The sequence below is a fragment of the Haliotis rubra genome, unplaced genomic scaffold (genome assembly GCF_003918875.1).
Source record: "Haliotis rubra isolate DU_JTF1 unplaced genomic scaffold, ASM391887v1 Scf77, whole genome shotgun sequence".
NCBI classification, from domain to species: domain Eukaryota; kingdom Metazoa; phylum Mollusca; class Gastropoda; order Lepetellida; family Haliotidae; genus Haliotis; species Haliotis rubra.
The window spans coordinates 1,016,304-1,160,482 of NW_025767490.1; the positions used below are offsets into that span (position 1 = coordinate 1,016,304).

At 40.4% G+C, this 144,179-nt stretch overlaps 2 protein-coding genes and 1 long non-coding RNA gene across 3 annotated transcripts; all 3 read left to right on the forward strand.

Moving 5' to 3' along the window:
* Nucleotides 1-24,586: 24,586 nt before the first annotated feature.
* On the forward strand, nucleotides 24,587-35,507 carry LOC124260624 (ganglioside GM2 activator-like). Its single transcript, XM_046694944.1, has 4 exons — nucleotides 24,587-24,788; nucleotides 27,522-27,714; nucleotides 33,519-33,726; nucleotides 34,216-35,507. Exons 1-4 carry the CDS (start codon nucleotides 24,701-24,703, stop codon nucleotides 34,357-34,359), a joined length of 633 nt encoding a protein of 210 aa, XP_046550900.1. The 5' UTR covers nucleotides 24,587-24,700; the 3' UTR covers nucleotides 34,360-35,507.
* Nucleotides 35,508-43,584: 8,077 nt separating this feature from the next.
* On the forward strand, nucleotides 43,585-86,241 carry LOC124260576. Its single transcript, XM_046694901.1, has 14 exons — nucleotides 43,585-43,981; nucleotides 68,377-68,524; nucleotides 70,465-70,595; nucleotides 71,068-71,203; nucleotides 71,417-71,512; nucleotides 73,090-73,220; nucleotides 74,324-74,421; nucleotides 76,506-76,590; nucleotides 79,233-79,304; nucleotides 80,532-80,627; nucleotides 81,163-81,321; nucleotides 83,409-83,504; nucleotides 83,752-83,876; nucleotides 85,929-86,241. Exons 1-13 carry the CDS (start codon nucleotides 43,742-43,744, stop codon nucleotides 83,866-83,868), a joined length of 1,605 nt encoding a protein of 534 aa, XP_046550857.1. The 5' UTR covers nucleotides 43,585-43,741; the 3' UTR covers nucleotides 83,869-83,876; nucleotides 85,929-86,241.
* LOC124260577 lies at nucleotides 45,195-66,534 on the forward strand. The gene is made up of 3 exons (XR_006894127.1): nucleotides 45,195-45,225; nucleotides 55,670-55,672; nucleotides 66,422-66,534. It is a non-coding gene; the product is annotated as an uncharacterized LOC124260577 (long non-coding RNA).
* Nucleotides 86,242-144,179: the final 57,938 nt, after the last annotated feature.

The window sequence follows — 144,179 nt, forward strand, 5'->3', positions numbered from 1 at the left end:
GTTGATACATTGTGACCATCTTTGAGATGATGAAGACAGGTAGGCAGAGGCTAAAATGAAATAAACATTTTTTTATAAATGCTGGCTGATACAGCTATTTAAGCTTCACAAGATTCACAACTGGACCAAAGTTTGCTTTATTTGTTTTACAACACGGTTCACTGAAAAACATTATTTCTGTAATATATATCTTTGTTGTGTATCCAGCTGTATACAGGGTTGGGCACTGGAACACAGTGAAGTATAAGTATTAGCAACGATAACGAAGTTTGACCGTTCGATCCGTTTAGTCGTCTCTTGTTTGGTGGGTACCTATCGTTTTATGAACCAGAATCTCCCACTGCCCTATTTCAGGGGCAAGAAACGGTGGGTGCCGTTGTTTAAACGTCGCGTTGGACGTTGAATATACACAACCCATTGACATGTTGCACATCGACGTGAAGCTGGTTTCCAGGGCTAACTGGTAGTATCATCAGAAATGACCCGTCTTTAACAGGTCCGACGCCGGGGCGCTTTTAAGCCCGATTTGACCCGATTTACGGCAGTATTTCACGCTGCAGGTGCTTATTATGTTTCGTACATCGACCACAGGTTTTTGTTGTTACTATGGATCGAAAGCCCTGTGTCTTGGCTTTCACGTCATGTGCAACACGTGCGGATGTCGTCACGTTTTCCTACCATTAAAGCCCCCCCGAAGCTAAGCCGCATGCATGTGACGGGAGCCAAAACAGCTCAGATTTGATATCACAAGGGGTTTGATCTCTGCATTCCGCTTGCACTAATTGTCTCACACCCGGAGAAAGAAACATATGCACGCATATCATATATGAAAATGTTGCCACGGGCATGAAGCACCTGAGATTGTCACGGGGTCGACGTGGGGCACCTGGTTGGACGTCCACGTCCATTTGGCCATCTGTTATAGACATGTCTTTTTACCAAGAAAAGAGCCTTGTTCGGCGAGCATCTTTTAAACGTCGCGTGGACGTTGAATATACACAACCCATTGACATGTTGCACATCGACGTGAAGCTGGTTCCCAGGGCTAACTGGTGGTATCATCAGAAATGTCGTTTACCTTTAGCCAGTTAATCAGCATCGAGATGAGAACTCATACATACTGTCACTGAATGCATGTACCTACAGTTAATATGTCCGTCACGCATGAACTGCACCAATCGCTGAGTAGACATATTTATTGAACTGCACTGGATACGCTTTAATGACAGGTGGCTCAAAGGTATAATGTCAAATGTGATTACGATATTTGCATTTTCATAAATATAGATATACCTAATTAATGCACATGTTATTTCGCGAATACGTTCCATTGTGGTATTGTCACACTTACTATAAACCTTAGTGATTTCCATCTGACTGTAACAGGAAATCCTTTGAATTTATTTCAACATGTTCAATAACGTCTATATGAGACCGTCTATATACCCGATATGGGGTAGGAACATTTTTGCCCTTGTCCATAATGATGTATACAGATGAACTTCGACAGTCGGTTTGAAACCGTTCGCAGTAATGTATTGGTGTATCAACGAGGATTCCGGATTCTCTAGATACGACTATTTATAACAGTACAGATTACATGCACGGTGGCTTTTTTAATCAGAGTCATAAAGTGACACGACCTGTGTCTGTCTCAGGTAAATGTTACACTCAATGCTAGTAAGGTAGTCACTCATTTCCAAGTATTCCAAATCATTTGAATACTGCCCATCAGTGCAGCGCTCTACATTACCGAGAAGGCTGCAAGAGAGACAGCCGTGGTGTTCCGGATTCTGGTCGATCACATCACAGTCAAAAGGGGAGAAAAATTCAATGACCTGAATTATTTCATCAAAACGTCATCAAAAAGAACTAGATCAGGGCCAGGATTTTCGAAGCTCTCTTAGAGCTGAGATAGTCGTAAGTTACTGTTAATGTATGGCACTTAAGATCATCTTAACACTAGGGGAGCTTCGAAAATCTAGGTCCAGGTTTGTTGGATATATGTCTAAGACTGTATACGGGTCTACTTAAGATCATTTTGCATTTGTCATTTTCCAGGACACCCTCTACATATTTTTGGACACAAACATGACGAAAACAGTAATAAAAGGAACGAGAAACGCCATCATATCATTTAAGATACTATGTCTGTGCAAACGCTGGGCATCCACTGACATGGTGTTAGACCGTCTCATTGAATTAATTACATAATCGACCTTTTCGCGAACATTTGTGTTCATCATTATTTAATGGTGATTCATACACACCTTGTAATTATGACATAGTGGGAATCGTACAATGGATTATTACTTGCTATATAAGACAGTAAAATCCCTTCCGTTCTAAACTGTTTCAGGTGATGTGCTATTCTCTGTATCACACAGTCGTGATGTCACTTCCGGTCCCATCTGGGGCATCGTCGTGGAAAAAGTATGCCCATACATTGTTGAAGCGCTGATTGAGCAAGGCAACACAAATAACACAAGACGGGCTGAACAACACAAGACAAAAATGTGTTTTTCTCACAAATTGGTTTAAGTATTTGGAATTTCGTACGGTTCTTGTTCGTCATCGTTTGGAGAAAACATTCCATACATTCATCTTATCATCTTTACTCAACCAAATTAAGAACTGGCATTTGATGAATTGAACCCACACTGAAGTGAGTGAGGGAGTTAGTTTAGTTTTACGCCACACTCAGCAATATTCCAGCTATATGGCGGTGGTCCGTAAATAATCGAATCTGGACCAGTCAATCCAGTGATCAACAGCACGAGCATCGATCTGCGCAATTGGGAACCAATGACATGTGTCAACCAAGTCAGCGAGCCTGACCACCCGATCCTGTTAGTCGCCTCTTACGACAAGCATGGGTTTGTAATGGTTACGTTTCTTAGTAGTAATTAGGTTTGTTTTCTTTAGGGTTGGGACAGGGTTAGGCATAGGCTAGGCTAAAAGAATACACCAGGCTTAAGCTTCTGTGGGCTGGTCCATTTAGCCCTTGAGGGGTAAGGACCCACTAGGCATGTGCCTATTATGCTCTCCCTATTGATATGCAAGATGGGCCAGTGCATGAGCATCTCATGAGCAGATGGATCAGTCCACTTAACTTTTCATTTGTAGGCATTTATTGGGTAATTTTCAGAGCATGGTTTTTATTGGGTAAGAGTTGTAAGTTAGGGGTATAAAAGGGCAGATTATTTTTTACTCTGGGCTCTGCGGTCTTACAGAGGCAAGAAAGGTGACAAATTCACTATTGTTTCTGCAGACTAGGCAAACAGAGTTTTAAGTTTTTCAGTTTTAGTTCAAAGAAGAAATAAAGTTTAGTTAGTTGAGTTTAGGTAGTCAAATAAACTTGGCTTTTTGCAGGGAAAACTCTTTTGGGGAATTCAGTTTGGATTAAGACTAGGGGCAACAGTATATAGGTATTTTTAATATGGTTTTCACTTTTCTTAGGATCCTTGGAGGCATTATTATTTTGTTGTTTATTTAACTTAGTGTATTGTTGATTCTAAGATATATATTTGTTGAGTTTGAAATAAATTAATTTTGTTAAATTTTGTGTGTGTTTTGTTGTCATTGTCATCTGTTTGATGAATATACGTCAGTTGTGTGCTGTAATACTTCACTCTTGTTTGAGAACAGTATACACAAACGTCGCACCATAATAAAGTAGTTGCCATCAAGTTGTCCATGGAGTACCCTAGCTTTCCTTTTGCCCAGGGCCCCATTCCACAAAGCGATCATAGCGTTCCAACGATCGTAAGCCAATGTTTAAGTATGGGACTAACGATTACCTCAGCACTAAGATCGCTTTGTGAACCTGGGACTAGATTTTCGAAACTATCTTAGCGCTAAGACAGTCGTAAGTTAATGTTAATGTATGGCACTTACGACTATCTTAGCGCTAAAAGAGCTTCGAAAATCTAGGCCCTGGGTTCAGGGCACGTGCGACTACCCCACTCTTGCTTCACAACGGATACGAACCTATACACAAACGTTGTATCATAACATAACAAAGTTGTCACCTATAAAGTAGCATATCTTTCTCATAGCCCAGGGATCGTTCGACTGCTGCAACGGATAATCCAGCAACACCCTCACTCATGGCACACCCTCGTTTCTGATTTTTATTAAACTTTCCATTTTGATGGACTTTCCTGTTGTGAGGCGTGTGTGCTTGCATTCAAAGGCACGTACGATCTCGCAGATGATCACGTGAATCGCTGTACGTGATTATAGTGTTTCACGTTTTTAGACCATTTTCACGTCCCTGCCACTCGCAACGTTCAGACAGCCTACGTGTGTATGGCACAATAAGAAACCCACAATTTTAGTCCAGATGTGTAGGCATTGTGGTATTCGTAGTCGAGGAAGTGAATGCCCTTGGAAATGAATCATACTGCATTTGTCTATAGATCTTGACGCATGCATCTTGCGCCATACAAAAGTACAATGCACAGTTGGGCCGGGGATTTGTATCTGTATCAAGAAACACACACAACGGTTCAAAATTATACATGCGGAACAGCAAAAAGATATGGTTACCGCAGCTTCAGTTCGATGTTCAACATGAGTGCTCTATTTGGTTAACTCCCCAGATGTTCATTTTTTCCATTTTCCACAATTGAGCAACTGTTTGCTAAAATATATATTGAATCATTTATTTTCTGATTTAAGTCTTGGTTTAACAATGCAGAAATCGTAGTCTTGGTAATTATTACTCAACGCTAACTATAAGCCATGCCCTCCCCTCTGTGGATGTTGATGACGCCTCCATGTATGGCCTATGTGAGAACAATGATGTGAGTAATAACGACAGTCAGGGTCAAGTCCCGAACGTGTGAGTGAGGTTAAAGACCGCTTTGAACATTAAAATGAAATTGAAAAGACTGATGGAATGCAGGTCCTACATCATTACCCCTGATCTCCATGACAATGACTTTGGTGCTGTGATTATAGAAACGGGTGTGTGTGTGTGTGTGTGTGTGTGTGTGTGTGTGTGTGTGTGTGTGTGAGAGAGAGAGAGAGAGAGAGAGAGAGAGAGAGAGAGAGAGAGAGAGAGAGAGAGAGAGAGAGAGAGAGTGTGTGTGTGTGTGTGTGTTTCTGGGGTCGCTCAGTTATTTGAGGCTTTTTCCAGTTATATAATTTTTTACAGATGGGTTAAATAAATGTTTATCTCCTGTTAGTTGAACAGTGATCCAGATAACGAATGGTTGATACACATAATATAATTTTAAATGTGTTTGCAACATGTGCATGTCCATGTATATATAGTATGACCAGAAATTATATTACTTATATTAGCCTTTCTATATTCCATAAAGTCAAGCACGTATCCATATCATAAATATAGTATGACCAGAAATTATTGAGAATTTTAGGAATATGTTTAATTGGATTTCTAGTATAAACAACCTTGACCAGCTATCAAGTGCTTGGTTTATTCAAGAGAGACAACTCCGTTAATCCTTTTCATTAGTTTGTAAAGAGTTATCCCCCTTTGTTTACTTGCTAGCAGACGACATTTTCAGTGATCCTCAGTATGAATGATTTAGAGAAGAGGAAGTTGATTTCAGAGTATCATAATAAGGACATCAGATCAGCTAAAGTGATTTCAAGTAGAACAGGCATCCCTTTGTACACTGTTAATCGTGTTTTGAAAAATATTGCAAATGGATATGGCATTGAGCACCAGGGAGGCGCAGATAGGCCCAGAAAATTGACTGTCGGTGACAGGAGGCGGCTTGGTATTCTTGTTTCAAAAAACAAACGAAAGAGTTAAGAAAACTTAAGGCTGGATATGATTGATAGAGGAACTGTGGCTGTCTGTAAGGAGACAATTAGAACTGAGCTGCATGCAATGGGTTGGCAGAAAAGTCGAGGAATTCCATCACCGATCATGAAGCCTGAACAAAAGGAGCGAAGGTTGAACTGGTGCTTATAGCATAGACATTTTAACTGGGACAATGTGATTTTCTCAGATGAAAGTTATGTGTGGCTGTTTCCTAATACACTGAAATTCTGGACCAAACAAACTGAAAAATCTTTGTATCAGCGCCCAAAGTACAGTCCGAAATTTAAGGTGTGGGGTGGCATATCTGTGTAAGGGGCAACACCCCTCTGTGTATTTGAAGGGAATATGAACAGTGAGCGGTACACAGATATTCTCGAGGGACATTTACTTCCATCTGCTCACGTGTTCTTTGGACATATTTGGATTTTCCAGCAGGACAACGACCCAAAACATCGTTCAAAGCATTCACAGGCCTGGTTTCGAACCCAAAATATGACATTATTAGATTGGCCAAGCTATATCCCTGACCTAAATCCAATAGAAAATGTTTGGGGACTTCTGAAGGAAAGTGTCAATAAGAAAAATCTGACAAATATTGCTGAAATAAAAGAAGAGGTGGTCCGATATTGGGACAGCATGGACCACGACTTTCTAACTTCTTTGATCAGTAGTATGCCCCGCCGCATTGAAGCCTGCATTGCTGCCCATTGTGACTTAACAAAATACAAACTGTTCACCTGTCTTTGAATCTGGAGTTATGTTCTGCTAATATTCACATTTAAGACATGAGTAATGAGTGAAAATAATATAAAAAAATACAATCTTTAAATTCTCAATAATTTCTGGTTGTACTACATGTTGATCGGTTTACAGTGCAAACATTATAAAAATGTAACCATGATTAAATACAGTGTTTAGGATGTAGCTGAGTGGCATTTCACCAATAAGGAGAACAAGATATCAAGAAGACACTAATCTTCTTTTGAAGCACATTTTCCCTACCTTTAGTACCCGTTACAAGCACACACAAAATCAAGTCACCACAAGTAAACTGGGAGCTTAGGGTACAAACAAAAATTAGGTCACTTCATTCGCTACTTCAAGTAACAAGACAAGTGACAAGTTTATTCTGTGTAAAGGCCTTCATTCGCTACTTCAGTGTTAGTGAGAAAACAATCAATTTATCCTGCTCAGGTGGATTTCATCTTGAATAGCCCCAGCTCACACAAATGCAACAACAAACAAACACGCGCTCAAAACCCAAACCAATTACTTAAGCAGGCTACACAGCGTGAAAGCTGAATATTACAACAGTTTTCTAATGAGGGGTAAATTCAGAAATATAGGCATGGTCTTGAAAAACCAATAAGTATATATATCTGGGGCATGTTTCCATTCCATTCCATCATTACAGGATCCTGGCACGTTATAGTAAGTCTCTGAAAATAGCTATTTTGTGATAGATAACTCCGTTCATACTGCATTAGCCCCAGTGACCTCGGAGATTCAGAACCAGTGGGAGTCTAGACTGGCTTCATTTTGGACTATTGCTTTGCAGAAAGTAGGGCTGGGACGGGTAGGAAAAAATGGAATCGAGTACCCGCTTGTACTTACCCGAGTACCCGGAAATGTAAGGAATACAGCGCTTCCGTCAACTTTCTGAATATTCAATCACGATTTGACAGAGATTATTATAGAAAACTTGAAAGGGTGGCAATAAGACATTAAATATGATCTCAAGCTATATAACATACGTCTGGTTAACCAATATGAGTAACACCATTGCTTACATTGCTCGTTAAAAAAACTTTTCGTTCCTACTGTTACTGTAACTTGACTACTCACTGCTCATGCGCAGATAAATTACAGTCGTTAATAATAACCTCCATTAATCGGACAATACCAATGATGTAAATGTGTGTTACGTCAATAATGAAAAAGACAAGTTACTATCTGCCCTTGTCATTACAGAATTCTCTCCCTTTCTGGGTACTCGATTCCCAGAAATAGGACTCGATTCCAGCTGTACCCGACCCGGATTCGAGTACCCGAGTACCCGTCCCAGCCCTAGCAGAAAGGGTTGGGCGGAAAGTTTGAGAGAGACTACTAGCATGTCTAAGGTCCCAGCGATTCAGAGCGAATGTCGTCCTTACAAGAGGGAAACGCATTTTAAAAAACCTAATCTTGTAACATTATGCCAAATACAAAAAATGTTGTGGTTCCGATTACACCTCTTTAAAATGTAGGATAGGTAGGTAGGTTGTTTTTTTAATACATTTTTAGAAGTAAAGTACAAACTAATAACCCATATACATGTTTCAATGTGTAATTGTTTATTCAATCAAGCTTGAGGCCATCATGTCGACTTTCTCCATCAGTATGACCGATGTCCGTTGGTGCCGGGAAAAAACAATGGTGTCTGAAAGCTTATTTTTTTCATACCTCGTAAAAAAAAGTAGGGTCGGCACCAGAATTCAAGTGTCGGTCGGGTAATTGGAACCACAACAATTTTTTAGGCCTAAGTATTCGTATTTCGGAAAATAAATATATAGATCTGGGCAAGCAGAAAACTGTCAATATGTATATACGATTTCAAGGTTTACCACGCAAAATCTATTTCTAAAGCATCTAACTCGTCTGCCAACGTATACTGAGTCAAAAAAAGAAACTTCACAAAATGTAATTTGAAAAATAATGAATAATTTTTCTCTGATGATACATCTATGTATCCGAAATGGGATCCCTATCTTTCGACTCTAGAAAAACGTTAGCAAAACCCACTCAAACCCATCCATTCCTCGTGCAAATGACGTTAGTGCCAAATCAGGTTTTGCACGTGCAGTCGATCACGTGATCTTCGCATCGAAGTTTTCTTCATATGCACGGGTTTGCATTGGCCTCAAGAATGGACAAAACACTTTTAAACCACAGTTCTAACGGTACTTGAAATGCCACGATTGTCAAATGTGCAACGTGAACGTGCCGTTGGCATGTTGCAAGCGGGAAGATCAGTTATTGACGTCGCAAAAGCAATGGGATGCAGCCGTCGTACTGTGTATGACTTGCGAGGTCGTCTACAACAAACTGGCACCACTTCTGATCGTCCAATTTCGGGTCGTCCACGTGTGACGTCACGAGCAGAAGACCGTCAAATCGTCCTACGTCACCTACGTGACAGATTTTTGCCGGCTACACGAACCAGGGCTGAGATGTTTAGAGGTCGACTGTCCTCACAGACCATTCGAAATCGGTTGCGGGCTGCCAATCTCCATTCTCGACGTCCATAACGTGGGCCAATATTGACGCCGTTTCATCAACGTCAACGTCTGCTGTGGGCCCAACGTCACCTCCGATGGACCCAGAGAGACTGGAATCGAGTCGTCTTTAGCAATGAATCCAGGTTTACCCTCAGATTCGCGGACGGCAGGCATAGAGTCTGGAGACGACGTTGTGAACGGTATGCCCAATGTTGTGTACAGGAAGTCGACAGATTCGGGGGCGGAAGTTGCATGGTGTGGGATGCGTTCTGTGGGAACAACCGTTCCCGACTTCTGGTCATCCGTGGAAACCTCACAGCTGCTGCTTACCGCGACCAGGTGCTCACCCCTGAACTCGTTCCTTTCATGGCGGCTCATGACCCAGGCCTACAGTTCCAGCATGATAATGCTCGGGCCGCATACCGCGATGTTGACACGAAATTTCCTTCAAAACGCTGGAATCAACGTCATGGACTGGCCATCGAGGTCCCATGACCTTAATCCAATAGAGCACGTTTGGGATGCACTTGGGAGAAGGCTTCGTGGTCTTAGGAACCAACCTCAGAATTTGCAGGAACTTGACCCTGCCTTGCAAGAGCAATCGCGCAGAATCCCCAACCACGTGTTCACAAGCATCAGGCAGTCGATGAGGAAACGGTGTTTGGCAGTGGTGAATGAGCGGGGCGGCCATACACGATATTGAACTGAGAAATTTCGCATTTTTATTCTTGTGACTTGACATTCTGTATACCCATGTTTTGGAACGGCGGTGTAGCCTAATGGAACTGATTATGGCACTGTCAGTGTATCGAGTACATCACACTGATCTCAGCAATGAAATAATAACAATTTAACCATCTTACCATCTCTTGTTCTTTTATAGTGCCCTGAAGAAAGAATGTGAAGTTTCTTTTTTGACTCAGTATATATACCAACTTCTGTGCGTGTGTTGAATAGCTGATAGTGACTCCAGCTACCTACACACAGATGTACCAAATAATACCCAAATCCACTCTGATGTAAGCACTTTTGGATTGTAAAACGCACATATGTACCAACATATCAACACATCCCATGACTTCAATAACCTTAACAGGAAACTGATATGTGCCTCTGAACTAATGTCATTGCTTTCAGTTTGAACAATCATGGCTTATGTCAACCTTTAAACCGGAAATGTCAGGTAAAAGCAACCTTAATGTGCCCTGCCTATCTAAAATATGACCTCGACCTTCAACCAGCAGAACACAGTCCCACAGACTCGATCAAGGGACAGGATCTAGATATCTCATTTCAAAGCAAACAACTTATTATGCAATTCAGCATGCTCTGCATTGTCCAATGTTCATATTTTTCAAGCAGATATTAAACCGAGCCTTTGCCAATTTGAATATGACAAAACTGATGATATAACTAAAAATATGTTGAGTCGCCATGGTCACCTTGTCTCCATGTAAGTGGAGGCTTAGGAAACAAGAGCAGAGATATCTGTTTCTCAATTTCATGTCAGACTTTTCCTAGATTGACCACAGCTATATACAAACAAATGTAAACAAGAAGACAGAGTCATCAATATCCCCTAAAATACTCTTCACGAAAATGTCAACTAGTTATGACAAAGTCAAATGTACAGTTTGATGTACCTCAGTAATGTTGATACTGGAAATAGAGTGGTACTGTTGAATTATGTCATTAGGTTCTTGAATACCCACAAAGTGGAAAGAGAGTATTGAAAGGTTTTAAAGTTCTAAGGAAAGGAGCACTACCACCAATTTCAGTCAAAATTTGTTGCCATGGAAACACAAAACATATTTTATTTAGAAATCCCAAACTACCAAAAGGCACAGACCTGATCTATGTGCCAAATTTGATGAAGAAACATTGAACGATTTGAGTGAGAGAGTGACTATAGTTTTACGGGGAGAGAAACATTTGTAATTTTTTAAAAAGTGTCCATGGCTTAAAACTTGTGCATCATTCTGGATATCACATGTGCTGAAGCCTTTGAGATCAAGGCTCGTATCGATGAGGGCCTGGCTAAGCAAAATGTTGTCATGCAAGTGGGCAGGTTTCCATTACGTCACCAGTTTGATCACTTCGCTTCAACCCTTTTGTCAGCTCTTTAGACAAATGTGAGTGGGAGAAAAAGGCTACAGATGTTACAGGCTTAAATGTTGTCATTCACATTGGGGTTTGATAGTTGTTTAGGTTATGCAATATGTGATTCCTCTCTTCTGGTTTATTGGGTGTTAACTGACGACAAACATCACTATTAACTTGCGACATGTTTCGCAGCGGTGCATTATACAATGTAGTTCTTGATTCATGATTCCTGCATTCTATCAATAACAAAATATCTGTAAAAATACTTGGAATCGAACCCTGCTTAAAGCTGCATTACCCACAGGTACTTACGCACAGTGTTGTCATACTTTCCAAGTTCTTTGAGGTATGTTTGTTTTCAAATATTTAGTATTTTTAGCGACGCTGCAGGTTACCTGGAGGTCTGGAGACGTATTGCGCCATAACGCCTTGAAAAGATACCTACCATCTTTTCTCTATTTCCACTACCCCATGGATAATTGAAGAATATAATAATCATGCTATTTGAAAGATCGCACAAGCACATCATACAAACACTGTACTTATATTAGCCTTTCTATATTCCATACAATCATGCACGTATCCATATCATAAATATAGTATGACCAGAAATTATTGAGAATTTTAGGAATATGTTTAATTGGATTTGTAGTATAAACAACCTTGACCAGCTATCAAGTGCTTGGTGTCATTCAAGAAAGATAACTCCGTTAATCCTTTTCATTAGTTTGTGAAGAGTTATCCACCTTTGTTTACTTGCTAGCAGACGACATTTTCAGTGATCCTCAGTATGGGTGATTTAGAGAAGAGGAAGTTGATTTTAGAGTATTATAACAAGGACATCAGATCAGCTAAAGTGATTTCAAGTAGAACAGGCATCCCTTTGTCCACTGTTTATCTTGTTTTGAAAAATATTGCAAATGGATATGGCATTGAGCACCAGGGAGGCGCAGGTAGGCCCAGAAAATTGACTGTCGGTGACAGGAGGCGGCTTGGTATTCTTGTTTCTAAATACAAACGAAAGAGTTTAGAAAACTTAAGGCTGGATATGATTGATAGAGGAACTGTGGCTGTCTGTTAGGAGTTAATTAGAACTGAGCTGCATGCAATGGGCTGGCAGAAAAGTGGAGGAATTCCATCACCGATCATGAAACCTGAACAAAAGGAGCGAAGGTTGAACTGGTGCTTACAGCATAGAAATTTTAACTGGGACAATGTGATTTCTCAGATGAAAGTTCTGTGTGGCTGTTTCCTAATACACTGAAATTCTGGACCAAACAAACTGAAAAACCTTTGTATCAGCGCCCAAGGTACAGTCCGAAATTTAAGGTGTGGGGTGGCATATCTGTGTTAGGGGCAACGCCCCTCTGTGTATTTGAAGGGAATATGAACAGTGAGCGGTACACAGATATTCTCGAGGGACATTTACTTCCATCTGCTCACGTGTTCTATGGAAGTCTTTTGATTTTCCAGCAGGACAACGACCAAAACATCGTTCAAAGCATTCACAGGCCTGGTTTCGGACACAAAATATGACATTATTAGATTGGCCAAGCTATAGCCCTGACCTAAATCCAATAGGAAATGTTTGGGGACTTCTGAAGGAAAGTGTCAATAAGAAAAATCTGACGAATATTGCTGAAATGAAAGAAGAGGTGGTCCGATATTGGGACAGCATGGACCACGACTTTCTAACTTCTTTGATCAGTAGTATGCCCCGCCGCATTGAAGCCTGCATTGCTGCCCATTGTGACTTGACAAAATACTAACTGTTCACCTGTCTTTAACCCTGAAAGTTATGTTCTGCTAATATTCACATTTAATACGTGAGTAATGAGTGAAAATAAAAAATAAAAATTACAATCTTAAATTCTCAATAATATCTGGTTGTACTGTAGTTATTTAATATTTAATTAATAGTATCCTTCTTCTGCGAACTGACCGTAACATGAAATACGCTGAATTCACGTGAACATGACCAATAGCGTCTATGGGGTAGAAACAGATTCGCTATAATCTGGGACAGGCAATCAAGTGATCGACACCATGAGCATCGATCTCCACAAATGTGATTCAATGACAAGCACCAAACAGGTCGTGAGCCTGACCATTGGTTAATCCGTACAAACATGGGATGCTGATGATCAATTCTAACTCAGAGATTTTTACGAGTTCAACATATCTTTGAACCAACGAGAAAGGTTATTAATAATGATAATATGTCATATTCTGCCACATGAGCTAACACAGTGTATGCCGTTAATATCATCTGGTCTCTGCATAGGTTGTACCTAACGGTGCGAATTGCCCATTATCAAGTTACATATATTCACTATCAGCTATATAAGACACCAATAGAAATTGGTATACAATTGGCATTGAATGGGAAACCTTGTTTATACATATATATTATGTGGACTGTTCTTGGTGACCTTGCCGAGATGAACACTACTAAGCCAGCTGCCGACATTTCCCGATAGATATATCAATAGGGCTCAAACACACACAACAATTCTCAGCACGTTCTAATTAATCCATTTTCAGCATCAGTTGGGTCTGGATGTCAGTTTAGTTTCATAGTTACTTGGTGCAACTGAACCTCCAAAACAATGAAGCAGCCATTTTGTAACAGCATTTGAACCCGAATGGAATGTTTGGGGCGGATGACGTCACATCAAAAGCATTTCTCCGCATTAATACAATTCGCTTTAAATAATTACGTTTGTTGTTTAAACGGATTGTTTTGCCAGAATTCGTGTAACTGTCAATACATCACAATTCGTGGAATTAGCTCGCATGAGGCATTGTCTTCATCAGCTGGTGTACTGACACAGCTCTTTGAGCTGTCAAATACACGCCGCCTCTTGTGTTAGTTGAAGCCATTAGTCTGCTTCAGTGCATAAGTATTAGCTCAGCTCGTATAAACTCGGTTTTCATTTTATCATATACCTTACAAACACTCAGTCACTCTCCACAGACCTAAAGAATTTGGTTGTATTACATTTTGTTTGTCAGATGCATTAATCATTAGTTACTTGTATGGTACCTCTACACTAAAACTGGTGTCACTATTGATAGAGGATGCAATTCTCAAACATACGTCTGCGATGCTTTTTCAAATATTTGTGAACTATATCATCAGAAACTATTTACTTGTCCTTTTTCATTGGATCAGTGTCAGTCTAGTCCAGCACTCCTGACCCATGGCACTCCTAAGATGAATCTTCAGCCTTGTAAGGCGGGGAAATGTCCTTTCTGCTTCAGTGCTTGTAACTAGAAGTGTATCGACAATTGTGAACAGCTCGCGGATGTTAGGGAAAACATCCTCATCAGCAGACTTCACTCTTTCAATTGCACTTTCAGGGTGGTATTCCTGTGACAATCATTGAAGGCACCAACTTCGGAGTTCTGAAAGAAGAGAAGACACGGTTGGTCATTTTCCCCAGAACATTAATTTTGCTGAACAACCGCACATGGCAGAAGACCAAACAGTTCAATGCCAGGACGGTTCTCTTGACTGAACCTTGTGTTCATCTCTTCTGGCAGATGATCAAGGAAAGGAATGATCAAATTGAGCTTAGAGTGTTCTTCAGGAGATTGGGAGGCACATTCGCTTTCTGTGTCATCCTCTTCACAATCCGAGGAAGACGTATTTCAGCATCAATCTGTTCTACAATGGCACAGGCTTCCATATACCAATCATGACTCCTTTTTGAAGGTTGCCCAGTGATTTAACAACTTCAAGTGCATTATGGGCCACCACAAATGCCATGATGCGTTGCAAATCTCTCAAAAGCTCTTGTGCTTATGGTTGTCTCTTTGTCCCATGCCCAGTTCTCATCACGATAAATGTCTGCATGGTTTAGAGGATACAGGATGGCCTCAAGCATGTGCAATTGTGGTTATTCACCATTTGAAAGATGTCAAAGCACAAATGCCTCTCAAACCATCTAATCTTGCAAAAATCCGAAACCTGCTGCTGGACTGTAGACTAGCCAACTGTACTTATCTAACCACCTGTGCTGGAATACAAGATACACCACCACCACCACGACTTGGTATAAACCCATTCTGTCCCAGGCAGCTGCCCTGCATGAAAAAAACTGTAGTTATTCCCACTGAATAACCATCAAATAACATATACCTATTAGTGGTGGTCCGATTAATTGAAATAATCGAAGATTGGTCGCAGTGACTAAACGACCAAGCAATCGATCATGTTTTCTCATAATCGAACACAAACAATTCTGGAACACTTTTTGCATTAACAATATTTTTCAGTTACATTTCATGAGCACTACAAGCTCGTTCCAAGTCATGATTGAATTTATCCCAAAGACCCCAAGACATTTATGTTCCTAACATACTAGTCATCCTTTCACGATGTGAAATTTGCCCCAAAAAAAAAAAACCACCCCAAAGAACTACATGTTTTTTCTTTATGTTTTTGTGCATTAACAAAAATAGCCAAGAAAAATTCATAAATGACGCTAACCAAATATTTTCGATGAAGCAATCATCAATTATGAGATTTTAACCAATTCCCAACACTAAACAAAAACTATGCCACACCAGCATCTTCTCAGAGCTTCAACAACCCCACCGAAACCGGAAGCAAAACAAATGGTGGTAACTCCCCAGCTTACGCTTGTTAACAGGTGAAATGACATAGCCTAAGTTCAAGATGCGAGTTCAAATCCACATTCAGCTCTTTAAACGTTTTGTGACCCATAACAACTAAAATTTAATTAATGTGGCAATTAACAAACACATAATTAACAAACAAATATCCTCATATCACTAGACTTTGGTTATATGGTTATGACGGGTACCACCGGGTCGGGCAGGACATGCTCGTTGTTTCGCGAACACCTGGTATCATCACTATTTCATAGTGCTTCATAAACACATGCTCTGTCACCATATCGCATGGTAGCAATCACTGGATTATCTGGTCCAGATTCGATTTGTTTACAACCAAATCGTACAGCTACAATACTGCTGTAACAAATGTATACTCATGACATAGTCATAATTGTACAGTCGACTTTACATATCACATAACGTAGAATTAAATCTCTGAAATACATCGTACCCATGGGTTGACAGGTTGTGGTTCAAGACTTCTGAAGATACCAAAAAGGCAGGTGTTTTTATAGATGGCAGTTTAATGGGAAAATGGAAGAAAGGGGAAAGACCTGTAGAGCAATATACGTACTGTTAGACTATGTAATATACTTATATAGAACAGTGAAGCTTAGCAATACATTAGGTAATGAATACTACCAGCATTAATTAGCTAGTTTTAATGCATGAGTGAAGATGCACTGAAATGATCCACGGGAAAATAAGTCATGCTGACAAGAGTTTATATTTACAAAGTTTGAGTGCATAACCTAAGTATTTACAATAACATTTGAAATACCCCACTGTGTATGGCACCGTGATCCCTGACGTCATAGACGTTATGCAACAGATTTCCCACACCTGAACATAAATGTACGTGTATACAAAGTCAATATTGTGTAGGAACATCTCAAATTATCTTTGTTAACATTTTTGCTTGCATAGTAACATTTTTTCTGTTTACACATAGCAATATCAATCGCCAAAACGCAGCAGTATTCAAGCAGTATTTACATCCATTTCACATGTAGAATGATTTCTATTCCTGTGCAAATGAAATATATTTTTAATCATTAGATTGAGTTGTTGACTTGGGAATTAAAACATCCATCAATTACACCTACTAATAAACTCTCCGAAAAAGAAACGCATCATGAAAATAGAAATTTCATGTAGCAATTAATTAAAACGTGATTCATTTTAGAAAAGGTTTTGCTCTGTTTATGAGTCCTATGGTGTTTAGGTTTTTAAACATCACAACAAAACGCACCATCCGTAAAATACCCGTATTTAACAGCATGATTTTCAATTTCGGCGTGTAGTGTCACAGAATACACAATTCACATGCAATGCACGTGAAAGTTGGGGATCAGATAGTATCAATGATGGGTATAAAAGGTTGATCGCTGTCTGTCGATTATTCACTGTATTTGGAATATTGTTGACGAACGCAAATTGCCACGTCTAAGTGAAGCCAACCGTCATATCGCCATTGGTTTGCTTGAAGCTGGCCAGTCTCAACGTGCAGTTGCCCGACGCATGAATGTTCACCAAAGCACCATTTCACGGCTCTGGGAGAGACAATCAACACAGACAAACAATTTGCACTGTGTACCTATCTGCATTATGCAGTAATCCCCACAGAGTCACAATCGACATAGCTAAACAGTTTACTGAAATGGTTTGGTTTGGTTGATGTTTAAAGGGGCACTGATCCACAGCGATTAATGTTTCGCGCCAGCAATCTAATTACGTCAGGATGGTCAGTCTTATATATGATCAGTCCCTGCTCCCTCGACCGTGACGAACAAGGGGACTGGTCAGCTGTCCACCTTGGCAGAATTTCTTGCACCTAAACAGCTGGACAATAAGAAGGGTGGATGCCACCGCCAATGATGCCGTTATTTGAAAATGTCCCCGGTAGTTTTTGTTTGATTGTAATTATGTATCCCAGCAGTGTAGGCTTTTTCGGATTTTCTGATGCATGGATGGTATGATGAGTGATCCAATTTGATTCTATTTCTGTGGGTGCTTTTCACCTCGATATCATACCATGTAACAATGTAATGTATGTGACCTTTGATATTAAAAGCACACATTTAATTTATTTGAATCTGTTAACTAAGTCAACCCCACTTAGCCACTGCTAGGGAAAAAATAAATTTCCTGAAATAAAAAGTTATATACAGTTTATAACTTTTGTAAACAACAAATGCTTACACGTATTTCTTATGAGTGAGTGAGTGAGTTGAGTTTTACGCCGCACTCCGTATTTCTTATGCAACAATAAAGTTCCATGTAACATATGTTATATTTGGGATTACACTTTCTCTGTAAAGTACAGATTCTAGTACTTTTTGGGGGGCTGAGTCCCAACCGAGATTCGAACCCACACCCTCAGAGTCAGGCACCTAATCGCCAGCACACTAATTAAAGTCAGCCGCCTAACCCGCTCAGCAATCGCGACTTCCACATGTGTAATCAAGAAGTTCAGTTCGCACCCTCAAAACAGTGTCCACAAATAGTTTTTAGGCAATGAAACTTGCATGCAATACAGCGATTATTACTCCCTTGCCGTAACCAATGTTTGGTGGCATAAACCTAAACCTGATCAGTTGTCATCAAATGACAAATTGATGCTCAGTTAATGAATTTAAAGGGGCGGTGGGGTAGTCTAGTGGTTAGAGCGTCCGCTCCTCACACTGAAGACCCGGGTTCGATTCCCCACATGGGTACAATGTGTGAAGCCCATTTCAGGTGTCCCCCGCCGTGATATTGCTGGAATATTGCTAAAAGCGGCGTAAAACCATACTCACTCATTAATGAATATATAACAGGTATAATTAGTGGTAACACCACCAAGATTAGCCTGATTAATTACTTTTATCTTGCACAGCAGAATTGTCAAAATATAGTGTTTTGTATGTAGATTTACTAACGTAGACTGAATAATGATCACATTCTGTCTTAAACTGCCTGTGTAAACGCAACGTCCTACCCTCAAAGGATAAACCGCCAATATGCTATACGTTGATTGCTTGTACATTGTTGTCTAACTAAATTATTTTTTTAAAGAATGGTGGACATCATATGTGGACACAAAAACACTATTTTCTTCTTCTTCCTTCATCATGCAATTAATTGTCAGATATGCTATCTTGGGTGACCAATGAAGTGGTACACCAATGTGAAAAACCTGAAACAGTCACGTGAACAGTTGATAAACTACCACTAGTTATAACGTTACAAACATTTTTTCGATATTAGACTGTTAATCGACACATGGCATGGGGCAGGGTTCTTTTTCAGCTGCAGATGAATGGCATATCGTTTATTTATGTGGATATTGATGGATACATTCCTCGAACAAAGTTATGGCCTGATATTATTGCTGTTCCTTTAGTCGGTTGTAATTTTAATATTACATCTGTTGTAGCATTCAGCACTTTCATTTGTTTCGCCGTGAAGTTCAATGAGACAGACAACATACACTAGGTTGCACTTAGGGCGTGTGTGTGAAATATGGCTCACGCTGGCAAAATGTCTAGATATTACAGTCGTGTTATAAATCCTCTAAAACAGACCGTGTATGTATTATGATATTTTATATTCCAAAATAAATAAAACTATAACAATAAATTGATTAGGATTATAAAACAAAATATAAAGACGTACATTGACATTGTGTTTTTTTAAAGTCGTAACATCAGTGGCAGATGACGTCAAATTGTATTCTTTTGTTATCATAACAATAAAGATTGAAGTGTTAAAAAAGTAAAAGTAAAAAAGATTTCATCTTAGTTGGTCAATGTAAGGATATACTCGTACATATTATACTTATACTACCAATTGCGGTGCAGAGATCGCAACCCAGTCAAGAATTGCGGGATATTATCCATGAATGCGGGGGGAAAACAATAACAAAAGCAACAACTAGTCCCGGGGAATTGCTCTGGGTCAGTGTCTCTTTAACGCCGCACTCAGCAATATTCCTGCTATATGGCGGTGGTCTGTAAATAATCGAGTCTGGACCAGACAATTCAGTGAATCACAGCCATGTGGGGGGAAGTCGGTTCCACGAGCCATGATGTGGTCCAACAGATATGTGTGTCCACTCCAACTGCTGGTGAGGGTGCGATACATATTTAACGTCCAGCCATGATAGTTGAAGTGTGTTCTGTGCGCTGTGTGGTAATGTGCACAGATGTGTTCCTACTATATACGATCATCACATGCATAGTTGTTTTTGTTTGTTGTTTCAATGCCGCACTTAATGACAAAACAGCTTCTGTTCACGTGGTTGGCTTTGCTGGCTTGTTATTTAACACCGCACTCAGCAATATTCCAGCTATACGGCGGCAGTCTGTAAACAAGTGAGACTGGACCAGACAATCCAGTGATCAACAGCATGAGCATCGATCTACGCAACTGGGATACGATGGCATGTGCCAACCAAGTCAGTGAGTCTGACCACCCGATCCCGTTAGTCGCCTATAACGACAAGCATGGGTGACTGAAGATCAATATTCTAACCCGGATCTTCACGGGTACTACTGAAATGAACCTCATTTACACTCCGACCGCGTTCTGCGGCATTAGGGGCACATTTGCGTCATTATTATGTACAACATATATATGTGACATATATATATGATAAATACAATGGTAATATATACATAACGGTTGGTTGCAAGAATATATTATGTCTGTACATGCATTCAACCAGTTAAATGAACATGTTACAGTCATACGTTATTTTGTTTTCTTTTGGGGGGCATTATTTTAAACGAGACATTAGTATTTTTCAAAATATTGCTAATTTCCTAATTGTTCCCAGTTTATTGAAATGAAAAAGCTTGTTCAGTTTGGTGCTACTCGGGTTTGATAATTTGCACCCTCTTAAAATCTGAGGGTCAGACAATCTGCAATATCTAACCAATCCCAATGGTCTAACAATCACTGTGGTATAGCAATGAACACGGTTTAACAAACTACACTGACTGGCTTTCTCCATGATCTAACTATGGTGAAAACATATGGTGAGACCACGAAGAAAGGTAAATGATCAACACTCAAAATAAGTTCTTCATTAAAACACAAAATCTTTCACGCAAAGAAACATTGGTAAACCTACAACAACGACAGGCATTATTCCGCTATGAAAGAAGATGACATCGTTCAAACTAGCATGCACAAATTTTAGAAAAACAGTAACGCGAGAAGACATGAAATTGCACTCATCGACAGATGGACGTTAGCAGGTAAAACAACCCCCAGCCTAACAACGTGATGCGATCGTTACAGACTACAAGACCGCAGCTGTATGTTATATGATACCGTGTAATAGTATGATCAATGCGATATACTTGACGTCACAATCGAAAAACATATTGTGCAAACGACAGACGTTAGACAACAGGAACTACTTTTTCGATTCATACGCGGAAGCAATGCCAATAAAAGTTACCTGTGCGTTCATGCAGTTATACGTTAACAGACAGATGGGTGACTTCACGAACCCGGAAGTGTAAACTGTCACATTTTTTTGGCTCGCTAAAGACAAAATATGTAACTGACATACCTAATATTGGGTAATATAACCCTAGTATACTCATGCCAATAATGGTCGTCACCCCCTTCAATTTTTTAATTGGAGAGGGGGTGTGGGGTGGTTGGGCTGACAACCATTATTGGCATGAGTATATATTTTTATGTCAACAGTCAAAGATTCCCATATGTCATGTATATCTCCTTGTAGATCTGATGTTATGAACATTTGTTTTCAACTCTTGTGATACGAAGCCAAATGTTTTTAAATTCTTTAATGCTCAGAGCCTCTGTAGGTCATGTGAGTGACTGGATTTGGGTGTCGAGTTAACAATCTATCGTGGATAACGCGCTGAACGGGAGCTTTGCCGTCTTGAAAGATAAGAGAATCTTGAAGACAAGGGGAAATTTCCAGTAACCACTGGCCTCAGATTTTCCTTCACAACTGCTTGATATATCTGGGCATTTACCCTCCCTTCCAAGAATGTTAATGTCCCCACATCGTCAAACGTTATGTATCCTCAAAGCATAATTCGTTTTCCAGTGGGTAGACAGTGACATCATGGGTACCAATCTTCTCGCACACATAAATACGGTTGTCATTTCCACCTTAGATTCATCGCTAAAACTCGTCGTCTTCATATCTCTTCTTAAATTTACTGTAGTTTTTTGTATCATAGTGTTTGTGCAGTCGTGTGTATCTCAGCATGTTTAGCATTTATTGCATGAACAAGTGTGTGTATCGTATGTATGTATATATGTATGTATGTGCTTTTGTGTGTGACTGCTCGTGTGTGTGCGTGTTTATGCAAGTGTACACGTGTGTATGTGATGTATGGTGTGTGGGAGATTTTATGTTGTACGATCACTTGGGTGTATAGATGTGCTGATATACAAGGGTATGTTGGGGTTGGGGTTGGGGTTGCATGGGTGGATTGGGATGGGAGGCTATTTGTGTTTGTGTCAGGCTCAGGCTTGATGGGTGTCAGGGGGAATGCGTGCGGCCGTGTGAAGGTCTCTCTCTCTCTCTCTCTCTCTCTCTCTCTCTCTCTCTCTCTCTCTCTCTCTCTCTCTCTATCTCCCTCTCCCCTCTCTCCTCTCTCTCTCTCTCTCTCTCTCTCTCTCTCTCTCTCTCTCTCTCTCTCTCTCTCTCTCTCTCTCTCTCTCTCTCTCTCTCTCTCTCTCTCTCTCTCGTGACCCATACTTGTCGTAAGAGGCAACCAGCGGGATTAATCACAGGAGTGTCTGGTCCAGACTTGGCGATTGTACGGACACATGTGTCGGCGGGTTTAGGTTTTGGTGCTCATCCAAGTGATGGGGCGGTGGGGTAGTCTAGTGGTTAAAGCGTTGGCTCGTCACGCCAAAGACCCGGGTTCGAATCCCCACATGGGTACAATGTGTGAAGCCCATTTCTGGTGTCCCCCGCCGTGATGTTGCTGGAATATTGCTAAAAGTGGCGTATAACCATACTGAGTCAGTCAGTCAGTCAGTCATCCACGTGAGAGCTACAAACACTGTTCTGCGGTGGTACACGCCCTTTATATCTGAAGTAGGTTCCTGTCTGAATATCAATCTGTGTGACAGAAGTTACATATGTTCGATAGTCCTTGTATGTATCTGCCGGTGGATGGAATTGGGGAGTGTCCGCGGATGCGTGGGGTAAAGGGTGACAGATGCTGTCGATGTGGTGTGGCAACAGGTGTCCGTTTACATATGTCACGATACTTTTTATGACAAATAGATAATATAAGACAATGGCAAATTGGTAACATTCGTTTGTTGGCGATTTGCTTATAGATTTCTACGTTAACTTTTTGTACTGAAGGTGCCAATGACATTTCAGTTCTGTTTGGTGCCGTTAACTGTTTTCTTTAAAAGTACATATATACTTATATACTTATATGATGAACACAAACACAATTTAACACTCGCTCCACGTATTGCGTTATGATAAGGAAGGGTGATTCATGCAATATTTAGAGAGTATGTTTTTATTCCAGTAACATCACCGCGGTGAACACAGGAAATGCGTGGCACTCATTGTACCCATGTATCGAATCGAACCGGATGCTGGGCGTGACGAGCAATTGGCTCTCATCGAACTCAAGTACTACTGACCTGTATGGTTGTGTTGAACTACTTACACCATTCAGTGACACATGTGCAGATAGCGGCCGTATATTACCACCTTTAGACCTGCTGCACCCGTCCTCCATAAGGATTGGTGGGTCCAGTACCCCGTGGTGAATTGTCTTGTTTATTCACGTAATGATAACGAGCGTGCGATTAAACGATATTATCAGTGACTGAGATATGTTGCTGATACGCTTTGACAATGTAGTGAGTGAGTGAGTGGATTGACAGGTATGAAACGATGGCACAAGTCATATTTAAAATTTCTAATCATTATGCTCTTGATAATAATCAGTTTTGATCAACAGCCATATACTTTAGGTTGAAGAAGAAAAACGTACATTACAAACTCGTTAGTGCTACGCCGCACTCAGCAATATTCAAGCTATATGGCGGCGGTCTGTAAATAATCGAATCTGTACCAGACAATCCAGTGATCAACAGCATGAGCATCGATCTACACAATTGGGATACGATGACATGTGTCATAACGATTCTGTTAGTCGCCTCTTACGACAAGCATGGGTGACTGAAAACCAATTCTAACCCGGATCTTCAAGAGTAACGAATTCGTGATTCAAATGGTGGAATGGTCTCGTATACCAAATATACTTTAACTTTAAAACGTGTATAAAATTTGCATGTGCGTGCGTGTGTACACAAGAGAAGTAAATCAACAATGTTCCATTATCAAAATTACTCTGTTCAACTCTAACGGGCAAAGAGAGAAAGAGTCAAAAAAGAAAAAAAAGCAGCATAATTTCGAAAAGAGAATTGTTGTTAGTGCGTACATTAACCTCCTGTTGTCAACCGCAGTTATCAGTGAAATGTAGTTCTATTACCTTAACCTTTCTCCCTAACCAGTCGGCATTTAAGCCACCCTTCATTCTTCCCTTCTCCATCTCATGTTTTCTTAATTTTAGTTTTCTAAAACATTAATATTCATATTAGTCATTATTTTGTTTAATAAAAGCGACAAGCCGATTACCATTGGACATCTCCGTAAGAGTGGAGCCCGTTGTACGAGTGCAAGATGAAGCTTATCCGATCGCATACGAAAATATACGAAGTCTTCCGAATGATTACGACCACGTGAGATTACAATATCGCGCGATGTAGCATCGTACGAGCACCTGCAACGTCATAAATACAACCTGCAACCTCATGAGTCCTTCAAACACTCATTACACTTCTCTGAACCCCGGTCGTAGAGGCGGCGCTCCTAACTGACAACATGAATTCTCTGTGGACAGGGATTTGCATTGTGATTTTCACTGTTGTTGTGCGATCCGAATATACATCTTTACAATGGAGCGATTGTGGTAAGAGCATTTCATTCTTTGGTTAACGGCTGGATCGTTGCAATTCTTCACATTATGTCAATTTTTAAAGACACAACAGCTGCACAGGACGGACGCGTTGTACGATTGTGCTGGATGCCGGTCTTAGGGTCTTGGGTGGTCGTAACTCCGGGCTATAACTTAGGTTTAGGTTGTCTTGTACAACGGCACTCTCTTCTCTGTGGTGATTGAGTTTCAAACTGTTCATTTGTTGAACACCAGCTTTTTGTCTTGTAATTCTTACAGACTGCGATTTGTTGAGAAATCTTTTTGTTTGAAAATCTTGCTCCTTCCAAGAAATGACAGACATGTTTCTCACTCATGGTTTTCTGGCTATCCATCCGTATAGGTTTCAAGGACGTTGTCGTTTTCGGCTAGACTAACGCGTAGTCTCTGAATGCATAGTTTTGTGAGCAACAAACAAACCCCTATATATTGAAAAAGAGCCCCACTGTGATGAGAAAACCTGAACCTGAGGAAATCTAGATTTGCTTCTTATAGGGCTTTAGCATTGCAGGGAGGGCTAGGCAGTAGGACAGATTAGGTTTTGGCCAGTCAAATCTGTTTCGGCAGGTAATCAAGAATCATTCTTCTCTAAAGTTCGCGGTTATATCTTTAACATGATATGGTTTGTATTGTCCTCCTTCAACACAAAGCATTTTTGTCATTCCCAGATGATCTGCGGGTGATTTAAAGATGTCTTTTTAAAACAGTGCATGATATATTTTATGGTGTATTCATACATTGAACGATACGTTACAGTTTGAGCAGTCACACACGATAAATTTCGTTTTTTCGGGTACAATTTACATCATTGGAAAGTATATAAATAATAGTGGATATGTGTTTGCAATAATTTCTTACCCCTGTCTACATTGAACTGACTTTTTACTTAAAGTATTGCAGGAAAAAGGAAGTCATTTTTAAATTACATGAAAATTCAAACTAGGTTCACTTTTTTGCCCCTTTGTTGTTTAATTATATTGGTTTATTTAAAATTGTATTTCCGAGTATCTGACGTTATTTATTATGCTGTTGGTTTGTACATCTTTAATAATTGCTGATATATTTAATATTTATTACAGGCATCAGTGTTGGTATGCGTGTTTGGATTTCGCTTTCCCAAAGTTTACAAAGTTTCGGGTTAAAGATTAATGTTCATTGTGTTCATGTAGTATGTTGCGGTAAGAGGGTTTCAAAGTAGATTGTATGGCGAGTTCACATGACGATAGGTTATCTCAAATGATGATAACATCCCCCGTGCCAGTGACACGAAGATATAACACGCACTTGTTATCAAGTAGAGTGAGCGTTTGTCACCGCGTATCGTTTCTGATGACAGTTTCTCACTCCCTTTGTACATACATATCTGTGCTTGACATCGATTTGGATAATAGATAGTCATTCGACGTTGATATGATTTACCTGTGACCTTTCATACATACGTATTTCGAAAACGAGAACGATTTGAATTGTCTTCAGTTGAGTATCATTTAAAACGATAAATAAACATACTTGAAAAGGTAAATATACATACTTGAGGCGGTAAATATATATACTTATTACAGTAATATACTTACTTGAAACGGTATACATACTTAATTGAAAGGTAAATACACGTATTTGAAGAGGTAAGTATAGACATACATACTTGAAATGGTAAATATTATATATTACATATTATTATTATTTGAAACGGTAAATATACCTATTTGAAAAGGTAAATATAATATTTGAAAAGCTAATTTACGTACTTAAAAGGTAAATATACGTACTTAAAACGGTAAGTGCACTTATTTGGCACGGTAAATATTCGTACTTAAAAAAGGTAAATATACTTATTTGAAACGGTAAATATAATTATTTGAAACTGTAAATATACCTATTTGAACCTGTGGATATTCTTATCTGAAACGGCAAATATACGTACTTAAAAAGGTGAATATACTAATTTGAAACGGTAAATATGATTATTTGAAACGGTATATATACTATACGTACTAGTAACGGCAATTGTAAATAACATCGACTATATGTTTGGTATTCAACATAATCAGAGTCTCAGCTATCTTGCGAGGCAGATTTCACTGGGCGTAAATTTAAAATAGTGATGAGTATTGTATCAACGGATCGCTGAAATGCACATATGACACCAGGTGTCCATAAAAAAGCGCGAGCATGTCCTGCTTTACCGGATTTTTAAAATAATGCTTCCTTCGTCTATGGACTTGATCTAATGTGATCATTCATATTCATGTGGAAAATCAATGAAACAACTCGCATCTTCATCACGATATACTTTATGTTATTCGAGGATGTAAAGCACGGAGCCTATACGAGCTACGTTCACTGCCTCAGCTTGCTCATGACGCTTCTTTCAGTGTGACGAATGTGATCCCTGTCGGTTCTAAAGCACAAATACGTAACCCAATAAGTATTACTCTATAGTTACTAACGACGAAAGGTTACACGATTTGGGGTGTGAAAAAGGAAGGTTCGTCAAGATCCTATGAATCTCACATTTATCCTAAATGCCATGTTCGATCCCCGACCGCGTCATACCAAAAGACGTTAAAATATGGTACTTGTTGGTCCCTGCCTGGCGCTCGGCATTAATGGGTACAACAAGGACTGGTCGGCTCGGAGTCAGTATAATGTGTCTGAGTGGGGTATTCATGTGTCTGTGGTGCTCATGATTCTGACGTTCTTTCCCAGGCACTGACCCATCGATAACAGTCCACAACCTTGCCGTCACGCCTATGCCAGTGACGGTTCCTGGGAACATGAGCTTCACGCTACAAGCCTCGTCTACTCGGTCACACCTTAACAGGATGATACTAAAACTGTCGTCCAAGAGGAAGAGTTGGATCGACCTGCCAGTGCCATGCCTGTTCAACGTTGGGTCGTGGTAAGTGGACTTTGTAAACTATCGCCTTCACCTACACGGTTTAAGACGGTATAGGGCACGTAAGTAGGTCACGCCACTTCGCGACACCTTAATACTTCCGGCGACAAACAACGTTTCATACCTTTTCGAATGGTTTTATGGTTGTCAGTTGACAGTAAGAAACCGATACTCCTTGCAGGTATAACAATCCCCAAATTAGCCAACTATTACGACTGTCAAACGCTGTGACAGCCAGGCATGGTTATACACTTGGTCCGGTCTAGTAAAGTCATATTTGGCGGTTGCGCAATTTGGACCAGGACTGGTTTTTGACTATACGCGTGCCACCGCGAATCTGGTACCGGAAGTTTACTGGGCCACGTCTCGCATATCGCAAGATGGCTCGCACAAAGGGAGCCGGGAACCAACTAAGTACTGGAAGTAGCACATCGCGATACATACGGGCCCTATGGCTTCAGGTTTCTGTTAGGTTAAAATAGAAATAACGCCAAAGGTTTGGATTTGCTCTACTTTATTGAAGTACTGTGTCACATGGCTTTGGCAATATATTGCGTCATGAAATAATATTGAAAACAGTATATATACGAACTTAAAAAGGTCATTATTTGGCTTTCTTCATTTCAATCACGAGATATACTCATGCATACATATTGAAAGGTGAGGATCCTCCGTTGTGTATCCCTTGTGATGAGAGAACCATGGTCAAGCATGTCCTGCTTGACTGTGTTGAATTCTCCATCATAAGGGGTAAATTCTTCAATGTAAAAATAATGAAAGATCTATTTACCACTGTTATATTTCATTTAATTATTGGTTTTTAAAAGAAATTGATTTATTTGATGAATTCTGATTAATGTGTTTTGTAAATAGATATATTTTGAAGATTGGTAATTTAGATTAGTAACCTAGATTGTTCGTGGCTGTACCCTCAAAGAGGGTTAAAGTACTGTAAAATTATTGTCCTTCTGAGAGGGTACGTAAGTCCCAAAACTTTCAAAGTAAAATGTAAATTTACCATATTTTAAACGTAGTATTTTTGTTCTTTTAACTGCCGGCTAAAATTCCTACAATCGTCAGCGGCTGAAGGGATGGTGTAAATCCAGCTAGGGTCCATGCAAGTAGCAAAGTAATGTACGTCCCCATGGTTCCTAGTATGGTGATCTACCTTCAGTTGTTGGCGATCTGTAGCCCATGTTTTATACTGTATTGTCTTCTTTCATTGGAACGTTTTAGCTTTGCTCGCTAGTTTTATATTCATAGCTGTGATTCTCTATTATTTTTACTGTCCATCGTTGACAGATTCTAATCTTCAAAATATTTTCACTTTTTATTGTATACATTGTTTTCGTCACGATATGGCTGAGATATTGCCGATGTGACGTTAAATATTAACTCACTCACTCACTCACTTTATTTCAATACGAGAATGTCAAATTGCAAAGAAATACAAAAACGTTGCGGTGCGTATTTAAACATGACTGTTTTGTGTGGATTATATTGTGAGTGGAGGCTTCAGGTTTCTGTGGGGTTATAAGAAAAAAGACGCATGAGAATTGGATTTGTTCTATCTTACTTAAAGGTCACATGCAACGTAAAACACAACTTTGCAGATTCTGATACCTTTCGGTATGGACTTAACGAAACAAATCATCAAAAATGCAAATTCAACTTATAAAGTTGAAATATAACGCGATGAAAAAAAACGCCCGAAATCGGAGTTCAAACGATTCACTAAATTTCCCCCGACTTTTCTGGGGAAAACTGGTTTCAACAGCTGGGCTGCGCTCATAGCACGTGCGCAGTGAAATAGGTTCGCGCAACTTGGAAGCGGACTGTCCGGTGAATACTCGGTGAAGGCTTTGGTGTGAGCTATTTTCCTAATGTTTTGTTGATATCTCACAGGCGCGAGCTTTTTACATATTATGACAGTAAATAAACTGTTTATATAATTTCATTTGTCTATTTCACCACACGTTCTTCTTACCGAGTCACTTTCTCAGTTCGATACTTAAAAGCAATGTCATTATTTAGCGTTGACAGAATTTCTAACTGTGATATTATGTCGTTGTCACAGACTAAACTCAATGTCTTGAGTCTGCCTGCCTGTCTGCTAATGACAATATTCAATACACAACTGCGATCACTGACCACATGCAATAGACCGATCCAGTCTGTCAATCAAAACTGGCGCATGCGTCAAATTTGGCCAATCAGCAGGCCGGGCGCGCTGTGTGGATTTGTCGGACTTATTTTCCGGGGTCAAACGATGCCTCCGAAGCGATGTGCTTCGAATTATGCCATTTACACTCGCTATATTTATTACATATTGCTGCGATTTGATGTGTACCTTTAACAAACCATTACGGTCAAGACAACAAAAATGGAGGCGGATCAAGAAACGCGATAGGCCTAACGATCAGTTAAATGTCTGCACCATCGTTCAGGAAACCTACGTCTGCCTGCTGATGAGAATTTGCACGAATTTCCACACTTTTGCACATGTGCAAAATCATTACCAATTGATGACAACAAAAAGCAGTTTAAGACTTTGCAAGTGTTATAAACACGGACAATTCTCGTAACTACAAAATTGTTTTTGCTTAACGTGTTTAGTCAATTTACTAGGCATTGAGTTGGTACGCCATAAAGCTCAAATGAGACATGCAAGAAAGCCGTGACACAATGTAAACAAATCTCCATTTCGGTTACGGTCAACCGAAATAGCAAAACTTGTTACATGAAAGAAAATGTGGCGGATATTGTCCCCTTCGCTCTTAGATATTCTTCAATTTGTCACACATTTTAGGATGTTTTAAGTTTCATAAGCACAATGAAAGGCCTACAGTATCTTGTTAACAGAGCAAAATATTCGAGGAGTAATATTTTTTATTCAAACGGAAATATTGTCAGTGTCAGCAGTTGCCTATCATGCAATATCCAAGTATCAAACTTAATTCATATGAGTGCCTATAAAACCTTGCTTTAAATATTTCAGCTTTTTTATAAAGAGTTGCATGGGACTTTGAATTTAATTACCTTCCTCCATGTTGATCGAATACGAAAACTATGTGAGAAGAATAGTGATCGACTTTCTGGAGTATTGGACGGAGTGAAATAAAGTGTATATCTTAATTAGGAGAACATTATTTGAAGTTTTGTTACCACATAAATTATTCACATATATTGGTACATTCTAGGAGTAATATTAGAACTGTAATTTTGATTAATTCACTGGAAATGATAGCAAGGTATGTTTTAAGAATCTTGCTTTTTTAGTAAACGTGGAAGGGTAATAAAATTAATAATAATCTAATCAATAATAAATAATTATTTGATTGATTGACATATCAGATTCTTATGATTTTAAGGCAGAACTAGGCAAACAAACACCATACATATCATGGCAGGACAATCACTTGGTATTAACTTAGTTTCTTGGCTCCTGCTTTTAGATGTTTTTTTAAATACTACATTTACTAATAAGATAATTCTGAAAGTGATTGCTAGTATCATAACTCATTTAAGTTATTTCAACATCCAGAGAATTTGAAAAAGCAAAGGCTACGTTTTGGTCAACCCTGGTCAGGCATTATCCAGTCCTGGAACAGAATAACTTACAAAAATCTCAGTTGACTTTTCATGTAACGGAATAAATATTGAAACATATATTTAACCCATATTTGATGTAATTCTTCTGATAAATCATCAGTTTTTTTAGGAGGTTACTAATATTTGAAGACTGAGCCAAAGCTAGTGTTTATTAAGATGATGGATTTGGACAAATTGTTCAAGGTTTGTTGATGGTTATTTGGAAAATGAGTTTCATATTTAATTGCACACTGGTTTGTAGGAGGTGAACGCTTCAGGACATTTTCATGTCTGTTTTCCTAAACCTTTGTTATGACTTTGACCAAATTTTGAATCAACTTTACTATAATTCTTATGACACCAGTAAGTATCTCAGAAAAGGAAATAGATCAAAATCAGTGTTATGTCCTCTAGGGATATGGTCTCAGATCTAATAAAACAAAGATTATCATTGTTTAATTAAGAAGCAATAATGTCAATATGTAATTGTATTGACAAAAACTTTGAACTTAGGATATATTCTTTGCACCTTATTTACACTAGTAGTTAGCAGTTAAACATCTCTGATAAAAAAACAATAGATCTACATTTGTATTTTGTGTAACATTCTACTTCAATGCAAGTTAATTGTTCGGATAACTGTGGATCCTCTGTTCCAAGATTTTGCATCACATGTTTCCTATTTCTGGAAGATGGGTCAGCTAGTGTACAGGTCCAGACTGTATCTTGGATCTTCTTTGTGTTCTGGTGCTGTGACATACCTGTACATAAACGCTGGCAGTTCATGAAGTCCAGTATTGTGGAAGTTTGTATGTAAATTAGGATTCAATAACAAAGTACATATAGAAAAATAAAATGGAAATGATGATTAAAAAAGTTATTTTCTTATATTCAGTGTCATTTTATCATGGTGTACAGATTTTGAAGAGAGAAACTTTACTGAGAATTGCTGCAGATCAGCTGTTGAATATTTGCTTCTGGGTATATCCAGATACGCCCATGGAAACATACTGTTTACAAGCCCAATTACCTTTTCCAGAGTTCCAAATAAGATCAAATAGGTTATGCTGTGATTGATTTGTTTACATTAATTATATACAGACAAATAAGGTGCATGAAGTAGTAGACAGGAAATATTTTCTGCTTTTTATTTACCATTCTCTTAATTCATTAAAAGATAGAAACCCATGTTTTCAGATTATTGAACTAAATTTGAACAACGCCAAAAGATAAGTAAAGGCGCCACGCGCAGTATACGTGTTGATAATCTATTTATAGATACCGAAACGATCTGCAACATGAACATGTGGTTGTGTTCACGAGTTTTATAAAATTATAAATACAAACAACAAAATTCAGTTACCCTTCCCCTGCTAATAGCTGTGACGGAGGTGAATTGCCAGATAGATTAATTGATTCGAAAGAAATTACGCTTCCAACAGTCTCAGCAGCTAGTCGAGACGATTTTTCATCGGGCATGTAACTCATTTTCACTCGCCAGTTGCAATCTGCCAGCTAGAATATATTTAAAATCACATACGTATAACTTGCCTCTTTAAATAACATTCCCAAACGACGGATACCAAAGTATCACAAGCAGAATTCATCAACAACGTTCGCAATCACGTAACGTTTCGCCGGCGCTGACGCCATCGTGATTTGCCAGTGGTTGTCCCCCCTAACGTCAAAAACGAAGTGGGCGGGGCTTATCGGCCGGGACTGGATCGGTCTATTTGAACTTAACACCAATCAGGCTATACACCATAAACAAAATGCATTGATTTATGGCCCGAGTTCGTATTTACAAAACCCAACATCTCTATATATACACACACAATGAGCCGTGAGGGCATCTGCAAATGAACCAGCCGTTACACTTGAGTGCACACCTACCCGCTCTGACTGGGTTCGGTATCCCGGCTGCTTCGCTTCTTGGGAAGTAAACCCAAGTACACAATATTGCACTTTTGATTTGCGATTGTACGCTTATAATTTTGTTTATATGTTTTTTCATAACCAGCAATGTATAATATATGTCATGAATAAGTGATAATTGTGTTTTAATTATGTTTGAGTTTTTGGTTGCATGTGACCTTTAACTACTGTTTCACACCGCATTCGGCAATATGTCGCGTCAAGATTGCGAAAATATATATATTCAATAATCTCATGTTACACAACGCTTGGAAGATGTTCATTCTGTTGGCACATTTCAGCACCTACGACGACACGTGTACACTACTTGCGACGATGCAGCGCGACAACTGGGCTGGCGTCATGAGGAACGTAGGCGGGCAGATCCAGAACATGCTGTCATCCGTCGGCATCAACGACTACTGCCCCTTGCCGATACAGAGACTGAACATCCAGAACTACGTCCTCACCATGCCACCCATACCGTCTATCCTTGCGTTCTTTGCCGAGGTACGTCCAGTTATATCAAAACATGCTTTACACGAGACTGTTATTACCTTGCAGACAGAGAAGGCATTTAGATTTGAACTTTCTTATTCTTTCTTTTACACCTAACGGCACCAAAACATTTCACCAAACAGAAAGCGTCTGTGTCACCTGCACAGAAACTTTACCGTGAAAGGTCTCAAAAACGACTTGATAAGGACTTTATAAAAAATATTTAAAAAATGATGTAAACGTTTCTTACAATCTTTTTGCGATTTGTGTTCGAGAAACCTCCATGAAGTCTGTAATTATTTATAATTTCTACTGCATCAGAACATTTTGGTGTTTATAATCTGAATATGGACTTTATAGAAAGATATACAACAAAATTAATATAAAAGTTTCTATTGAACATTTTGTTATTTGCTTTCGGGAAACCTCCCTAAAGTCTTTAACATTTTCAAATTTCCATTGCAACTTAATATTTTGGTGTTTTGAATCTGCTGTTTCCAGGGTGACTACGAGACGCGAATTCTTGCCTTGGACTACGCCACCAACGACGTCCTCCTCTGCGTCGACCTGAAGATGACGATGAAAGAGCACACCGAGAGATGTACAGATTGGTTTTGCAGGATGCGGAATGCCTTCAGGCCATGAACCAAAGCCTTTGACCCGCAGTCATGAATGTGCTAACTCTACGTAGGGTTAACTGCAGGAATCAAATTTACCAAACACTTATCAACACAACCTTGACGCCCAGGTCAAAACCATAGCCTCGAGTTGACAAAGATGACTTACTGTGCTTCAGGACTTATGGTTACACGTTCAAATAGTTTACATTCACAGCTGCCATGTCACCGTCGTGATGTCTGATAACAGTCGTTGTCTTGTTTGACACGACATCATGCGAGCGATCTGAAATCTTATTACTGTAGCTCCCAATGGGAGAATGGGACCTTTAAGCTTCAAATGCCCAGGATGAATTATGTCATTACTTAAACCTCAACACAACATTTGTTCATAATACATATTTAACACTCATTAAGTCATCCGTATGTTTTCATGTGTTCCTCATCTCGAACACCAACCAGCGAGAGGGGGGTCGGGCGAAGTAAAGAGATGTTTTTCACATATTGTGTCATTTATCAAGGAAATGTTAAAATTTAGCTCACTTGGTAATAGTCTTGTAATTAATTTATAGTGTAGGTCGAATATCTTTTGGAAATATTTTATAATAAATATTGACGAAGAAAGTGAGTGAGTTTAGTTTTACGCCGCACTCAGCAATATTCCAGCTATATTGCGGCGGTCTGTAAATAATCGAGACTGAACCAAACAATCCAGTGATCAACAGCATGAGCATCGATCTGCGCAATTGGGAACCGATGACATGTGTCAACCTCGTCAAGCTGACCTATTCTTCCAGTGTGCGAGGATAAAACTATTTATATTTATCACATAAGGGCATATGTTTCAACACCGTTGGGAAAAACAGAGTCAGTTGCTAATTATATTTTATTATTTCATGTCGGTATGTATAATTATGACGGGTGGGAGATTGAATAAAGCCTTACGCAAAGGTTAGATCACAGAATAGCTGTTGTAATATGTACATGCTCTGTGTACTGAACTATTTCAACGTCTGTTTTGAAGAATCTCTTTTTATTTATTGTTACACTTAATGTAGTGAAGATCAGGATGTATGTACTCATACTCTTCATTAAGTCCATTTACAATTAAATCACTGTAAATATCTTTTGCTCACTGTGCTGTTTCAAAAGAAATAAAATTATTCCAAATGTGAACTGTGTCTTGTCCACTATAACGTACATGAACATATCTGGAACCTGGAGCTCCCCACAGATCATTACTAGGATCCCGGTGTCCCCTGTCGTGATATTGCTGGAATATTGTAAGAAGTAGCGTAAAACAATACTCACTCATTATTAGGATCCCGGTGTCCCCCGCAGAGATATTGCTGGAATATTGTAAGAAGTAGCGTAAAACAATACTCACTCATTATAAGGATTCTGGTGTCCCCTGTCGTGATATTGCTGGAATATTGTAAGAAGTAGCGTAAAACAATACTCACTCATTATCAGGATTCTGGGGTCCCCGCCGAGATTTGTTGGAATATTGTAAGAAGTAGCGTAAAACAATACTCACTCATTACCAGGACTATTGCTGGGATATTGTAAGAAGTAGCGTAAAACAATACTCACTCATTACCAGGATTCTGGGGTCCCCCGCAGAGATATTGCTGGGATATTGTAAGAAGTAGCGTAAAACAATACTCACTCATTACCAGGATTCTAGGGTCCCCCGCCGTGATATTTGTTGGAATATTGTAAGAAGTAGCGTAAAACAATATTCACTCATTATAAGGATTCTGGTGTCCCCCGCAGAGATATTGCTGGGATATTGTAAGAAGTAGCGTAAAACAATACTCACTCATTACCAGGATTCTGGTGTCCCCTGTCGTGATATTTGTTGGAATATTGTAACAAGTAGCGTAAAACAATACTCACTCATTATTAGGATTCTGGGGTCCCCCGCAGAGATATTGCTGGGATATTGTAAGAAGTAGCGTAAAACAATACTCACTCATTATTAGGATTCTAGGGCCCCCGCAGAGATATTGCTGGGATATTGTAAGAAGTAGCGTAAAACAATACTCACTCATTATTAGGATTCTGGTGTCCCCCGCAGAGATATTGCTGGGATATTGTAAGAAGTAGGGTAAAACAATACTCACTCATTATTAGGATTCTGGGTTCCCCCGCAGAGATATTGCTGGGATATTGTAAGAAGTAGCGTAAAACAATACTCACTCATTATTAGGATTCTGGGGTCCCCCGCAGAGATATTGCTGGGATATTGTAAGAAGTAGCGTAAAACAATACTCACTCATTACCAGGATTCTGGGGTCCCCCGCAGAGATATTGCTGGGATATTGTAAGAAGTAGCATAAAACAATACTCACTCATTATTAGGATTCTGGTGTCCCCCGCAGATATATTGCTGGGATATTGTAAGAAGTAGCGTAAAACAATACTCACTCATTATCAGGATTCTGGTTTCCCCCGCAGAGATATTGCTGGGATATTGTAAGAAGTAGCGTAAAACAATACTCACTCATTATTAGGATTCTGGGGTCCCCCGCAGAGATATTGCTGGGATATTGTAAGAAGTAGCGTAAAACAATACTCACTCATTATTAGGATTCTGGGGTCCCCCGCAGAGATGTGCTGGGATATTGTAAGAAGTAGCGTAAAGACAATACTCACTCATTATTAGGGGGTCCCCCGCAGAGATATTGCTGGGATATTGCAAGAAGTAGCGTAAAACAATACTCACTCATTATTAGGATTCTGGGGTCCCCCGCAGAGATATTGCTGGGATATTGTACGCAGATATATTGCTGGGATATTGTAAGAAGTAGCGTAAAACAATACTCACTCATTATCAGGATTCTGGTTTCCCCCGCAGAGATATTGCTGGGATATTGTAAGAAGTAGCGTAAAACAATACTCACTCATTACCAGGATTCTAGGGTCCCCCGCCGTGATATTTGTTGGAATATTGTAAGAAGTAGCGTAAAACAATACTCACTCATTATTAGGATTCTGGGGTCCCCCGCAGACATATTGCTGGGATATTGTAAGAAGTAATGTAAAACAATACCTCACTCGTTACCAGGAAATCCTGTTCCAGTCTGATAGAGATGTAACACAATCCGTACAAGAAGATACTGCCCCACCGCTGGTTCAGATATTTATCCACTATTGAATCTCGGGACATTCATCCACCTTTCGTACATATATTTCAACACACTCCTATTGATCACGTTAACTGCCACAAGCTAATTTGCATATCACGAGCCCGGATTTTCTCTTGTATGTAAACAAACGCGCTTATCCTGAAATCAGAATAGACTTGGCAGATTCAGGCTATTCGGTACGCTATAGGTTTATTTTGTATAGTTAGATTGGCATTCTGCTAACTACGACAATGAGTGAGTGAGTGAGTTTAGTTTTACGCCGCCTTTAGGAACATTGCAACAATATCACTGTGGGGACAACAGAAATGGGCTTCACACAATGAACCCATTTAGTGACTGTCAAATTGATTTATCTGATAACATTGATTACATCACCCGAACACAACCACCCTTAGAAACAACATGCAAAATGTGTGGCATGAACGTGCTTCACACATGCACTCTGATCGGTGTAAACCTACCAGTAATCATCCCTCTGGTACATCAAGCGGGTCCTAACTTCAGTTTTATAGATGATAATGCCCGTCCATGGATGATAATGCTCGTCCATGGATTATAATGGCTAAGAAAGAGTTGTTAACGATGTTGTTTAGATCAACAACATCACACATATGGACTGGCCAGCAAGGTCATTTGATCATAATCCCATTGAACATGCTTGGGACATGATTGGAAGTCGTGTTTACGGTCTCCATGTTCACCCCCACACTGTGGATGACCTTGAGCAGGTGTTACAGAGAGAATGGCAGAACATTCCACAACAGCAACTTTATCGGCTCATTTGGTCAATGCCAAGACGTGTAGAAGCTTGCATTTGTGCTCATGGTGGTCATACGCGTTCCTGAACACTGCTTCACTGTCCAAAAATGACTTGAACCTTAATGTTAACATTTTGCTCCATCAATGCAGCACATTTTGCACGACTGTTTCACGGGTACATGCTTTTGATGATTTGTAAGTCTATTATTGCTCAATACCCTTTCATTTCATTTGTTAATGGTGTATACATATGTTTCACCCTTCTATTGCATTTATTTAGATGTGAAGACATATGTTTATAGAAATGACATATGCAATATCTTGATTAGACTGTGGGGACCAGACGACTCGTCACGCGGCGGCTAACAGTGGCTGAGGTACAAGAATGGCGCATGGATCTCCGTGTAGAAGTGCCAAGTAAAGGACAATTGTATATTGTTCCCTGTCGCGTCGAACAAACATGCGCAAATATAGATGCATGTGTAACTTCCGTACTATTTTTAGACAGGCCTTTCTTTGACTCATAACCATACACCCAGGCATCCCTGCTAAGACTTCCAACTAACCGACCATCCAGGCACCAAGACACACCTTCTAGATTGCCATCTAGCCATCATCAAAACTCTCACCTTACAACCCACATAGCCATCACCCAGAGTACTCCAAGTCATTTCCGTGACTCCCACATAGGCACCACCAAGACTCCCATCTTACAATCCACATAGCCATCACCCAGACTACTCCAAGTCATTACCGTGACTCCCACATAGGCACCATCAAAACTCCCATCCTACAACCCACATAGATATCACCCAGACTACTCCAAGCCATTACCGTGACTCCCACATAGGCACCACCAAGACTCCCATCCTACAAACCACATAGATATCACCCACACTACTCCAAGTCATTACCGTGACTCCCACATAGGCACCACCAAGACTCCCATCCCACAACCCACATAGATATCACCCAGACTACATCTAGCCATCACCCGGACTCCCATCCCACAACCCACCTATCTATCACCCAGACTACATCTAGCCATCACCCAGACTCCCATCCTACAACCCACATAGATATCACCCAGACTACATCTAGCCATCACCCAGAATCCCATCCTACAACCCACATAGATATCACCCAGACTACATCTAGCCATCACCCAGAATCCAATCCCACAACCCACATAGATATCACCCAGACTACATCTAGCCATCACCCAGAATCCCATTCTACAACCCACATAGATATCACCCAGACTACATCTAGCTATCACCCAGACTCCCATCCTACAACCCACACAGATATCACCCAGATTACATCTAGCCATCACCCAGACTCCCATCCTACAACCCATCTATATATCACCCACACTACATTTAGCCATCACCGAATTCGATTTTTCACGTGGGTACCTTGTCAAGACAATTTTTACTGTCACCTGCCGTAAATACTACTGAAACATTACGAAAGAAATGCTTGAAACTTGACCCCAAAGGATATTTGATGACGATGACAACACAGGGAGTGCAACTGGTCAACATTTGAGATAAGTAGTCAGTAGGTTTATTCGTCATATAACTGGGCAAATGAAATAATGATCACGAGGACGCTGCGAATACTTCAGTTTATGGATCTCAACAGATGTCGCGAAATATAATTGTTTTAATGGGCTTTGATAGTTGTATTCTTTTATTTCAATTTGATTTCGAAATTAATAACAGATTTTGCACTTCAGCAGATGTTGCCAAATGTTTTTCTTATGATTTAAGATGTTCTAAATTACACTCTGCGTATGTATTTTGAGATTTTCAATTAATGTTTGTGTTCAGTTTGTGAATATAGTCGACAAAACGCTTTCCATAGTTACATGAAATCCATCACTCGATTCCGAGTGTATGATATGTATATGTGTATGAACCAATCATATCGTGAATGTGTATATGAATAATATCCAGTCCCAGTTGTGGCGCCGGTCACAACCTCATGTAAACACAAGTCTAGTATTCCCCTGAAATACAAAGTGTGATCTGAATGTGTGTTTCCTGCATTTGGTTATTTGAATAGCAGGAATGGAATCCAGGAATGGATAACCGACTATCACTAGTCATTTTGACGCGACAGGGAGTTCCGTCTGTACACCCTTGCCCTGCCACCTCAGATGTCCATATGAAGACCAAAACACCATCCCAATCTAGTCTCCTGCACCGTAGATGCTGTCTACACCAGACACGACGTGCCTGTTGGTGACGTTGGATCAAGCGTGGAGCTATCGCAGGCTGTCGGGGCCGAATGTTGCGCTCCCTCGGAAGGTTCCGTACAATCATGGAACTGATTGTACGTAAGCCAGCAATGTTCCGAGCAGTCTAACTGGCAGTCTGGAATTGATTCCTTAGATGGGTCAGCCGAATATGGTTGTCTTGCTGACGTGACGTCACGCGTGAACGGCCAGTCCGAGGCAAATCGCTCGTGTTCATTTTATCTTGAAAACGTGACATCGTGTTTGGATGGACACCAAAAATGTCTGGCCACTTCTATGTGGTACATTCAAATCTCCATCATACCCATAGCTGGGAGACGCTGATTTTCTGTAAGCAGTGACGTACGCGCAGTTTAGGTTGAAATTAACGTGTATACCACAACATTAAAAGGCTAGAGAATAATCAACTGTTCTTCAATTTTCAATATCAGGTGTGTGAATTTCAGGTGTCAAAAAGCATGCATGCGAATTCATTGTGCACGTGCCAAACGAGATACATGACAACCAGTTAACATATAGTTTCATCTTGAGAACGAGCTCATGACAGTATGGTGTGTAGCGATGCAGTACATGTACTTTACCAGTCAATAAGTTGAGACAATCTGGTGTCCGAAAGAAATAACCTGTATGCGAAGTATTCAAATTTACAGTGACAAAATCAGTATCTGAAAATAGTGAGCAATATGACAGCTATATGGCGGCGGTCTGTAAATAATCGAGTCTGGACCAGACAATCCAATGATGAACGGCGTAAGCATCGATCTACGCAATTGGGATACGATGACATGTGTCAGCGAGCCTGACCACCCGATCCCGTTAGTCGCCGAAGACCAATTCTAACCCGGATCTTCACGGGTCATGAAAATAGTAGATTGTTCAGATAACGGAGTTAGAGTTGTGACACTACTTTATGACGACCCGCAGAGTAGGTAACATCAGGCACATAAAATCAATTCATAAGCATAGTCAGCAAAAAAATAGGGTTACCCTAGATATTCGCTGTAACCACACACCATTCCTATCCTGCCTGTTATACTGATGCATTGATTCTGTATTAATTCTCGGATAATAATTGAGAAACGGAAGATTATTCGTTAATGATAGTGACATATTTATCCCATGCATGTCCGATATCTGGAGTGAACGTCCTTGACAGCATCATTCAACTGAGAATAACAGGAACCTGGGTCTGATACTGTGATAGCAGAGCTTTTAAGCATTCATCCAGATAGTTTAATACCATATTTGGAACATATTTCTAATAGTTTTTTAGACAGATCATATTTTCCACAGTTTGCACTCTTGTTCCCCATGGGGCGGCGGGATGGCACACTGGTTAAAGAGTTCGCTCGTCACGCTGAAAACCCGGGTTCGATTCCCTACATGGGTACAATGTGTGAAGCCCATTTCTGGTGTCCCCACATGGATATTGTTGGAATGTTGCTAAAGGCGGCGGAAAAATAAACTCACTCACTCACTTGTTCCCCTTCACATATGGACGCGAGATGTTAAGATTATAGAGGCACATAACTTCTATTTCTGTATCCATTCCAAAACCATCATGACACATGATTACATGGCAGATCGTATAATAGCTCAATAGAAGGGGACACCTTTGTCTATCAGTAGGGGTGGGTGGGGAATTATATGCATTATTTGTAGATTTTGCAAAGTCTATTTACACAGCAAAAGGGCCCCTTTGTAAAGACATGGGCTTAGTTTCAGCATTAGAATGTTGTTGTGTTCTTTAATTTGAAATGTGAAGGTGTGTTCAGAAATATATGGCTGTAGTGGATAGTTGTCCGCCAAGGGTGTACACTTAGTCCCCTTTTTTTTTTTCATAAACGAATTAGCCGAGTTCATTCAAAATAATTGCACTGGTCGTGTACAACCAGACCCTATAAATATTCTATCCTGTTTTCTTTTTCTTTTCGCATATGATGAGCACAACATCCTTTTTTTACAAACAAATAAATGAGTGAGTGAGTTTAGTTTAACGCCACACTCAGCAATGTTCAAGCTATATGGCGGCAGTCTGTAAATAATCGAGTCTGAAGCAGACATTCAACAGCATGAGCATCGATCTGCGCAATTGGGAACCGATGACATGTGTCAACCAAGTCAGCGAGCCTGACCACCCGATCCCGTTAATCGCCACTTACGACAAGCATGGGTTACTGAAGATCAATTCTAACCCGGATCTTCACGGGTTGAAACAAATAAATGTATTGAAACTTGTTGTGGTCGAAACGTAATGGACATACGAATACAACTGTTGTTTCTGATATTAGTTATAACATTTTGAGAAAAGAAATAGAAATAGTTCAGGACAGACTTTTGTCAATATTGTTGTAGCTAATAAGATCTATTTATGGAAACAGGTTGATACAAAGGCATTAAAAGTACACAATGTTGACTTTGTAGAATATGGAAAACATTCGGGTGTTAAACATATATGTAGAACATACTATATATCCTGTGTATAATGGTTTAAGATTAACCATTTATAGAACTATTTCAAACAGAATCGAAATGTTAACCCATTTTGTAACATAACAACTTCTGTACGGAAATAATCTATGTTAATTTTTCACCCGTAAGAATGTGGTTGAATTTGCCTGGATGGACTTCCATAGTAACATATTCGTTGATTCACAGATTCGTAGATACACTGCTTCCAATTAATTACAATCCAGTACATTTATTAACATTGAATCCACCACATGTGCTGTTTCTGTTGCAAGTAAATGTGAAGAGTTATGTACGGAAGCATAGTAGGGCCACGGTGAACTTTTAGTCTCATTATCTCCTACGCAGGAGACTCTATGTCCTACGTAGGAGATATTAAGTCCTAATTAGGAGATAGTGAGACCAACATTATTTTTCCCCGTGGCCCTGCTACGCTTCCGTACTAATGCGACAGGTGTCATTTGTGTGCATTTCGAATTCAGGTGTTCTCACTATGAGCAATCTTCTCACGTTGCAAGTACTTACAAGCATTTGGCACGATGACAACGGCACAGACATGACTACGCATACATACGTGCAGTTAGACACCTGTCACCGTCATACCTCACCCTCACCCGTGTCTAGATGATCTTACTTACCTGGATCATAGCATTGCGTTGACGGTTTTGAGTTCTTTCCCTTCCTTGGTTTCAACTTTGGCCCAGCCCTTCGTTCGCAGCTTTACCGTTATTATATACTTACAAGTTGGCAGTCAGAGCACGATTAATATGGGGAACCAGATCTCTCAAAAGGAAACGGAAAAATGTAAACTCCAGAAGTTACGCCACAAGTATATTGAACATCTAATACAACTGGAACCTGCGTTGAAGGAAGATGATTTACTAGATGGCGTGGAGTCAGATAGTACCCTTGACAAGATCGACCCTGGAAGATACGATTTACCTTTCGAAAACCTGGCGTTTGAAGGAGGTGGAGCTAAAGGACTGGGACATGCAGGAGCGGTGAAGGTAGTACAAACTCCCGTGAAATGGGATTATGTTTGGGTCGCCATAAATGTACACATTTTCATTACTATTTTTTAAACACAGTAAACATTAGTGTGGGTTAGTCATTTTTAGCAATTACATTGGGAGAGCCTCCATGGCTATGTTATGCTAAAATACGTACTATTGCGTATCTTTCTATCCTGTGGTTAGTCTGTATAACAATTTCCATAATATTCTTTAATACGGCATTAATTCAAAAGACCGAATTGTTTAATAAATGTACAAAGTGCACCGAAATTCAATCTCCTTTGTCTGTTTAACGCATACAGCAAATATTCGGTGTACCCTCTCTTATCATAAACTTGCCCCACCCCCACGCCACCCCCACTCATCATCATCTCACCTTCCACCCCAACCACTTGTCCTGGTGTGCATTCTGTCACGTGTTAACCATCATCCTGTATCATTTCGACCATTGTTTACCAACTATAATCAAAATGGCTGCCGTCGTCTTCAACTTAACCACATACTTTCGCCTTCTGTCCGTTGTCCACACAGTCCTGAAACCATCAGCCGGGGGTGCAGGCTACCGCTCTTGGACCTTATTGTTCCCCGATTAAATACATAAATGTAATCCTGGCACAGCTGGCTGGCTGGGATGATCATCATTTCAGTGCCATTGACCCTTCTACCCGGACCCGGTTAGAACTGTTCTTCAACAATCCATACTTGTTGTAGGAGGCGACTAACGAGGTCGGGTGGTCAGGCTCGCTGACTTGGTTGACACATGTCATTGCATCTCAAATGCGTAGATATATCCTCAAGATGTTGATTCCTGGATTGTCTAGTCCAGACTGGATTATTTACAGACTGTCGCCATATAGCTGGAATATTGCTGAGTGCAGCGGTAAACAATCACACACACAAGAAAGAGCTGCCTTGTCGAACCCACCAAGAGCTTTTTCTGAGACCAAACACTGCAGCTTTCTCGATTGCCCAGAATGTCTGAAAGTATGTGTTACTGGCAGCAAACTCAGGTACCCTAGTCAGTCCAGAGATTGGAATTTACAAGTCCTAAAGCACCAAGATCAATGACATTGTCATTGTTGTCATTGGTAGAAATCGAAACTGAAAAGAGGACGCAGAATTCAAATAAATCTATTCTGCCCCAGCCAGCTGTCCTCCATTAGAGGAACAGCCAGGTGTACGAGAAAGATGGAGACGGCACAGCACAGGTGAATGAATCAATAACTTTGTCGGCACTTGTGCACGCGCTTCTCGTACACCTGGCTGTTCCTCTCTTTGCATTCTTCCATCGTAACAAATAGTGAGCTGTGTCAATATTTTAATGATAGATTGTTAAACAACTTTTTTTATTTTCAGGAAATAAATTCTGCAAAAAAATCACAGAGTTTTGGTCTGATGTTTTTGTCATGATCAGAGTTTCACAGAGTATCAGATGTATAGTAGTTTTCAGTTAGATTGCAATTCATCGGCCCGATTTTGAGCCAAACTGTCTGTGGGCATCGCTACATTATAGATCACAGAACGTGGTATAAGTAGAATGCCAATATGAAGTCAGTGTGTATACTCAGGATGAAATCTGCAACAAAAAACAAGCATCAGCATCGACTCTAAAACCTGAAGACAAGACTGTCGTAAGTCTATGTTAAAGTATGGGAGTTACGATCACCTTAGCGCTACGATCGCCATGAGGAACGGGACTCTGGAGTTTCCCGTCGATGTAACACATTTGGGGGCAAGGTTGAAGCAAGAAGTAGGCATCCCATTGGCACCAGCCCTTCTCCTTTTCTCGCGTGAGTGAGTTTAGCTTTACGCCGCACTCAGCAATATTCCAGCTTTATGGCGGCGGTCTGTAAATAATCCAGTCTGGACCAGACAATCCAGTGATCAACAGCATGAGCATCGATCTACGCAATTGGGATACGATGACGTGTTAACCAAGTCAGCGAACCTGACCACCCGATCCAGTTAGTCGCCTCTTACAACAAGCATGGGTTTCTGAAGATCAATTCCAACCCGGATTTTCACGGGTCTCCTTTTCTTGATAAACTAGGTAGGTAGGTAGGTTTATTTAATTCCTCCAGATTTGGAGATACAAAGTTAATTGAATATTAAAAGCTTAAGTTGTTAGCCGCATGTGTTGAAATTTTATGATAGATTAATTCTTAGGATTCTTATAAGATTAAGTCTTTAGAAAGTGAAACTGGACCAGTCGATCCCAGATGCAAACTGTCCGACCAGTAGCAGCAGTTGTATGGTGTCAGTGTGATACGTGTGACGCCCGATCAGCACTTCGGTCAGCGTTCTCTGTTCTATATTGTATAACAGAACATATGTGTCTACACCGAATATATCTAAAATATCCAGCCAAATAATTTCTCGTCTTGCGCTTACATCATTGTCAGTACAAAGGTGAAGAATGTGGTGTACAAGACCATGAACAATGCAGGAACACATTGGGCACTGTTCAGTTCTCACTGGGTGCTTGATAAGAGAGAGAGTAGCTTTTCGCCTCTCTAGCCTGTGTGGGTGATGTCTACTCATGGTCTATAGATGTGGAATATACACACTATGATTGGTGAGGAACAGCGACATGCTTGCATCAGTCTCCACCCGGGACACGAGTTCATTAGTTTCAGTTTTGAAAACATGCTTCTTCACTTGGGTTTTCCAGGTGTTTGGGTTTGGGAAGGAACATATGCTTCTGCTTATGGTTGCAGTGATCGGCAGGATACCTATAAGTGAAAGCACCATATCAGTTCTAGTTCTTGTCGGTAACCCTTCGATTATCTTCAGGCAAAATCTGTGCGCCCTTTCCAGCTGCAGACAGGAACCTGTAGACATGTTATACAGTGTTTCACAGCCGTACGGTGCACGTGGGAGAACAATTGACTGATAGATCTTTGCTGCTGTGAGTGGGTGAAGTCCATTTTCATGAATACCAATGTTTCTGGTGGCAACGAAGGTTGACTTTATTTTTCTGCAGATGGTGTCAACCTGCTCCGTTGACTTCATGTTCTTGGATATTGCAGTGCCCAGGTGAGTATGCAGGTCAGTCTCCTGCATTGGCTTGTTTCAAGGGACCAAGTTCTTATGGAACGTTTGTAGGCTGCAGTTGATTCGTTAAAGACACTCTTCTTTGCACTGTACCAGAACCGTCATTTACTGCTGTACGCAGCACAGATTGCCAACAGAGAGTCTAAACCCTGTTTCGTAAAGGACAGCAGTGTTATGTCATCAGCTTGAGCAGGTGCAGCACATGTGTTAATACAGGCTCCAGACAGTGAAGCAGAAAGACTCTTTAGCAGTTCGTCAAGATATAACTGATACAGCCAAGGTGATAGTACACCTCCTTGCCATGTCCCTTGTCAAACCACTTGCTTGAGTGACCCCTGTGAATAACACAGCTCTGCATAGTGTCATACATTGATAGCATAACATCAAGGAGTACTTTTTGAGTCCCAATGTGTCTCAGCTTTAAGAAGAGGCCATCATGCCAAACACAGTCAAATACTTTTTCAGCGTCAAGGAAGCAGCTTTAGAGTTTAGTGTTATTTTCCACAGAATATGCTATGCACTCTCGGAGAAGAAATGAAGTCATTGTTGAGTCTATTCCACTTCTAAAGCCATGCTGAAGCGGTGATGGATTGTGAAACTTCTACAGACGTGACAGTAGTACTCGTTCAAATAATTTATAGATAGCAGGAAGAAGTGTTATTGCCCTGTAACTATTTGGTAACATTTTGGGTTTGCTGCCACCTTTGTATAGTGTAATGATAACTCCACGTTTCATTGATGGCGGCACATAGCCTATAGTACGGAAGGCATTGAACAGTTTGGTAAGACAGGCGACTAAACCAGGACCCCCATGAAGTGGTCACATGATCAATACCAGGTGCTTTGCCTGTGTTCAATTTAGAAAAGGCTGAGTACAGTTCGTTGGACACGACAGGAGGCACTGCTGTATCTGCACACACTGGAGAACGGATCTGTTCTTCAACAGAGTCCTCATGATTTGAGTCAAAGGAAGGATCTTCTAATGGCGTATACAGTGGTTTAAAATATTCTCTCCATCCATCTGCAATGCCTTTAGGATCGCGAGTGATAATTCCTTCTTGAAAACACATGTCACAACCCGTGTCGGCTCGGTGACCTTTTCTTCTAGAACTTATAGCCTTCTAGAATGCAGACTGATCCATTTCCGCATATGCGTCAATCTCGTTCAAGACCTTGCATCTTTGGTCTTCAATGTTCTTTTTTGAGACCTTCTAAATTCTCTTTTTAGATCTTTATAAGTCCTATATATGATATGACTGCCACCTCTTGGTTTCTCATCTCCAATCCAAGACGTTCTAGCACAACGCATTGCTTTGTGGAGATGTTTCAGCTCTGTAGACCAGTATGGCTTTAGATGGGGACTATATTTCTTCTTAGGAACATGCTTGTCTGATGCATCAATGATACATTTAGTCAGTGTGTCGCAATACTTGTTGACGTCATCTACTGAGTACAGTGCAGTATGGCAATGACCACTTTCAGTCAGTAATTGCGTCAGGTCAGTTGCGTAGCCAGAACAGAGTTCTTCTCTACTTAACTTCTTCCAGTTGTAGGATATCCTGTTGAAGTCTGGGTGTTGATACGAAAGTTCCTGGCTTACTACCAGACAAGCAGCAAAAGGCCTATGGTTGCTGACATTGAGCTGGTGATCCTCTAGGATTTGACATGAAGAAATGCAGTCGAGTGTACTCTCCGGGATAACAATGTGATCAATAAGCGAGGAGTTAGTACCATCAAAGGACACATATGAGCAATGCGATCCCTTACACAGGGCCGAGGTAGTAACAGCAGTAAGATTATTTCTGGATAAAAACTTGGCTTCAGCTGCCTCTCTTCCGCTAGAAGCATCTTTAACTATTTTGCAGTTTTAATCACCCATGAAGATGATAGTTCCTTCATCCGTATAACGGTCACAGAAATTCCAAAGTGCATCTATGTAATCTATATACATTTGAACATTTGAGTTTGTAGATGGTAAGTATACTTGAAATATGAAGACGCTCACTTCAAGTCCAGAATGTATGTGAGTACCAACTATTCTATCATCGGGTATATCCAGGACAGTAACAAGTCGTTTGTGCCACATTACAGCAACACGAGCCTTGCCAACCTTTCTGTTACTAGGCAGCTTTAAGTCAGTGTCGCTTTACACCAAATGTTTTATAATCATTACTGATTGTGTCCAGGAAAGGCAAATCCTTTTCAAACAACCTATGCTCACTGATACCACAGATATCCACATCATATCTTGTTAGGATATCCCGTAGATATGCAACACTAATTGTTATTCCAGTAGCATTCCATGTGAGAAGATTGAGGTTATTCAGTAGCATCATTCAAACTGGGCGAGGTAGGCTTTGGAGCTCATCCAGGGCCGGCATGTTCTTTGGCCAAAACGCTCGCGATTCCAGTTTGGGGACATCAGAGGTATGAATGTTGATTCGAGCTGAAACAGTTCTTTTCCACCTACTGGACATAAGGCGAATTATTGTTGTTTTTACACCACGAGTGGAGAGGTATTTAGCAATATCGTCTGGCTTGACATCTGGAGCTATTCCACTAAGGAAAAACCGTTTGACACGCAGTCTGTCTACACCTCTGAATGTCATATTGATTTCAATTGTATCTAGATTCTGTAGCAATAAGTTGGATTCCTGAGCTGAACGTGTTTGATGCTGTGAAGACCGTGCACTGTTGATTGTCGTGTGGACTGTGGTTTGTGCTTCACGTGGACATGTAGAAGTGTTATCAAATTCTTTAAAATTTTCTTCTTTAGATCCGGGATTGACAATGTCATCTTGTGGCTTTGATGAGACAGCTTGTACCTCCTCGTGTGCGTTTGCAGTGGACTCTGGGCATATGTTTTGCTTGAGGTTACCATTACTCTTGTGTTTCTCATATTGATGTAAAACTATGTCTCGATGGCGTTGGCTCTTGAACGTATATTCATTTGCTGTTGCCACAAATTATTTTGACAGTGCACTTTCAGCAGGGCAGTGTTGTTACATATATCTGTAATTGATCGCTTCATTTCAGCAAGATCACATAATACCTGGCCCATGCGAGGCGTGCTCTGTACAGGTGTTGTACATGTCTCTATTGTCTTCAAACAGTAAGACTGGCTTACGCCATTGTCTAGATACACTGAGCTACTTGTTTGGGTTGTATGTGAATCTTTGTTTACACTTGTAGATCGTTGTTTATTAGATACTAAATCTTTAATTTCTTCGAAGGATTCACCATTCATGAAGTGAATCAAGCTTGAGCAATCTCTTGCTAGTTTCACAAGAACACTATCACCATTGCGAAATGTTTTACATTTTTTCACAATTTCACAGTTCAAAATTCAAAGATTTTGCTGATTGAAATAATTTTCTTCTTAATTCATCCATGTTAATCTCATTATAACCAAGTTCACGTATACGTTTTTTTTAACCAAAACCTCCTCAGGGTAACTGGAAAGATTTTCTAGTATGAAATCTGTTGAAATCAACTCACTCATTGTTTCTTGCGTCGTGCCTTCAATAAGTCCATTTTCTATTTGATTCAAAGTTGAATTCACATTTTCACATTTATCAGACTCCACAAGACCATTATCCGAGGTCATATCTTCATGTTCCTGGACACTTCTTCCTACAAGTAATGGAGTAATTGACGTGTACTCGAGAGAGATAATCTCATGCGAGTTCATTGTGCACGTGCCACACGCGATACATGATAACTGTTGATGCAAGAACTACAAATCTCACAAACTCACACCATTTAACAAAGTTTATTCATTAGAGCATATTCGTCATGTTCATTTATGAACGTTGTGGCATTTGGTTGTACTGGTGACAATTTGGCAATATAACCTTGACGACATTGAAGTCCACATGTCAAGGGACGGTTAGAAACTGTCGGCACAATACTACACAAATCCATGAATTGGTAACATGAAAGCTGGTCTCTTCCATTAGCCTTTAGATAGACCATTGTTCATTAAATGGCAAGGTTCATAAAAAGGCGAGGTTCAGAAACCAAAAAAGAAACAAAAAGTAACTCAAACAAATTACTTACAGCAGTATAACTTTAAGGCATAATTACTGCTGTGTTAGTAATTACATTGGTTGAATAATAATTCAAATGAAACATGAATTGAGAATAAAATTATTTCTGCAATGAACTTTAGAATTCAAATTCCTATTCAATAACCATAAGCATGATAAAATACTATACTCAAAATAAGTCATTTCTTAAACCTTCAGAATTGACAGATAACCTCAAATATACATGAAATAAACTTACATTTGTGTTCCAACACTCTTGTCATTCACACATCTGTATACCATGAGGCCTTCCACTGTTATGCCATGTGGCTGGATTGCATGAACTGCACATGCTTTGGGTCACATGACCGCACAATGCCCCAGCACCTCTCTAGACTTACTGCTAGGCTCTTATGAAAACTGATTACATGAAAGGACCACTGAAATTACTTCTTGCTTTTTGGTAACTTGTTAGAATATACTTGAAATATAATTTAAATGACAAATTATAAAAACAATTTGCAGTTACCATTGAAACAATATCTGCATTCACATACTCGGCCTCTTAAACAGTTACCTGCTGTTTAACAAAAAACCTACAAATCATGCAGATTTATCCTTTCACAATATATTTTACCATCTCCAGCACACCAAATTGGTGAACAACATCCATTTACTCATCTTTTGCGAGCAACAAGACAAGTTTATGTACTGGTCTGCGCAACTGACCCTTCTGAATTTTCACTTCCACACTTCGTACCAAGCCAGACTTGTCAGACCTATGCAAGTTCTCGTCTTTGATGAGTACAACATCATCTATTTGAAGATTACGTTTGGGTACAGGCCATGTCTGCCGTTCATGCAGAGTCGGGAGATATTCTTTGCGCCATCGTGACCAGAATACCGCAGCCAAATACTGTACCCGTCTCCATCTACGTCCATCATGTCATCTCTCTGAAACTGCCCTGGAGGAGGAAAATACACTTCAGATTTTAGCATTAGCAGATGACTAGGGGTGAGGGGGGTTGAGATCACTAGGGTAATCTGATACTGTGGTCAACGGTCTGAAGTTGATGATTGATTCAACCTCACAGAGGAGCGTCCAGTAGGACTCATCATCTAGCCTCTCGCCAAACTCTTTCAACAAAGGAACAAGTACCTTGCGAACTGAGCCAATCATTCTTTCCCAGCTCCCTCCCATATGACTGGCGGCAGGGGAGTTAAACCTCCACTCAATATGCTGCTTCAAGAGATACTCTTTCACTCTATCCTGATCCATCTCCATCACAGCTTCACGCAGTTCCTTCTCTGCTCCAACAAAATTTGTACCATTGTCATAGAGTATCTGTTTGACTGGTCCCCTTCTGGCAGTGAAGCGTCGTAGGGCTTGAATAAAGGAATCAGTGTCAAGTAAACATGCAGTTTCAATGTGGATAGCTCTACTGGCCACACAGGTAAACAGTGCTCCATACCTTTTGACATATTTCCTCCCTTTTTTTAATCATGTGTGGCCCAAAGAAATCTATACCTGTGTGGGTGAACGGAGGTGACGGATTTACTCTGCTGGCTGGTAGGTCTGCCATTTTCTGATTGCAAACTGGAGTCCTCATTCGTCGACAGGTGACACAGTGTGAAAATATATTGTGGACCATAGAGTTGGCTTTAATCACCAAGTATTTTTCTCGGAGAATGGACAAGACATGATTCATACCTCCATGTCCTAGTCTGACATGTATGTCCTGAATGATGAGGTTTGTCACATGGTTTTTACGGGGAAGCAAGATTTGGTGCATCATGTCAGCCTGAATATCTGCTCTGCTAAGGCGGCCGCCCAATCTCAGTACTCCACCTTCCATGAAGGGATCTAGCTTGTAGATGGAACTACTTTTCAGCACTCGGCCTCGTTTGCGTGAGACATCAGACAGACTTTCACATTCGGAAGGAAATAGTACATGTTGTACATACTTAATAATGACCAGTTCTGCTTCCTCTAGTCGTCCCACCGTGAAAGGTTGGTCAGTTGAGCCGTGAGTGAAGTACATCCCTGAGAAAGATGTAGACAGCCAGAGCGCGTTTCAAACGATACCAGTTGGAATAATGAGAGATCAACTTCTCCATACAATGATTCATCTCTGGTTGTAGGTCTGTGGTTTGGACTGTTTCTGCTGGTGTACTTGGAATGGAGCAGTCTGGCCATTTTGATTCATGAGCGTGGAGGAATTTGGGTCCATGAAACCAAGTGTCAGCATGAAGGAATTGCCCTATACACATGCCTCTTGACGCAATGTCAGCTGGGTTGGTGCGAGAGTCTATGAACTTCCACTGTGACGGTTGCGAGTAGTCTCTGATTAAACGAATCCGATTGGCCACAAACAATCGGAAGCGTTTTGTTTCATTATTGATGTAGTGAAGGACTGTGGTAGAATCAGTATAGTATGATACTTCATCAATCTCAGTAGTGGTTCAGTAGTTGTTCCCGAGCCGAAGAGATACTGATGCTGCTGTTAGTTCAAGCTTAGGGATTGTAACTGTTCTTACTGGCGCCAACCTTGACTTCAGGAAGGACACATTGATGTTTTTACCTTCATCCAGTAGACGCAAGTATGCAACGCAGCCATAACCAATGGAACTGGCATCTGAAAAGAGATGTAATTGTCTACATGCAATCCTACCAAACTCAACTGGCCTTAGACATCTAGGTATTCTCAGATCTTTGAGCTGCAGTAAACCACTCAACCATTCTTTCCATCTGTGGTTCAGTTCAGGTAGTATCTCATCATCCCAACCAAGTGTTTCGTCTACACAGAGATCTTGTAAAATATTCTTTGCTGGCAAAATCACAAGAGAAACCATACCAAGTGGGTCATATAGCGAGGAGACAGTTGAAAGTATTCCTCTTCTGGTCACTGGCTTGCTAGGTAGATCTGTTGAGAAGCCAAACATACAGTGCTGACATGCCATTGAAGACCAAGTGCCCGTTCCATGGGCATTTCATCATAATCCAAGTTACAAGTTTGAATCTGTTTGGCACGATCTTCTAAAGGGATTGATTTAAGAACATCTCGGCTGTTGGATACAAACTTAGTTAAGCGAAATCCACCTTCTGCACATGCTGATTGTACATCCTTGATGAGATGGATAACTTTCCTTTCATTTGCTGCAGACTTGAGCCAATAGTCCACGTAGAAATTCTTTCTAATTGTGTCAGCAACCTCAGTTCCATACTTCTCTTCTGCTTTGTCAGCTGTAGCTTTGAGAGCAAAGTTATCTATACTGGGAGAAGATACTGCACGGAGCTGGTCATGTTGTTCTAAGGGCACCTTTACCTGGTAGAACATTGCCTCTATATCGGCCATAAATGCCACTGGTTCTGCACGGAATTTTGTAAGGACGCCTATCAGAGAGTTTGTGAGATTAGGACCCTGCAGTAGTCTGTCATTCAGAGATGAGCCATTAAAGGTAGCTCTTCAGTCAAAGACTGCCCGGATCTTTTGTGGCTTCCTGGGGTGGTATATGCCATGGTGGGGAAGATACCAGATTCTTTCAGGTGAGGTGAAGGTTTCACTGGGTGGTATTTTGTAGGCGTAGTTGCAAGCGAAGAGATTATCCACAAATGCGACATAATCCCTGTGATACTGATCATTTTCCAACATTTTCTTCTTCTGCCATTTTGCTCACTTCGTTGCTTGCTCTCGATTATTTGCTGTTTGTGCCTCCTTGTCTTAAAATGGCAGGGGGGAGCTGAAAATGTCCGTCTACAAACTTCATGTTCTGTTTGGCAATACTAAGAAACTGGTCATCTTCTCTGGAGTTGCCTTTATCGCCAGGTCCTTTACCTTGGTCCTATTCACTGAAGTCAAGATGAAACATTTTGAGGATTCTATCTGGAGTGGGACATTAAGTCACCCTGGTTACCTCATGAAGGCTGGCTGTGTTACAGGTAAGGTTGTTGTCTCCTTGGTTGTACTTTACATGAACAGGGCCATTGACTGTCCACCCAAGTTGATACAGTACAGCAAACGGGCTTTCTCCTTCAGTTGGCACTATACGTTGGGGCTGCAGTGCTACAGGGCAGTTGCTTCCAATTAAGAGACCGACATCAGTGGATGGACTAAAGTCTGGCAACACATCTGCTACCTGCTTCAGGTGAGGAAATTGTTTCAGAACATTTGCATTTGGAATCTGATTATGGCTCACAGGTAAATCTTCCCTGGTAAAACATTTTGGTAGGCATACCTCGTTCTGGCCATCTAAGTTTGACACAATGAGGTTTGCTACTGAGGATGTATTGACTGTATTTACACGATGCATGGTTTTCAGTTTCAACAATGAAGCGGTTGACAATGCATTTAACTCTTCAGCCAAATTATCAGTGACAAAACATCCTGTGCTACCATTGTCGAGAAGAGCATACGTCTTTATGTAGGTGTCTTTACCTTTCTGATGGACAAAAACTGGAAGGATGGCTTGAAGAACTATTTTTCCCAAGTCCAGGTTTGTTTTGCAAGATGCTGAGACTGTATTGGTAGAGGCCACGTCTATTGAAAGATTGCCTATAATTGACTGGTTCGGTGACGCTACATAGTTGCCATCATGCAAGGCAGTAGGGTGACGCTTAACACACTGTTTACATCGTCTTCTCTTTCCACAGCCTTTGGATGGTTGGATCCATAACACCCAAAGCACATCCGTTTCTCTTTCGGGTAATTTCTCCTATCATCCAGTGATTTCTGTAAAAAGTCAAGACAATCATCCAAATCATGATTCTTGCGACACTAATAGCATGATAACGTTCTAGGTGAAGATACATATGTAGCAAAGCTTGTTGACTTCTGTCTACTTGAACGAGATTGCAACCCACTTCTTGAAGTACTTTCACTTTTCTGGGATTCCTCTTTGCTGAATACTGGTTCGTTGGCCGATTCTGCTGCAAAATGGACAAAGTCCACTACATCTTGGAAAGCAACTTCTCTGCCTTTCAGTCGTACTGTGATCACCTGGTCTCGCCATCTATTCTGTAGGAACATAGGCAACTTGCTAATGACAGCCTTCAGATTTGGGGCATGATTTAAGACAGCCATGTGAGACATGGTTTTCATTGCATGACTACATTTGATTAGGAAGAAGGAAAATCGTCGAAGATGTTTGGAATCATCATTCTTTATGGATGGCCAAGACAGGACTTGATTAACATAGGCATTTGATACTTTGTAAGGATCGCCATATTGTTTCTTCAAAAGTAACCGTGCTGAACGGTAACCTTCACTTGGTTCCATATACAAGCATCCAGATATCAAATCCTTAGATTCCCCAATTAGCAACTGATCAATGCAAGGTAATAGTCTATCAACATCCCTTGCAGTATTGGGCACGATTCGTGCATCAAAAGCCATCATAAATGTGATAAAGTCAATAGGGTCACCTTTGAATTTGGGCATTTCTGATTGTGGCAGCAATGTGGGTGATGGTGTAACTGACGACACGAATGGCGTCATGTTAGGATCAGTAGATGGGTAAGATGACATCACGTTGGGAATAGCAGATGGGTATGACGTCACATTGGGAACCGCAGATGAGTATGACGTCACGTTGGGAGCGGCAGATGGGTATGACGTCACGTTGGGAGCGGCAGATGGGTATGACGTCACGTTGGGAGCGGCAGATGGGTATGACGTCACGTTGGGAGCGGCAGATGGGTATGACGTCACGTTGGGAGCGGCAGATAGTATGACGTCACATTGGGAGCGGCAGATGGGTATGACGTGTTGACAGCTGGAGAACTAAATCTCAATAGAGGTTTTCAACTTTAACATTAGACAAGGGTGTCAGTTCAAACTCTGCTAACACTTTCTCTCTGGCTTTGGCCTTAGCAATTTCCATATCCAATCTTAGCTCTTCAGTTTTTTGTTGTTGCTGCATAATTGCCCCTTGCATAGATTTTGGGGCGTTAAGTTCTGCTAGACGAGCACGTTCTTTTGCTAATGCTGACCTAGTTGATCTAGTAGAGGAAGACTTTGACACTTTTGACCCAGACACCCTGGATACACTCTCAAGCTGATCACTTAACAATCACTCACTCATCTCAATCCAACTATCAACCCTAACTCTAAATTCATCCCAAGCAACCCTTCTGTCCTCATGACGTTCACTCTCACGAACTCTATCAGACTATGATGTCAACATGCTGTAATTGGTGCTAAACTGAGCATCATACTGAGAACATAGGTCATTATACTCAACGTAACTATACTTGACTAAATGCAAACTCTCACATGAACCATTTTGCATAAGTTTCAAAAGTTCATTTCTCTTTTTTTGTAATAGCCCTCAACAAAGAAGTCTGTATATTTTTCATCAAACGTAGCTTTTCTGCTTTACCCTTTTTAGTCAGTGTCTTTTTACGGGCACCACGTCCTGGCATTGCACCTGCACCATTATTACCACTCTCAGTATTCTGTACAGCCACAGCAGTGTCTTGACCTGGATCTTCATTGGCTTGACCTGGACCCTCCTCAGTGGTTTGACCTGGATCCTGTTCAGTGGCTTGACTTGGATCCTCCTCAGTGGTTTGACCTGGATCCTGTTCAGTGGCTTGACCCGGATCCTGTTCAGTGGCTTGACCCGGATCCTGTTCAGTGGCTTGACCGGGATCCTGTCCAGTGGTTTGACCTGGATCCTCGAGTTTAACATCAGGATTGTCACCAGATACCACATTATTGTCAAAATTGCCACCTGCTGCCATGATGTTGATCAAATATTACTTGCACAAAGCTGTCAATATATCTACAGAACATTCAGTTAAATATGCAGTACATGTACAACCACTTGACAGCTATCACTATGCAATGTATTTCATCAATGTCCATATGATGCACAAGTTCATACTTTAATTTCATAAATTTTCTGAACTAATTGTTGATGAAAGAACTACAAATCTCACAAACTCACACCATTTAACAAAGTTTATTCACTAGAGCATATTCGTCATGTTCATTTATGAACGTTGTGGCATTTGGTTGTACTGGTGACAATTTGGCAATATAACCTTGACGACATTGAAGTCCACATGTCAAGGGACGGTTAGAAACTGTCGGCACAATACTACACAAATCCATGAATTGGTAACATTAAAGCTGGTCTCTTCCATTAGCCTTTAGATAGACCATTGTTCATTAAATGGCAAGGTTCATTAAATGACGAGGTTCAGAAACTAAAAAAGAAACAAAAAATACCTTACTAAATATGCTTTGACAAACGGTACCATAAAACAGTTTCTCAAACAAATTACTTACAGCAGCATAACTTTAAGGCATAATTACTGCTATGTTGAGGTTACATTGGCTGAATAATAATTCAAATGAAACATGAATTGAGAACAGAATTATTTCTGCAATGAAATGCAAACATTACTTTAGAATTCAAATTCCTATTCAATAACCATAAGCATGATAAAATACTATACTCAAAATAAGTCATTACTCAAACCTTCAGAATTGACAGATAACCTCAAATATACATGAAATAAACTTACATTTGTGTTCCAACACTCTTGTCATTCACACATCTGTACACCATGAGGCCTTCCACTGTTATGCCATGTGGCTGGATTGCATGAACTGCACATGCTTTGGGTCACATGACCGCACAATGCCCCAGCACCTCTCTAGACTTACTGCTAGGCTCTTATGAAAACTGATTACATGAAAGGACCACTGAAATTACTTCTTGCTTTTTGGTAACTTGTTAGAATACACTTGAAATATAATTTAAATGACAGAAAACTACTTTTGGAAAAGAAAATTATAAAAACAATTTGCAATTAGCATTGAAACAAAATCTGCATTCACAATAACCAGTTAGCATATAGCTTCATCTTCGAACGAGCTCATAATAGTATGGTGTGTAGCGATGCAGTACATGTAATTTACCAGTCAATAAGTTGAGACAATCTAGTGTCCGAAAGAAATAACCTCTATGCGAAGCATTCTAATTTACAGTGACAAAATCAGTATCTGAAAATAGTTGGCAATATTACAGCTATATGGCGGCGGTCTGTAAATCGAGTCTGGACCAGACAATCCAATGGTGAACAGCGTGAGCATCAATCTACGCAATAGGGATACGATGACATGTGTCAGCGAGCCTGACCACCCGATCCCGTTAGTCGCCTCTTACGTCAAGCATGGGTTTGCTGAAGACCAATTCTAACCCGGATCTTCACGGGTCATGAAAATAGTAGATTGTTCAGATATCGGAGTTAGAATTATGACACTACTTTGTGACGACCGCAGAGTAGGTAACATCAGGGACATAAAATCAATTCATAAGCATAGTCAGCAAAAAAATAGGGTTACCCTAGCTATTCGCTGTAACCACACACCATTCCTATCCTGCCTGTTATACTGATGCATTGATTTCTGTATTGATTCTAGGACAATAATGGAGAAACGGAAGATTATTCATAAATGATAGTGACATACTTATCCCATGCATGTCCGATATCAGGAGAGAACGTCCTTGACAGCATCACTCAGCTGAGAGAAACAGGAACCTGGGTCTGATACTGGGATAGCAGAGCTTTTAAGCATTCATCCAGATAGTTTGCTATTTGGAACATATTTCTAATATTTTTTAGACAGATCATATTTTCCATGGTTTGTGCTCTTGTTCCCATGGGGCGGTGGGGTGGCACAGTGGTTAAAGAGTTCGCTCGTCACGCCGAAGACCCGGGTTCGATTCCCCACATGGGTACAATGTGTGAAGCCCATTTCTAACCCGGACCTTCACGGGTTGAAACAAATAAATGTATTGAAACGTGTTGTGGTCGAAACATACTGGACATACGACCACAACTGTTGTTGTTTCTCATATTAGTGGTAACATTTTGAGAAAAGAAATAGAAATAGTTCAGGACAGACTTTTGTCAATATTGTTGTAGCTTATATGATCTATTTATGGAAACAGGCTGATACAAAGGTATTGAAGGTACACAATATTGACTTTGTAGAATGTGTAAAACATTCAGGTGTTGAACATATACGTAGAACATACTATATACGTCCTGTGTATAATGGTTTAAGATTAAACATCCGGAGAACTATTTCAAACACAATCGACATATTTGGTATAATACCCATTTTGAAACATAACAACCTCTGTACGGAAATAATCTATGTTCATTTTTCACCCATAGATTCGTAGATACACTGCTTCCAATTATTACAATCCAGTACATTTATTAACATTGAATCCACCATATGTGCTGTTTCTGTTGCAAGTATATGTGAAGACTTATGTACGGAAGCACAGTAGGGCCACGGTGAACTTTTAGTATCATTATCTCCTACGTAGGAGATACTATGTCCTACGTAAGAGATAGTGAGACCAAAATTATTTTCCCCGTGGCCCTGCTACGCTTCCGTACTAATGCGACAGGTGTCATTTGTGTGAAGGTCGAATTGAGGTGTTCTCACTATGAGCAATCTCCTTATGTTGCAAGTACTTACAAGCATTTGGCACGATGACAACGGCACAGACATGACTACGCATACATACGTGCAGTTAGACACATGTCACCGTCATACCTCACCCTCATCCGTGTCTAGATGATCTTACATACCTGGATCACAGCATTGCGTTGACGGTTTGGTGTTCTTTCCCTTCCTTGGTTTCAACTTAGGCCCAGCCCTTCGTTCGCAGCTTTACCGTTTTTATATACTTACAAGTTGGCAGTCAGAGCACGATTAATATGGGGAACCAGATCTCTCAAAAGGAAACGGAAAAATGTAAACTCCAGAAACTACGCCACAAGTATATTGAACATCTAATACAACTGGAACCTGCGTTGAAGGAAGATGACTTACTAGATGGCGTGGAGTCAGATAGTACCCTTGACAAGATCGACCCTGGAAGATACGATTTACCTTTCGAAAACCTGGCGTTTGAAGGAGGTGGAGCTAAAGGACTGGCGCATGCAGGAGGGGTGAAGGTAGTACAAACTCCCGTGAAATGGGATTATGTTTGGGTCGCCATAAATGTACGACATTTTCATAACGATTTTGCTACACGGTAAACATTACTGCAGGTTAGTCTTTTAACGATTACATTGGGAGAGCCTCCATGGCTATGTTATGCTTAAATACGTACATCACTATTTCACATCTATTCCATGTTTAGTCCGTATTTCCATAATATTCTTTAATGTGGCATTAATTCAAAAGACCGAATTGTTTAAATAAATGTCCAAAGTGCACCGAAATTCAATCTCCTTTGTCTGTTTAAAGCATACAGCAAATATTCGGTGTACCCTCTCTTATCATAAACTTGCCCCACCCCACCCCCACTCATCATCATCTCACCTTCCACCCCCGACCTTCCGGCCAGGACCCTCATTTCTCTACGCTATCTGTAAATGTCCTAACGTCAGTGGTTCTTACTTATGTGCATGTGCACAGGCCAGTTGCTTCGATTCATTTCTCGTTGCTTCGAATATTTTCTCGTTGCTTCAAGTTTCTCTCATAAACTTGAAATTCCGAATATTTACTCGTTGCTTCGATTATTTTTTTCGTTATTTCAATTATTTTTTCGTTGCTTCGAATATTTTCTCGTTGCTTCAAGTTTTTCTCAAAACTTGAAATTCCGAATATTTACTCGTTGCTTCGAATATTTTCTCGTTATTTCAATTATGTTTTCGTTGCTTCGATTAATATCTCGTTACTTCAAGTTTCTATCAAAAACTTGTAATATCAATATTTTCTCGTTACTTCAAGTTTCTGTCCAGAAGAGGATGTCCTAAAACTCAGGCCGGGCCGAGCCGGGTCAAGGAGGGCCAAGTATATAATTGGCTACTGCATTGATTATCGAAAACCATGTCTACAATTAATTAATCCAGCTTACACCCATGAAAATATGGGCAGCAGGAAGCCACACACGTGTGTCATAATAACCTTTTAACGAGTAAATCGCTTAAAACTCAGGAAGACGAGTGGCCTGTGAAAGTGACTAAGCAAGGTTACGTCTAAAAGAGAAGTCGTTAAACGACACAGGATTCAAAACGTATAAATACTTCAGTCAATCCCGATATACATTTCTGTCGGCCCGGAAAGGTTTTTACAAATACTACCTCAGAAGTTCACTGTTCATCGTATTTAAAGCATGCCCACAGTACATGATACGATGTTTTCCCCACACTGTGACAATTGTTCGGTTCTGTGTGGCCCGGCTCGTCAAAAGCAACTTAGATCTCACACATGTATCTTGAATTTTGTTTAAATCCATAGATTAGTATTATATCTACCTAAATATCATTTTCAATGTTACAAAATGCCACATGTAAAGATAACTGGTCTGTTAAAGTGAAGCCCGTTTCCCTCTCCATACCCTACATATCCAGCCTGTATCAAAAGTGTTAAGTCTATGACTTGTCCCGGGCCATCAAAAACAACTTAAACATCACACATGTATCCTGAATTGTACATATATCTAGTTATAGCTACCTACAACCTCTTTATGGAGTCTCAGATTGAAGTATTTTGAACGATCACGTTGCTCACAGCGGGGCCCTTAGCCTCATTCTCAACATGTCACAAGTCATCGGACCACAGTCATATGAATCCCTGTTCTCATATTTGTTTAGTCTGTAGCGTTCCATGGCAAATATCAAACTGATACCCATCGAATGTTACCATTTAAAAAGTTTGCCAGAAACACAGGCGAACAACCTGCCTAATATAAGGTAGTATTGTTATGTTGTTTTTAACCCCTTTCACGTACGAAACATAGTACTATGTATCATTCACACTCCGATATGTTTGTCAACATATACATGTAGTATGGATGCACCCAGTTTGTCCGTTGCGTCAGTTTTTAAAAGTAAAGAAAGAAAAGAAATTGCCCACGCAAACGAACCACATGAAATAATAGCGACAAAGCCCGTTCCATATCCATACAAAATCTCGATAGAGTCGATAGCAAACGTTCCGACTATATTATGAGCATTTGTGTGTGTGTGTGTGTGTGTGTGTGTGTGTGTGTGTGTGTGTGTGTGTGTGTGTGTGTGTGTGTGTGTGTGAAGTTTGTGTGAAGTGTGTGGTTTTGTTTGTTGTTTAACGCCACTTTCAGCAATATACCTGCCATATGACTGTAACTATCGAGTCTAGACCAGACAATCGATTGGTGGACATAATGACAGAGCATAGGTTTATGAATCACTAGATACCAGGTGTTCTCAAAAAGGTATGCGTATCCTGTTCCATCATATGGACATCCTGAACATACATTTTCAATCAAACTATACATTTGTGATGGCAGGAAGTGTTTCTCCCCAAAATTGTAGGTTTCGTTTCAATATTCTGCAATCCATTTTTAGTAGTACCCGGTGGCCCGGCCCTGCCCAACTTTTCTTGGACCGAGCTTTAGGTACTCCCAACGAGAAGTTAATCGAAGCAACGAAAACATAACTGAAGTAGCGAATAAATACCCGAAATTTCAAGGTTTTTTAAAGAAACTTGGAGTAACGAGAAAATATTCGAAATTTCAAGTTTTTGAAAGAAACCTTAAGCAACGAGAAATTAATCGAAGCAACGAAAAATAATTGAAGTTACTAGAAAATACTCGAAGCAACGAGAAAAACCTCGAAGTAACGAGTAAATAATCGAAGCAACAAGAATTGTAGCAGAAAAAAATATTTGTGCTACGAAAGTGGCAGCATTAGGCTTTCGTACTTGTCCCGGTGTGCATGCTGTCACGTGTTAACCACCATCCTGTATCATTTCGACCATTATTCAAAAACTTGAAATTTCAAATATTTTCTCGTTACTTCAAGTTTCTGTCAAAAACTTGAAATTCCGAGTATTTACTCGTTATTTCAATTAATTTTTCGTTGCTCCAATTAATTTCTCGTTGCTTCGAATATTTTCTCTTTGCTTCAAGATTCTGACAAAAATTAGAAATTTCGAATATTGTCTCGTTGCTTCGAATACTTTCTCGTTATTTCAAATATTTTTCGTTGCTTTGATTAATTTCTCGTTGCTTCAAGTTTCTGAAAGAAAGTTGAAGGAGGGCCAAGTATATAATTGGCTACTATCGAAAACCATGTCTACAATTAATTAATCCAGCTTACACCCACGACAATATGGGCAGCAAGAAGCCACACACGTGTGTCACTATAACCTTATTAAATCGCTTAAAACTCAGAAAGACGAGTGGCCTGTGAAGTGACTAAGCAAGGTTACGACTAAAAGAGAAGTCATTAAACGAAACAGGATTCAAAACGTATAAATACTTAAGTCAATCCCCATATACATTTCAGTCGGCCCGGAAAGGTTTTTTACAAATACTACATCAGAATTAGAACCTCTATCAAAAGTGCTAAGTCTCTGACTTGTCCCGGGCCATCAACAACAACTTTAACATCGCACATGTATCCTGAAATGTACATATATCTAGTTATATCCACCTAAAACTTCTTCATGAAGTCTCAGATTGAAGAAATTTAAACGATCACGTTGCTCAAAGAGGGGCCCTTAGCCTCATTCTAAGCATGTCACAAGTCATCGGACCACAGTCATATGAATCCCTGTTTTCATATTTGTTTTGACTGTAGCGTTCCATGACAAATATCAAATCGAATCCCATCGAATGTTACCATTTAAAAAGTATGCCAGAAACACAGGCGAACAACCTGCCTAATATAAGATAGTATTTTTGTGTTGATGTCTTTTAAACCCCTCTCACGTACGAATCATAGTACTATGTATCACTCACACTCCGATATGTTTGTCAACATATACATGTAGTATGGATACACTCAGTTCGTCCGTTGCGTCAGTTTTTAAAAGTAAAGAAAGAAAAGAAATCGCCCATGCAAACGAACCACATGAAATAATAGCGACAAAGCCCGTTCCATATCCATAAGAAATCTCTTAGAAAAGCAGAGTCGATAGTACACATTCCGATTATATTATGAGTGTGTGTTTGTTTTGGGTGGTTTGTGTGAAGTGTGAGGTGTGGTTTGTTTGTTGTTTTAACGCCACTTTCAGCAATATACCTGCCATATGTGTAACTATCGAGTTTGACCAGACAATCCATTGTGGTTTTGTTTGAGCATTGTTTAACGCAGCACTTTACCAGGTGTTCTCAAAAGGTATGCGTATCCTGTTCCATCATATGACATCCTGAAAATCGACATTTTCAATCAAACTATACATTTGTGATGGCAGGAAGTGTTTCTCCCCAAAATTGTAGGTTTCGTTTCAATATTCTGCAATCCATTTTTAATAGTACCCGGTGGCCTGGCCCTGCAACTTTCTTGGATGAGCTTTAGGTATGAGAAGTCACTAAAACATAACTGAAGTAGCGAATAAATACTCGAAATTTCAAGGTTTTTAAAGAAACTTGGAGTGAGAAAATATTCGAAATTTCAAGTTTTGAAAGAAACCTTAAGCAACGAGAAATTAATCGAAGCAACGAAAAATAATTGAAGTTACTAGAAAATACTCGAAGCAACGAGAAAAACCTCGAAGTAACGAGTAAATAATCGAAGCAACAAGAATTGTAGCAGAAAAAAATATTTGTGCTACGAAAGTGGCAGCATTAGGCTTTCGTACTTGTCCCGGTGTGCATTCTGTCACGTGTTAACCATCATCCTGTATCATTTCGACCATTATTCACCAACTATAATCAAAATGGCTGCCGTCGTCTTCAATTAACCACATACTTTTGTCTTCCGTCCGTTGTCCACACAGTCCTGAAACCATCAGCCAGGGGCGCAGGCTACCGCTGTTGGACATTATTGTTCACCGATTAAATACGTAAATGTACCAAACATGTTCCAAGTAATCCTGGCACGGCTGGTTGGCTGTGATGATCATCATTTCAGGGCCCTTGACCTTTCTACCCGGACCCATGAAGATTCCGGTTAGAACTGGTCTTCAACAATCCATGCTTGTTGTAGGAGGCGACTAACGAGGTCGGGTGGTCAGGCTCGCTGACTTGGTTGACACATGTCATTGCATCTCAAATGCGTAGATAGATCCTCAAGATGTTGATTACTGGATTGTCTAGTCCAGACTGGATTATTTACAGACTGTCGCCATATAGCTGGAATATTGCTGAGTGCGGCGTTAAACAATCACACACACAAGAAAGAGCTGCCTTGTCGAACCCACCAAGAGCTTTTTTCTGAGAATGTGAGACTAAAAACCGTAGTGCAGCTTTCTCGATTGCCCAGAATGTCTGAAAGTATGTGTTACTGGCAGCAAACTCTGGTACCCTAGTCAGTCCAGAGATTGGAATTTACAAGTCCTAAAGCACCAAGATCAATGACATTGTCATTGTTGTCATTGGTAGAAAGCGTGCTTCTCGTACACCTCGCTGTTCCTCTCTTTGTATTCATCCCTCGTAACAAATAGTGAGCTGTGTCAATAGTATAATGATAGATTGTTAAACAACGTTTTTATTTTTACGAAATAAATTCTGGAAAAAAAGCACACGAGAAAGATGGAGACGGCACAGCACAGGTGAATGAATCAATAAATGAATCGTACACCTGGCTGTTCCTCTCTTTGCATTCTTACCTCGTAACAAATAGTGAGCTGATAGATTTTTTAACAACTTTTTCTATTTTCAGGAAATAAATTCTGCAAAAAAATAACAGAGTTGGTCTGATTTTTTTATCATGATCAGAGTTTCACAGAGTATCAGATGTACGGTAGTTTTCAGTTAGATTGCAATTCATCGGTCCGATTTTGAGCCAAACTGTCTGTGGGCGTCGCTACATTATAGATGACAGAACGTGGTATAAGTAGTATAAGCGATAAGTCAGTTAGTCCTGCAAACACTTGTCTCACGTGATCACGATTCTTAGTACAACATCACAAGTATTTGAGACAAGTTGAATGAATGCAACGTGGATAGTATCACACAATAATTCAGGATTTGACTTATCAATGTCTAAGCGCCCTACCTAGATCCTTCTCTTATCAAATGGCAACCACAGATTCAAGTACATATCTATATTCACAGGCACGTTGTTTAAAAACAAAAAAATAGGGCAAATTCCGTCTAATGGTTACAGAGAAACCAACTGGTGAAATACTGGGGTTTCCTGTCGATGTAACATGCGCGACTAAGATGCTGTTTGTAGTCAAACAATCATGTGTAAGATGGCTCCATCGCTGTGTGTCGGGGGCAAGGTTAAAGCAAGAAGTGGGCATCCCATTGGCACCAGCCCTTCTCCTTTTCTTGCGAAAATCCGGGTTGGAATTGATCTTCAGAAACCCATGCTTGTTGTAAGAGGCGACTAACTGGATCGGGTGGTCAGGCTCGCTGACTTGGTTGACACGTCATCGTTTCCCAATTGCGTAGATCGATGCTCATGCTGTTGATCACTGAATTGTCTGGTCCAGACTGGATTATTTACAGACCGCCGCCATATAGCTGGAATATTGCTGAGTTACTACAATACATCAGTTCATGTCTAAACAGTACCTTTATACAGTATGGAATATTTTGACAAATTCAGGTTAGAACAGTTGACTGAAGTAAGTGGCTACATTTACACTAGTGAGTCTCAACTTTTGAAGAGAAGTATATTTTTCGATGCAAATTTCGGTCGATAATTGAGTCAGTTTATTCTTCTGGGTTAACGGTTTGCCGACGACCACGTGTCCTGGTTTACAAGAAGAAAACAGACATCACGTCAGGGGTTAGATTACATGTTGCAAACAATATTGGAACTCCCTGGCAATGCCCTGAATCTATGTACTTGCTGTTCTTTATATTCTTTTACGAACACCTTCACTGTAAATGATTATAGGGGCTGTGGGGTAGCCTAGTGGTTAAAGCGTTGGCTCGTCACGCCGAAGACCCGGGTTCGATTCCCCACATGGGCACAATGTGTTAAGCCCATTTCTGGTGTCCCCCGCCGTGATATTGCTGGAATATTGCTAAAAGCGACGTAAAACCAAACTCAGTCAGTCAGTCAGTAAATGATTATAAACTTTTAACCTCATCTTGTTTCGTCCGCGCCGCACTCACTCACTCATTCACTCTTGTTTTACGACACCTGAGCGCCATATTCGTAGGTTCCCCTATCTTTGAGATTCGTTTCGACGCTTGATACCTTCCAGAGGCGGAGGGCCGGGTTCTATTCCCACATGGGTACAATGTGTGAAGCCCAATTCTGGTGTCCCCCGCCGTGATATTACTGGAATATTGCTACAAGCGGCGTAAAACTAAACTCACTCACTCATGGTACCTTCCACAAGCGTACACATAAGTATATAGAGAGTATGGTTTTTATTACAGTATCTGGAAGAAATTGGAGTTTTGCCAAAGATCGTACGTCTATCTGGAGCCAGTGCTGGAGCCATACAGGCTGTACTCATTGCTGTTGGTTGCGACTCAAGTGAGATGGAATCCTACATGGGAGAGGATTGGAACGAACTATTACGCGGTAAGGTCTGTTTGGTCGTTTATAAAGCTTTAAACGTGAACTTGGTCCTCAGGTGACTATGATGCATACACCTTGTGACAGTCCATTACTACCGGGACGCTGGGGTAGTCTAGTAGATAAAGCGTTCGTTCGTCACGCCGATGGCCCGGGTTCGATTCCCCACATGGGTACAATGTGTGAAGCCCATTTCTGGTGTCCCCCGCCGTGATATTGCTGGAATATTGCTAAAAGTAGTGTAAAACTAAACTCACTCACACTATTTCTACAGCTGGTCACATATGCCCACATTTCACAGTTGCTTTACTTTGAGCATTAGGCAAGAATGAAACATTTACATCAAACCATTGTGCGTTACGAGTGCTACTAGCAATTAAAAGAAGAACAAGCTCATACTGTCGCAAACACCAATATCGTGGAAACATGATCCTTTCGTATACATGCCATCAATATTTTGCCTTCATGTCTTTTCTGTAGATATACTAGACTGGGTAATCTCAAGCCTTGACGCTTTGTACTTACTGATCAGGGGCTCCTTTCACGAAGCAACCTTTACTAAGGTTAACCTTTACTCCCATTCTTTAACATTGCACTTAGGTTACCTTAGTGACTCACGCCTTAGTGCAATGTTAAAGAATGGGAGTTAAGGTTAACCTTAGTAAAGGTTGCTTCGTGAAAGGAGCCCCTGGTCGTCTTTGTACTGCATGTGTAGTGAGTGAGTGGGTATCGTTTTACGCGCTTTTAGCAATATTCCAGCAATATCACGACTGGGGACACCAGAAATGGGCTTCACACATTGTCCCCATGTAAGGAATCGAACCCTGGTCTACAGCGTGATGAGCGAACGCTTTAACCACTAGGCTACCCCACCGCCCCTACTAGATGTGTAAGCGGTATGGAGGTTACAGTGACATGAGATAGGGATACTGTGCCATTGACGTATCATTGAACAAGAGTGAGTGAGTTAATATTTAACGTCACATCGGCAATATCTCAGCCTTATCGTAACACTTTATACAATAAAGAGTGAAAACATTTTGAAGATTAAAACCTGTCGACGCATTGAACAAGAAAACATAGTCCCCACATTTCATAGTGAGATTTCAATGTAACAGATGTTTTTTAAGCCACAGTCATCAATATCCCAGATTTATGGCAGTCAGTATATATTCGAGTCTTTACTAGGCATTTCACTGATTGACATCTCCCAAAGATTGGCACATAACGCCATGCATTACATCAACCATCAACCTAACCTGACAACCCGATCCAACTTACGACAACAATAGTGTTTGAACATATACTTACTTGAAATCCCCATGGTGACAAAATGGATTGCGACAAGGTGTGGTAAAATCCATTTTTGACAACAGTCCCTACTTGTTTTAAGAAACGTAAAACAATTTTTTGAAATATTTTAAAAATTATCTGATGTGTTCATATGCGGAGATAGACTTAGTTCCAATTCAAACATGCAGTGAACATGTCCCGTACAGTACCAGCAGTCCAGGTGAATACAGAACACTACTCATACACATTACAAGACGATTAAGATCTTCTACTACTTTCATCGGTGACGGGGGCGGTGGGGTAGCCTAGTGGTTAAAGCGTTCGCCCGACACGCCCAAGAACCGAGTTCGATTTTCCGCATGGGTACAATGTGTGAAGCTAATTTAACGGCGTCCCCGCCGTAAAATTGCTGAAATTTTGCTAAAAGCGGCGTAAAACCATACTCACTCACTAACTCACTTCATCGGTGACATATTTGGTTTAGCTGCAATTTCACTAAAACAATTCTTAGGATCGCTTGATATCTCGGGTATAAGGGCATTGCATGATAATTTATTTGTTTTCTGCATGTATTAGTGCATCGTTTTTGTGATGTGTCAGAAACCATTTCTTTAAAATTCATCTATAACAAAAATCGTTTTGTGTTTTTGCAGACGGGGGATTTTTTGGTGGTGTACGGAACCTGTTCAAGAGATTTGGCTGGCACCCAGGAAATAGAATCTACGAATGGTTTGGCGACATATTACGACTAAAGACAGGGTCTGAAGACATCACGTTTGAACAGGTAGAACATTGTTATTTACCATAAGTAAGACATATTTATCAAAAACTTTCATGAAACTATGACGCCAGAAAGAGATTAGTGATTTTCATCAGTGACGAAATAGAACACATTTTTTAAACATCAATAATATCTCAAGTATATTAGAATTCTGCTTATATGCTGGGCATCGTTGTACATAAAAAGTCTATGTTGAGGAATGGGAGCTTTGATCACCCTTGTGCTCAGATTGCATCGTACTACACCACACTTTGTACCCACAAGAATAAGTCACGCTTCCTTTTGGGCGTGTTAGCTGTTCCTGAACACTGGTACCCATGAAGATCCGGGTTAGAATTGGTCTTCAGCAACCCATGCTTGTCGAAGGAGGCATTCTGGGTGTTCTAATGACCAGTTCTAACCCTGATCCTCACGGGTGGAATAAATTGTTATCATTAATGTTATCATGTTTTACTGAACCCATCCAATACGTCAGATTCGGAAGAAATATGGCCGCGAGCTGTGCGTCGTCGTCACCAACTTGAACCTCATGACAGCAGAATACTGCCACCCCAAAACTACACCGGATATGCCAGTCAGGGTCGCAGTGCGCATGTCAATGTCTCTCCCAGGTAAGCCTTTGATCGCTGTGTTTCATATTGTCAAAGACCCGGGTTCGGTTCCCACATGGGTACAATCTGTGAACCCATTTGTGGTGTCCCCGCCACGATGCTGTTGGCATGTTGCTTGAATATTGGTGGAATGTTGGTAAAACGGACGTAAAATCATACTCACTAACTCCGAGGAGAAGAATATGTGTACATCTGTGTATCTGTTGTTCACAGGTCTGTTTACACCTATACTATATAACCAGCACGGCTCTGAGGACACCTTCATTGATGGCGGTACTCTCTGTAACTACCCAGTACACTGTTTTGACGGTGAGGACTGCTCATTACGACAAGGGTTGCTATTTATATTATTTACTGACCTTCCAAACTGTCAACATCCTAGAGTATTGTACTGTACAAACATTACCTTGAACTGTACAAATTAAACATCTCCTCACACTTGTATGTATACTTTTCCTCCCTTATTCTGGAACCTACCCCGAAACATCACTCTCACTGTAACAAAGAAGTTGGTCATCCATATATCGTTATTCCTCCTTACTGATCCAACTTCTAAATGCCTCTCACAGAAGTTATCCTAAAGTATATTTCTAATCTATTTAATGTCTGCAAAATTCATTCATTTGTTTCTAATAGAGTCCAAACTCGGGTACAAATCACAGTTCTTTATGTCATTGCTTTCTTTTAGCACTATCAAAGCTACACCAATATTCAGTGAGAAGTTTTTTGAAATAGTGTCCATTTTGTTATTTCTTTCTCTTTTTCACTAAAGAGTGTAGATTATCATGGTAATGGGGTAATGAGGGGCATTGTGTGGCAGTAAGTATTGTTAAACGTGCATGTGCACCGTGTGTCTATGTGTGTGTGTATGTGTGTGTGTGTGTCTATATGTGTGTGTGTGTCTTTGTGTGCGTGTCTATGTGTGCGTGTCTATGTGTGTGTGTCTATGTGTGTGTCTATGTGTGCGTGCGTGTCTATGTGTGTGCGTGCGTGTCTATGTGCGTGTCTGTGTGTGTGTGTGTCAGTATCGGTGTGTTTTTGCTTACGTCTGTGTGAGACACGTGTCTACGTTTAATTCAGTGCATGTGTGTCTGTGTCTACACCTGTTTCCTCTCACAGCTTGTACTAATATGGAAATAGAGTTTAAGGCATTAGCCCACTGAGGTACTAAATAATCGAGGTACTAATTTAATCTGTAAATAATCGAGTCTGGACAAGACAATCCAGTGATCACCAGCATGAGCACCGATCTGAGCAATTGGGAACCGATGACATGTGTCACCTCGCCTCTTACGACAAGGATGGGTTACTGAAGATCAATATTCTTTCTAACCCGGGAGGTACTAATAAAGATGCGGGTTAGAATTGGTCTTCAGCTTGTCATAAGAGGCGACTAACGGGACCGGGTGGTCAGGCTCGCTGACTTGGTTGACACGTTTGTGACGTTATCGTATCCCAATTGATGCTCCTGATGCTGATCACTGGATTGTCTGGTCCAGACTCGATTATTTACAGACCGCCGCCATATAGATGGAATATTGTTAAGTGCGGCGTAAAACAACAAACCAACAACAGCTCTCTGGGCTGGCGGACTGTCCACTACATTAAGGAGGGTCATGTAGAACGTTACTAACGAACTAATATACATAGCGTTCACTAACATGAAGTGAACGCTATGTATCTTAGCTAGTTTCTAGTTTGAATAATTACGATATCATTTGGTTGAGACCTTTCTTAGAGAACAGGGACCCGTTTCTCAAAGCGATCGTAGCGCTAAGGTGATCGTATTTCCCATACTTTAACATAGAATTACGACAGTCGTAGCGCTACGATCGCTTAGTGAAACGGGCCCCAGATATGATGTAATATGTAGAAATATCCCACAGGTTGGTTCCTGTCAATGGATAAATCTGACAACTTCATCGCACGTCTACAGCCGTTGGACGACCTCCCAACATTGTTTGAAAACAGGTTCAACCAGGCCAGCCGCTCCAACAAAACGCTCGGCTTTCTGTTAGTAAGTACTGTAGTGAGTGAGTGAGTTTAGTTTTACGCCGCACTCAGCAATATTCCAGCTATATGGCGGCGGTCTGTAAATAATCGAGTCTGGACCAGACAATCCAGTGATCAACAGCATGAGCATCCATCTGCGCAGTTAGGAACCGATGACATGTGTCAACCAAGTCAGCGAGCCTGGCCACCCGATCCCGTTAGTTGCCTCTTACAACAAGCATGGGTAAGTACTGGAGGACATTACACGTAAACCACATACATATGACGTTTAGGACACCTACATGCATGTATTTATCAAGCTGGAAAGCAGTTGCGAGATGAACAGTTTCTACCTGTGATGGGTGTTTGTTAAGCGTATGTTACACACCTTATCTTTCCCTCGATATTTTGATTATGTAGTTTTCTCGCCAAGGCTTGACAATTACGTAATTCAGATAACTCGGGGAAAATAATCTGTCTTTCTCCGTCACTCGGTAGTTATTGTCTAAATAGTATATGAATAACTGATGTATGTCCTTCAAATACTAATAAATAGACTAGATATTAAGTTGCTTCTTTCAAACCATGAAAGGGAGTCGAGTATGCGAAGCGAGAATCATATGTGTACCGTCCTTTACACCAACAAGACGTACTACAAGTTAAGACGTCTACAAAATATGTTATTTCATTAAAACGAAATAGGAGCATCCAAATATTCCGCATCCAAAAAACATTTATGGCATCTGAAATACTTACCATATTTGTAAAATGTTCAGGTTGTCTGAAAAATGTGATACAACATCTGGTGTAAGAGCTTTTGTTGTTCCTTCTGAATATTTTGAAAGCAAGAGTTATCAACTTTTCTCTGTAGAACCGCTTTTGTCACTTTTCTCGATCCGTTATGAACTGTGTCATTTAACCAAAGATGTTATAAAAATTCAACGTTTTAACTTTTTAAGTTGGTTCTAAAATGCCCAAAATAATAATTGCGAGAAATAGCAATGATTTCACTTGCCCCTGTTGTTCTGTCTGGGAAGAGAGGCTACAAATATATATAATAACACAAAGAATGCCATTACGAAGTGTATTACAGCCTTTGTTGAACTTGTTTCATTTCTGTGTCCACAGTACGCGGACAATGAAAGAGATTATCTGAGGCAAAGTCTCGAGAGGAAGGTCAAGTCTGTCCAACCGGTCAAACCAAGTGTAGAAACGAAACTATACAAGTTAGTTCCGTGATTGGCATTTTAGAAGACGCTATTTGATGAACATAAATATTTTCCTGGATTTCATCTTATTTTTATTCTTTGATACAACGTTTTGGGGCCTGTTCCAGCCATGGACACAGTAACAGTTACTGTTCATTAGTTTTACCTGATGATGGGGCCGGGACACTGTTCATTAGTTTTACCTGATGATGGGGCCGGAACACTGTTCATTAGTTTTATCTGATGATGGGACCGGAACACTGTTCATTAGTTTTACCTGATGATAGGACCGGAACACTGTTCATTAGTTTTACCTGATGATGGGACCGGAACACTGTTCATTAGTTTTACCTGATGATGGGACCGGAACACTGTTCATTAGTTTTACCTGATGATGGGACCGGAACACTGTTCATTAGTTTTACCTGATGATGGGACCGGAACACTGTTCATTAGTTTTACCTGATGATGGGGCCGGAACACTGTTACTTATTTTTACCTGATGATGGGGCCGGAACAGTGTTCATTAGTTTTACTTGATGATGGGACCGGAACACTGTTCATTAGTTTTACCTGATGATGGGGCCGGAACACTGTTCATTAGTTTTACCTGATGATGGGACCGGAACACTGTTCATTAGTTTTACCTGATGATAGGACCGGAACACTGTTCATTAGTTTTACCTGATGATGGGACCGGAACACTGTTCATTAGTTTTACCTGATGATGGGACCGGAACACTGTTCATTAGTTTTACCTGATGATGGGACCGGAACACTGTTCATTAGTTTTACCTGATGATGGGACCGGAACACTGTTCATTAGTTTTACCTGATGATGGGGCCGGAACACTGTTACTTATTTTTACCTGATGATGGGGCCGGAACAGTGTTCATTAGTTTTACTTGATGATGGGACCGGAACACTGTTCATTAGTTTTACCTGATGATGGGGCCGGAACACTGTTCATTAGTTTTACCTGATGATGGGACCGGAACACTGTTCATTAGTATTACCTGATGATGGGGCCGGAACACTGTTCATTAGTTTTACCTGATGATGGGGCCGGAACACTGTTCATTAGTTTTACCTGATGATGGGACCGGAACACTGTTCATTAGTTTTACCTGATGATGGGACCGGAACACTGTTCATTAGTTTTACCTGATGATGGGGCCGGAACAGGCCCCGAAACGTTGTATTAAAGAATAAAAAGAAGATGAAATCCAGGAAATTATTTATGTTTATACAAGTTAGTATCTAGCAAGACTGTCGCTGAAACAAATATATCCATTACTGCCCATGCAAGTCTAAAATACAGTAATGTCAGGAGGCTTCTGGGGCGTGTAGTCCCTAGTATGGTGATCTACCTTCAGTTGTTGGCGATCTATAGCCCGTTTTTATATTGTGATGTTTTTAAATGATTTAACATTTTACACTGAACACAAACTAGTTTTAATCGAATTGTGATATTCTAGTCGTTATACTGTCCTTCGCTGGCAGGTTTTTGAATAAGTATACATATGTTTATTCTTAATACATAACTTTTTGTCGTCACAATATGGCTGAAATATTGCCGATGTGACGTTAAATATGAACTCACTCACTCACTCACTTCTGAGGCGTGTCACCAGCCTTGATATTGCTGGAATATTGCTGGAGGCGACGTTAAACTATTCTTATTCAGTCAAATCGACTGGCTTTGTTATAACTTAAAAACCGTTGTGAGAGGCATTGAATCTTCCTCAGTACCTTTGTTAAAATGGTTAAAGTCTCTGATTATTTAACACAGTGTCTTTGTCAAGTGGGAGTGGTGAGGTGGCCTGGTGGTCAAAGCGTTCGCTCGTCACGCCGAAGACTCGGGTTCGAGTCACCACATGGGTACAATGTGTGAAGCCCATTTCTGGTGTCCCCCGCCGTGATGTTGCTGGAATACTGCTAAAAGCGGTGTAAAACTACTCACTCACTTTCTCACGTGAATAACTCTGTTACATGATGATAGTCTCAAATGACCCACCACCACATTGCATATAACATGTATGACTTTGTCTGTCACTGCCTGTAATTCCTTCATCCCTCAATGTATGGATTGTTGTTGAAGGAATTGGATAGAGAAAAAAGAGGACATGAATAAAGCTAAAAGAATCCACCAGAAGATAACAGACGCCATGAATTCGTTCTTGAAGGTAAATCATGGTAAAACAATGACAGGCACACAAGTTTCATACCACATCCATTAAAAATCTTAATATGAATGCACATATTTCCAGATATTTAAAATCGGAAACATTTCTGATTTCTCATTTACAAATTCGTTGGAGACTTAATTCTTACTAAACTATTAACCCCCCCACCCCCACCCCACCCTCAAGGTGGATGACTGAATGTTCTTCAACGCTGCAGTCAGCAATATTATATTTGTTTAACAACGGACTGCAAGACAATTGATTGTGAGCATAAACTAGTGGTTGATGAGCAACGACATATGACGTCCGGTACGACGATGTACATCCTCGATAATCTCCAGGGTATACATTCCGATAAATCTTCACTGGTATCCTGGATGCATCTACGGCTCGGCCCGATAAATGTATTACCTCCCTATTTGTCTGGAGACAAATGAGTGTTGATAATTATAGAGGGATTTCACTAATAGATACCTTCTGTAAACTGTTGCTGCCGTTTTAGAAAAGAGGTTGATAACTTGAAGAGAAATGTTATTTCAGAGTTACAAGTTGGTTTCAGGCCAAACTGTTGATCAAATATTCTTCTTGCAAGCAATGATTGAAAAAGATCCCTCAAAGAAAAATGACAGGTTCTATTGTATATTCATTGATATTAGTAAGGCTTTTTATTGTATTTATCATAGAGTTCTGTTTCAGAGGTTATATGATATCGGTGTTAAAGGTAGATTTTTGGGAATTTCTTTTTCAATGTATACAGATCTTTTATCCTGCATTAGAACACCCAATGGAATAACAGAGTTTTTCCAGTGTAATACCGGAACTAGACAAGGTTGCATTTTGAGTCCTATAATATTTATCATTTTCATAAATCGGTTGTCATTAATGCTTGAGGAGAAAGATGGAAATGGTATCTTCATGTCACAAGACGGTTCACATGTGGTTGCATTATTTTTGCGGATGATATTTCTGGTGATAGTGATGCTGTAGCTCTGCTCCAAAGGAAGATAAATATTCTGGAAACAAAAATATAATCATGGTGTTTCGTAGAGGTGGTACTCTTAGATCCTATGACAAATGGTACTATAAGGACAGCAGAATAGATAATGTTAACAATTGTAGATACCTTGGTGTTGTGTTTACTCCTACTCCATCATGGACTAGGGCACAGAGTTGTCTAGCGTCTCAGGCAAATAAAACTTTAATGTCATTCTATGGTTATCAACATAAATATGGACTAGTTTTTTATTTAATGTATTTGAAGTATTTTACACAATGGCTGTACCTATAATTACTTATGTAGCAAAGATATGGGGTGTTTATTAGTCACAATTTGTTGCAAAAGTACAAACACAGTTATATAAGAGGGTATTGAGGCTGTATAAATATACATGTAATGTTATGACATTGGATGAATGTGGCAGGGTTCCCCTTCAGTATAATTACATGTTAAAACCAGTAAAATACTGGTGTAAATTGTTTAGGTTGAATAACAATAGAATATCTTATCAAAACTGATTATGATGAATAACAATAGAATACCTTATCAAAACCGATTATGATGAATAACAATAGAATACCTTATCAAATCTGATTATGATGAATAACAATAGATTATCAATAAATCAAAACTGATTATGATGAATAACAATAGAATACCTTATCAAAACTGATTATGATGAATAACAATAGAATACCTTATCAAAACTGATTATGATGAATAACAATAGAATACCTTATCAAAACTGATTATGATGAATAACAATAGAATACCTTATCAAGAATAACAATAGGATTATGATGAATAACAATAGAATACCTTATCAAGCTTATTGTATGCTTAAGACACTTAATGATGTAGGGAGAATTACATGGGCATCGCATATCAGAAATAATTTATTTCAAATTGGCTTTGGTATTTTATGGATAAGTCGGGACATAGGAAATGTAAAAATGTTTATCTCACTTTTTAAGCAGAGATTGTTTGATTGTTTGAGCTAGGATTGGCATCATACTCTTCAACATTTAAGTGTCAGTTTAAGACAATGTTACAAGTTGAAAGATATGTTTCCTTAACTATTCCATGGTAGTACAAACATGTTTTAAGCCACTTCATATGTAAAATAACTTTAAACTTGCAACTGAAGCAGGGAGGCATAATGATACACTATACTGTAATAGACTCTGGTTATATTGCCACAGCAAAGGCATATCATTAGTTGGTAACGATGCAATGTTTTGACCATACATATATTAGTAACCCGTGTAGGGAAGGTTTTGGAAGACTTGTGTCATGTGAGGATGTAAATGTGTCTGTTTTGTATTGCCTAATTTCTGATAAAGGTTCGTAAAATCAGAAATGCATAATTATTGTTAATATTTTGCATACTAAGATTCATATGTTTAGAAGAATATATTATGCCTATACATTGTGCAAAATTGTTTGCTATTGTAGTAATGTTCTGGCAATATTGTATTTTTGTTACTGGTTTATCAGCATCAAAATAAATAATTTGGAAATGTACTGTATTGTGGGCCATGGCCTGTAAACAGAAATAGAACTGTCTGAATCTTACACTTGATCTATACTGATTCCTACATGTAAGCAACAACTGATTCAGACCCTAAGTATTTTTATGTTTCAGGTCATTGACCAGTGCAATATGAATCAGGACAAGGTCATTGGCCGGAAGGAGTTGGAAAACGCCATGAAAGGTGTACGTCTCGTAGTTTTAAATACCGTCTGTTTGTGTAGCTTTCAGCATTATTCCCGCGAGAGACACACGCAGTTGCCTCCACACATTGTCTGGGAACAGATAATAGAACATATGTCTTTGACCTGACGAGGGTTTGTTTTTGGTTTGTCTGTTGTTTTACGCCGCACTCTGCAATATTCCAGTTATATGGTGGCGGTATGTAAATAATCGAATCTGGACAAGACAATCCAATGATCGACAGCATGTGCATTGATCTTCGCAAATGGGCTACGATGACATGTGTCAACCAAGTCAGCGAACCTGAACACCCGATCCCTTCAGTCACCTCTTGCAACAAAATCAATTCTAACCCGTATCTTCAAGGGTATCCTGACGAGGGAATTTCCCCCCAGTGTATTTCCACCTGAAGAGGGAATACAATACAAGTCTGACAAAACACCGTCATTATTGTTGCCTTTCGAATATGTGATGTAAACCGTGTGTTTGTTTGTTTGTTTGTTTAACGCCGTGATAAGCAATATTACAACTATATGGCGACGGACTGTTAAATAATCGAATCTGGACCAAACAATCCAGTGATTGATATCACGAACATTCATCTACGAACTGGGATACGATGATGTGTAAACCGTGTATTAAATACTAAAACAATTTTGACTTCTTTGGTTGACCTCTCACGTCGGACCAAGAAGTGGACATTGTCAGGCAGCTGAATATTATGTCTTGTTACCGAAGCCAGGTATTTTCGATTACCTCGCTCACGAAGCATGTCTCTGGGCAACCTGTTTCCTCTTTTATGCGGGCGATGGGGGTAGCCTAGTGGTAATAGCGTTCGCTCGTTACGCTCGTTTGAATCGGTTCGATTCCCCACATGGGTACAATGTGTGGAGGCCATTTCTGGTGTACCCCGCAGTGATATTGCTGGAATATTGCTAAAACCTCACTCACTCACTCACTCACTCTCTCTTGTATGCAGCACATTCTACCTCCCTTCATTGATGAGACGACGGTATACTTCGTGGTTTAGCGTTCCTACATCACGTCGAAGACATGAGTGTGATTCTCAGCGCTTGGAGCCCATTGTTTGTGTCCACCATCTCTTATTGCTTGAATATTTTCGTAACACCATACTCGCCTATGTTTTTCTTAAGAAGACAATTATCATAATGGTAAGGTGAAATCATACATTGGAATATGAAGATTGATTGATGTTATTTTTTATTCTAGGGGTCATTCACGAACGACCAGGCCCAAATTCTGTTCGGGGAAGGTGTGAGTCCAGAACAAGCGTTTCATATTTTGGACCAAGATGGCACAGGGGAGGTAAATATTGACGGTAATGGAGACAGTAAAGTGTACAAGTTGGCAAGTTGTAGGGCAGAGAGGCATGATACCCAATAGAGATGAAAAAGCATTTCTTTTTTTCATTTCACAAACGCGTATTTTGCTGGCATTGCTGAACAACCAGTTTAGTACTTTGTCCTCAGTAGACCCCAGAACCTATACCATTGAAATACATATCTACCATATACTTGTTAGTGCTGTGAAACAACGTATCCTGCAAAATCCCTGCTACAGCACGGCTTGTGGAAATGCTTCTCTAATAAGGTGATTGATATTAAGAGCAACGAACCGCACAGCCGGGATATGTACAATTACTTGGTTGATGCATGTCATCGTATCCCAATTGCGCAGATGGATGGGCATGATTCCAATCGGTTGATTGTCTGGTCCAGACTCGATTATTTCATAAAATGCCCTTATGTAGCTGGGATATTGTTGAGCGTGGCGTTAAAACAAACAAACAAACAAACAAACAAAAATAAGTATGACTGTATTCGGATTGTTTATTTTACAGATTCATTACAGTGAACTTTTGAGTTTTATGGAAGACCATGGCATCAATATTCGGCAGCGATCACTTGGCGTCAGAAGAAGCGTTGTAAACAGTTTACCGAGCTATGTTAATAGCATCCAAAATACACTTCTCCTGAACATCAGGAAGATGACTACTAAGGTATGGTTCGGCGTGTGTGTGCGTGCGTGCGTGCGTGCGTGCGTGTGTGTGTGTTGTTGTTATATCAACCCTTCAGAAAAAGTTGGTTTGTTTTGTTTTTTGGGTTTTTTTAGTGGGTGTGTTGGTTTTTTGGTTTTTTTGTTTGTTGGTTTGTTTTGTCTTTTCTTGTTTCTTTTGTATTTAACTGTCAGAGGTTTATCATTAAAATAATGATCGATGTGTATTTTTCAATGATGCAGATAAACATCAGCGGCCCAGAAACAATATTAGTTTTTCGTGCTTTTCACAATACTGTGGTACCGTCTGAGACGAGGATTACTCCGGGATTTTCTCCCACATTATGCTGACATGCAGTGATGTCGCAGAAAAATTTAGAACGTCAGTGCAAAAGAATATAACCCAGTCTGGACTATCCTTAGAAACAAATTCCGTTTGGTATACAGGAGGAAATAGATGTAAACACTATATGCATGGAATACTGGATCACAGATAATGCCAGGTTTTCAGGAAAAGGTTTATGCCCTGCCCTAACAGTCAAAGTGACGTTTGATCCCAAATTTCTAACTTAAATCCATATTTTGTCTACGTATATCTACCAACAGGGAAAGAACAAAACCAAATATGCATGTAGCAAATATTATTGATATGAAATTATACTTAAAGAACACATTCAATGATGCCTAACAAAAACTATTCCCATTGAATGTATGTGTGGAAAATGCTTAAAATGATTCTTTATTGCTGTATAAGTGCGCCGTAGTTACGCCCAGACACAACACTACACCCTGACACCACCAGACTATACTACCATACCCTTGCCACCGCGTTACACGTCAGGGGGCGTTGGGGTAACCTAGTGGTTAAAGCGTTCGCTCGTCACGCCAAAGACCCGGGTTCTATTCCCCACATGGGTACAATGTGTGAAGCCCATCTCTGGTTTCCCCCGCCATGATATTGCTGGAATATTGTTACAAGCGGTGAGTGTTACTCACTCACTCACTCACGTTACACGTCGCTGATTTCCCACTCAGATCCTCTTGCTCTATCAATTATCAAATTAACCAAAACAATACTTGAAAACCAAATGCCATGGTTGGATTTTATAGTTTTGTCGACCTGAACAATGTAAACCTTACCTAAATATTGTGTAAATAGGAATAAAGTATATTAGTTTTAACCCAATATCAGGCCAATCGGTTCCGGAATACACTTGAAGAACTGGGTTGGAATATCTTTGCATGAACCAATGCTCTCCATAGAAGATGACTAATAGGATCGGGTGGTCAGACTCACTGTCTTGATGGATGCTTGCCATCGTATCCCAGCTGAATACACTGATGCTCAGCATGTCGACCATTGGGTTGCCTTACCCATTATTTACAGACCATGTTGCTGAACACGGCCTTAAATAACAGAGACGTTTTGTTAATTCTTTAAACACAATTTGATCTTAGGGAACAGACTTGAGTTGAGACTAGGTTGTCAAAACCGTGGCCACCTACAGAATATATATGCATGATTACGTTTATATATATGATTAATTGCACAATTCCGACATTAGCGTCAGCATGTGTTATGAATGATTATCAAATAGTGAATAAAACCAGGTCTTCTCTAACAGGCTAGCGTGTGCTACCCTTGGTAGCATGGCAACCATATCAAATACATGCATAGGCACGTAAACTTGAACCTGGAAGACAATACTGCAACAAACGGTGCAAAGGAAAAAAGGTACGGTCAGTGAGTGAGTGAGTGAGTATGGTTTTACTCCGTTTTTAGCAATATTCCAGCAATATCACGGCGGGAGACACCAGCTATGGGCTTCGCACATTTTTAGCCCTGTGGGGAATCGAACCTGGGTCTTCGGCGTGACGAGCGGACGCTTTAACCACTAAGCTAACCCCCCCCCCCCCCTTTTTTTGTCAGTGGTGTGAAGAATACAATACACGGCAGCTAGTCATAGATATTTGTTTTGCATTAAGGCAATGGAGGTGAACATCTGAAAGTATTACAAGTAACTGTTCTTTTTTTGAATTTTTCATACCATGAAATCAAATGCTTTATTGAAATATTCATTTATCCAACAGCCGTGTGACATTGACAGGACTGTTGGCATCAACACTGGACATGTGGACACCACAGACTTCGAGCTGGAGGATGCGGACAAGAGGTTCGTTGTCATGGTAAGTGTTTGCCTACATACAGAAAAGCTACGGACAGAGTGAGGATCCTTGTCGAAGCTTACTACTCCAAAGAAGTTAGAGAACATAAGATTGATTGATAACCATAATTAATCTGTCTTTGCAGTGGGTGGGTAGGTTTAACAGAACAATGGACGACACATTATTATATTATTTAAGTGTTTCTCAACCAAATTAAAACTTTCACAAACTATGCACGCAACAAATTATGATAATGATGCCTTTGCAGCGTGGATACAACGCCTGCCGAGCCTTCTTGCAACGTTACATTGCTGATAACAATCTGCAACCCAGAGAAGACAACGACAAAACTGCGGACAGAGAAGGGGAAAGCATGTCTAATTAGACCACAGTGTACGTTACACTAACATTGTTGATGCTACTTAAAACAATGACTCATTCCACTATGTTGCTCTAGCACCACGACACTACACCAAGGCCTCCACACAACACAACGACACACTACCTCCACCGCACTACTCAACCACACCACTACACACCACACCACTATACGTCATCATCACCATACCATTACATCACACACCCTGACATGAACATACAAACAGTCACACAAATGTTCCTTTCGATGTCATAAGATTACATCAACAACCACACACAGTCACACAAATGTTCCTAACATTATCGTCAGATTTCCTCCCCACACCTTGACATCAGAACACACATGCACAGTCACACAACTGTTCCTTACATCATCATCAGATTACATCAACACACACTCACCGTCACACAGATGTTCCTTACATCATCATCAGATTACATCGACACACACTCACAGTCACACAAATGTTCCTTACGTCATCATCCAATTACATCGACACACCCTGACATCAACACACACACACACAAAGTCACACAAATGGGTCTTACATCATCATCAGATTACATCCGACACCCTGAAATCAACACACACTCACAGTCACACAAATGTTCCTTACATCATCATCCCATTACATCAACACACCCTGACATCAACACACACACAAAGTCACACAAATGTTCCTTACATCATCATGCAATTACATCAACACACTGACATCAACACACACTCAGTCACTCAAATGGGTCTTACGTCATCATCATCAGATTACATCAATACACTCTGACATTAACACACACACTGTCACACAAATGGATCTTAAGTCATCATCATCAGATTACATCAACACACTCTGACATCATCACATACACACAGTCACACAAATGGGTCTTACGTCATCATCATCAGATTACATCAACACACACACAGTAACACAAATGGGTCTTACGTCATCATCATCAGATTACATCAACACACACACAGTAACACAAATGGGTCTTACGTCATCATCATCAGATTACATCAACACACACAGTAACACAAATGGGTCTTACGTCATCATCATCAGATTACATCAACACACATCACAGTACACACAAATGGGTCTTACGTCATCATCATCAGATTACATCAACACACACACAGTAACACAGATGGATCTTAAGTCATCATCATCAGATTACATCAACACACTCTGACATCATCATCATACACACAGTCACACAAATGGGTCTTACGTCATCATCATCAGATTACATCAACACACACACAGTAACACAAATGGATCTTAAGTCATCATCATCAGATTACATCAACACATTCTGACATCATCACACATACACACAGTCACACAAATGGGTCTTACGTCATCATCATCAGATTACATCAGCACACACACAGTAACACAAATGGATCTTAAGTCATCATCATCAGATTACATCAACACACTCTGACATCATCACATACACACAGTCACACAAATGGGTCTTACGTCATCATCATCAGATTACATCAACACACACACAGTAACACCAAATGGATCTTAAGTCATCATCATCAGATTACATCAACACACTCTGACATCATCACATACACACAGTCACACAAATGGGTCTTACGTCATCATCATCAGATTACATCAACACACACACAGTAACACAAATGGGTCTTACGTCATCATCATCAGATTACATCAACACACTCTGACATCAACACACACTCAGTCAATCAAATGGGTCTTACGTCATCATCATCAGATTACATCAATACACTCTGACATCAACACACACTCAGTCAATCAAATGGATCTTAAGTCATCATCATCAGATTACATCAACACACTCTGACATCAACACACACACAGTCACACAAATGGGTCTTACGTCATCATCATCAGATTACATCAACACACACACAGTCACACAAATGGGTCTTACGTCATCACCATCAGATGACTTCCCCACACCTTGTCATCACCCTATTCCTCTGCTTCCAACTCATATGTGACATGTCAAAACAAATTGGGTGAAAATGCAACATGAACAAATAACGGTGTAATCTATCTTCAGGGACCACTCAGATGGAAGACTGTGTCCAGTGGAAAGTGAGCAGATGATCATGTAAAAATACATATCATTTATGTTGTTTTCACTGTCCTCTCTGACGACTTTACAAACTAGTGAAGATTTGAATATGGCCTATCGTTGATTGGTAAAATGTACCGGTCAGTAATGATTACTTTCCGAAGAACAAAGTGTACTCACGTGTCAAGTGATAGTTACTTATCTTCTGCACACAATGCACATAATGAACTGCATTAGTACATTTACTAAGCTTCTTTTAAGTTTTACAACACTTTAATAAAGGCTCGTTTCTTGGTCATTCTGCGTTTCCTTTTGACAGCTGCTGATTTTTATGCGACAAGAGACAATTAGATAACAAACAACATACACAATTAAAATGAAAAATGGCATGATTGTCCACTCAATTTCGAGTTCATTTAAATAATACAAAATAATAAGATTGACACATAAATAATATACACCGATCTTGTTTTACTCAAGTCACACTCAACTATACCATTACAAACAAATAGGGGCGGTGGGGTAGCCTAGTGGTGAAAGCGTTCGCTCGTCACGCCAAAGACCCGGGTTCTATTCCCCACATGGGTACAATGTGTGAAGCCCATCTCTGGTTTCCCCCGCCATGATATTGCTGGAATATTGTTACAAGCGGTGAGTGTTACTCACTCACTCACTCAATCACGTTACACGTCGCTGATTTCCCACTCAGATCCTCTTGCTCTATCAATTATCAAATTAACCAAAACAATACTTGAAAACCAAATGCCATGGTTGGATTTTATAGTTTTGTCGACCTGGACAATGTAAACCTTACCTAAATATTGTGTAAAAGGAATAAAGTATATTAGTTTTAACCCAATATCAGGCCAATCGGTTCCAGGAAAACACTTGAAGAACTGGGTTGGAATATCTTTGCATTGACCAATGCTCTCCATAGAAGATGACAAATAGTATCGGGTGGTCAGACTCACTGTCTTGATGGATGCTTGCCATCGTATCCTAACTGAATAGACTGATGCTCACGATGTCGACCATTGGATTGCCTTACCCATTATTTACAGACCATGTTTCTGAACACGGCCTTAAATCACAGAGACGGTTTTTTTTTATTCTTTAAACACAATTTACTTGAGACTAGGTTTTCAATAGCGTGGCATGATTACGTTCATATATATGAATAAAAAATTCTATTGCACAATTCCGACTGTAGCGTCAGCATGTGTTATGAATGATTATCAAATAGTGATAAAACCAGGTCTTCTCTAACAGGCTAGCGTGTGCTACCCTTGGTAGCATGGCAACCATCTCAAATACATGCATAGGCACGTAAACTTTAACCTGGAAAACAATACTGCAACAAACGGTGCAAAGGAAAAAAGGTACAGTCAGTGAGTGAGTAAGTATAGTTTTACGCCGTTTTTAGCAATATTCCAGCAATATCACGGCGGGAGACACCAGCTATGGGCTTCGCACATTTTTAGCCCTGTGGGAAACGAACCTGGGTCTTCGGCGTGACGAGCGAACGCTTGAACCACTAAGCTATCACACACACACACACACACACACACACACACACACACACACACACACACACACACACACACACACACACACACACACACACACACACACACACACACACACACACACACACACACACACACACATACACCCCTCGTTTTTTTGTCAGTGGTGTGAAGAATACACTACACGGCAACTAGTCATAGATATTTGTTTTGCATTGAGGCTATAGAGGTGAACATCTGAAAGTATTACAAGTAACTATTCTTTTTTATAAATTTTCAAACGATGAAATCAAATGCTTTATTGAAATATTCATTCATCCAACAGCCGTGTGACATTGACAGGACTGTTGGCATCAACACTGGACATGTGGACACCACAGACTTCGAGCTGGAGGATGCGGACAAGAGGTTCGTTGTCATGGTAAGTGTTTGTCTACATACAGAAACCTGCGGACAGAGTGAGGATCCTTGTCGAAGCTTACTACTCCAAAGAAGTTAGACAACATGAGATTGATTGATAACCATAATTAATCTGTCTTTGCAGTGGGTGGGTAGGTTTAACAGAACAATGGACGACACATTATTATATTATTTAAGTGTTTCTCAACCAAATTAAATATTTCACAAACTATGCACGCAAAAACTTATGATAATGATGCCTTTGCAGCGTGGATACAACGCCTGCCGAGCCTTCTTGCAACGTTACATTGCTGATAACAATCTGCAACCCAGAGAAGACAACGACAAAACTGCGGACAGAGAAGGGGAAAGCATGTCTAATTAGACCACAGTGTACGTTACACTCACATTGTTGATGCTACTTAAAACAATGACTCATTCCACTATGTTGCTCTAGCGCCACGACACTACACCAAGGCCTCCACACAACACAACGACACACTACCTCCACCGCACTACTCAACCACACCACTACACACCACACCACTATACGTCATCATCACCATACCATTACATCACACACCCTGACATGAACATACAAACAGTCACACAAATGTTCCTTTCGATGTCATAAGATTACATCAACAACCACACACAGTCACACAAATGTTCCTAACATTATCGTCAGATTTCCTCCCCACACCTTGACATCAGAACACACATGCACAGTCACACAACTGTTCCTTACATCATCATCAGATTACATCAACACACACTCACCGTCACACAGATGTTCCTTACATCATCATCAGATTACATCGACACACACTCACAGTCACACAAATGTTCCTTACGTCATCATCCAATTACATCGACACACCCTGACATCAACACACACACACACAAAGTCACACAAATGGGTCTTACATCATCATCAGATTACATCCGACACCCTGAAATCAACACACACTCACAGTCACACAAATGTTCCTTACATCATCATCCCATTACATCAACACACCTGACATCAACACACACAAAAGTCACACAAATGTTCCTTACATCATCATGCAATTACATCAACACACTGACATCAACACACACTCAGTCACTCAAATGGGTCTTACGTCATCATCATCAGATTACATCAATACACTCTGACATTAACACACACACTGTCACACAAATGGATCTTAAGTCATCATCATCAGATTACATCAACACACTCTGACATCATCACATACACACAGTCACACAAATGGGTCTTACGTCATCATCATCAGATTACATCAACACACACACAGTAACACAAATGGGTCTTACGTCATCATCATCAGATTACATCAACACACACACAGTAACACAAATGGGTCTTACGTCATCATCATCAGATTACATCAACACACACACAGTAACACAAATGGGTCTTACGTCATCATCATCAGATTACATCAACACACACACAGTAACACAAATGGGTCTTACGTCATCATCATCAGATTACATCAACACACACACAGTAACACAGATGGATCTTAAGTCATCATCATCAGATTACATCAACACACTCTGACATCATCACATACACACAGTCACACAAATGGGTCTTACGTCATCATCATCAGATTACATCAACACACACACAGTAACACAAATGGATCTTAAGTCATCATCATCAGATTACATCAACACATTCTGACATCATCACATACACACAGTCACACAAATGGGTCTTACGTCATCATCATCAGATTACATCAGCACACACACAGTAACACAAATGGATCTTAAGTCATCATCATCAGATTACATCAACACACTCTGACATCATCACATACACACAGTCACACAAATGGGTCTTACGTCATCATCATCAGATTACATCAACACACACACAGTAACACAAATGGATCTTAAGTCATCATCATCAGATTACATCAACACACTCTGACATCATCACATACACACAGTCACACAAATGGGTCTTACGTCATCATCATCAGATTACATCAACACACACACAGTAACACAAATGGGTCTTACGTCATCATCATCAGATTACATCAACACACTCTGACATCAACACACACTCAGTCAATCAAATGGGTCTTACGTCATCATCATCAGATTACATCAACACACTCTGACATCAACACACACACAGTCACACAAATGGGTCTTACGTCATCATCATCAGATTACATCAACACACACACAGTCACACAAATGGGTCTTACGTCATCACCATCAGATGACTTCCCCACACCTTGTCATCACCCTATTCCTCTGCTTCCAACTCATATGTGACATGTCAAAACAAATTGGGTGAAAATGCAACATGAACAAATAACGGTGTAATCTATCTTCAGGGACCACTCAGATGGAAGACTGTGTCCAGTGGAAAGTGAGCAGATGATCATGTGAAAATACATATCATTTATGTTGTTTTCACTGTCCTCTCTGACGACTTTACAAACTAGTGAAGATTTGAATATGGCCTATCGTTGATTGGTAAAATGTACCGGTCAGTAATGATTACTTTCCGAAGAACAAAGTGTACTCACGTGTCAAGTGATAGTTACTTATCTTCTGCACACAATGCACATAATGAACTGCACTAGTACATTTACTAAGCTTCTTTTAAGTTTTACAACACTTTAATAAAGGCTCGTTTCTTGGTCATTCTGCGTTTCCTTTTGACAGCTGCTGATTTTTATGCGACAAGAGACAATTAGATAACAAACAACATACACAATTAAAATGAAAAATGGCATGATTGTCCACTCAATTTCGAGTTCATTTAAATAATACAAAATAATAAGATTGACACATAAATAATATACACCGATCTTGTTTTACTCAAGTCACACTCAACTATACCATTACAAACAAATAGGGGCGGTGGGGTAGCCTAGTGGTTAAAGCGTTCGCTCGTCACGCCGAAGACCCGGGTTCGATTACCTACAATACAATGTGTGAAGCCCATTTCTGGTGTCCCCGCCTCGATATTGCTCGAATATTGCTTAAAGCGGCGTAAAACTACACTCACTCACTCTTACCAGGAGGAATCCAAGTGTTTTGTTGAGTGTTTCCGTCCCTCTGAATCTGTGTTCATATAACATGGGAAGATCGTCCATTGGTTGGAGACGTTTGATGAAATTGTCACCTTTTGCCATGGACAGGAACCAGCCTGCAATGAAGGAAAGTAAACAAATTGATGTTTCTTCACGATAATTTGTTTCCTATGATAATATTAAAACAAATAGAGGATATTCAATACAAAGGTGCCACAACTATTGATATGTTACATCATTAATGAGATAAAAAGTGTAACAGTGTTAAAGGGACAGCTGAATGGGATATTCATAAGTTGTTGAACGTCAAATGATTTTGTTTGATGATTGGATAAAAGCGGCCTTCTGTCCATCACGTCATTTATCACGAAAAGTCAAACTCATTAATATCGAGTGCTTCCACCTCCATTCTCAATACAATCCCTATTCGACCAGGCATACTCCTTATCAAGGTTCGTTGTCACCTTGGCTCATCCCACAACATAAGCGGCAAGAAAACGCATATTCCGTCTTCGTCACCCTCTGTTGTGACTGTCTTTATCAATCTTTATTCCAGTATTTACTAGGCCTCGGGCCTATTGTACAATCCAATATTAATACAATATAAACAATTCATAGAGCATATCCATATTTACATTAAATCATGTCCTGAGTTGTTATTGATTTACTTATTCATTCATCAAATTATTCCTACAAGTGAAGGCACAATAAATAAACATTGATAAATTATTAAGCATTTTTACATTTGAATTTGTTATGCATAGTGGAAATCTAGTAGTGTTCGGATAATTATGATAATATGATGGAATATATATTTCTCTGAGTCATAAGTATGATGGACAAACAAGCAAAACGTATTATTCATCTTCAATCAGTTTTAAGTCACATAGCAAATTCTTTTTTTCTCGGTTGATACTTGTATAACGGCCAGTTTCAAGGAAGTCTAAAGTAAACCTTAATCATCCCAACACATAGCGTTCGCTCCTGACGCAAAGGCCATGCATCTTGCAGGATTTTCCGTGCAGGTTCTTTTTATGTCATCTGTGAAGCTCATCGCCAATTTGAGAGCTACTTTAAACACAGTTTCGTAACACAGTCGTTCTGATGAAACGATCTTGTGCGCCAGTTGTCGCCATGGTCGACCACATAGGCGTTGGTCATCAAGATCATTTGTCTGTCGAAACTCTGAGTGTAATCTGTTAGTTCCTGACTGTGAAGCGTCAAGAGCTTGTACCGAAATGTTCTGTCTTGTTCCAACTTCCAGCATGCCGAATGACCGTACTTGACGTCAGAGAGGCGTCATGTAAAAAAACAAACTTTCAACTGAGCTTGAAACAGTATCGAAACAACTTTCAGTATGTGTTTTTCTAATCACTGAAATGTAAGGCACTCCCACGTTTTACTAAAATTCCACATTTGCGTGCACATGATGAAAAACGTGTGCACGACATCGGCATGTTTACACGAAATACAATATACACCTAATACATGACCAATGTCGCCTCATAATATACTTGCAATATCCCATACTTTTTATTGTATATTGATCTCTTTCTTTATAGAGAAATTGTTATGATAATCACACCTTTTCAGTCATGAAAAGTAGCATTAATAACATTACAAATACCCGCCATATCGCTGGAATATTGCTGAGTGCTGCGTAAAACTAAACTCACTCACATTACTAATACAATATAAAGCTCACATTCTTATTTTGTGAATAAAGCAGGATATAGCCAAATACCGATCCATTGATATGCTTCTGGTCACAAGCGGGGCGGTGGGGTAGCGTAGTGGTTCAAGTGTTCTCCCGTCACGCCGAAGTCCCAAGTTCGATTATATAAATGGGTACAAGTAGTGAAGCCGCTAACACTAATGTTTCCATTAGAAATGTGCATATAAACAAAAGCACAAACATTCGTCATCATATACAAAATAATTTCAGATATGGAAGCATATCATTTTTTGCCTGTATGCGCATTGGTAGTCGACACAAATTAACGTTCTATGTTTAATGTTTCCTCTTTTTATCTGCGTCATCTTTCCAACACAAAGTGTAGAACCCGTTTCTAGGAACACCGTGATATTGCTGGAATGTTGCTGAAAGCAGCATTTATACTCACTCACTCACTCACTAACTAACTCATTACGAGCGTGAATATCAGACATATCAATCAATGCGATGTAAGCAAGAAAATCAAGTACGATATATGTGTGCACAAGGGCGATCGCATCGCATCACCCCGTCGCTTTGTCGCATTATCAGGGCGGTGGGGTAGCCTAGTGGTTAAAGCGTTCGCTCGTCACGCCGAAGAGCCGGGTTCGATTCCCCACATGAGTACAATGTGTGAAGCCCATTTCTGGTGTCCCCCGCCGTGATATTGCTGGAATATTGCTAAAAGCGGTGTAAAACTATACTCACTCACTCACTCAGCGCATTATCGTTCAGTTGAATATCAAAAAGAAAAACAATGCCCATACTGGAACAAGTTGTGAATAGCTGGATAGTGCATGTAAAACAACGCACGCCTTACGTATTCACCATTTGTGGATCAATGTACGGGAACATAAATTCACATCTGTGTTCATATATATGTGCATGTAGATACTGAACTTAAGCCTTACTGGTATTTTTAACCTGAATATCGCTGACAGGGGCATGATGCAGTATATCGTATGATGTATTATGTATGTTCAGAAGGTACTACCGAATCAGTGTAGAGTGTATTGGAAATGGTGTATTGCTCATACATGGCCGTGACACGTTGTGCTACAACTGACATCTTCAAGAGTTTATCAGCGGCACAAGTGTGCAGATTAGCATACAAAAGCTCATTTGCTGTAGCAAAGGTTATTCAAGTAACGTTACATTCAGTAATAATGCGTTCAATGTCAGTCCATTAACTTTCCCATTCATTAACATGTTTTCAGAGTGCTGTATCTATAAATGACCTATATATACTTGACGGTTTATATTGTACTGTGATCCTTCTAATATCTATGCTGTTGTTTGCCATGACTTGATGTATGGTGGCTGATTCGGGCCATGTCGCCCTGAAAAAATCTAGGCGATAGTACGACACGATATTGCGATATGGCAACACGGTATAGCGATATCGCGATACAGCCAAAAACGAAATAGCGATATCACGACACGACATGGCGATAACAAGACATGCTATGGCGATAACAAGACACGACATGGCGATAACAAGACACGACATGGCGATAACACGATAACAAGACACGACATGGCGATAACAAGAAACGACATGGCGATAACAAGACACGCTATAGCGATAACGCAACACGAAATGGCAACAACTCGACACGAAATGGCGATAACACGACACGACATGGCGATAACAAGACATGATATGGCGATAACAAGACACGACATGGCGATAACAAGACATGCTATGGCGATAACAAGACACGCTATGGCGATAACAAGACACGATATGGCGATAACAAGACACGCCATGGCGATAACAAGACACGACATGGCGATAACAAGACATGATATGGCGATAACAAGACACGCTATGGCGATAACAAGACACGCTATGGCGATAACAAGACACGACATGGCGATGACACGATACGAAATAGCGATATCACGACACAAAATAGCGATATCACGACACGACATTGCGATAACACGACATGAAATGGCAACAACTCGACACGACATTGCGATAACGCGACACGAGCCCGAATCCATGCGTGAGTTATATCACGCACCAAAGTTTACATCAGACATTTAATTCACACGAACTGGAACACCGAGTTGAGTATGGACAAACGTCTTGAGATAAACCCTACTCAAGGTCATGTCATGCAACGCCGCTAGGTATTGGCCTCTCATTGGTTGTTAACATTTGAGTCAGACCTTGTATAAGATCCGGAGTTATATAGTTAATCACATAACGTGAAAGGTCCATTTCAAAATGTTCACGTCAATATTTTTAGGTTTTCCGTATTTTGATTTTACATTTATAATGGGCCAAAACGAGTCCTTATCTCACCTACATGTACATGTAGATCGCCCTTTAGCAAATCAATTCGTATGGATTAGAACTATGCATCAGTGAGTTTGAAAAACACGCGGAAGGTGTTTAATTACGGAGAAAGAACGTTATTACACGGTGTATCAACGGATATCCAAAGTCATGCAAGTTTCGCAACGAAACGCTTGCAACCTTGATGAAACATGAGAACGGGAATGCCCCTGACAAAGCTAGCTTAAACCAGGCGAGTCGGGAGTCGAACCCGTGATTACATTTTCAGTAAGCCTTAGGGGCCTAACTCTGCCAAACACTGGAACACATGTGATGACTGGGTCACCATGTGCCCTGGTATATCTGAAGTTACAAGGAATGATAGCAACTGTGTCGGAGTAAGATCATACGAGAAGAACAATAGTGAGTGAGTGAGCATAGTTTTACTCCGCTTTTAGCAATATTCCAGCAATATCACGGCGGCGGACACCAGAATGGGCTTCACACATTGTGCCCATGTGGGGAATCGAACCCGGGTCTTCGGCGTGACGAGCGAACGCTTTAACCACTAGGCTACCCCACCGCCCAAGAAACAATATATATGTGCATCAATCATCTGTATGACAAGGAATGGATTGTTATTACACTTATTGCCATCAGTAGTGAGTGAGTATGGTTTTACGCCGCTTTTAGCAATATTCCAGCAATATCACCGCGTGGGACACCACAAATGGGCTTCACACATTGTGCCCATGTGGGGAATCGAACCCGGGTCTTCAGCGTGACGACTGAACGCTTTAGCCACTTGGCTACCCCACCGCCCCTTGACATCGAGAAGTCATTTGGCATCAGTTAGTGTTACTTTTATGTACGTGAATAATATGATGGGGTGAATGCAACTGTTCAGTCTGTCTCCCAGTCCCTTGAAAGTATATCATGGCTGAGTTGGACTGATTAGGCAAGTGTAGATTGACTAAGATCTACAATTCTTCTGGACTCCACTTGTTCCACCTGTCCATTGCTTGATGTAATCTACAGATTTCAATAAATCACTTTTTCCAAGTATTTCAAAACCACAAGAAAGATGTCAATGTTGGTTTCACGATAGCTCCAGGTGACCTCTGTTTGTTATTTGTACATCCGTATCATAACTTTGTCAGATCTAGAGGTCATCCCCATCATAACTTTGTCAGGGCACATCCCAATCTTTGTCAGACTTTATTCCTGTCATAACTTTGTCAGAGTTCATATCTATCATAATTTAGTTGTGCCAGAGTTCATCCCTTTCATAACTTTGTCAGAGATCATCCGTACCGTCACTTTGTCAGCCTTCACATATATCATCTATTTTAGCTGTCAAATTGTAGGTGCGAGTGAAAATGATTGAGTTAAAGGTCCAGTGCAACTATTTATAAGTATTTCTTCGAGCCCTTGTAAGACAGGGCACGGATCACTGGGGAGTGGGTAATTTAATTGTTTTTAGTTGACATTTGTCTACAGACACTTACAAAGGATCGCAATACCATTTGACACACTCATCTCATTCCATAATCTGTAGGACGCTGAGTGATGGTTGTGGATATCAAGCATCAGACATCGAATTCTGATATGATGAATGTGATGACATCATACATGAACGCAAGAATGGATTGTCAGTGAGGACACCAGGTGTTCGCGAAAGGGTATACACGTGTCCACGACACTTGTCCACGATATCGACACAAGGACGTTTTGTCTGTCAGTCTATTTCGTTTTATCTCCGGTAGATCGAGATGTACATGACTTCTCTCAACTTATACATGGCAATATTTACAACGCAGTCATTACCTCCAGCTGGCTCATAGGCAGGTTATTGAAAAACAGGACTTTCTTACTGTGTCGGTGCACAGATGTGCATACGAGAAAAAGAGATGGGTATATGTGTGCGTGGATATAGATATGCAATAGTATAGAGATGCCAGAGTACAAAGGTAGACAGGTTGTCCACAAAATTTACAAAAACGTGGTGTGTGTGTGTGTGTGTGTGTGTGTTTTACGTGGCACGACCTTGATCATAATGCCAGTTGGAAAATGATAAAAGTGAGCGTTCTAACTGATACATATGCGGTCAGTGTTGGTGTATGTATACATAGATGCGATATATTGACACAATATATCAAGTGATTATGACGACAGCTGTGGCAAAAAATTATAAAGCTGATGTGAAATCTGAGGACCAACTGTTCTAAACAATGACTTTTTTCATGAATAAGTAAGTCACCTTTGTTGCTTATTGACTTTCACATTCTCCAATTCTATATAAGTTAATGTGCATTCATAGATTAACATGCATATGTCCTAGTGTCGGAAAGCAATATGGTACTCCTACAGATGGATCACAACCTGCATAAACCTAATGCATTTCTCTTCTTCATTACCACACCGACAACGTATGTACATGAAGCGACTTATACTGACTTGGTGACTGAGAAAGGGCGATCACGATGGGAAATACATCTTCTCAAGAGCAACTGGATAAATGTCATATTCAGAAAGAACGTTATAAGTTTATCGAGCATCTAATTCAGTTGGAGCCAGGATTGGAGGAGGAGGCTTCGAATCAGGATAGCCAAAAGCAGAACGATGGATCTGGAAATAATCTCGAAACTATTGACCCTCGGAAATATGACCTACCTTTCGAAAACCTAGCGTTTGAAGGAGGCGGAATTAAAGGCTTGGCACACTGCGGAGCTGTCCAGGTACTGTTATTATTGTTGTTGATATCTACTGTTAAACTATGTATACTCTGACGTCATTAATTGTCAATACATAATGTCACTTAGAAGTGGTTAGACTTAACATACGTTATATTTGGGAATATACTTTCTTAATAAAGTACAGATTCTGGTGCGTTTTTAGTTGATTTCCATCTGGGATTGGAATCCACACTATCAAAGTCTGGCACCTCATCGCCAGCATACTTAGATTGTCGTGTAAGTCGCGATGGGAGGCTCAGTACTTTATGTAGTCAAGACCACGACGCTCAAAGGTTTTTCGGCTGTAATGAAAACTAGGCGTAGTCACAGGCGACGCACAACAATGTCCAAACATTGATTACACAAGTCTCGTTTCCTGCTGACTGGGTTCTGTCCTCTGGTGCAACTTACTACGATAACCAGTCCAGAATGTTTTGACCAACTTGTTCAACTGGATATAGAAATATAAATCAGTATTACTGGTTACATCTAATCACTTGTTTATTGCAACACTACGCCCTTTTTAATCCTTGCAAACACGTCGTGCAGCGTGGTTTGTCGTACAGCATGCTCTGACAAACGGAAATCTGGAAATCGTGTAAATCTCAAAACGAGGCTCGGCCGCTAGAAAGGTTTGGCGGGCTTGTACGGCCTTGATGTTATATCAATCACATTGTACGTTACAAAAATACACGTTATAAACACAAAATATATATAAAAGGTGTAACCAGTGAGCCAGATGCATTGTGAATCATTTTACGACCTCATCAAACAGGGCAGTCTGTGACGTCATAGTTAACGCCATGCTGCCGAAACCTCGCCATAAAATATAGAAATACGATTTTTTTGTAAAGTTTAAAAAATTAAAATTCATTTGTAGATACCATTTTCTTATGAAACAAGGAATTGGAATTTCGTGTAACCGTAGTTGTTTGTAGTGTCTCTTTTCACTTTCACACGAGAAAATTCGGAACAGCAGAATAGTAGGTCATTGTCTGAATTGGCTCATGAGACTCATGCTTCCATTTGTGTTGTCATCATTCCTATGACGTACAGTTAAACACGATAGAGCAAGACGTGAAACGTAATCATATCCGACGGTCAATGTCATGCTTGTGGCGTCAAAATGTCTTTGAGGTCTCAGTTAGTACCAATAGCTGTAGGGTGAGTGAGTGAGTTTACTGTACTCGGCAATATCCCAGCTATATTGTGGCGGTCTGTAAATAATCGAATAATCTGGACCACACTCTGATCAATCTGATCAACACCATGAACATCGATCTATGCAACTTGGATACGTCAGCGAGCCTGGCCAACCCATCCCGTTAGTCGTCTTTAACGACAAGCATGGGTTACTGAAGATCAATTCTAACACGGATCTGGTAAACGTGTCCACTATTGTCACTAAGCCCCGAAGAATAAGTTAGACTGCGTAGGAAGAAGTTGGAAGGATAAAAAGTCGTGTATTATGTTTTAGAACTGTTTAACGGAAATATAAAAATACATTATATCTGACAAGAGACATTTTGTCGCTCCTTGTAATTTAAGCCTGGTTCCTTAATATGCCGCGCTAGCGGTTCACTGACCAAGGCAATGAATGCATAATGACGGTCTCCAATGTATAAACAAATGATATGTGATATATATATGATATACACATGACTAAAAGTAATGCATATATTCTTCTGCATTATTATCCCGACGTTTTACAAGCACATCAATAACTAAACAATTATTGCTCCAATCTGCATTTAGTGAGTGAGTGAGTTTTGTTTTACGCCGCTTTAAGCAATATTTCAGCAATATCACGGCAGGGGACACCAGAAATGTGTTTCACACATTGTACCCATGTGGGGAATCGAACCCGGATTCTCGGCGTGACGAGCGAACGCTTAACCAGTAGGCTACCCCACAGACTCAGAAAACAAATGCAAAATATATGGCTTGTCACATGAACACAAATCCAAGAGTCAAATATTATACAAACAAAATTTTTAATGACAAACCCTATCATTAACTCCATCAAAATGGATCTAAACGAGTTTTTTTGCCTGGTTACTTTACTGGACGTTCGAACTATACTTCCGCTAAACCCACCATATATGATGACGGAAGAAATGGGACAAAATTGGTGACATTTCCGTCATATAATTTGATCACATAAATATAACAGTAATGATTGTGGTGTTGTATGCATAATTTCGTTACAATAGTGAACTGAGACGAAACGTCAACGCACATATCAGTGTTGAAATTGGTGTGTACGTGTTTATGTTTGTAATTTCGCCTACGACTTAAATAACGTTTACAATCTCTAATAGTAACGATGGGCGTAATACTGGTGACGTATAATTGCTATAGTATCGATGAAAATATTTAGGAAACAAATGAAAATGTCCGTTCTTGGATTCCACTGTAGTAAATATATGGCGTCGACCATTGCTAAGTCTAGGCCTGATTCAGTGAAGCGCCAGTGCAGCATAACCAAAGAATTTTAAACTTTAATAACATCGTATTTCTATATATTATGGCGAGGTGTAGGCAGCATGACCTCAACTAAGATGTCACAGACTGCCCCAGCTTGATGAGGTCGTAAAATGATTCACAACTCATCTGGCTCACTGGTTACACCTGTTATGTGGGTTTTTTTTTGCTCTTATTCAATGTAGTTCTGTAATGCACAACGTGATTGATATAATATCAAGGCCGTACAAGACGCCAAACCATTCTAGCGGCCGAGCCTCGTTTTGAGATTTCCACGAATTCCAGATTTCTGTTTGTCAGTGCTCGCTGTACGACAGAGCGCGCTGCACGACATGTTTGCAAGGATTATAGAGAGCGTAGAGTTGCAATATACAAGTGCTTAGATGTATCAAATAATACTGATTAATATTTATGTATCCAGTTAAATGAATTGGTCTCAAAGTCTGGACTGGTTATTGTACTAAGTTGCGCAATAGGACGGAACCCAGTCAGCAGGAAACGAGACTGTTGTGTAATCAATGTTTTGACTTGCAAACCAAACCTCTCAGCGAAATGTTGTCGCTTTATGAGCAGAAATACTGACTTTAAAATCACGAAGTTCAAAATTGTTCTTGTACACTCACACATAGTGATAAACAAAAGCTTCACATTCGTTTGTTTACATTCAGGTTGAATGAAGAACATGAGGACAAGATAACTTCGTTGTGGGCTTATTGCTCGGTCGGTTGTGCCCCATATATGTCGGCTCGGGGTTCACATATATATTATATTTACACATTGAAGTTTCTTTTATTCCAGTATTTAGAAGAATTCGGAGTCATGTCAAACATCAAGCGAGTGTCTGGATCCAGCGCAGGGGCCATCATGGCGGCTCTGGTGGCCATTGGTCTTAATTGGTGTCAGCTGAGAGAACACATAGCAAAAATGACGACCGAAGTATTTCTTGGTAAGTCCATTACAGTAGGCAAGTCGGCAAGGATTGTATGATTATTTGCTTATACGAGATAATTCATCATGTGTCTTAATACGTATGTGGGAAGTGGGTTTTAACGTCGTATTCAAGATTATTACACTTACACAATGGCATCCATGTCCGTGTGTGTGTGGATGATTGTACTAGGTCGAATGTATGTTGGCTTTATAAAGATCTTGCCCACTGAGACCCTATAGAGCCCGTAAGTAGGTCACGGCATTTCGCGAGACCTTAGTACTTCCGGTGACAAACAACGTTTCATACCTTTTCGAATGGTCTCGTGGTTGTCAGTTGACAGTAAGGAACCGATCATCCTTGCAGGAATTACAAATTTCCGATCTAACCATCTCCAAATTAGCAAACTATTACGACTGTCAACAGCTGTGACAGCCAAGCATGGTTATACACTTGGTCCGGTCCAGTAAAGTCATATTTGGCGGTTGCGCACTTTGGAACCAGAACTGGTTCTTGAATTTCCGCTTGGCACCGGATATCTGGTACCGGAAGTAAGCTGAGCCCCGTCTCGCATATCGAAAGTTGGGAGGAGCGCAAAGGGAGCAGGAAACCAGCTTAGTACCGGAAGTTACGCCTCGCGAGACTTACAGGCCCTATACTGCCGTGTAACCTGGATAGCCTAATCAGATAAGCTGACCTCGAGTCTTTCTAACAAAAGTACTACCAGCGTCAGTGTATTGAAGGGATGTCACATGGTTACTGGAAGGGACGAAGGCCAAACGGCACAGTTCAATTGGAAGAGTTGTTGCTTCTGTATGGTCCACTGGGAGTGCACAAAGTGAGAACATATGCTGTATCATTGAAGAAGACTATATGCTGTATCATTGAAGAAGACTATATGTATCATTGAAGAAAACGACTTCAGCAACGTTTGTTGATGGGTGGGTCAAAAGCCCTTAGTATTGATTAGAGAGTTTTTGGTCCTCGATACGTTTGGTCAAACCAGATTCTGCTAATATAGACAAAGACTGATTTCAGAATCTGAAATTAGCAAACATGGGAATTGATGCCGTAAATTTAAGTAACATACTGAGACAAAAATCTTTTTCGAAAATGCGTCGATATATTTTATATTTCAAGAAAGACCAACAATTTCATGGTTCATCCAAGCTGTTCAATTATATGGATGTGTCGCTGAACGTTGACTTGGCAGCTTACGATGTTTATTCCCCTTCATTTGATTATCCTGTAGGTGACATAATGACGGGTGACTTCTCTATTGTTGATCCAGCTAGCGTCCTTGCAGGAAGCAAATGCACTGTAAGTCCCCATAGTCCCTAGTATGGTGATCTACCTTCAGTTGTTTGCAATATATACCCTCACTCACTCTCTATTGTTGGCAAACACAACCTATCAAAAACGGACCCAAATGTCATGAACAGCCTAGTGCAATTTGTGGGTAAAACTTTGAAATTATTATGTATGTTGTCAAAGCATATGCCAAACAAATGGACCAAAAGAGAAGAGGACCCGAAGAATGTATTTTAATGTGGGTTTGAATTGGTAAAATGCACGAACTGAAAAAGAGGAAACAGAATTGGAATGAACCGTACATGCTGAACAATGACATTAGTGAACCAAATCAAAGTGTCTGTAGTTCACCTTGTATTCGTGTGCCGACGTTACAGATGCTGCACCGACATCAGATGTCTCAACCCCATACCAAAATCGATGACTGAATCGACGGAATTGGTCTTGCCAAGTGCGTCAGCAACTTTGATTTAATGTCTAGGCTTGAAATGGCATGTGCTTCATTTTTCTTATAAACTGAATCTACCTAAAATACAGTAACTGAATATTACTGAAAACATTCATGTTAAACCCTTGTAATTGTTGGTGCCATTAGTTAATCCCTGTTTATGCAAAGAAATTAAAATCCCCACCGTCCACTGTACATGTTATGAAAAGTATTATTTTTCAAGCATAATGAAAAAAACAACATTCAAGGTAGGGCTGGAGAATTTTGCGTGGATTGGAAACCTGTAAGAGGACAATCACATCATTGGATGATGCACTTTAGTTGAAATCTGCAATATACAGACAACTGGGGGCTTCCATCATGAACGCTCGTGATTAATTTAAACATTTTCAGTGTGTTCTAAATCATAATCTATTGGGATCGTGGGCAGGCGTTAGGAAAAACATTATTTCAGAGATGAAGCACTATGGTATATGTATCTATCTGAGGATGCCATTTTGAATGCAATTAGAAACAAGTTCTCGTGACTCGTCAACAAAGTCAAAAACGACCATCCACTATCTGTGCATATTCGGTGTACATAAGTATGACAGGTAGTTGGATTGCGACCTGTTTTAAGTTTATGTCCGTGAAAGTCACGATTTATATTGCACAAGGGTCTCGTTCTAGGCCCAACGGGATCGAACCAGCTAGCCCTGTGTACAAATATCTTCATGCCTTTCATGAAGATATCTTCCATTTACATAATAGTAGAATGGGGAGGTTTTTGGTGAAGCCTTATATCAAATTAATAAAATGAAAGTGGCACAGTCCTTTCCGTGTCTCTCCCAAAGTCCGTTGTATTTTGCCAAACATATACGTATGCGTTAACGAATCGCTATAACAATAGTGGTGACAGTTCTTATCACCTTAGACCCGTGAAGATCCGGGTTAGAATTGATCTTCAGTAACCCATGTTTGTCGTAAGAGGCGACTAAGGGGATCGGGTGGTCAGGCTCGCTGACTTGGTTGACACATGTCATCGGTTCCCATTTGCACAGATCGATACTCATGTTGTTGATCACTGTATCGTCTGGTCCAAACTCGATTATTTACAAACCGCCGCCATATAGCTTGAATATTGCTGAGTGCGGCTTACAACTAAACTCACTCTTATCACCTTAACTAAACGGTAACCAAAAGAATGAAGTGTTATTCTTGCAATAAATGTCTTATTTTGTCCTCCCTCCATAAAATGAGATTTGATCACGCATAATATGTACGTAAAAAGGTATTGATTTAGTGCAAAGATTACCTATGTGAAAATGTATTTCACTAGCGATCACAAAGGTTAGAAAACGACCAGTCAGTGACAGGTGGTGACATTTTCTCGTACTGACGTAACATACATAAAATATATAAAAAAGGGTAATAATTTGGTGTCATTCCTCGTCATAAACTGACATAAAAAAGAAAGAATATCAGATGTTGGCAGCGCGGGTACATAGGTCAAGATGAACGCCTAACTCCGATCTATGTCTGGGAAGTTCAGACATTTGGTGGTGTCATGACCTGAGCAGGAATCTGTGGAGACTTGAAGACGAAGCTGGTGAAACCTTGAACCTTGCCACGAAACCTCCTCACCAATATGAGCGTCTATTGTTGTATCATGGCCTGCATCTTCTCGTGAACCCTAATACTATTGTGGGGTCATCTTGCCCAATAAACTGTATTGTATATGTTCCTATAAACTGTTCTCACTATGCACATATATTTGTTTTTCAGACGGAGGAGGATTTCTGTCAGGGTGCCGAAACCTCATGAAAAGCTTTGGCTGGCACCCAGGCGTCAATATTTACACCTGGCTTGGCGATATATTATTGACAGAAACAGGATCTGCAGACATTACTTTTGAACAGGTATCCCATCGTTATCGCTATTATTTCAAATGTTATGTTACATATCTCATATCTCCAACACACCTCAAAGAACGAGTCATTCCTTATGTGCCAGCGCGATCCCTTCGTTCACACTCTACATCTCTGATCACTGTGCCCAGATGCTACAGATGCTTCAACAAAATTACAGCAACACTGTGGAACGATCTACCATCTACCTTGAGAAACCTATGACATTTTTAAAACCCATCTCACATCAGCAAGATCCGGGTTAGAATTCTTCAGTAACCCATTATTGTCATAAGAGGCGACAAACGGGATCGGGTGGTCATGGTCGCTGACACCTGTCATCGTATCCCAATCGATGCTCATGCTGTTGATCACTGGATTGACTGGTTCAGACGCAATTACTTACTGACCGCCGCCATATAGCTGGAATATTGCTGAGTGCAGCGACAACTAAACTAAACTCGCTCCTCAGTCAATCACGAACGAACGAACGGACGAAATCAGTAAATTCTTTTACCCCGGAATGTCGTATAATCACGCGAGAAAAGGATTATGGCTGGGAATTATATATCCAATCAGCCTTAGAAGGTAATTCCGTCTTCACTATACAAGGGAATGTTATTTCCAAATGTTATCAACTCGGAATGGGAATACCTGAAATAAGTGCCTTTACATGTCCCATTACATTAGGTACGGAAGAGATATGGCCGCGAGCTATGTGTTGTCGTCACCAACTTGAACCTCATGACAGCAGAATACTGCCACCCCAAAACTACACCGGATATGCCAGTCAGGATGGCATTGCGCATGTCAGTGGCCATTCCCGGTAAGTACATATCGGATCGCAACTCTCTGGTGCACTGATTTACAGTAGTTTCATTGTTGATGTTCTGGTTCTTGACGCAAGTTGTAAAATTACCTTCGTTGTTTACAAGCAACGTGGCGTCAATTGATTTAGAACGACACCAAGAAAACGATATTTCGGGCGGCGTCTGAACAATATTTTGAAATATATTTCACGTAACGTATCCGAGCTAAATCCATGTTTAGAGAAGGTGTCTTTGTATATCAGTTATTACTTGCATAATAAAACAGGAACATATTATTGTCATTATTCAGTTTACAATATTCATTTATGTGTTTTATTTTTAAGTCGTGTAAACATATCTTTAAATATGTTTTTCAGTTCCCGTTGTGGCATCTCGACAACGTCCTAGGCCAATGATTAAGTCATCAATTCTTGCAGCCAGATCCAAATCATTGTCAAATCATTACCCAAAATCATGTGAACATAAAGACGTGTATATCTCTCGAAACTTAGTTTAAAATGGCACGTTCCTGGTAAATTATGCAATAAATATATTTGATGTTATCATTTCATTGCTGTATGTAAAACATGGCGTACACTGTCTAGCGAAAACCTGGTGTCATCACTGATTTTCGGTGGTCCAGTCCTATAATTTTCACAGATATTTTACCCTTTCTAGCAAATATATGTATGGATAGATAAGGACAAGTTTATGGATTAACAACTTCTTACATTCAGGTGATGCCAGATTCTTGATTGATACCTGCATCTGTATCATAAAGTTTGTCATTATCTGACTCTCCTAACTTCTAACACTGGCACTCAAACAAGTTGCACTGGTTCTTCTATTTCAGGCAACAATTACTTGCAATCACTGACACCTTTGTGTTGACTGTTTTCAGGCCTATTTGCACCTTTAACAAACTGTGTATTCCTGACTAGAATGGAACAGAATGACGTGTTTCACCGGTGACGGGGAGTCCTCTGTAATTATCCAGTGCATTGTTTTGACGGTGAGTGGATTTGTCACATCTGGCAGTTTATTTTAATGTTCATTCATATTTTGACCTTTAACAAATGTTTCCGCATTAGTTTAAGGTAAATTACTGACTAGAATGTATATTTGTTAATGACATTGCATCACTAATGTAAAAACAGTATTCTGTCGGGAAGCATTTGCCTAATAATTGAACAAAGATATGTACTTGGTGAAGGTATTCATGTTGCTACGATGTAGTTGTAAATGACTCACAGACTTGTAATATGGACATTGTCAGTTTTGCCAACTTTAAGCAAGTGTTCGAAATATTAAACAGGTTGTTAAAGATAATGAATATTTCCAATAATGTCCTGACGAGGCACATTATCCAACAAGGCACATTATCATGAAGAAACATCAATTTGTTTCCTTTCCTTCATTGCAGGCTGGTTCCTGTCCATGGCAAAAGGTGACAATTTCATCAAACGTCTCCAACCATTGGACGATCTGCCCATGTTATATGAACACAGATTCAGAGGGACGGAAACACTCAACAAAACACTTGGATTCCTCCTGGTAAGAGTGAGTGAGTGAGTTTAGTTTTACGTCGCTTTTAGCAATATTCCAGCAATATCACGGCGGGGGACACCAGAAATGGGCTTCACACATTGTACCCATGTGGGGAATCGAACCAGGGTCTTCGGCGTGACGAGAGAATGCTTTCACCGCTAGGCTACCCCACCGCCCCTCCTGGTAAGATCTATGAAATATATCAATCATTTAAAGTATTATCATGTTGGCGTATGTGTTTCCACAACGTACAGAGGATACATGTGGTTGGAGAGCTACACTGATTTGATCATATGTTCGAATCCCAGGTTGGCGGGTTTTATGGTTGAACTCTTCCGTGTTCCAGGGTTCAAACGTATTAAATGATGAAGTCCCTAGTACCACAATGACAGGGCTTGGTGTATCGGAGATACTTCATAACACAAAACAAAGAGCCGTTCCATGTCTTGTTAAGTCCATATTAGCAGACTTCATAGTATATGTAGATGATGTTCTTATTTGTACAGGGGTTTTATTTATTTAAATAGAATTTGTTGGTAAGGTCAATCTCGCCATGCCTTTACATAATGAAACAGCAATGTCAAGAGATACTTTCGTTTCTCGTTTTGGTTTTCTCGTTAAGGAATGATGCTGTAAAATGCCTTTTGGCAGACACATCCGACCAAACTATTTTAGAAAAAAGTTAAATTTATGTACGAAAATACATTTCATAATGATTGTGATTAACAGTACAAAGATCTTTCATACATCCGCATATGCGCGAAGTCTTTGTACATAGATGTAATCAGTGTAGGAAATCTCACCATATAATCTCGGACAAGACAGTTATCATGTAAAATCTACCAGATGTCTGCTAATACTCGTCCCCTTTCTCACAGTATGCGGACGACGAAATAGATTATCTCAGACCTGACCTTGAAAGTAAGATCGGAGCTGTACTTCCGCCCAAGCCAAGCAAGGAAACCAAACTGTACAAGTGAGTAACTGTAATCGGGAGACGAGACTGAGGAAACATAAAAGACCCATGGGGTGTTACGTTCTTGAAAATACACAAATATGGTACTTTTGACTCAGATTTCTAAAGAACAATGCTGAGTTCTGGGTTTTCTTGGACACTGGACTGATAAAACATGCATATCATCCTCAAATATACGTATGTGTGTACTCATATATGTATATATTATGTGTGTATACATGTGTACATTCTTGTGTTGTATGTTGGTACTTGTGCGTGTGTATTCTAATATATCCACTTATGCATGCACATGTGTATGCTCTGATTTTCTCATGTGTATACTCGTGTGTGTTTGTGAATGGACACATGTGAGTACTCGTATGTGTTTGTGAATGGACACATGTGTGTACTCGTGTTTTTGAATGAGCACATGTGTGTACTCGTGTGTTTGTAAATGGACACATGTGTGTACCCGTGTGTGTTTGTAAATGGACACATGCGTGAACTCGTGTACGTTTTTGAAAGATCACATGTGTGTACTCGTGTGTGTTTAGTATGTTCATTCTTTCGGCCATTCCCTAGTCTAGGTCCATTAATCACAGTCCGACGTAATACAGATAACCTTTGGCTAAAAACAGTGTTAAACGATATCCACACTAAAATGTGTGTGCGCATGCGTGCATGTGTGTGTTCGTATGTGCGTGTGTCTGTGTGTGTGTGGTCATATTAGAGGCACAATTTGTTCAAAACACAATTCTTTTCTAAATGTGACAAGCATCAGCAATATTGAGCAATGTTAACTTTTCTTTCAGAAATATACCTTTACATATATCATCTGCTCTTGAGTAAATATATGTGGCGGGATTTACAGATTGCTGTGTTGTGGTGTGTGAAAGTGTGTTTTTGCTTTAAAACTGAAAGTATTTACCCCTCATTCATCAGTCCTTGTGCTGTCGACCCGTGAAGGTCCCGGTTAGAATTGATCTTCAGTAACCCTTGCTTGTCGTAAGAGGCGACTAACGGGATCGAGTGGTCAGGCTTGCTAACTTGGTTGACACATGTCATCGGTTCCCATTTGTGTTGATCGATGCTCATGCTGTTGATCCCTAGATTGTCTGGTCCAGACTCGATTATTTACAGACCGCCACGCCATATAGCTGGAATATTGCTGAGTGCGGCGTAAAACTAAACTCAATCACTCACTCACCCCTGTGCTGTATCCATAATCTAACCGATCCTCCTAGGTGGTGATGGGGGATGACTAGACTAACGTATACAAGCACATTCATTGCAGGAGATGGGTCAGTAAGTGGTGATGGCTGGTGACTACACTAACGTATACAAGCACATTCATTGCAGGAGATGGATCAGTAAGTGGTGATGGGTGGTGACTACACTAACGTATACAAGCACATTCATTGCAGGAGATGGATCAGTAAGTGGTGATGGGTGGTGACTACACTAACGTATACAAGCACATTCATTGCATGGATCAGTAAGTGGTGATGGGTGGTGACTACACTAACGTATACAAGCACATTCATTGCAGGAGATGGATCAGTAAGTGGTGATGGGTGGTGACTACACTAACGTATACAAGCACATTCATTGCAGGAGATGGGTCAGTAAGTGGTGATGGGTGGTGACTACACTAACGTATACAAGCAAATTCATTGCAGGAGATGGATTAGTAAGAAAGAGGACATGGTGAAGTCAAAACGAATTCACAAGAAGATTACTGACGCCGTGAATTCATTTTTGAAGGTAACCATCGATGTCGTCTATATATATTGCACGGTATGTCTGCCTTAACAGTTGTGAGTCTTTGCCCTTCACCACGACTCGGACAACCAGATACCTCAACCCACCCACCACCACAATCCCCTGTCAAGGATTTTATGGTGTTGAAAAACCCTATATACGTAGGCAGGGTGGGAGAAACAACGGTCGTGGGTTGAGTTAAGTTGAGTTGAGTTAAGTTGAGTTGAGGTTTACGTCTCATCGGCATTATCTCAGCCATATAGCGATCGAGACCAAGTCTGCATAGATGGACATTTTCAGTACTGAGCTTAAATGAGTTGGACTAGACTACAATGAAAATACATGTTATCGTATCTTCAAGTGTGTTTCGTTGTATTCGACGTTCCCAAGCAGAATTAATCTGCAACACTCATTTCACCATTTTCTCGTGTTGTAGGTTCTTGATGAATGCAATACTGACGAAGTCAACGATATTGACAGGGAAGAGTTAGAAAATGCACTCAAAAGCGTGAGTCAGTTTATTCAGTGAATAGGAGCTTTGCTGAAGTGTATAATCGTTAGTGTCAAATACGTGCTGGGGTCATGCCACTCACTTAGCATTCCAACAGACATACTATCACATTGAATACAAATGAAGTCACGAAATTTGTAGTTAGGGGCGCCGCTCTAATAATCAGTCTCCCGTTGGATTAATCCAAACGTGATTATGTACACGCCCCAGTGACTTAAATGTAAAATAACAGACATACACCTTTAGACATAAATCGCACATTTGGCCTGTCTGACGAACCAATAGTTACTAGAGTCATGCTGGGATACGTTATAGCATAGCTTCATTCCAGGAATCGTTCACGAAGGAACAGGCCGAGATTCTCTTTGGAAAAGATGCGAGTCCAGAGGAAGTGTTTATCCTTTTGGATCAGGACGGAAATGGAAAGGTAATCAGTGACAGTGTGCATGTCAGTTGTCACTCACCTACACCTGGTAGACTTGTCACTGGCCTGGTCAAAGGCTTCTTCTAATACACCTCGTCGACGTATTGTAACACAACTGCGTGCCTATATTTCAACTACTTCATCTTTTTGCCACCCACCTGCTTGACTTTCTTGTCACTTATCCGCTCTTTCTTGTCACTCACCTGCTTGACTTTCTTGTCACTCATCTGCTTGACTTTCTTGTCACTCACCTGCTTGACTTTCTTATCACTCACCTTCCTGACTTTCTTGGCACTCGCCTGCTTGACTTTCTTGGCACTCACCTGCATGAGTTTCTTGTCAGTTACCTGCTTGACTTTCTTGTCACTCACCTGCTTGACTTTCTTGTCACTCACCTGCTTGACTTTCTTGTCAGTTACCTGCTTGACTTTCTTGTCACTCACCTGCTTGACTTTCTTGTCACTCACCTGCTTGACTTTCTTGTCAGTTACCTGCTTGACTTTCTTGTCACTCACCTGCTTGACTTTCTTGTCACTCACCTGCTTGACTTTCTTGTCACTCATCTGCTTGACTTTCTTATCACTCACCTTCCTGACTTTCTTGGCACTCACCTGCTTGACGTCTTGTCACTCACCTGCTTGACTTTCTTGTCAATTACCTGCTTGGCTTTCTTATCACTCACCTTCCTGACCTTCTTGTCACTCACCTCCTTGACTTTTCTTGTCACTCGCCTGCTTGGCTTTCTTGTCACTCATCTGCTTGACTTTCTTATCACTCACCTTCCTGACTTTCTTGTCACTAGCCTGCTTGGCTTCTTGTCACTCACCTACTTGACTTTCTTGTCACTCACCTACTTGACTTTCTTGTCACTTATCTGCTTGACTTTCTTATCACTCACCTTCCTGCCTTTCTTGTCTATCGCCTGCTTGGCTTTCTTGTCACTCACCTACTTGACTTTCTTGTCACCCACCTGTTTGACTTTCTTGTCACCCACCTGTTTGACTTTCTATCACTATTCGACGTTCTTGTTACTCACCTGCATATCTACATTGACACTCACCTGGGAGACATTCCTGTTATTATTTGTCAATCCCTCTTAGTGGATGAGGGGTTTTCTACAGTTTTACGGACTCCAGTCAGGTGACACCATGGTCCACCACATGTAGTCACAGCTGTAACATGGTGTTTAAGAAGCAAGTTATCTTTTTCTGCTTTCGATATCTCGACTTCCTCTTTCGATTTAAGGGGTCATTGCAAGATCGTGTCACAAGGGTATATCAAAAGCAGCCCTACCTCAGCTAAAACGGAAGTCGCTTCTGAATCGTGGTATTGTGTGCATATTTTCAGATTCATTACAGTGAAATCGTGAGTTTCATTGAAGAACATGGTATCCACATCAAGCACCGATCTCTCGGCTTCAGGAGAAGCGATATTAACAACATGCGGAGCTATGTTAGCAGCATCAAGAACACACTGATGACAAACATCAAGAGGATTACTGTCAAGGTACAAGTCACACATGTTTTGAAAGCATGCGTATGAAGTGGTATTATTCATAGAGATTTAAGCAAACTCATCTTTGACAACCATTCAATACAAGATATTTTACTCAAGTTGTTCCAGTGTAGGAATCAGTATTCGATTATTTTGAATATCAATCGCCACCAACTTCGTTTGGAGATTGATGCCAGAATGTGCAGGGGAGACTGTGAACAATCGCTATTCCAGCTGCATCAAATCGAATCAAAATACACAACCACCCCCAAACACATACACTCACCACCACCACCCCCTCAATCCACACATCCGCCCTCCAAACACCACAACCACGCCCAAACACACACGCGCGCGCGCACGCACACACACACACACCACCACCACCCCTCAATCCACATCCGCCCTCCAAACACCACAACCACCCCAAAACAAACACACACACGCGCGCGCACGCGCACACACACCACCACCACCCCCTCAATCCACACATCAGCCCTCCAAACACCACAACCACGCCCAAATAAACACACACGCGCGCGCGCACGCACACACACACACACCACCACCACCACCTCAATCCACACATCCGCCCCTCCAACCACCACAACCTCCCCCAAACACACACACACACACACACACACACACACACACACACACACAATGAATTGATTGTCACACACAAACTAATGCAACACACAAACGCAAACAAACGCACACACCATCACTTCCACATTGATATAAATCTTATCTTACATGGCAATGCAGGTCTCTCAATCACTGAAAACCAGAATGTTTTCAAATATGTACATATCTATATCTCTCAAACAAAACGCTTTCTCAGTTAACATCTGTTGTACATATCCTAGCCTATTTCTGTCACTTGTGTACTTTGTTGTAAGATGAATTGAGTAATTATCTGGAGAGGGCTTTTCTAAGTTGGATAACTTGTGCCCAATACTTTTCTTGAATGAATAAAACATGTTTAAAACAAACAAAACTCACTACTACCATAATGGTAAGAATAAGTAACAGGAAGACAATTACCCAGCAAACTGATACTCTCAGCTGTGACTTCCTTCATGCTGTTGAATCAAGCTCCAATATGTCCCCAACAGCCGTATGACATTGACAGGACCGTTGGCATCAACACCGGCCACGTGGACACCACAGACTTCGTGCTGGAGGAAGAAGATAAGGAGTTTGTGATCCAGGTGAGTGTATCCATGGAAACAGAACACTCACTCACCATATACCACTATGCACATCTACCCGCTGGTAAGTGTAGCCGTAGCTACAGAACACTTATCACCCTATCCACAAGAAATGACTACCCTTTGGTGGCAGAATTATTCGTGCTATACTACACACCGGGCCCTACTCGTCCGGACATTGTTGTCACTATTGTAACCTAGTGCTGCGCAATATAACCGGTTTACCGGTATTTACCGGTTCAGACATGAAAACGATACGTATTGCGATACGCTGATCGAAAACCGGTATTTTGACATGCATTCGGAAATCTCGGATATTTCCGTTTTTTGAATTGTTCTTTTCCCTGTTTCATTAGTGCCAAATGTTAATTAAATTTTTATTTTGTCATGATTAAAAGTTTTTATAAACGGTTAATTAATCATAGTGATTTTGTTGTGTTTTTGCTTATAATCAAGCATTAACTCGATTATAAGTAGTTTTTGTTAAAATAATAATCCTTGCAATATATTGCAATTCATATCGCACTATATGCTTCCGCATCGCAATATATCGCAATATGAAAATTCTCTGCAATACCCACCCCTACTGTAACCGGCAGTGTGTGTCGATCAGTACAACCTGCAGCACAATATGTTTAAGAACGACCTGAATGGATCGGATCGGTACAACAGCAATAGCTGCATCTGGATGCCCCGATTATTCACAGACCTCCGCGCCGCCATACAGGGCACACGCACACGCACACGCACACGCACACGCACTCTTGAAGACAAGCTTAAGCGGTATTGTTACATATTCGTGGTGATTGCCTTTTCGGAATATGCTAATTAAAGTGTCTTTGTAGAGGGGATACAACTCCTGCCGAGCCTTCTTGCAACATTACATTGTTGATAAGAATCTGCAACCCAGAGAAGACAGCGAGAGAGATGGGGAGACAATGCGCAGAAGCATCCTTCAGTTGAAGACTAGTGTAGGTTGTTGAGTATAACGTGTATAGTATTTCTAAAACTGGGCTGGTTTTGTCGTCCTTTAAACGTTAGCAATAGATAACAGACCATCAAAGGAGGGCTTGTTATATCTTAATGCAGAAGGGTCAAAGGTCAACGTTTAATTATTTTGCCTAATATTCATTTCGGAACAATGTCAAATGGTCTGTTTTAACGTACCCGTGAAGGTCAGGGTTAAAATTTGCCTTCAGTAACCCATGCTTGTCGTAAGAGGCGACTAACGGGATCGGGTGGTCAGGCTCGCTGACTTGGTTGACACATGTCATGGGTTCCCAATTGCGCAGATCGATGCTCATGCTGTTGATCACTGGATTGTCTGGTCCAGACTCGATTATTTACAGACCGCCACGCCATATAGCTTGAATATTGCTGAGTGTGGCGTTAAACTAAACTCACTCACTCACTCACTGTTTTAACGTTCCGGAACGATTTTTAGGGAAAACGTTGAATTATAATCTTTATACCCTCCTTTGTCAAAATAGTTTTGATGTCAACTTGGCCTTGGTACAATATTGCTGAATACTGGAAACATTCAACGCACTCACTTACTCAAAAAATAAAAAAGTCATGGAAGTGGCACATGCCCGTCCCCAACATATCCGAAAGACAACCTATTTTCATCCACAATATGTAGTCAGACCAAATATAACCCATATCTAACATTTCCGAAAGACAACCTATCTTCATAGACAGCATGTAGTCCGACCAAAATATAACCCATGTGAGCAAAATGTAAGCATGTAAGCAAAATTGCGTCATGGTTATCATATCATTATACCATTCACGTCGAAGGAAGGTCCTCAGTTCAAGTTAATTACCGTATTTCCTCTGTTTCAGGACACGTCATCCTCAGCAGAAAACTGTCTCATTGCAGTTAAAAATGTGACCTACGAGGATTTTATTTCTTGCTGGTGGCGGGATCGGAGAATCTAATGGCAATATGCCATAATGGATTATTTTTAACTACATGTTTCACACGGAAAATAAAAATTACCGCATATGATAGAGCTTGCGTAAATAGTTCAGAAGAGGCTTACAACGAAGGCGCGTCCAGCGTGATTATAAATGAATGACCTGTCAATATAAGGGAAACGCAGACTCCACGTCCTGGCAGCAAGTCTGACCTGGACGTTCAGATGTACGTGATGACGTCATGTTTTGTGACGTCATATGTGTGTGATGTGTGATGATGGATCGCCATCTCAGCGAAATGAAGCTGCGAGAACATTTCCTTAAAAATAAACGAGCTCCTTTAAGATATGAATAAGGATGTGTATTGCCAGCACATTGTCTCTCCTGGAACATTTGGAAGTATTGTTTTAGCCCACTTTTTACTTATTACAACTTGGGGAGATTGTCCGATATGAATCTCGTACCCTTAACGTTCCTGCATGTAGCTAAGGTGTTTGTATCGATCACTAGATGCTGGAATAAAATCATTGTGAAATTACGGATTGTTAACAATAAAACACAATGACATTTCAAGGCATAAAATCCAACTATACGATTTTTAAAGCTTAAAAATGATCAAATTGATCCCAAGTACATAACATAATACATTACTGCCCATATAGCACATATTCTGATGGAGTGGGTGGATAGTGTTTTACGCCGCATTAATCTACGTTTCATCTATATCACATCGGAAGACTCAGCTTTTACTTGTAGAGAGCCGCAATTCCGATTCATCGACAGATCGTTGATTGACTGTACCAGGCTCGCAGTGCTTACGTTACATGCGAAGCATTTTGAATCCAAATACCTTTAACCACAGAAACTTCAGAAAGCATATGGAATGGAATGTCTTACACAAGCAGACAATAATTTTGGTTCTGACGTATCTTATCAGTTGTGAAACGAGACATTAAGAGCTGTCCATATGGTGGAGTTTGATCTATTGTCTCCCTTTGACTATGTTCCTATCGTCGGCCAGTGATGAACCATTTTATAAGGGCTTCATTTAGTTACACGATAAAGATTGCATGCTCTTTTGTAACTTAAACCCGGAAGGACAAATTAATCTTTGATAAACTCAAGGAATTGGCACAAATACATGTGCTTGTCGATATTATCCAAGTAACTTGTTACAGTATTGGGACCATAGATTACATATAACGTGGCTATAGGTTTTATATTGTACATGCGCGCCAATCGTCTTATGATCTCGGCTAGGCGGTGGGGTAGCCTATTGGATAAAGCGTTCGCTCGTCACGCCGAAGGTCCGGGTTCGACTCCCCACATGGGTACAATGTGTGAAGCCCATTTCTGGTGTCCCTCGCTGTGATTTTGCTGGAACATTGCTAAAAGCGGTGTAAAACCAAACTCACTCACTTACTCACTCACTATGATTTCGGCAATTATTTTGTACAGAGTTGCGTTTCTCAGGCGTGAAAGGATCCGATTCTTTTTATTCTACTATGACCCTTGGTTTTTCAGCACCACACAGAATATCCGCCATAGTATAGCATCACATGCGGCAACGTAAGCACCATACCCGCTATTGTAAGCACCAAACATGCCGTTGTATGCCATCGAGAGCACAAAGCTCACCCACATAGCATCGTGGTTTAGGCACCAAACTGTGATAAGAGCTGACGCCCTGATACTGTCCACAGCGCTGTTCAACCAAACTCAGTTGCAGTCAGAGGCTATTGGTTCACGTGCAGTGGCCAAGGGACTCGTTACAGATATCGGTTCTTTTAGTCATTATACCGTCCGTTCGTTCGTTCGTTCACAATATTCCAGCTATTTGACCTAGTCCTATAATTATTTATCCAGACTAGAGGTTAATATTGTGAACAACAACCCAGGCGCTCGGTGTATTATGGCACTCAATCAAACAAGTCTCTGAGCCTGATCATCGGAACCAGTCAGTCACCTCTTACCTGATTAGGTGCCTATAATTCTATACCAGAGATCCAGCACGTAAGTGTTCAAGGGGTGTAATAAGTCATTTTATTTCAGAGTAACATACCTCATCTGCGTCATGCTCCGATAATGATGTTTGTTTAATCCCTGGGTAATACTGATTACAAACCAAGACTTGTCAGCACCGTGCCTGTGTCTGGAAAGTGTCCAAACTTTGTACTTTGTCTTTTCTACCACACGAAGCAGATAAATGTTAAACTAACTCACTTACCCTAGTATATGGCAAAATCATGTTTTGCCTATGCGTATATATCAAGCACCTGTTCTAAGGTAATGTATCTCTTACAAAGATACAGTGTATATAACTAAACGCCGTTGAATACGATGTTAAAGCCCCCTCAAAAACTCTTGTGTAAGTATTGCTGATGTGTCGTAAAGCAATAATTATTCGTTCATTCATTCTTGTGTAAGTCCGGTAAGCCGGTGCAGTAAGACCCGGTATTTAATACATAATTATTCTACAACTCACAACTTGGAACTGTACATATTTATACACTCGTTATTATTTATACACTCGTGGCCATCCATATGTCTTTGTTAACTATTTCAGTAGTAAATCGTCGGAACAATAAACGTAACTCTGTCGCTTTCTTTAATAATCCCCAGACTCTACGAAGTGACTGAACTCTGTTTTATTCTTTGGCCGAATAAACTCGTTTTTATGTCCTGGCCCGCACGACCCGATCCAGCACATTGATATACATATGTTAAGTGGTATCAACTTGTCTGAATCTGTCCGGGTAATGAAGACAAACAACCAACTCGTGGGCGTTTATACCGTGTGTTTTGTGTACCGCTCCAGGAATAACAGTCTAATCCTGGTGATAAGGCCCTCATTGTAACAGGGACACTGGTAGGTTAAACGGCATGCGTACCCGGCAACCTGGGTCATTGGGCACACCATCCACACACAAACACAACACACACAAACACGTACAAATACTAGACACGCACCCCTCACACATACACTCACGAAACACACGACCACATACAAACACAAACACAAACACGTACAAATACCAGACACACACCCCTCACACATACAAACACGTACAAATACCAGACACACACCCCTCACACATACACTCACGAAACACACGACCACATACACACACACCCTCACACAACACAAACACGTACAAATACCAGACACACACCCACACTACACACAAACACATACACTCACGAAACCAGACCACACACAAATACAGACACCCTCACACATACACATACAAACACCAACACGTACAAATACCAGACACACATACAAAGATACGACCACACAAACACAAACACATACAAATTAACTCACATACACTCACGACCGACCACATACAAACACCACACGTACAAATACCAGACACACACACCCCTCACACATACAAACACGTACAAATACCAGAAACACACGACACACATACAAACACACACCAACACGTACAAATACCAGACACACACCCAGACACACACCCTCACACATACACTCACGAAACACACGACCACATACACACATACAAATACCAGACACACACACCCTCACATACACTCACACAACGACCACATACAAACACCAACAAACAAATACCAGACACACACCCCTCACACATACACTCACGACACCAACACGCACAAAATACCAGACAAATACAGAACACAAACACACATCACACACATACACTCACGAAACACACGACCACATACAAACACAAACACGTACAAATACCAGACACAAATACCAGACACACACCCTTCACACATACAAACACGTACAAATACCAGAAACGCACACCTCACACATACACTCACGAAACACACGACCACATACAAACACAAACACGTACAAATACCAGACACACACCCACCCTCACGTCCACATACAAACACACAGATCATATAAATACCATATACACACGTAACACGACACACACAAAACCACAAACACGTGCAAACACAAACCACAAATACCAGACATATACATACACATACACACTTCTCACACACGTACACACACAAACACGTGCAAATACTATACACACACTCCTCACACATACACACACGAAACACGATCACACATACACATACACGTGCCCACGCACCCACGTAAACACACACGCACAAGTATTCACGCATTACACTCATACACTTATCACGCACACAAACAGAAACCCGTGAAAATACCATACGCACAACCCTCACACTGACACTATACAAAACCACACACACACACACACACACCCACAAAATTACATCAATAATACTATACATATACATACACATAAACAGACATATACACATATATACACACACGCAAGCACACACACGCAAGCACACAAAAACCAGGGACATACACACATACAGTTATCACACACACAAACATACACACATACACTATGTTACGTCTTTAGAGCTGAACGTAGAGGTAAAACAGTGATTCAGAATTAGAATTAGGGTTCGAACTCGTATCTGCTTTGCTGTTATATCGCCGCTTACATGGTACGTGTGTTCTATGTCGCTTATATTTCGCGCAGTGAAAGTGAAAAAGCGGTGACGGGTGGAAAAATAAATCCGATCGCCAAACAGGTTGTAAAGACAAGGTTATCGTTCAGGAGATATTTCAGACGCATAAATTCTCATATCTTAAAACAGAAAAACAAAATACATCATATATGAACACTAAATTTTTACACAAAACCCCCTCACATTAACCGTGTGTTGACAAATGCGAGAACAACAGCATGGCATGCTGATGATTTGTTAAATGTAATCTAACTTCCTTGTACACCCCAACTCACGTCGACTTGAGCCGATAGTACAGTCCGAGGTCTGCCCACCCTGTGTACACTTAAAACCATAACGAACCAAATCAAAAGCGCGTTAACAGGTTAACCCGATCAATACCCCATTGCCAAGTGATCAATTACACTCAAGTGACTTTCTCTGTCACTGTGGCTACTTTCTTTGTCGACGTAGTTGTTAAAGTGGCTAAAGAGCCCTCTTCTACACTCACGGTGTCGGGTAGCACTGGAAAACAGGTAATGCACTTGTATGCCACTAAGTCAGCGTCAAGAGGACAGACAGCCTACCCTGTCAAATAAAGCACGTACACTTTCTCCTCTGTTTATTTGTTTTTACATTATTTTCGCTCTAAATTAAGACGTATTTAATGGTTTGCTTACAGTCAGGTGTATGTCAATATCGCCGGTCGGTAAATGCATTGCATTATACCTGTTAAACCAATGGGCGCTATATTGCAGGAACCATATCGGTATGGTTTATAGAGGTCAGCCGAAGAAAATATGCTTTGTAGTATAAAAGCGACAAAACCCTTTCCACATCCATAAGAAAATCTCTGCTTAAAGCAGAGTCGCGTTAAAATTCCGGATATATGATGAGCATGTGTTTATGAATCACTATTAAACAGGGGATACAATACATACATAATAGCAGCAGCGGCATACAGCGGTTTTGTTCTTCATGGGCACAGACTGGCTTCGTTTTTGCAATGAGTGAGTGAATTGATTAGTGAGTCTGGGTTAACGCTGAAGACAGCTCTAGAGTTATATCGCTTGGAGGAAAGCCCAAACTTACTTTGGTTCTACCCACGTGTACAGTAGAGTCAAACCTGGAACTATCACCAGGAGGAAGCTGTATCCGAACCACGAGCACAGGATCCTGGCACACCTAAGGGACTCAAACCTACGGGGCAGATTCTTTGTCAGTTTCCTCCAGATGTATCCTCACTTAAGATATAAAGTAAGGGCGTTTTATTGGTGTACGCATAAATTGTATGTCTTTGTGAAGTACGAATTTGGCAAATGTGTGTTATCATTGTTTTGAGTGTTACACCATCGTCTTTACTGCGTTTTCGTGTAACTGTAAAAGTCTGTACAGTGAGTATTTCTAATCACTGTATTCGCTGTAAATGTCAAAATGGCTATGAAAACTACATGAATGACCCACTGTAATGTCCAGGGGGTGCGGAAAGGGTAAGCATGTCCCGCCTACTGGTAGCACCCGCCATTCATAATGCTTGCATTTGAACTGCAACTAAAGGACAGAATTCGTCCGTCTTGATAGCCGGGTCTTAATCGTATCATGAAGATGTTTTTTGGTGTGTACTTGCGATTGGTTTTAGATTTGTAGATGTAGGAATTTCCGGTTACAACAACAACAGGAACCTCCTTTTTACACTTGAACAAGGCGCGCCAGTCCCCTGTAGCTGTTCTCGAGAGGATATTTGACAACTGGGAGAGTCCACTCGTAATTATCACTGGTGTCAATGTGTTGTCAATGTGTAATCTAAATGTGAATTGTGTAATTTCAGTCATTCACCTATACATCCCTGTTTTACTCCATTCATTCATTCAACCATTCAACCACCATTCACAACCATTTATTTATCCCCCCCCTCCTTAACTTCATTTATTCATTCATCAGTCATCCAGCCATCTCTCCCTCCTTGACTTCATTCATTCATTCAACCATCCACCATCCATTTATTCATCCCTCCTTAATTTCATTCATTCATTCATCAGTCACCCAGCCATCTCTCCCTCCTTGACTTCATTTATTCATTCAACCATCCAACATTCATTTATCCACCCCTCCTTGATTTCATTCATTCATTCATTCAACCATCCACCATCCAACCATTCATTTATCCATCCCTCCTTGATTTCATTCATTCATTCATTCATCAGCCACCCAGCCTTCTCTCCCTCCTTGACTTCATTCATTCATTCAACCATCCAACATTCATCCATCCAACCATCCCTCCTTGACTTCTTTCATTCATTCAACCATTCATTCATTCATTCATTCATTCATCAGCCACCCAGCCTTCTCTTCACTTTCATTCATTCAACCATCCACCATCAACCATCCACCATCCCTCCTATATTGCATAACCTTTCATTCAGAATAAATTCATAACCTTGTCAGAATAAATTCTTCATTAAACAATTACCATCCAATATATGTTTGGAACATGAGTTGAACGTCCCAGTTAAACACATATGTACAACCAAGAACGAAGGAGCATGTGCTTTATCTGTAGTGCGTATCGTCGACTGCGGTATCTTATCGAAATTAATACTTGAATCCGACGTTTGGAAATATCTTTGAAAGTAATCGAGAATCTTAGTCCAGGGTTTCTGTCGCTTCCTCCCGCAGAGTAAAAACCTTTTTTATCAGCTTCCTGGTAATCCTCCCTTGAGAAAATTAATCTGAACTAAGGCCGGCGTAAGTGAACGTTCGGACGTTCCTGTATACGTTTATGTACGTAACGAATGTATGAGCCGCTGTATTGCTACATCAGAGGCTTGTTTGTCAACGTCTGAATTACGTCAACGCTGGATTATTGACGTTTGTTTTCACGTGACGACCCCAGTGTCAAGATACAGATAATACCGGCCTCCTTCACACAGATTATGTCCTGGGGATTGCCAACAATACAATCGTTAGATAAATGGACCATAAAAACATAAGATCCGATTATAAAGCAGATAAACTTGCATGGAATAGTTGTGTAGGCAAACTAGGAATTAAATTGTGACTACTCTAACGTTCTTATTTTAATACATGCACTCTAGTTCATATATATATAAACACAAGTGATTTCTGCAGGTGTATAAGCAATAAATATATGAAATATGAGTCCATATATGTCTTCTTGTCAAATATCCTTTATATAAAGGATCAAATAATTTTGTTTACAATACATCAGTTCATGTGTAAACAATACCTTTAAACAGTATGGAATATTTTGCAAATCTAGTTTAGAACAATTGAGTGAAGTAAGTGGCTACATTTACACTAGTGAGCCTAAACGTCTGATGGGTAGTAAATATCGACAAAGATTGACATAACTACTATAAAGGGAAATTGGCTCAAAGGTAACTAAATTACCTGCGGGTGTTTCAAATAGAGAGGGAATTAAAAGTGAAGGTTTGATATTTGTTTGTTTGCCCATGGGATTGCTATCTTCGCCAACTATCCACTCCGTTCAGGAACGATGGCGTACAATCAACCAAGATATCGTGTCAGACCTCCAATCCATTAGGTCTTGCTCATGATCACTAAACGTTGTTTGGGATCACTTCTGGCAATCTCCATCCTAGGGCGATACATGAGGTCCCGCCAGACAGGAACCCACAATCGGTATCTCGTCTTATGATTCACGATGTTACAGATATGTGAGTGCAGTTACAGATATGTGAGAGCAGTTACAGATATGTGAGTGCAGTTACAGATATGTGAGTGCAGTTACAGATATGTGAGTGCAGTTACAGATATGTGAGAGCAGTTACAGATATGTGAGTGCAGTTACAGAAGTTACAGATATGTGAGTGCAGTTACAGATATGTGAGTGCAGTTACAGATATGTGAGTGCAGTTACAGATATGTGAGTGCAGTTACAGATATGTGAGAGCAGTTACAGATATGTGAGTGCAGTTACAGATATGTGAGAGCAGTTACAGATATGTGAGTGCAGTTACAGAAGTTACAGATATGTGAGTACAGTTACAGATATGTGAGTGCAGTTACAGATATGTGAGAGCAGTTACAGATATGTGAGTGCAATTACAGATATGTGAGTGCAGTTGCAGATATGTGAGTGCAGTTACAGATATGTGAGAGCAGTTACAGATATGTGAGTGCAGTTACAGATATGTGAGAGCAGTTACAGATATGTGAGTGCAGTTACAGATATGTGAGAGCAGTTACAGATATGTGAGTGCAGTTACAGAAGTTACAGATATGTGAGTGCAGTTACAGATATGTGAGAGCAGTTACAGATATGTGAGTGCAGTTACAGATGTGTAAGAAGTGCAGTTACAGATATGTGAGTGCAGTTACAGATATGTGAGTGCAGTTACAGATATGTGAGAGCAGTTACAGATATGTGAGAGCAGTTACAGAAGTTACAGATATGTGAGAGCAGTTACAGATATGTGAGAGCAGTTACAGATATGTGAGTGCAGTTACAGATATGTGAGTGCAGTTACAGAAGTTACAGATATGTGAGTGCAGTTACAGATATGTGAGTGCAGTTACAGATATGTGAGAGCAGTTACAGATATGTGAGTGCAGTTACAGATATGTGAGTGCAGTTACAGATATGTGAGTGCAGTTACAGATATGTGAGAGCAGTTACAGATATGTGAGTGCAGTTACAGATATGTGAGTGCAGTTACAGATATGTGAGTGCAGTTACAGATATGTGAGAGCAGTTACAGAAGTTACAGATATGTGAGAGCAGTTACAGATATGTGAGAGCAGTTACAGATATGTGAGTGCAGTTACAGATATGTGAGAGCAGTTACAGAAGTTACAGATATGTGAGTGCAGTTACAGATATGTGAGTGCAGTTACAGATATGTGAGTGCAGTTACAGATATGTGAGTGCAGTTAGAGATATTTGAGTGCAGTTAGAGATATGTGAGTGCAGTTACAGATATGTGAGTGCAGTTATAAGTGTAGCTGTTGAATATGATAAAAGAACAAAAAATCTTTTTCGCAATTTCAATAACCTTGTGATTCACCTGGAAAGAATTCAAATAAAACCGTTTTCGTCAAACTGCGCACATATGTTGACTGCCGGGCTCTCAACAAATCAATACACTAATTTGACGTAAATATATTATGAACACTCCTTCAATAATCAGTAATTACTCAATCGAAAAATGTCAAATGCCAACGGCTTACATAATAAATGATTTTTATCTGAAAATGTGTTTAGACTGCCCACATTTTGCCACACGAATAAACTTAACTTGAATTCCAAGTACGAGTTAAAACCGTAACTTCTTTACTGATATAAAATTGAAGGGTACAACACATAAATCTGCGGGGTTTTTTAATCTGTCCCTTTGGATTATGATCTATGTTGAATAACATTTGTTGGATTTCGTACTGAGTCAAGACCAAACAGGGTTAATCCCTCTATAGAGCAAATGGCATAAAGGATTTTATCTGACGCAAAAAGTACATTAACTTTATCAATATTGGCATTTACTTTCTATTTGTTAAATCTAATAACAAACATCTTTACTTACACCACAGCCGTCTGGGCTTATTCCACAGGTGCACTTGTCGGTAATCGCACTCTACTTCAGCATTAAAATGAATCTTTTAAAGAAGTTACATGCATAAAAAGTCATAAAACATACAGCTGTTTCAAAAGGAGGACTTAACCTGAAATTTGATCTGGTATAGTTTTCTTATAAAGATTTCATTGTTCCATCATGAAAAAGGCCATTCATGTATAAAGTGTTTTTCAAAGCCAAGGGAAGTTTGAAACATTATACAGCGTGACATAGAATAAGTTGCATTATTCTACATTATGAAATTCGATACATAATTAGAAAATAAATTCTATAATTCTTTTACATAATGGCTGAGTAGGAGTAAAGTTAAATTTAGAAAACACAGATCTTGCTGACCATGGCGTTAAACAACACCCACACACTCACTCACTCACTCACTCACACTTTGTATACAACCACGTTGACGGAAACTTCAAAGCAATGACATTGCAATTGTATTATATTATTATGATAATTGTCATAAATTATTGGTGGCAATTTTGTCAAAGTGGCCCCGCCCTAGTGCCAAGGCTGCGTATAATAAGTGTGTTACGTTTTTTTCTGTGCTATTATTCAATTACATTAAGTATGATTAAAACGCCGTGAGCGTCCCTTTGTATCGTTCTACATTGTTAAAGTATATGTACATTAGTGAAACATCGCATTGTATTGCACTGCAATCATTGATAGGAGGACGAGCTCAAGTCTCATGGAAACAGGTGTCTGTCTTCCTTGAGGGGTGGAAACAAGCGGCTTGCATGTGGGTTATGAAATGAAGCCCTTGTCTTCTTGCAGGTTTTGAAAAGAGACGTTAGTCTTCTTGAATGTTGTGAGGGAGGGAGTGAGTTTAGTTTTACGCCGCACTCAGCAATATTCCAGTTATATGGCGGCGGTCTGTAAATAATCGAGTCTGGACCAGACAATCCAGTGATCAACAACATGAGCATCGATCTACGCAATGGGGATACGATGACATGTGTCGGCCAAGTCAGTGAGCCTGATCACCCGATCCCGTTAGTCGTTGAATGTTGTGATAACAGACCTTAGTAGTCTTGATTGTATAAGTTACCGAAACCAGTATATCCAGCATTCTGTCATATTGATGATTAAAACTAAAGAGAAAAGAAATATTTCCAGATGTAATATTGATGACCATCAGATCAGTCCGCGTGTTGGGTTACTATATTGCAATTACCGATAAGATCGCCATGACCTACCGCCCAGATACTGATCTGCTACAAGCCGTTGACCACCCGTCGTGCAGGAATTCCTGGAAGTCAGTGAAATGCCACTCACTGAAAGAACCTTTGGACCTCATGTACATAAAGACATCAATACATATAAACCATACGTGCATACACACATGCAGAGAGAGAGTGAGTGGGTGAGTTTAGTTTTACGCCGCACTCAGCAATATTCCAGCTATATGACGGCGGTACAGAGAGAGAGAATGAGAGGGAGGGAGAGAGAGCGAGAATGAGAAAGGGACAGATAAAATATTGCTCATTTTTAACAAAGTCATATACTTGAGGCCCTCTCCTCGCCATGGTTCCATAATTTTCCACGTACGTGTTAATGTCTTTGAGCCGTTTAATGTATACAGCGCACAATGATTGTTTAGCTATCAGGTGCTCGTAAAAATACCTTTCTTCAAAACTTACGCGTAGCCACTGCTGGATGGAACTTATCATCTACGCTCTGAGTATGCTGCGAAATCGACTTTTCTTTAAAATTTATCGAAACACAATATTATCTCTTAGAAGTCGTCACCGTAAGCAAGGCAACATGACACGCCAAGTCACCACGACAGCCATATTCACTTGGTGCATCTAACTGGCAAATTAACCGTTTGGACAATTCCTGGGTTCGAAACAGTTAGTAACAGAACCGTACGCAACCAGCGTGGGAGCACAACATTCGATACGTCCACAGCAGCCGCAACGACACCGCCAGGCACGTCCTTATCGTATGGTTTTTTTGTCAATGAATGTGTTTTCATAAAACATTAAACAAACGACTAAATATTATGGTGTTATTTCAATAACATAACATTTACACCACTTCAAATTAAGTGCAGATAGTTCCGCTACACGTACATTTATGCAAACACACGTGCAGGAATTCATCTCAAGAAATGTCACTCAGTATAGAAACTTAATGATAATAATATTAAGTAAATAATAAACTTAATTATTATTTTTTTTAAATTACGTTGTGCGGGGTGGCCTGAGAAATTTAGTTGAAACTGGTTTCTTTGAACGATGTATTTTTTTTTGTTCTATACGACTTCTACCTTTTTCAACATCCTAAACATATGTTTTCTGGGATAATACATCTTTTCAAATTTTTGGTTATATCCCGATAACAAGCATTTGGAGCATCAAGTACCAACAGTGATAGGCCATGCAGGTACGAACTTGTGGAATGTTAAGATCATTTAACCCAATACGTTTTAGCATGGTAAGCCAGCGGATAGACTCCCCGACCTCAATATCAGACTCAGTACACTGTGACAATATAAGAATAAAGACTTCTTGTCGTAAGCACGATGAGAAGTAAACATTCCTACCTTTGAAAGTTTTCTTTTCCGTGAGCACACTATGTGAAGTACGTTTGCACAACGTTTGCTGATTTCAAGAGCGTGTCGATAAACACTGCAATAACATGTCCTCAACATGCCACGAAATAACTGATATGTCGATAATTAGACAAAAACATAGATTATTTGAAGCCAAACATGTGCAGACATTTACTCAGATATCTGTAGACATTAATCATTGTCCAAGAAACATTGGTGGATCAAGAGGGGTATGTAAGGTGTGTGTGTGTGTGTGTGTGTGCGTGCGTGCGTGCGTGCGTGCGTGCGTGCATGCGCGTGTTTACATCACGAGAACTGTAATGGAACTCAGAATGACAGTGATTATAACAGGTGTTTGCAAAAGGGCGATCATGCCAGGTGTTCACAAAGACAAGCAATGACAATTCAAGTCTTCACCCGTGAAGTACAGCGTATTACCTGAACAGAGCAATCTGTAATTAAGACTCATTAAGCATGTTTTGCAATGTATTAGGGTCACGGGGGCTACAGCCATGTATGCCGTCATTACGTCGTCCCAGGATCCGCTGAGGATCGGTTCGAATCCCAGATTGGTACTGGTTATGATAGATGGTTTGCCAGCACCAGTATCGTGTTTGTTGTCATCAAAGTAGCAAACGTCTCCGAGCTGCGTCACTTAGGGTTCTTGTCCGACTTTCAGGCGACAGTGGAATAACTGAAATAGTGTTCAAGGCGGAGTTAAACCCTAGGGTTCTAACCCTGGAATTTGGTTCTCCTACGAGACGCATCTCTGGAAGAAAACTTGCAACACCCAAGACTACTAGACCGCTCTATCCGTCGATAAGATTGTACAGACCAGCTGAATTCATTCATTTGGGATTGTCAGCCGTTTCAATACATTTAACTACTGATAGGCTACCATGTTTGCAAGATGGCTCCATTCCACTATTTCTGAACAAGACTTTCTTAGATGTGTTCATTCATTCCGTAAGTGGGTGATGGGGTAGCCTAGTGGCTAAAGCGTTCGCTCATCACGCCGAAGACACGGGTTCGATTTCCAAGATGGGTACAATGTGTGAAGCCCATTTCTGGTATCCCCAGCAGTGATACTGCTGGAATATTGCTAAAAGCGGCATAAAACCACACTCACTCACTAATTCTGTAAAGCATGGATCAATCAAGTTCGGTCCTTTGTTTGCAAGTTCATTTGCTTACCTTCTAAAACCGAAGCTGTGCTTATCTTGATTTATGCTACCTCTCTTTATCAGAGCACAGAGTGCAACGCAGATCACGTTGGTCGTGTAATTTTCCTTTCACGAAATCAATCAGGAAAACTGAAATTATTTTCTGTTGTCACAGTATAAGCCCATGTCGATTAACGTGCTTTTGGGGGAGGTCATAAACATTTAATAAAGCCACAAGCTTTACGCACTGTCATGAGGACAATTTATAACATGCGTACCCAATAAAAATCATCTTGGCATTTGCTCTTGAGTTCGTGTCAGCGTCATGCAGTAAATATTAGGCAGGTACTGGTATACGTTCGTTATCTGCAGCAGAAGACGACGTTTGGGGGTTGAAATTGTTGAGAAGCTTGAAATACTTTTGAAGAAACATATGTTTTTCTGCTAAAGCGGAGATAAACGAAATCGTCTCAACAAGCAATCGGACAGTCAGATCTGTTCTCAACAAAGTTAGGTGACCATATCTACCGAGGAATTTCGACTCGTGGGGTTGTTTGAAATGTAAACTCGGATATCTGAAGAGAAAGTTAACAATGGATAATCGATTTTTCGTAGACTGAAGATCCTTAAGTTTATAACCAGCTGTGCTGAGGTTAAATAAAATAATACGATCTGACCTCTGGCAAACAATTGGGGTCAAGGATGATACCGTACACATACATGGATAGTGGATTTGACTAAATAAACTTTGGTTATTTGAGCACGCTACCTCTTAAACGAGAATTTACAATTTGCAAGGACAATCAAACGGGGTATTATGATGCGACGTGACGACATCACAAGGCGTGACGAGATAACGTGACGTCATGAAACGGAAAAATCACGTTAAATCGTCCAAGCAAGTTTTATCAGAACAAATTATACCTCGTCGCTACATCATATCTTATCACGTCTCACTGCGCAACGTCACGTATTATAACGTCTCATTACGTCAGATTATGTCATGTCCCGATGAGTTCTGATGACATGGGATATTTTCGTCGCAACAAATTGATTGCTTTTATACACACGTGCATGTGCACGCGTGTTTATGTCTAATTGTACTGGTCCGGACAAGTGAGTGAGTTTAGTGTTACGCCGCACTCAGCAATATTCCAGTTATATGGCGGTGGTCCGGACTAACGTTGGCTTTATGAGTGAGTGAGTTTGGTTTTGCACCACTTTTAGCAATGTCCCAGCAATATCACGGCGGGGGACACCAGAAATAAGCTTCACACACTCTACCCATGCGGGGAATCGAACCCGGGTCTTCGGCATGATGAGCGAACGCTTTAACCGGCAGGCTACCCCACACGGCTTGATGATGCTAGCCCACTGAGATAACATTCTGCAGATTAACATGGATACCTCCGTCACACAGTTTACTGACTCTGAGCCGCGATTACTGAGGGAGCCTGGCGAGCACCAGGCAGGGTAATATGTGGTTCCACCTTGTAATGTGTTTAGGCAGATTGGGACCGAACAAGTAACATTCCACTCTTCAGACAGTCGATCTTTCGACATGACTAATGAGGCGGTCACATCGTGTTTCATATTAGTTCATCTCGTAACGTCACATCTGTCACATCTGTTCACGTCTTATCACGTCACGTCTTTTCGCGTATTATCACGTCAAGTGTAATCATATGTAAAAGTGTCGTAAAACCATACTCACTCACTGAAATGAAATCTACAAATATGAATACTAGCTGTTTTAAACATATTTATATTTATATGCTAATTTTCATGATATTACCGCTGATATTTTTCGACGGTTTGATGACGTTTTCAATGACGTCATCATGACGTTATCCATGTATCGTGTGGCCCTTTTACAACAGAACAGAATGACCTAGAAGCTACAAGCCCTACACGGTTTATACCGATATACATGTACATGTCTGAAGATGAATGTCATAAATACGATACATTTTAACACCATGGTACTAAAATAATCGAAAGTGAAAAACAATGCATAAAATATAGTTCACGAACATAAATGGCAAGTGTTCGGTGCATTATGCCCCCTGAAAGAAAATATACAGTCACTCACTCACTCTTCAGATGTAATTCTGCAGTAACAAAGACACATGTACGCTAATAATTACATCACAACGGTTCCTCTCATCCTAGCGGTGGGGTAGCGTATGGGATACAGATTAACCGAAGACTAAATTCCTAGGATGGGCACACCGTGTACCTGGGTCGAAATTTTCGAAGCTCTCTTAGTGCTAAGATAGTCGTAAGTTAATGTTAATGTATGGCACTTACGACTATCTTAGCGCTAAGAGAGCTTCGAAAATCTAGGCCCTGGTCAGGATCTTGGAAGAATGCTAAAAGACAGTCACTCACATACATCAGTTAACTGTCCCGTTGTATCATACGGTATGTTACCGTTCTCCTTTGTGTTGAGTTGCCAGGAACAACGGTTTGAGCCATCTGGACTTTCAGTACAAAACCTCATAGTCTCGTGAAGACACTTCACACTTGAGATAAAGAATAAGTGGTTTGTCATGGACTTGTCACAACATCAAAATCTCACACCCTCTCTGAAATAGTTTATATTTCTTTGACAATGACTTAGATTATTTCCATGTATTGTGTTTATTTTCTTTCAGGGGGCCTAAAGCACCCAACACTTGACATCAATGTTCATGAACTATATTTTTATGTATTTTTGTTCACTTTTTAAATTATTTTAGTACCATGGTGTTTATTTGTATTGTGACAATTTATCAGATTTATGACATTCATCTTCAAACATGTATATCGATTTAAACTGTGTAGAGCTTGTATCTTCTTGGCAATTCTGCTCTGTTCTGTAAAAGGGCCACACGGTACAGGGATAACGTCATGATGACGTCATTGAAAACGTCATCAAACCGTCGAAAAATACCAGCGGTGATATCATGAAAATTAGCATACGTATATAACTATATTTAAAACAGCGTGTGTTCATATTTGTAGATTTTATTTCAGCGAGTGAGTGAGTTAGTGAGTGAGTGCGTGGGATCAAATGGTGGCTATCGATTTCACTTGAAGTCCATTGATATCAACAGTTGCAATTCGTTTCTTCTGTCATGTCTGATTTATTACTCCATATGGCAATGTTTGTGGTACTTCACAGATATCATATACACCGCTTGTTGATTAGAGGTTGTCGTACCTGTAACCCGACTGTGCGTAACAGACCCCGACGTCAGTCAGCTCAATACTGCTATAAATTATTCTTTATTTGACCAATATGTCTGGTATTTTTTTTCATAAAACCTTTCGCTGTAGATCGTTAATCTCAAGATAGGGAAGTCGTAAGTATAAAGCAAATCAATTAGATAATACGCTTTTGTACACAGTTACTTTTTACTGGGACAATATTAACGTAGCTCATGTTGTCGCCATGCCACCCATTACTTATACCCACACAAACGGCGGAGTTTGCTCTAGTGAGGCTGTTCTGATAAGGAAAGATCAAACAGGAGTAGGATTTTCAGCGTTTTTCACTGACATGTAAAATTGAGAATTGTGTAATTGAATCGCTACATATATATATGGCATATATCATTTCAAAATATTGTTTCAGTGTTAGAGTCATATATAATCCGTCCAGAAAGACATATTTCTACATTGTATATACCTTGCGAATGAACGGGTTGGTTGGTTGGTTGGTTGGTTGTTTGGTTGGTTAACGCCGCACTCAGCAATATTCCAGCTATATGGTGGCGGTCTGTAAATAATACGTCTGAACCAGACAATCCAGTGATCAACAGCAAGAGCGTCGATCTACCAAATTGGGATACGATGGCATGTGTCAGCTAAGACAGCGAGCCGATACCGTTAGTCGCCTCTTACGACAAGCATGGGTTACTGAAGATCAGTTCTAATCCGGATCGTCACGGGTTCGAATGAATAGGCACTGTTTTAATACAATTAGAATCGTTTTGTTCCATGTTGGACAAAATAATAAAATAATACCATAATCAAAAACCCTGTCCGGTTTTTTTTCTAATGTCATGTTTGAGATGATAACAACTCACTAACCTTTTAGCCCCCGTGATATTGCTGGAATATTGCTGAAATATTGCTAAAAGCGGCGTAAAACCCAACTCAATCACTACTAACCTTTACATACATACTGAATGTTAGTTGACCACCTGACAAAAGGAAATTGGCATTTTTAGAGGGAACTGAGACATTTGTGATGACAAGGGTTGGCGGGTGGTGTTATAACCAGACCAGCTATTCTCGAAACGTTCGTAGCCCTACGAACTTCTGAAGCCCATTCTCAACACATTGGCTACGATCAGAGTTGTGAATTCTTAGGGCTACGAACGTTTCGAGAATAAGGGCCCAGTATCGGCGGAATCTAAAGGGTGTAATCCGTTCTGGCAACCTTGGTCGTTATAACCAGTTTGGTATTATAACCAAGACCACTGTAACCAGAGTAGACTGTACTTGAAAATCAGAAACATCAATATGTACTGCATGATATATTACTATGATGAGTGAGTGAGTTTAGTTTTACGCAGCTTATAGCAATATTCCAGTAGTATCACGGCGGGGGACATCAGAAATGGGTTTCACACATTGTACCTATGTGGGGAATCGAACCTGGGTCTTCGGCGTGACAAGCGAACGCTTTAACCATTAGGCTACCCCACCGCCCCTTGCTATGGTGAATACGGTGTACCTTTAAGTAATATTGTGGAGTGGAATCGATGAAACAATAAATGAATAGCACGAGATGTCTCGTATTGTAGTAAATAAGAATATTAATCATATTTTTGTTGCAAATATAAGTGTTTACACTCTCAAATATGGAGTGTGGGAGCATGAACAGTAGAAATATATATTGACAGAACCCTTGTTTGTGAGGGTCAGGAGCACTGCTGTGCGTCGTCTAGAAACAATCACTTACTGTTTTATGTGCGTGTGTTTGTCTGGTAGTGCAGGTATTGCCTCAAATGCCGGACATGTTTACCCTTTTTGCGGTCACCAAGTTTCATCACTGATCTTCAGTGATCCATTCGTATCATTTTCTCCACTGTTTCGTTTAATGCCCAGTGGAATCAGTTTTGGTGGAAAATCTAGATTGATGTCATTGGTTGCAGTAGTAGTAGGAGTAGACGTAGTAGTAGCAGCTGTAGCAGAATCTGTGGTAGTAGCAGTGTCTGTAGTAGTAACAGCTGTTGCAGCAATTTGTAGTAGGAGTAGTAGACGGTAGTAGTAGTATATGGTAGAGCAGCTGTAGCAGAATCTGTGGTTGTAGTAGTAGTGGTAGTAGTAGTAGTAGTAGTAGTAGTATCTGCTGTAGCAGTATCTGCTGTTGCAGGAATATCAGCTGCAGAGGAAGAGCTGTAGTAGTAGTAGTAGTTGTAGTAGTAGTAGTAGTAGTAGTAGTAGTAGTAGTAGTAGTAGTAGTAGTAGTAGTAGTAGTAGTAATTGTCGTTGTCGTTGTAGTAGCAGTACATACATACATACTAACATTTGTATAGCGCCGATATCCAGCTCAGCTGCTCAAAGGCGCTTTGTCTTTTCCCTCGATCACTGGATGTCAATATCAACGGCACACCGTATTGTCAATCTCAACTCCCTGGGGATCATACAACTCTTGCAGCCACTAGGCGCACCGAGTTACTGTGGCATTCCCATCCTTACGAGGTACCCATTCACAGCTGGGTGGACTGGGACACATAGTCACAGTACTTTGTCCAAGTTTTACTGCACGTTGCTGTACCCGCAACTAGGTGTTTGCACGTATTCATGTGGCCACCATCTGGTCATATACCAACAGATTCGTGGGTTCTTTTAAGTGCACAGGGTTGTGTACTGTACACTAGGGGTTGTGACAACACTGAAATAGTCTGCACACAAAGTTGACTCCAAGGTTTTTACACCCGGTCACAGGTGGGCTCGATCCCGTCACCTCAAGCTCGCTGGATCACTAGCCTGGCGCTTTAGCCAGTTCGCCCACCTACTACTAGTAGTTGTAGTAGTAGTAGTAGTAGTTGTAGTAGTAGTAGTAGTAGTAGTAGTAGTAGTAGTAGTAGTAGTAGTAGTAGTAGTAGTAGTAGTAGTAGTAGTAGTTGTAGTAGTAGTAGTAGTAGTAGTAGTAGTAGTAGTAGTAGTAGTAGTAGTAGTAGTAGTTGTAGGTAGTAGTAGTAGTAGTAGTAGTAGTAGTAGTAGTAGTAGTAGTAGTAGTAGTAGTAGTAGTAGTGTAGCAGTATCTGCATAGTAGTAGTAATATCAGTAACAGTGGTGGTAGTAGTAGTAGTAGTAGTAGTAGTGTAGTAGTAGTAGTAGTAGTAGTAGTAGTAGTAGTAGTAGTAGTAGTAGTGGCCGTGGTGGTAGTGGTAGTGGTAGTGGTAGTAGTAGTAGTAGTAATAGTAGTACATGTTGTAATATTAGTAGCATAGTAGCCAGGGTAGGGCTAGTAGTAGTATCTGTATTTATATCTTACAAACTTTGTTATAAATGTTTGTCTTTAGATGTCCTCAATGGATATGAAATGAGTGAATGGTAGCTACGCATATGTTCCCCTCAACTCCAAGTAGGTTTAGTTTCCTTATCCCAACCGTCAACACCCTCGTTGTTTACACTGACGCAGTATTGCCGAGATATTACTGTGATGATTGCGTCTTACTCATCGTTGTGACGTCATCCACACACGTCCATGAAAAAAGTTTAAGGAATAATGTGAAGAAAACGACAAGTTTCCGAGCAAAGTGTCTTGGATGTCAGTTTGCATGTCAGGCATTTTTGATTGTGTTAGCACTAAACCGACCTAGCCAATCGGGCAAACAGAACATTGACGCGTACTGCAAACTTGGCACAACATCCTGTGATTCTCACAACACCATAATATGATGGTTTTACACCGCCGACTCTACCTGCTGATAAGATTTGGGTCATGTTAGTTTTTTGGTGTATGTCGACGCTATTCCACGATCAGTTGTCCTTGAATTGCGAGAATTAGCCTGAAATTGTGTTTGGTTGTTTGCAGTTGCATTTTTGTTTCGAAAATAATCGTAATCGTGATTGAATCAGATAATCCAGTGATTGGCATAATGAGCATCTATCTACGCAATTTGGATACGGTGATATGCATTAAATCAAGTCAGTGATCCTGACCACCCGATCCCGTTAGGCGCCTCTGACGCAGGCTGCTAATTGACAGTTCTAACGAAGAATACAAGTGTGTATCCTTAAAGAATCTGCAATAGCAGTGTATAGTTAATTTTCTTTAGGGGGCGGTGGGGTAGCCTAATGGTTAAAGCGTTGGCTCGTCACGCCGAAGACCCGGGTTCGATTCCCCACATGGGTACAATGAGTGAAGCCCATTTCTGGTGTCCCCCGCCGTGATATTGCTGGAATATTGCTAAAAGCGGCGTAAAACCAAACTCAGTCAGTCAGTCAGTAATTTACTTTAGTTTGTCTCATGATGCCGTCTGCTTAGATTTCAAAGTGTAACCGTCCAGTAGATGTTATGTCGATCCAGACCTTATCGAAATCATCACCAAATCGAAAACCCGCCATTACAGCTGCACCGTCAAGACGTTCAAGGCCATGTATAAACACGCCTGTCTTGATGGAAGAGAGGTTGGATCTGCTCATATCTGAGATCAGATTCATTGTGACGTTGATTCAATCGTTTATGGCATTAAAACCGTATTACAAATGACGTAACGTTAGAACCCGGTCAAGTCGGACACGATGAACAGGCTTTTGCATTTTGGTCAAATGACGATCGGTCGGTGGGGATATGCAGCATAGGACTGCACGGTTTTACCGGTATATCGATATATCACAATACCCTTTTCAAATACGTACTGCAATATTTTTTTCTGAGAGCCGGTATATTGGGTAAAGAACATATATGATGATTTTGTGATTATCTTTATGGTTTAAATTAATATCTACACAGAGTTCCATTGACAACAAATGTTTTCCTTCGTTATTCAATGACAAACGGTATACTGTAATACTATAAACCGTGTAAACAAGAAACTGGAATTCCTGACTATGCAACCTAAGTTAGAGATTGCTGTTTTCAGAACCATATTACTATATATCTTTAGGGACTTATAATGTAGACTGACTGACTGAGTTTGGTTTTACGCCGCTTTTAGCAATATTCCAGCAACATCACGGCGGGGGACACAAGAAATTGGCTTCACACATTGTACCCATGTGGGGATTCGAACCCGGGTTTTCGGCGTAACGAGCCAACGCTTTAACCACTAGGCTACCCCACCGCCCCTTATAATGTAGAAAATAGGATCGACATGGACAATTAGTGTCACCTACGGTCAAACACTTATAAACTCCCAATATATCGCAATACGAGTACCTGAATCGCAATATATTGCAATACAATTTATTTGTTAATACACAGGTTAATTGTTAACCTACCAGCTCCAGCTTCATCTATATATGGGCGACCATCATGTAGCTACGTAATTTGCTAAAACAATGGAAACAATTCATTGAATGATCGCGGAGCAGGATCAGGAAACCTACTGTGACAGCTAGTATTGTGTGCCAGTATCCGCCCACAGGGCCTGTAAGTCTCGCGTGGCGCTACTTCCGGTACTAAGCTGGTTCCCGGCTCCCTTTGCGCGCGCCAACTTGCGATAAGCGAGACGGGGCCCAGCTTACTTCCGAACTTCCGGTGACAAGCGTATATTCAAGGACCAGTTCAGGTTTCAAATTACGCGACCGCCAAATAAGACTTTACTGGACCGGACCAAATGCACAATCATGCTTTGCTGTTGACATTCGTAATAGGTGGCTAATTTGGGGATGGTTAGATCGGTATGAAACGTTGTTTGTGACCGGAAATACTAAGGTCTCGCGAAGTGCCGTGACCTACTTACGGGCCCTATTAGAGCAATATATTATTTTAGGTGCATGTTGCCCTGCGTGCAAATCGGTCTACAATTCAGGCCTTCCTTCAACATCAGGTTGTGTTTTATCACAAGATAAGAATACTAGAATAGAAGGGTTTCAAAAAGTACTTCAGAAAGTGGCTTTACAAAAATACTATGATCCGTTAAAACCCGAAAAACGACAATGTAGATCACAAACTGACCAGCCATAGATACATCTGAACAATGTTAACTTTGTCAGTGCGGAATAGTAGTGGAACCAGGTGGTGAAATCGTTATCTCGTCAAGCCGCAGTTCCGGGTTGTACCCTTTTGGTTCGATATTTCAAGCCCAATTCTGTTGTGCCCAGGGGCGGTGGGGTAGCCTAGTGGTTAAAGCGTTCGCTCGTCATGTCAGTGTTCAGAGATCCGGCTAGTGTCGGATGGGCCCACCGATTCACACATCTTTCCTGCAGGGGTGGTGGGGTAGCCTAGAGGTTAAAGCACTCGTTACGAACCCGGGTTCGATAATGTGTGAAGCCAATTTCTGGTGACCCAGCCGTGATAATGCAGGAATATCGCTAAAAGCGGCGTAAAACTAAACTCACTCACTCTGTTGTGCCCCGCTGGTAGATTGCTCGAATGCTGCTAAAAGTGCAAACACTAATCCAATTTTACAATGGTGACGTTTACACGAGAGTGAGTGAGTGAGTGAGTTTGGTTTTACGCCGCTTTTAGCAATATTCCAGCAATATCACGGCGGGGGACACCAGAGATGGGCTTAACACATTGTACCCATGTGGGGAATCGAACCCGGCTCTTCGGCGTGACGAGCGAACGCCTTAACCACTAGGCTACCCCACCGCCCCTTTACACGAGACGGGAATATGGGTAATACAACGAATTCCCTGGAGGTTTGGAGGTTTCATCACGGGGTTGTCTGTAACAGATTAGGATAACGTGAGGCTTGCATGTTGCAGCAACACTCGAGACGGAGAACACTGACGTACACACACACAGATAGGAACAAACATGGCTGCCAAACACAAACTTACAAGCTGATAATGGCGTTGTTGGCATTTACAGCGTCTGAGGCAGAGTACCTAGGAAATGAGGTATCCGGGTACCACCCCTGAAATCCACAAAAAGAAAGTAACACTCCAAATGTGAAATTCCCTTTCACAACATAAGCGAAAGTAGAAACACTTCATCATATTTATGTAAACAAAGCAAAATCCTTTATTTATCACAATAAATCTCTGCTGAGAGGACATGAAATATTTGACGTATCTGAAATTTTAAATGTCAATTTAAATGAAAAGAGGTAAAGAATTTGTGGAGCATCAAATCAGGTAGTTTTGCCGCAATGGCCTCCTCGGAATTGGTTTGGTTAGCAACACGTTCCGTGCTTGTATGGTTTGACGCGTGTTCAAAGATGTACTATAAATAGTTTCTTTATTATTTTGTTAACGTTGTAAATGAAGACTAGTCAGTCACTAAATTAAACTCTGTTTTAGTTGTCACATTGTTTGCTGGGAAATTACTTATATTGTAGCTAAACTATAGGGCCTATGCAAATTTCCAGGGTTAAGGGCAAACACTGACCATAAACGAAACGAACTCAATCCACCTTGTAACATACATAAGTAATAACTCCAGGTTAATTGTTACTCCTGAAAGTGCGGTCATTATCGCCTGATAAATAACTATCGGTGCATTTGATGTCGGAATTATCCACTTTAAAAAACTGTTACAAATGTAACTGAAGTTATAGAGTAAACGATAATAATTATTACAATTAATTAATTACAAGTAACTATAAACATTAAGAATCTTTTTCTGTAGCAGAAAATGGCGAAACAATTATTCTAATGAAATTTTCTGAATATAGCGAGAGGATGAAGAACGTACCGTTATGAGATTCCTGGAGACTTCAGGAAGGTAGGAAGGTATAGCTTCCAATTGTATCAACTGAAAGCCGAAAATCTATTTTGAATGCTTACCGCCCACGCTTGAGAAAAGGGGCTGCACATTTCATTTTTACGAGAGTTTCATTTAATTAAAATGTAGGACAAGGGAGATACCTGAATCCGCCTAAATCTTCGACGAAAATGTGGCAATAATATCATATGTATTGTCCATCCCCATACATATTTAATACATATTCACGAAAACAGGTTTTATGTATTTACAATATTCAGCCTAGCCTGGGCGATGGGGTAGTCCAGTGGTTAAAGCGTTTGCTCGTCACGCCGAAGACCCGGGTTCGATTACCCACATGGGTACAATGTGTGAAGCCCATTTCTGGTGCCCCCACCACCTCACTCCACATATCCGCCCCCACCCACCACCACAACTACCCCCAACACACACATACACAAACTCACGCACGCACGCACACATATATATACATGCATACATCTCAGGATCAGGTTGACAAAAAAATATATCTCAGAATCATCATGGAATCGTAGAAGAATAGAATAGAATAATACTTTAATGCGTTTTCAGGAATTTGTGTTACATCAGCAGAGCTACTGACACATCAGAGAGATACAAAACATATTTACATAAATTCATTGATTTAGGTATCTTCACATTTGTTTAAGAGAGATATGGTACTTGGAATAAAGGATGTACGGGCTCTCTTAGTTTTCACAATTGGAAATTTGTAGCAGCGGCCTGAAGGGAGGAGGTTGTATTCCGAATTTAAGTAATGAGTAGGGTCAGATATAATTTTGACAGCTTGATTCACGATTTGCCGCTCATGTATTGATGATAAACATTCAAATCTGACTCCAGCAATTTTACTTGCAGTGTTAACAATTTTGTCTATTTTGGATTTGAGATGAACTGAGAGAGACCCGTACCAACAGTGAAAGGAAAGTGTTAAAATACTCTGAATAAATGCTGCATACAAAGATGACATCACAGATGGGTTAACATTAAAAGATCTCAGTTTACACATGAGATGAAGACGTTGTTGACACTTTTTGTATAGGGCTTCAGTGTTAGAGTTCCAGTTCAGCCTAGAGTCAATGAAGGTTCCCAGATACTTATACTCCGACACTGTCTCAACACATTCACCGTTGATTATCACTGGAAGCATATCTGTGGGCTTACTCCAAAAGTCAATTATCAGTTTCTCTGTTTTTGTGTCATTTAAGAGTTAGTGGTTTTCTGCACACCAAGTCGTGAAATGATTAATGTCCTCTTTAAACAGTTCTTTAGAATCAGTGTCGTTCAGTTTGCCGACAATTGCTGCATCATCTGCGAACTTTACAGTTGAACAGGTTGAATTTCGAGCTTGCACAATCATTAGTGTAGAGGGTGAAAAGAACAGGAGATATTACACAGCCTTGTGGTGCACCAGTGTTGGTGGTCCGTTTACTCGATACAACCCCGTTAACTTTCACGTGCTGCTGTCTGTCCACAAGAAAGTTTTCGATCCACTTGATGAGGTATGAGTTAACGCCCATGTCTAACAGTTTCTGTATCATGATATGTGTCTGGATGGTGTTGAACGCAGATGAAAAGTCAACGAAGAGGATCCTGATGTATGACTTAGGTGTCTCTAGATGTTTATAGACATTATTAAGGAGTGACAGTGTGAGTGAGTGACATGGAACGAGTGAGTGTCTGAGCTTGGTGTCACTCTACAATTAGCAATATTGCAACATTATCACGGAGGGCCACATCGGTAAAGGACTTCACACGTGGTACCCACGTAGGAATCGAACCATTCTCTTCGTAGAGACGAAAGAAGGTTTGCACTAGGCCATCCCAAAGCACCAAATAATCATCGGAATAAAAATAGATCTTATGAATGGCTGGTCCTTGATTAGACAAGTACCGATCCTATCGTCATGTTGGCTGCCTGGCTTTCAACACAATGATTCAATTTCTCAAAGATATTTTATACATCACAAAATGATTGTATTTGTAACAACATGCCAATAGATGTTTCCTGAACACATCAATTATGGGGTATCAGGGAAACTACCCTCGGAAACTGACCCACAAAAAGAGAGCCACGCCCTTTAGGTCATCTTTAGCATGGCCTTGGGAAAGAATATCAACATTTTATGGTATACACAAAGACTTTACTAGCAGCTAAGCACCCTCGACATATCTCACGATTGGATGAGCACCATTTTAACCCTTTGGAGCATATCTGGGACATGATTGGTCGTCGTGTGACATCCTCCTGTACAGGACCTTTACACGAGGAATGACGTAGAGTGCCCTGTCAGAGGATCAGGAGGCTGACGGGGGGTATGAGAAGGAGAGTGCTGGCTGTCATACAATCACATGGAGGTTGCATTCGGTATTAACCTTGAATCGTGTAAGACACGCAAAATAACTTGTACAGACATAGTTTTTCATGAAAACCAGAGTGGTTTTATTAAAACTAGCAATTGTCATCATAAAATCAACAATCATTTTGTCGTTTTTTATGAGTCAAAGGATCACATGGGTCAGAAAAACTCATGTTTTTCCATCGTGGTCACTACGAGAAATTTTATGTGCACGTGTTGAAAACTTATCATTGCAAAAATACAGGGAGTGCTTAATTAAGTTCTTCGTGCATAGATAAAAATGACAAAATCCTTTCTATAATAAGAAATACAAATGTTGATACGAAAACACGTACAGTGTTCAAGTGTCAAATCTAAAACGAAATGAGAATCAGGTTTTCTATGATCGGAAGGATTGCTGAATCAGCGGAAACTGAAAACGCCTCACTGCCAGTAGTTATACATTGGTGGTAATTACGACCAACGACGAAGTAGCAATGAAGCTTAATTACTAATGAGCCCGAGTATGATGTATCCCGCAGCTCACTTAAGTACCCACTGATGATGGGAACGCCATTTTCTCCAGTGAACAGGTAAATTACGGACAAGTTGCTTGAACCGAAAGAGGGACTAAAAGATGGCGTGAACCGGACCGCACCACATGTGTATTAGCACAACCAGCAGAAAAAATAGTTCAAAATAGAAATTGAATTGACATTTTCCAAAAACATACATTATGGCCAGAAATCATTGTTACTGCTGTAAAGAATGGACACCAACGTGTCGAAGATACAACTATAGGGTGATTTGTGTGGGAATGTAAATGACCGTTATAGTTTTTAAACCTTTAGATTCATTGTCAAAAGCAGGTAATAGTACGTGAAGTACACATGCACACAGAAAGCACTGGCAGTTATATGACATTACCAGACATAAGCGTGTGTGGTAATCTGATTGGTTGTAAAACATTGTGAGGCACCACCCTTTTGATATCCTATCGGGGATTTGGTATGGAGGTCAGATTATAAATGTAAAGTGAGTGAGTTGGGTTCAAGCAATATTCCATCAATATATACTACCCATCTCTGAAAGCACTCACTATATGTTATGCATATGGTTACGGTTTCATCGAAAATGGATTTGTCAACTGACTTGGGGGAACCAACTGCAAACGTTATGCAGATGAATTTCACGAGGATCATGCATCAAATTGCTGAAAAGCATCTGCAAATATCGTGCATGTGAAAAGCTGCGTTTTGCTTTACAGTTGTGTTAAGAATTCGCCAAATTTCACTGATTTTCATCATTTTCTGAACTCATAACAATAATCTTTACAACGTTACGAATTTGTTTTACAATACATCAGTTCATGTGTAAACAATACCTTGAAAAAAAATGGAATATTATGCAAAATCTAGTTTAGAACAGTTGACTGGAATAAGGGGCTACATTTACACTAGTGAGTCTAAACTTTTGATGGGTAGTATATATCGTCGCTTTATGGGCTTCATGTACACGTTTCGAGAGCTGAATGCGGGACGTCGGCGTCGCATGAACCACAAGGCTACCTCACCCGATGATGTGCACGTGTATTGACTCACAGGTAAACTGTAGCACAAATAGGGTAGTGCAACAGGGAGAAAAATGGCCATTCTGGTTGTCATTCATGCTTGACCATTCTGGTTGTGCAACAAAGAGAAAAATGACCATTCTGGTTGTGCAACAGAGAGAAAAATGTCCATTCTGGTTGTCATTCATGGTTGA

Bases quoted from the DNA above. Each gene is read 5' to 3' on its own strand.
- LOC124260624 (XM_046694944.1), top strand. From the start codon at position 24,701: ATGAATTCTCTGTGGACAGGGATTTGCATTGTGATTTTCACTGTTGTT. The intron at 24,789-27,521 runs GTAAGAGCATTT...GTTCTTTCCCAG, and splicing joins TTTACAATGGAGCGATTGTG to GCACTGACCCATCGATAACA. The intron at 33,727-34,215 runs GTACGTCCAGTT...TGCTGTTTCCAG, and splicing joins TCCTTGCGTTCTTTGCCGAG to GGTGACTACGAGACGCGAAT.
- LOC124260576 (XM_046694901.1), top strand. From the start codon at position 43,742: ATGGGGAACCAGATCTCTCAAAAGGAAACGGAAAAATGTAAACTCCAG. The intron at 74,422-76,505 runs GTTAGTTCCGTG...TTGTTGTTGAAG, and splicing joins GTAGAAACGAAACTATACAA to GAATTGGATAGAGAAAAAAG. The intron at 80,628-81,162 runs GTAAATATTGAC...TTTATTTTACAG, and splicing joins ACCAAGATGGCACAGGGGAG to ATTCATTACAGTGAACTTTT.